The 144,179-nt window shown below is 45.9% G+C and overlaps 2 protein-coding genes across 3 annotated transcripts in view; both read right to left on the minus strand.

Moving 5' to 3' along the window:
• Window positions 1-12,032: 12,032 nt before the first annotated feature.
• NARS2 (asparaginyl-tRNA synthetase 2, mitochondrial) lies at window positions 12,033-67,756 on the minus strand. 2 transcript variants are annotated; one of them, XM_082305140.1, is made up of 14 exons: window positions 67,559-67,756; window positions 64,309-64,418; window positions 63,332-63,452; window positions 62,508-62,648; window positions 57,446-57,526; window positions 48,269-48,369; window positions 34,203-34,335; window positions 27,599-27,697; window positions 26,299-26,336; window positions 24,421-24,487; window positions 22,796-22,933; window positions 21,568-21,665; window positions 19,414-19,440; window positions 12,033-12,845 (listed from the first exon to the last, which is right to left on the minus strand). In XM_082305140.1, the coding sequence occupies exons 1-14, from the start codon at window positions 67,688-67,690 to the stop codon at window positions 12,701-12,703; spliced, it is 1,431 nt and encodes a 476-aa protein (XP_082161266.1). In that variant the 5' UTR covers window positions 67,691-67,756; the 3' UTR covers window positions 12,033-12,700. The 2 variants fall into 2 exon arrangements, with proteins under 2 accessions (XP_082161266.1, XP_082161265.1); XM_082305139.1 differs by having other exon boundaries at window positions 22,763-22,933.
• Window positions 67,757-140,262: 72,506 nt separating this feature from the next.
• TENM4 (teneurin transmembrane protein 4) overlaps window positions 140,263-144,179 on the minus strand; it is a gene marked incomplete at its 3' end in the record, with an annotated part of 426,912 nt that continues 422,995 nt past the window's right edge. Inside the window, exon 32 of the mRNA XM_082337632.1 lies at window positions 140,263-141,021. Coding sequence (XP_082193758.1) covers window positions 140,263-141,021 — 759 coding nt within the window. The remainder of the gene's footprint in view (window positions 141,022-144,179) is intronic.

Consider the following 144,179-nt stretch of genomic DNA (forward strand, 5'->3'; position numbering starts at 1 on the left):
GGCCGTAGCTGGTGCAATAACAGCTCCGCGCTGGCTGGATGCTCTGCTGTACCTCAAACAACAACAAGCTTTACGTACGGCTGCTCGCGCGGGGATCTTGCAGCGCTTCAGAGCGGTGATTACAGCTCGCCGTGCCGCTGGGAGGTAGGCATGGCACCTCTTCTCAAGATGGGGACAGCGCAGTTAAGCCATATGTTGTTTATCATCTTTGCGAATACATAAAGGAAGGGAATAACCCCTTAAAGAACAAGTATGTCATTTGTTAGGAATCCATTTTTTCAACAGCTTTGTTTTTCTGCCAGTGAAACGCAAAGGCTAAAAAAGAAGGTTTTTCCACCTTTTCACTGCCCAAAGGAAGGGCTTGATCCTATTCAAGCGCCGGGCAATCTCTGCGCAGACGCCGGCTACGGTCAGATCAGCTCGCCCATCTCTGCCAGCGCGGCGCGCGATGGAGCCGAGAGCAGGGGAGGCCGGCGAGGCCGGTTCTGCGCCGGCATCAGCCAGCGCTGCCGTATTCAGCGCGCTGGAGCCGTATCAATTCACGCCGCGTGAGAGCGAGAGCCTCGCCCGCAAACGCGCCGGGGTGAGAGGCACTTTGCGCATTCGCGGGGAAAACTGGTGACCTGTGCTTGAAAGACCTTCCCAAAACCCAGAGCAATTTCGGGAAGGCTGGTGACCTACTAGGGTTTTATAAAGGCCTAACCGAGAGCAGACGATCATGATTAATACGCAGGTGTCGTGCAAAGCCATTCCACGGTGTATGTTAATGATTCACAGGTTAGGAATTCGCTCACACTGACACCGATGCAAAGTGGTATCAGTTTGAAAACCAGTTGCAGAGAACGCCGTCTGCATTTTTATGTTAACAACTTTCACCACGCGGAGTTGAAACACTTCATCTGGGCGATGGATGTTTAAAGAAATGCTCCATAATTATCATCGTGTGAATTGGAATGAATTATTCTACATATTCCGTGACAGCCTTTGGTTTATTACCCCACTCCCTTGCTGTACTATCCTTTCCCTCTGCTCATCCCCTAATCTGGATCACATTTACTGACTTGGTTATATCACAAGATACATCTGAACCGTGTCCAAAACATGAAGTACCCTTGTGAATTCTTTTTTTTTCGTGCCTTTGGTGAGGCCTGACACATGTACCTCAGACCGCTGGGACTTTTGGATGGGAAATGGGTTGCATTTTCTGTACACTTAAACATGCTGCCATCTCAAATGTGAAATAGAGGCTCTGTGCAGAAAAATGCTCAAAACAAAGACGCTCCACGTGAACGTGCCTCCCTCATTCCACCACGGCTGTACGCTGAGTGGGAACAGCGAGTTAATTCTGGCATCGGGCTGCCAGATTACATATGATCCAATGCATGTCATGTTACAATGTCTTATAACGCTGGCCCCACTTAAAGCATTTGGCCAGGAACACAAATATTACCTCCAATGCCTCTAGGAGTTGAAGACGATGTATGTCGTGAGCGCGGCTCCGATTTGGCAGCGCTCGCATGTTCGTAACAGTTTTACCAACTTCAAGCTGTTCTTCCAACCGGCGGCAGAGACTGAACTCAGGCTGCCCCGGCTGACTGCGTAAATCTCCCGAGCCTGAGCTAACAGCCAGCAGCCTTGGCGGAAAACTGTGAAAACCACATCCCCGTGTTGGAAAAACGCGATGAGGGAGTTATACGAAGCCATCGAGAATCAGTTGCTCCTGCTGGTAGAGACGGAAGGGGGAACAGCAGAATCAGCAGGCATAGCAAGGGAGGAATTAAGAGATGGCGTGTAAGAAATCATATTCCTCGCACGAGGGTAGGGCAGAAAGAAAAACGTTTTTCCAAGAAAAAGCCCTTGTGCCGCGTGTTTACCGTGGCGGGGTGCACGAAAAAGCGACACTTTCTCCTGCAGAAGCCTCCGGGGTTTTTAATCATAACCTTCAGCGTGCTTCCTTGCTCTTGGCTGAAACCGAAATCGATGAAAAATCAGAACTTCGAAGAAAGAAACCACAATGCCCACCGCTTCTCCGGCCCGCTCCGAAGGTATTTAAATGGGCTGTGCCATCTACTGGCCGCTGGGAAAGCTGCAGGCAGAGCAATTCCCCTCCCGGCTCCGGGGCGCTGGGGTAAGCAGCAGGGATGGATGGAGACCCAGGGCATTTCCTGGGGATTAGGGACCAGCTGGCTGAAATGCTCCGGGCTACTTACCCCAGCCAGGGACTAATCCCTTGGAAATGCCCTATGCTTAGGTTCATATAAACCGAAACATGCTGGGGGGGCGGGGAAAGGCTTTAAAAATCTGCTGTGCTGCTTGGTGCTACATGCCTGCTTTCCAATTCCGAGCGAATGCTCGGTCTCATGAGATCCAGCTCCACAACAATACGACCTGACTTTATCTTCACGAAACAGTTCCTGCAGCAGAGCTAGATGGAAGCAGCTTTTTTTTTTTTTTTTTATATCATCAAGAATTTTCAAGGTTAAAAAAAAAAAAAAATCATCTCTTTCAAGAACTCGAGTCTTTTCAAGCTTTCCACCCTCCGTAAAAGCGCACAGCGAGCCCCCCAGAACACCGCAATCGAAGCCAAACGACAAGACGGTCCTGTCCTTCGCGTGATAGACAGCAGCTCCAGCGGCACCGGCTGCTTTCCATGAGCGGGGGGAACAGCAGCACAGGATGCTTTGATCGGATAACGAGACACTTTGAAGCACCTTCACTACAGTCTTCTGGCAAAGACGGGGGCATCAGAGCTCTGACGCCTTAATAGAGACTCAAAAAAGAGAGAAGGGAAGAGATGACTCGCGGGCCAGCAGTGTTCAAGGCACACACCCGCCCTTGGACTTGATGGTCCGGTTGCTAGTGGTGGCAATGGGAAAACAACGGATTAAACCTGCTTTGCCCTCTCTCTGTTTGAGATCCTGGCAAAGACCAGCACATCCCGTTAAGAATGGGCCAGGGCCAACTGTGTGAGGTTCAACAAGGCTGAGTGCCGGGTGCTGCCCTGGGGGCACAACAACCCCAGGCACCGCTGCAGGCGTGGGGAGGAGCGGCTGGGAGCTGCCCGGCGGGAAAGGGCCTGGGGGTGCTGGTCGACAGCCGCTGGACATGAGCCAGCAGGGTGCCCAGGTGGCCAAGAGGGCCAGTGGCACCCTGGCTTGTGTCAGGACCGGTGTGGCCAGCAGGAGCAGGGCAGGGATCGTCCCCCTGCGCTGGGCACTGGTGAGGCCGCCCCTCGAATGCTGTGCTCAGCGCTGGGCCCCGCACCCCAAGGCGGCCATGGAGGGGCTGGAGCGTGGCCAGAGCAGGGCAGCGAGGCTGGGGCAGGGGCTGGAGCACAAGGCTGGGGAGGAGCGGCTGGGGGGGCTGGGGGGGCTCAGCCTGGAGAAGAGGAGGCTGAGGGGAGCCCTCCTCGCTCTCTGCAACGGCCTGAAAGGAGGCTGGAGCCGGGGGGGTCGGTCTCTGCTCCCCAGGAACAAGCGATGGGACGAGAGGGAACGGCCTCAAGCTGCGCCAGGGCAGGTTTGGGTTGGGTATTGGGAAAAATTTCTTCCCCCAAAGGGCTGTCAGGCCCTGGCCCAGGCTGCCCAGGGCAGGGGCTGAGTCCCCATCCCTGGAGGGATTTAAAAGACGGGGAGATGTGGTGCTCAAGGACATGGTTGAGTGGCGGGCTTGGCAGTGCTGGGTTAACGGTTGGACTCGATGATCTTAAGGGTCTTTTCCAACCTTAACGATTCTGTGATTCTATGAATGGATGCAGAGCGCCAGGCAGCACAGGGAGGGGGCTGGGGTGCGGAGCTGGACGGTGTCTGTGGGCGCAGCCAGAGGACACCTCCAGTCCTTGCACTTGAAGATAATTAACGGGTTTTCCTATTCGGGAACCACAGTCCAAGCTGAAGCCCAGTCCTGCTTCCCTCAGTAAACTGGACAGTTAGGAATAATTTTGCCTGGTGCTGAGCTAGGACAGAAGGCCACTCAGTTTTCGGCCCAGACAGAGCTTTTTCATGCCTGGTCCCTTCTTCCAGGATGGATGAGTTCTTCATGCAAACTCTCCTCCCTGGATCCAGATACGTTTTTGGCAGCTACATTTACTCCTTTTTTTTTTTCCCCACTTATGCTGTTTCCACCATGGAAGAGAAGTAAGCTGGGAGTTTTCCTATTTTTTTTCTCACCTTCTCAAAACAGAAAACCATTGTAGCATTGCTCGGTGGAAAGAGCACTGGGCAGTGCTCCAGACACGGACACTATTCTGATTTAAGCATAAAGGCCACTTCATCCTTGTTTTTTCCTGATGAGACCAGAAGCTCTGTATGGAAAGGACTCCCTCTGCGGACACTATTTGGCACAATGGGGCTTTGACCGCAGCTGGGCCCAGAGCAAGCAACCATAAAACACATGTTAATAAAACAAGCAGGGAGAAATCTTCGCTGGGCTCCCCTGCCTGTTCACCCGACCCTGGTATACTCTCGCATCCTTAGGCATTACTTCAAGACCAGATGGTGCTCTGTGGTAGAGCAAACGAGCAATTATCCTCCTGACACCCCGCAAGGCCTCCCCGCATGCGATCGCAAGAAGTTACTTCACCCCAAGCTAAGAGCTGTTGTCTGGCTTTTCAGCATAATTGGATGTAATCAAGTTTAATTTGGTTGGTGCAGTAACTCTGAAGACTTTTGTAACTGGATTACTGTCGGCTCAGCGGTCATGTGCCATTATATTTGCTGGTCAAAACAGAAGCCAGAATAAAAACAGATGCTTTCCCCCTACTCCTCCTTCCAATGACACCCCTTCAGGATATGAGCGTGCACTGTACAGTCAATGTAACGAACTAAAAATTCTATTAGAAGGAGGAAGTCATTGCTGTCATATTACATTTAGGCCTCTCCTAGAAAGTGTAAATTATTTAGAGTACATATCTACATTTGTTTACAATTGTAGACCATGCACGGCTTAGAGCTAAAACTACTGGAGCACAGACCTATGATGCACATGAGCTTCGAGGCATACAAATCTTATTATCCTTACTGTACAAGTAGGGAAGCTGAGACCGCAAGCAGGAGTGAATGGCTGATGAGGAAGGAGTCCCTCAGGTCCCGTTTTCCACTGTACGTCACCAGCTGAGAATAAGGAATATACAAAATGCTGTGTTTACAGCAGACTTAGAGCTCTACTACAGGTAATCTATAGGTGAGAGCGGCAGCTGATAAATGTAACAAAGCCAGCAGCATAAAGACTTTATTTTCAGGACCCCCCAGCTCTTACCAGTATGAAGTCACGGAAGCGGCATGCGAAACCCCGTTCCCATCATACTTTAGGTCAAATTTTGCAAATTCAAGAGCCTGTGGTCTTTTCTAAGACACACTGACAGATGCTGAGGCGAGGCAAACGGAGACTGAAATACAGCATTCTTTTAACAGTTAAAAGAATGACTGCAGTAATGCATGGAGGTGATATGCTCTTGTGCTTTCAAAGCATTTTAGGCCATTTGGAGGCATAGGAAGCGTATTGTATTCCTGGTTGAAATGTTGATTGCATTTTAGACAAGACACCTCCTGAAAGTCAGTTCAATTTTGAATTGCAGATCAACCATAAAAAGACCAAAGTGTGAAGAGACTTCCCTAAGACCAGCAGCAAAGGATGCTCTCCAGCCCCCAGTCCCAAACGCTACAGAGCAGCCACCCTCACCGCTGAACGCTGTTAAGCCGTAGATGCAGGCATATGCATCTCTGGTTTTGGCCAGATGGCTATTTTCAGTTTCTAATGATCTGAGAAATGAACACTTCATAATGTTCTATCTCAGAGGGTTTAGCACAAACTTTCTTCCTTCTTTCCATACCAGCACTGTTGCAGATGGCACCAAATCTCAATCAGGGACTGGAGTAACATGGTGCTAAAAACACCGCGTTTTAGCACGTACTCCAGGGAGATGGCAAGGTAACCCTGCCCGGCAAGTCATCCATCAAATTTGTTAGCAAATAGGCTCATGAAATTTGTTAAATACTTGAACCCTATACTTCCTAAATCACCACGAACGCTAATAATTTATTAATGCCATTAATAATAATGGAATTTGAAAGACTGTTTGAAGGCACTGTATAAACCAGGCCCTCAGATTTGATTTGCATGGTTATTCGGGTTTTGCGGGTGGCAAAGTTCAGATGTGTAGGGTGATATGAAAAAGCACCACCCATGCATGTTTACAGAGAGGCACCTAAAGCACACCCTTCCCAGCACTTCAGCTGCTGTGCAGAGCTCCTTCTCGGCGGCTGTGATGCTGTGTACATGCTGTTGGGCAAGCCTAAATGTACATGGTGATTTATTTACACTAAACAACTGCAGAGGTCATTTCAAGTGCTTCACGGAGATGCCATCGCGTGACTCCGACCTGCCAGAACAAGGCCTCATCGGTTACAGCAATGCCAGAATCTCTGCAGTAGGTAAATGCTTGCAGCTGGATCTCCTGGAGCTGCAAACCGGCTACTGGCTGAGCACTGATTTTCCATAACTTCGTGCAGAAATGGGAGAAACTTGTTCTGGACCCAGGCAGGGGAGCCTGGAAATCTAACCCTGATCTTAACTCTTGCTTCCCTCCATAGCCTCTGGCAAGTCACTTCATCTGTCGCTGACTTTTCTGCACGCACCTGGAGCACCACAGCTGTGTGAACAGCCCTGGCAGCACCGACACAGAGAGGTCAGTAAGCCTTGAAGTTGTCGAGGGTGGGTGTCTAGCTGTCTCCTGCTTGGACGGGCAGCCCGTGGCCATGCGTTCATCAACAGAACAGCAGCAAAGCTGAGGGACAAGCAGAAAACGGGAGACCCGTGTCTCAGAAAAATATGGATCACAAGCCCGCTTCACATAGCTTAATCATAGTACTGCACTACGGGATCATATAAGAGCCCAGGATCTTCAAAGGGCCACAAAGATAGCACTGAATTAATGCTCAAAAATCACTTTGGAGGTAAAGACACCATAGAAGTATTATTACAAAACCATCGTGTCTATGAAATACAGTTATTTTCCTCTGTGGCTGGAAATCCCTCTTTGGGAAGTCATGGCAGATAGTACAGAATAGTCCAATATAGAAACGTATGTGTTTACATGATTTATCAAGGCCACCTCCCAGACCACACTATGATTTTTTTTCTGAGCAGTTTGCATATTTTTTTGCCAGCGACCCGTATGATCAGTGACTTCTGAAAATTTAGACCTCCACTTTTACAGCACATACAGGTATCAGTACATTAACCTGCTGAAGCCAGTAAGATATACAGCTATTGGTGAAGAGCAAAAAGCAAGATCAAGCTTTGCAAAGCAAATTAAAAATGTATTCTGTTGGCTGCCTCAAATTATTCAGAAAAAATCAATTGTAAGAGTAATAAAAATAAACAGCAGGATTGCTATCTCTGAAAGGCCTCGGGACATACAGGGATAGATAAAAATCACTGAAGCACAGTCCAGGATCTTAGAAATGCCAAAAATGCGTTTGAAACCAGATCAGCTGCAAACATCTTGCCTGGCTTCTGGTGGGGCAGCACACCCGAAGGCAAAGGGAGGGAAGCCTCGTGGGGAGGCACCGAGCAAGGATTCGCTTGATTTGGGTCAGTTCCACGGTTCTGCCACACATCTTCCTTAACCTCGGGCAAGCAGCTTAATTGCGCCGTGCCTCAATTTCCCGCAGTAAAATGGTGTCAGCAATAAGAGCAACAAGGATTCTGAAGTCATTTCATCCACGTTTCACCCATAATCAAGCCTACAATTTCTGATAGAGCTAGCATATATCTTTTAAATGGCCACACAGTCTTGCCCCTCTCCTGCCCTTTATGTGAAAGCTCTCCCTTTACAGCATCTTTGCTGAACAACTTGTGCAGCAGACACTGAGACACAGCTGTAGGACAGATAAAAATACATTTCACAGCAGCCATAAAACAACGGGAGCCATAATTTCTTTGAACTCTGGGTCAAACTTGTTGTTAGCCAAGTCTGTAAGAACTCGTATAGTAAATTACATACGTCTCTTTACCAGCAGGATCATAAAATAAAACTTTACAATCCTTCCGAAGGTCACGGCTCTGCAACAAACAGTAAGACAAAACAATAAATTCACTCCCGAGACCACCATTTCTGTGGCTTCGGCAGCTTTGGTCAGATCTAAGGAAATCGGAACTTTGACAATCTTTATACAAAGTCTTTCTTATTTGTCCTTTGGACCCATCTCCCAGATCTCCCTAAGCGTAAGGCAGAGGCTAAAACAACAGTAATGACGACTGTTACTGGTTTCAGCAGCAGCAAAGCCACATTTATCTCTATACACAGATTTAATGGAAACAATGACCAAAGTGTTTCTTGGCACATTAGTCCTCTTCTCCCCCCGAAGAAAAACACATCTATAAGCTATTTCCAAAACAATCAATATTAGTCCAGCAAGCAAAACTGCACGTTACATTTCCCATCACAGTCTTGGCATTCCCTCAAACAAGGGATGCTTTATAAATTACAACTACTACCAAATAAACTGGAGAGAGGACTGCTGAGCTGGGCACCTCGCTGCTTTTTCCCCAGGTCTGGGGGCCTGAATGCAGGTAATCCAGCTAAAATCCTTGCGCTGGTCTGTTGACTTTTAAACATTTGGCCCAGCGATGTATCTCTTCATCTATGCTTGTACGGAAGCTAGTACAACGGTCCAACATCTAGACACTGCCGTGGTACCACAACATAAATCATACGGGGGAGAACAGCGATCTCTACTACTAGCTTCAAAGCATACATTTGCTCTCCTGTGGATTTAAAACCGAAAAGACCGAGACATGGTGTTAGTTCCGCAGGTATTATTTTTTAAATTAAAAATAAAGTACTTTAGGATACTTTGATCCCGCACATAAAAATCTTAAGTGAAGGGATTATCTGATATTCTTGAAGTGAAAACAAAGGTTTTCCTCTAAACACTCTTCTGAGAGACTGGCATTTGGTTATGCAAAGTTTATGGCATCGCTCTTTTATTCCCAGCGGCGTTGCTCTCCCATCACTCTGTCCTAATGTTGCAAAGCCACAGACGCAGTAATCAATAACGCTGATTCTTTCCTCTGAAGCTCAAAGCGAGGACAAACCTGAAAAGAGGCAGTGCTAGCTGCCGAGGAACTGAAACTTCGAGAAATACTTACCGAAAGGATGCTAGCAGAGGCCGTGCTGGTCGCCTGGGTTTGAGAGCTGACCGCTTACTGCACTGAAAACACCCCAATGTAAGCTACAGCACTGCGTGTTCAGGCTAAGAGATGATTCCTGTGTGCAGAGAATAACAGCTTTTTATTTGAAGAAGTGTCAGAGGTTTTATCTGGCTTCAGCCATTGCCAGAGTGCAGACTCTAAGCAAAGATGTAGCAAGGAAAACTGCTTAAATCTAAGAAATTCTCGGTGCGTTTCCCTGCCTGTCCAAGAGGAACGACCTCCCCTGTCCTCCAGATTAGCTTCCGTTTCATTCTGGGAGAGGAGATTCGAAGGAAATACATGACATTCCACGTGGAAATCCCAGGGAAAACACGTCGCATTCCTTGGCAATACCAGCCGATGTTATATATACATAGCACGAGGCGAACAATGCCAGCCTGGAGGGAAAGAGCGGCTCCCGCCCTTGCTGGGTACCCATAAATCAAGCTTCTCCCAAGAATGCCAATCTCAGTATTAACCCTAAGCAGTATCATCATGCACACGGGCCTCAGCCCCTACCTTCTCCTCTCTCCCACCGCTAGGAAAAACAACGCATGTTGAAGGCTGTTTCCAAGACCGGACAAACCCTTCTTCTCCCTTCTGAGCCTCAGTGTTCACCTGGTTAGTTCTGTTGGGAACAACCCTGCTCTCCTCCTGCTTATTCTGCCAGATTATCGGCGGTAGTTTTTTGAATGAGCTTTTAGACCCAAGGGCAATGCCCCCTTAGCTCGACCCTGCCCATCAGATGTCCAACTCACCGAGTACCTTTGAATGAAACAGAAATACACGTAGAAGACTGGGGAGGCTGCTCCTCCTGGACGCGTAGTCAGAAACACCCCAAGAATCATTCATGGTGCATCCTTGCTACATCTTCCTTAAAAATCTGCCTTTCTGCAATGGCTACAACCAGAAAAACAAAACAACCCCAAACCCCAAAAAACCCACCCCTAAACCCCCAAACTTTTGACACTCCTTCGTATACCTACCTATCTACAAATCAAAGGTTCAACCTTTTCCTTCTGTCCTGCAACAATCTCTTATCAAGGCAAAGAATGAAGGGTGGATCACACCAGTCCTTGGTTCTTGCAAGTTGTCACCTCTTATAAGGCCCTGACAACCACTCTGCAAGCCTGTTTGAAACGGGCCTGCTGTCCTTCCCTGTAACTTGTGACTCATGCCACATCATCCTTCTTGGCACCTTCCATTGTCATCTTCTCTACACCTTGTTTTTCACCTGTCGCTGTTTAGCCCCACCCTACCCATCAGATCTGGCATCTCACGGGGTGATCAACAACCTCCCGGTGACAACAGCCTCCTGATGCCAAAACCAACACAGCCAGCCCCGAGCTGCTGCGGGGATGAGAGCAGAGTGGACGGGAGATGGTTTTGCCATCCACCGTTTTCCGCAGATGGGCTTCCAGTTCAAGCACTCTCATTTACAGCAACTCTGACAGAACCAGTGACTAAGGATCTCAGTGAGGACACCTGCTGATGGCAACTTAATGAGGAACGTGGTATGGATGGGGCTGTTTGGCAGCTGTACTTTCCACATCTTCCTGCTGAGAGAAGTCATTCCAGAACATGAAGGCCAGCAATAACGTTTAAGACAATGCATTGAAAGGAGAGATGGTCCAAATGCAAGACGATACTTGGGTGTTTGATATAGGAACTTCTCAGTGGTTTCAAAAGGAAGGCAGGTGCTTGAACCATTTCGTTGAACCAGACTTACCAACTCAGGCTGTACTGGGAAATGCAAACCAGCAAACACACAGTTAACACCTGCCTCATCAAGCGGATGAAGGAGATCTGAAAAATATCTTGATACGTAGGGGACGTCTCAGTGCATGCAACAAACATCCTGAAACAATGACCTCGTGGTGATGTTGTTTGCATGATCATAACACATAAAAGCCCCATCCGTGGACCAAACTGAAACATGGCAGGTGCCACATGACATAAATATGTATTTTTAGATACTGCAGGTGCAGTATTATACAGCTCTACCAGAGAGAACTCTGACTGCAATATTACCAGTGCAATGCTATTTGATTACCATTTTTCAATCCCTTTCATCTACTTGGAAAAGAAGTCTTCAGGGCTGTTCTGCAGCCACTTCACGTTGTACGTGGCAATTTACACGGGGTTCATTAGCAATAAGGCTGTTACCTTGATTTTTCTCTTTATATATATTGTTTATACTGCAGCCGTCTGGGGCTCCAGAGTCGTATGCACTATGCAAATGCCCATTTGCTGGATTGTGATAATTTGGAAGGGAAGGAGGATGCTGGAAACCCTCAGTTCAAGTCCCAAATAAACCACTGGTTTCCAGTTGCCTTGGGCAAGTCACTTGATCTTCCCATAATCCTGTCTTCAAAACAGAAATGAGTATTTCTTTACCTGGCAGGGAAGCTGAGAGCATAAACCCATTAAAGACTGCAAGGAGTTCAGATCCTACGGTGATAAGCAATTACTTAATACATATGCAATGCTTGGGAGCATATGTTGGTTGTTTCAAAATATAGAGAAAACCGCTTGGTCCGATGAGCACATGAGATATTTCCTCAATAACAACAGCAAAAAAGCAAAGCAACAACAAAAACCACCAATAAACTGCACGATGGCTCTGGAAAGATGAATGAACTCTCATCTAACCGAGCATTTCTTTCTGCTATGAACATGTGCTCTCCTGGAAACAGAAAACAGATACCTCATGCAGAAGTTGTGCAACTAATTTGGGTCTACAGAAAAGGAAACATTTACCAAAGACACTGAAGGAAACACTATGATGTGGAGCGCTACGGCTTTATAACAGAAGAAGAAACCATACGGAGTTACAAAACAACCTAGTGTGCATCTTTATTGATGATTCACAAAATCAAACATCATTCACCTAATTCGCTCCAGCAGTTCAAATAGGACATTTTTCCTTGCTAGGTCTGGACGATTTTTCCAAGGTAAACAATATTTGCTTTTAACTTGGGGTGGGGAGAACCATGCTTTACAGTAGCCATTTCGTAAGAGCAAGTGCATCACAGCCCTGACAATACTACACAATTTTATAACACTCAATCTTCAAAGCACTGTGCCGGCATTTAATTAAAGTCTATTAAAGCCTCACAGCAGTCCTGGCTCCCAGTCCATTTTAGGTCACACCTCCTCATGAATATTTCACATAAAATCCCCACTACTTCCCAACACCACTTATTCCATATTTCCATGGCTTGTACCAGTCTCACGAGAACCTTAACCCTTTAGTTAAGTGGGATTTATTAATACTCCTGAAGTGCACTGAAGACATGAACTGCTATCAAATTAACTGCAAGTGCGCTTCCATAATCTCACCAGAACATATATTATTTTCAATAAGCCAGTATTGAATTTACCAAAAGTTTCACTGATATAAAAATTATCTCGATTTCCTACTAAACCACACTTAGCCATATCCTAATATGTTATATACACATAATCATGCCAGCAGTTTGCTCCACGTGAGTCAACTGCTGAGCTACAGGAGACAGGAGTGAGAAAACCTGGGGAAAGGAATAACGTCTTTGATATTGTCAACTCCCAGGAGGCACTGCAGGTAGCGTTCAAACCCCATTCCGAAGCCTCCATGAGGAACTGAGCCGAATTTTCGGAGGTCTAGATACCTGTAATTTAAACAGACAGTTACATTTGCAGCAAGGTTACGCTGATGTACTTACAGAGAGCTTTTTATCTAGGGTTTTGCTTTCCATCTTAATTACTTCCCTTCGACCCTAACCACTGTGGATTTCTGCCAGCAGAGCCGGCGTTGGTCAGGGGTGTGAAGAGGTGCGGCTCCCTGACAGGCAGAACTGTATTAACAGAAACCCCAAGTGCAAATGCATTTAAACCACCGCAGCTATGCTTTGCCAATAAGCCAGAGCCTGTTTTGTTTAGGAGCAAGAACTCATCTGGGTGGGAAGAACAGCTTTAACATCATCGCTCTGCTCATATGGAAAGCGTCTTTGTAAGTTTTAGTATTTAAAGTACGCAGAGCAGGGGCACAAACCCTGGTTCCTAGAGAAGCACAAAACATTCCCACTGTTGGAGGTGGATTGCCTGCTTGGGTTTGTTTAGCCCTTGCCACGCTGGTGCTGAAAGCGGCTCTGCAATAAATTCCTTCATTTTCTGTCTTCTTTTCAATAGTCTAAGTCATTTCATTTCCAGTAATTTCTTCAGAAGCCTAAATAGGTGTTGCCATCTCCTGAATATTCCTTCTGATTTTTTTTTCTTTTAAGGTAATCATGATGATTTTTTGTTACTTTTCCCCCAATCACTCTTACAGACTGATTCATTTTGTTTCCACAGTAAGTCAGCAAAAAATCTTGGACATATTTTCTCCAAAAATGAGATCTGGAACAAGACATTTCATTTTGGAGAACAGCACCTGTTGTACCAAGAAAACTCAGAAAACATTTGGAAGTAGATATTCCAAATATATAGGTGTCAACAAGATTATGATGGTTCTTCTTTAGAGTTCCCTGTTTCCCAGCTGGACTGTAGCTGATGTGATGCACAGGAACTATATTTGCAGCTATAAATTGTCACCAACAGTTTTATTTTAATAGGAGTGAAAAACAGCTCAGTGGTTCTACTGATTTATGGGGCCACTTCTGAGCTTGCTGAGGCCACAAAGTTATCCTTCTTTATATGAACGCACTAGTAAGGGAGTGAGTGACTCCAGATGTATTACATGCTTCTAATCTTTGTGTATGAATATTTTATCATCCCAGTTAAAAAAAAAAATAAAGTACACTTAAATATAAGTGCGTATATATGTTTTACTACTTAGGCAGTGGAGTAGAGGGGGAACAACAGTGTGAAAAATACGAAGATTGGATTGATCGTAATAAATGGCTTCCCAAATTTAAACTACTGTTAATGAACTGAAAGGAAAAAGTACATTTGTGTGTATATATATTTATATATATTAATATGTAAAATATACATTATATATAGTTGTGTACTTGCTTAAATATATATATATTTAAGTGTACTTGCTTGGACTTCAGAATTTTTTGGCTTGAAGACTACATTTTAAGAGAGCGAAGCCAAAGTAATGCCACTGATCACCTCTATTTGCAAAATAAAAATACTCTCCAACAAATTCTACAGCTGCAAGAGATCACCCTAGCGGACTCAGTTTGCCCATATGCCTTTTATACCATTAAATATTTTTCCTTGCAGTTCATTAACAGTCGTTAAAATTTGGGAAGCCATTTATTGCACTCATTCCAGTCTTCAGTTTTTTTCCCCCGGCGTTTTTTCCCCTCCCTTCCGCTACTGAAGTACTAAAACCAGAAGCAGAACTTCATAGAATCACAGAACTTCTTACCTCTTCCTACCAGCGCAGACAGATAAAGCGCAGTTATGCCTATGCTGCAAGCTGAACAGCAGGCTCAAGAGCGGGACATATGTTTTCTGATCCCTGGGACCCACGTGCTTTCTATCTGCGCTGCTGGGTGTCAGCTTGGCTTGCTAAGGCTCAGTTGTACCCACCCCACACCTTGTGGCGAAGATTATGCTAAGGATATGAACACGTAGACTGTGCAACAGTACGGTGGTCTTCATCTCTATCCACTTCATACAGACTGCACTACGAAGAACTTGGATTTCCAGTAACACACTGGGAGCTGCCCCCGGGGAGCTCCACTGAGCAGCTTTTCAAGGGTTTGCAAGGAAGATGACGGGCAGATCTGATGCTGAGGGTGGTGACTTGTGAAACAGGAAAGACCTCGTAAATGTGAGGGATACGGGCGCTGGCTGTGGCAGATCAATCTGTACCAGCTCAGTAGTTCTGAGCAGAACTGGCAAACCAGCTGGTGACAACTCTAGCTGCAACTAGTAATATAAGTAATAGCACAAACATTTCTGATGACATCTATAAACATATCTCAGCCTGTGCAGACAGTCGAGACTAAGCCCAGCATCTTTTCTCCCCTTTTGCTGGCAACAGAGTTTATAAAGTCATTGTAAGGAGATGAAATAACTCAGCTTCTTCCAGATGAACAATAATAATAAATTCTACCCTTGCTTATCCAGGGCTTTCATCTGTAGATCTCAAAGCACTCTGAGAAGCCATTTTGGCAAAAGGAGCGAAACAAAACCCATTAAAGTTAATGGAAAAAGTCAATTGAATTAAACATGCTGAGGATCAAGCCTGTGAATCCTTTCTGATGACTGTGCTTAGAAGAAGCAAAGGAATTGAGAAATTTTCCATTCTTCCCAGATGAAAGAAAAAGTAACTGCCTGCAGATGAAGAGAAAATTCCCTTTAGGCTGGAAAATGCTCCCTGAGGTTTTCCTTCATTCAACAGTCTCCAGACATTGGATGTTCTCACCTCAAAAACAGTCATGAACCAGTCTAGCTATTTCTCCTAGTAGCTCATACTTAAGAGGAGAGCTGAGCCCTCCGTTGGCAACTGGGGGACTGTGCAACATTATTCCACGGGGGAAATAAGTTTCTGCGACCCCAGCTAGCCCCAGAGTTTATCTTCTGGACCTGGAGGACTGGTAGTTCTTCAGAGACTTGAATCTTACTAAAGTATGTACTGCAACAACGTCCGCCAGCAATGAATTCCAGGAGCTTGTTATGTGCCAAGTTAGAAGAGCATTTCCTTTCATCCTTTTAAAAATCTACACCCTTTTATCATCATCACGAGCTCCTGTGTTGCACGGCAAGGCACTATGAAGATCAGTGCTCTCTTAGTGACCATTCATAAGCAGAATGTATTCTTTTCGGTCTCCTTTCAAAACAAATATAATCTTGATCTTTTATGTAACTCTCTTGTTATACTGAAGCCTCCACAGCCAGTTTGAAAAAAGTAAGGCTGAAAGAACACAGATATTGCAGTCCATGAAGGTGAATATTCTACTGGAAAAAAAAGGAAAAAAATGAGGGTAATGAAAAACTACTAGTGAAATGTCATTTGAAAGACCGTTTTGTTGAATGTTTCAGGAAATAAACATGCAAAGCATCACCAGGTTCTGATGCTGGGTAAAACACTGTCTTTGGTTTCAGACAGTTCTGCTCTGCTACAACTTTTTGGGAATCCACAAAGAAAGCATTCAGGCAGTTCAATCTAAAACACTCCCATTGACACACGTGGGGCTTGGGCACGTTTTGGCTGGCTTTAGCACTGACTTTCTGCCTGCCTCCGTACGGCCCAGCACAGCACTCTGGTTTCTCCCCAAAGCAGAAGTAACAGGACCAGGCACCTACCAAGGAGAGCGATGGGCTACCTTTTTTTGCTGGGCTCTGAAGGAGGTTAAAGGATGGTATGAATGCTGCCACTGGCTGTGGATTGCAAGCGGCTCACCAGTGCTGCTGTTCTGTAAGTCCAACTCCTCCTTCCTACCTTGCCACACAAGCACCCAACAGAACGCTCCGGCAGTCAACCTCCAAAGAAAATTAGAAATGAAAGAGCCCAGCACAGCTCAATCTTCTCCATCTAGAGCAGGAGCAAGGCCAAGACAACACAGTAATATCCATTCCACGACAGCAGATAACGCCCGCTCTGCCACTGTATACTTTCACCAGCATGACAGCAGAAGATCAGAAAGGTACCTGAACTGTAAAGCGTTCAGTATGAGGCCATCTTCTCCGTTGATGCACATGATGATAATCAGAGTGAGGAAATGGGTGCCTTACATGTAGAAAGACTGAAATGCTGCTCAAGCGGATGGTAGTGGGGACACGTTGTTCATCACAAAGTACCTGCTTTGTAATTGCTCCTGCTAAGCTGGCACCTGGAGGCCACAACCAGGATCAAGACCCCCGCTGACAAGCATTATACTCAATACTCCCTGGCCACAGAGAAAGCAAGTGACTTCCCAGAGTAAACTCTGATCGCCCGACTTTCCCACCTCACTTCCACAGACCTCTCCAAGTCTAGCCAAGATCAGCACCTACAGCACTGAGCTCTTTTCTATCTACAGTTCAAAGGAAGGAGTGTGAAAATAAGATAAAATAACTCTGCAGAATCAAGCCAAATACTTTTGCAACTCATATTCTTTATGGAAAGAAACCTGCATGACAGGAAAGATGTAGTGAACTGAAGAAGATTCAGAGGACTTTGACCATGTCCCTTTATCTACTCTTTTTCAAAAGCTTTCGAAAAAGTAGGAATGGGCAGAAGCACAACAGTATTTCAGATCATCAGCTGCCTCTTTGCCCAATGATTCTCCTACAGACAAAGCACTCCTGAAGCACCATATCCTCATGCTTAGTGGGAGAGGAAAACAGGCAGAAACAGAGGTGCTGGAGCGCATCTAAAGAAGGGCAACGAGGCTGGGGAAGGGTCTAGAGAACAAGTCATACGAGGAGCGGCTGAGGGAGCTGGGGGTGCTCAGCCTGGAGAAGAGAAGGCTGAGGGGAGCCCTCATCGCTCTCTACAACGGCCTGAAAGGAGGCTGGAGCCAGGTGGGAGTCGGTCTCTTCTCCCAAATAACAAGCGATAGGACAAGAGGAAATGGCCTCAGATTGCACCAGGGGAGGTTTAGGTTGGATATTAGGAAAAAATTCTTCCCCAAAAAGGGCTCTCAGGCCCTGGCCCAGGCTGCCCAGGGAAGGGGTTGAGTCCCCACCCCTGGAGGTATTTAAAAGCCAGGTAGACGTGGTGCTTATGGACATCATTTAGTGGTGGACTTGGCAGTGCTGGGTTAATGGTTGGACTTGATGACCTTGAAGGTCTTTTCCAACCTAAATGATTCTATGATTCTATATGGCAATATATAAGGGATTTCAAAAGGGACCAACATCTCATATCGCTGCCCATTCTGAAGTCAGCAAATATTATATTTAACAAGGAATGACTCAACTGTTCTTCAAGGAGTTTGTGAGCCAGCTTTGGAGACTAAATTCAATCACTAAATTGGAGGAGATAAATTTCAGTCTCTCCTCCCACCTCCACTGAAAAGATGGATACTGGCAAACCACCTAGCTGTTTTCTGGCAGATTCTGGACTGTAGTCCAGAAGCATTCAGTATTACTCCTATCCTGCACCTTCCTAGGACACCAGACCCTGCTATGGCAGGGGGCAACAACAGTTTTACTCTTCTCTGGGAAGTTACATCATCTGTGATGGAGTGGAGGGAATAGAGGAAAGAGTCTCCAAAATGAGATCATAGGACAAAAGAATTTCCAGAATGTGATTGCTACATATGACAGGAAAATGCAAATGGTTGACGGGCAATGTCTTAATTTTCTCTTTTGAGGGACGGATGAGGCAGGGCTGAGCTATGTTAGTAGTGCTGGAAGGCTCTGCCACTGAACACCAGACTTCCTCAGGCTATATCTCAGCATCTAAGCACACAACTGATCATCCTTGGTCAGGATAATCCTTCCCTCAGATGAAGTGATATGGTGTATTCTGGCCCATAAACGCAAACAATAAAGGAAGACACTTCATTCACCCTGTTTGCAAATGGATGATGTAAAGGTCTGCCATGCGCTGAGCTGTTCCTAAGTGATTTCATATTGTAGGAAGAGGACAGTGAAGAATCCTACACTTACTCTGCTTTTTTTCAAGGCAGCCTCCCTAATGATCGTTCCAAATACTGCAGAGTATTTGAATACACTCTTCTAAATTTAAAACTCTCCACACTATCACCTCTCAGTAGCTGTGACACAGTACATACCAAGAAACACTTGTCAAGAGGAACTCTAAGATCCTTCTGTCGTTTTAATAGGCTAAACCGTTAATTCGAAGGTTGTTCTGTCTCCTTAGCAGGACAGTTTTAATTGCTTCAACCGCTTTGTTAGGGAAGATTTTTCGACCCAATTGCCTTGTCAATTGAAAAGGGAGTTATTCATAGAGCTGTTAAAGGTCACAAATTGCTTGTGGTTCTGTAACCTGTTTATCTCATACGACGGCCGTCAGATTCTATTCAACATGAAACACAGCTTAATGATTTAATATCAAAAATCATTGATGGGTTGTAAATTAATCCACTTCGTGCAATCCTGAAAGGAATGACCTGTGCTGTGAGTGGACAAATTGGAAAGATAAACAAAATTTAATCTAATGCTACTTAGTTTAAATGAACTGGCTGTTCCATTTAGACTGGCAGTGATGGCAGGGCAACTGGGCCAAGAAACATCCCCTCAAGAACAGGATCAAAAAAAAAATGAAACAGTTGTTTTAAAGAGTCTCAAAAGAAGAAATACAGCTTGCAGATCAAGATGGTGTCTTACCATTGGTAGGCATCTGCGAGCCCTAATCTGTGGAACAAAAAGAAAACCCCGTGTAAGTAAAGGAACAGAAGAGAATCCACACAAGCAGCACTTGCCTGGAAGAAAATGCTACAAGAAAAGAGAGGGTCTGGTGACTAAACTCAGTCCAAAAAGGAAAGGCAGGAAATTAAGGGAAGACACCATCAGTGGCTGTCAGTTCTGGTAATCGGTAGACAATCTTGAACAGATTCCTAAAATGCTTCTTAAAATATGAAGTTTGTTTTGTCAACATACATGGTTGATCCCAGCTTCATGCAAAGATTTGTGCATATTCTTAACTTTAAGCGTATCAGTAAACTGCTTGTGAATGTCTGGAGAGTACAGGCCCGAACGTTAAATTTACAAGGACATGCAGCCAACCTCATTTATGAGTGAGTCAAAATCTCTGCACATGTGGCTATGTGGCTCCCCTTCCGTAGTGCATAAAACCACTGAACTCCCACGGCTTTATTAATGTTTGTCAACTTCTGTAAAATTACTAAATAAAATAAGCCTTTTTCTGATTGCCACTAGTGCACCCTCTCCCCTTTTCCTGCCCTGGCACAGTCAGAGGGAAATTGTTGGGTTTTTTCCCCCCATTTCTCTCAACACAAACAGAAAACTGTAGGCAAAGAAAGACCACTTTTCTTCAGTGCACTGCAGCTATCCCTCACTAGAACTTGGAGAGCTATTGTGTGAAGTGTGTACAAGGAGACAAGAATCCCGTTCTTTATCTCTCTTAGTTATGCTGGGTCTGAAGGAAATATAACTTAAAAGCCTTAATGAAGTATTTGGGCTCAGCAGATCAGATCCCTACTACTCAAAATAAAGAAAAACATGTGAAAAGAGGTGTTATTTTTCCAGGTCATCTTCAATGCAGAGCTGTACTTTAAGGTCACTGAAGACACACCCCATGTGTAGCCTGAAATACCTCCCATGACTTTCCTGACAAACAGGAAAGTCTGGCTTCAGCCTCCACAAGGACCACTCCTGCAGCCTCACACCTTGAGGGCTGTGGACTCTAGATCTCACTAGCAAAAATTTCAAGCAAAAAAGTGCAGCAGGCAACATTGTACTTTGCTTCAGCTGAAGCATGCCTGCTTCGGGAGAGTTCGCAGGGAGACTAACAGGAAGCGTAGGGAATAATATCATCCTACAGCACAAATTGAGAACCAATGTTCTGGTGATTTTAATTGCCCTGTGCCTTTTGGATTCATTATGCCGAAATGGATTTTGCTCTTCTCCACTGACTAGATACATCTCTGTGAGCATGCTGCTGATTTAAGTCACAAATTCATTCCCAATGTGCAAATGATGTTACTCTGGGATTAATCCTCCTCCAAAATTGCTTTGCACAAGTGTATGACTGGTCCAAATGGACTCATCTGAGTTATGAAAGCTTCTTTTGAACAGACAGGATCCAGGGAGTAATTGTCTATGGAGAATTACCCCATCTATAATGTCAATTATTGTTAACTAAACAGCAGCTCTGATATTCTGACACTGAATTTAGCCGAAAATTACTCACAGTCACATGATCCAGAACAAAGCAGCAAGGAAAGAGCCATATGACTCAGTACAGGTCCCAAGCACTTCCAGTGAAGCTTCCCACCAAACTGTTCGCAAAGAACTGTATTCTCTTAAATGATGCCGCTGAGGCCAGCTGCATCACTGCTAGCAAAGCTTCCGACTAAAACTGCAACTCCTCAGTTACACAATGTGATGACAAATCTATCTAAGCTCTGTCTACGTGACAACTTCCACCTTCGCAATCCACTCTCAGTCACAAAAGCTGCGAAAAAAAGGCTCAAGGATGAAGTGCCTCATACAAGACCCTGTTCCATACAGTCCCAGCAGAGCTGAGGCATTCTGTTGCCCTGGCTTCCTAGCATAAAATAAACTCTTCTTTGATGAACTAAAACAGGGAGGCAGTTTCCATACCTACAACAGAAGTACAAGAACTTCTTCACCAGTTGCAATCACCTACTCAAATAAATAGGTATCTCAAAGACAAAAATAGGCTTTTTTTAAATAGCGTTAGTTGCCCTTCCACTTCTCTGTCTTGCCAACCACTGAGAGCTGCTGAAACACTCTCCTGGTCAGGCTAGTCTCCCGGCACCTGTGCGTTTTCCGTACCTCTGTAAGCGTGACTCGAGGAAGGGCAGTCGCTCCTCTCTCAAGCTGCCTCCGCACAACTCCCCTATTCCTGATACGAGGAGATCAACAGCAGCAACCTTAAAAGAAAGAAACCTAACGTAAGTCATGCCATGTAGCCATACAGTCTACAGCAGAAGTACAGTTGACACTGGATGGCTGTTTGTAAAAAGCTACTGTAATTCTTTTATTGAGTCCAGGACACCTAGGTAAGTATTTGCAAATGCTTGAAAAGTCCCTTGTTGACAGAAGAAGGCTGGGAGGGAACTTTACAATGATAAAAATCAGTAAGCCTACAGAAAACCTGAACAAGTGCAGTGATGTTCCAGACTGAGGACATCCACAGCCGGTGGTGTGAACTGAATCCCACCAGGTTACTCTGGTGACAACCTGTGCACGTAGGCGAGCCTGTGCAGGGGACAAAGAACCCAACAGCAGCTCACAAGGAGGCAAAAACCCATGGGCAAGTTTCCCAAAGTCCTGATTCCCTTAAAGTTTAAGGTGCTCTGATCCTTGTAACTCATGTTTACCCCATCTGCCCCCACTCCTTGAGCCAGCTCTAGTGGTAACGATATCAATGGATCAATGGCACTGATGTGCTGATCCAAGTGTTAGGATCCCAGAGCTATCACCTATGCTGTTACGTTTGGGCTGGTTTTCTTCTGTTTTGTTTTGTAGAGTTACTTCTCTTATCCTACAGCTGAACTGTTGCTAGAATTAAAGCCAGTGAAGCGACAGTGGCACACGGTGGGGCAGTTGCTTGAATAACACCTTCAACAATGAGACTTGTGGAGGAGGAGTTTATGTCTTGTGTCCATCTGCCATTTCAGGATTACATGGATGGTAGGTTTGGATGACAAGAGAATCATAGGCTGCTTGGAGCCATCCAATTCTAGGCATTTCACCTAGTAGTACAGAAGTCTACCAGGAAAAGAAATAAACTATGGCAAATCTGTCTTAAAAAGACTTAAGCAAAAACTTAACGCTACCCAACGCCTGAATCCTCCTCCTGTTTTTCCTGCTTTGGGGACTTCATAGAATCATAGAATTCTTCTACAACAGGAAAACAACTGAACAGGATCACCTTGATGGTCACGTCTTATCTTGGACTTCTGGACCGGAGGCCCAACAAAAGACTATCCTCATCTGTCTATCTATCAGTAGCTAAGACACATACCTTGCCAAAAAAACGAGGTGGAAGTGGACTCACTGTGTGTTGAGGTCCATCTTCATTGTCCCGCATGTAGAAAGGTTTGAGATTGTACGGGTAGTTAATCACAAACACGGGAACCTCACCACAGTGCTTCACCAGGTACTTTTCATGTTCTGTTTGGAGGTCACAGCCCCACTGTAAAGACAGAAAAAGGGACCTGGGATCTTGCTTTGGTGCATCTTGCCTGTGGCAAGAGACACAGCAAAATCCCTGCGTAGGAGAGATGTGCAGCTTTGAATAACATGAAACCAACCACAGTCAACTTCTCACACAGGCCACTGGGAAAATTTGCTAAGCAGACAGAGTTTCAGGAGTTTTAAGGCAGAGCAAAGCAATGAAAATAACATGGTTTAACTTCCACAGACCAGGGCCAGATCATCTCTGCATGAAGCCCAAGCATCTGGTATCAAATCAGAAAAAAAAACCAACCAACCAAACAAAAACCCCCAAACCACACTCTGCATAGCTTAAGGGAAATAGGCACCTATCCAAAATCAGCTTACTCAAAAATCAGCCTTATTTCAGTATTACCTTTGGTATACAGAAAGCAGCTTTACTAGGCTGACTGCTCTCTTCCCTGCTGTGTCCTGTTACATGCTACATTAATTCTCATTTAAGAAAACCCAGTATCCTACCAATCAATTCTTTGTTAACAGAAACCTTGGACATTTGCAATGTTCTTCACTTCTCCTTTCTTCCAGCAATGTTATACATTTTGCGGCTTTTGACCAGAGACCTCCAGTCCATTATAAATGCGCCAAGAATATTGGGAGAGCAGAAGCGGAAAGGGGAACAGATATTCTGTAGACTCTCCTCATCTCAAAATATCTTGAATTTGCTGTCTCAGATCAAGGTAGTACAAATACAGGATCTCAGGTTCTACACCCACTTGTACACAGGGACGAGACAGCTACCCAACTGGCTACGAAGGTAGCTTCACCCAGTGAGTTATTTTCCTCAAAGCATCAGAATCAGATAAAGATTAATCAGTATACACATGAGATGAGCACCACCATGAATGCCCTCCCTGCTGGTGTGTGTGTTTGAAATGAGGCAAAATATGATTTTCAGAAAACCATAATCTAACAGTGTTAGAAAGACCAGCACGTGATTCTTTCTCCCAGTCAACATCTGTACTGTGGAAAGACAAGGGATTCCCTTTCCCTACACCTAGATTACATGGTATTTTGACATGGTTTTGGCTTATTAGTCCTTGTCGAACTTTTGGTGCTGTTCTAATATCATTCCTTTATTTGAGGACTATTACAGCAACCCTCCTTAGATGACTCTTACTGAATCCACAACACACTTGGCACTACTGGCAAAAAGAGAAAGTGCTTTTGCCAAAGCCTTGGTCCTTCAACAGCAAACTCATCACTTCCTTCCCTGCAAATGTTACATGGTCTTCTGCTACAGAACTCACACCTTATATTGCTCCCATTCCACCTTCAAAGGGCAAAAGTTATACCTGGGTTACAACCGAGCAAACACCCCAGGAGGCAGATAACTGGTGCAAAGTAACAACTCTTGCGGTATCAGGAAGAGAAAAATGAGATCTACAAAGTTCAATCTGGCTGTGTGCATGAACAGGCACAGGGACAAGCCAGCGGGCAACTACCTACCTCTGGCTTGAAAGAGAAAGTTTGAGAAGCTTGCTTCAAAATTTCCACTGCTTCATTGTAGGAAATACTGCAAGAGAAAAAAAAAAAAAAAAAAGTCTTTTAAGATAACTATGAAAGGAATAACAAGAAAGTTTTCTGGCTAAGTGCCGCAACTGGAAAATGAAGGAGGCATTTCCCCACCACCATGCCAATTTGTGCTGTGATGTCAGACTTCCCAGCAATGCTTCTTTGGACAGAAACCAAAAACCATTTTACGTGGAAAGAACCCTACGTTTTCCTGTGCCTCAGCTGCATGCAGGGCAGGAAGTGCTCAGCTCTCAAGACACTCTTGCATTATTGCAATGTTGCATTTCAGCCAGAAGTGAGCTGTGCAGAGAACTGCTTCATAGAGATTTGTGGATTTTTTTTTTTTTTTTAACAAAACAATATGCCCTCATCGGCACAGCTCCAACAACATAGCTCCACTGTTCCGCATGGTGTTAGGCAAAAATAACAGCCCAGAGTGCAAAGGGCTTGTAACTCAAATATTTTCATTTTACTTTGTGAAAATCACAAGATTTATTTGCAGCAATGTTTCTCTACTCCTCGGACAGATCTGAGAGCAGGTTCTCCACTGACTTCCAGCAGGTCAAAATAACAGCATCATGGCAGAGCAAACAGAAAAAGTGCAGTGAAAAATGCTGCAGGTTTGATAACTGGAAATCAAGACTCAATGGAAGATACTTTTGCTGACAAGTTTTCCACATACAAAGCAAATGTTGTGGACAGAGAGAAGAAAGAATAACCTGACCACAATAATTTCATCTCTCCGTATCATTGGCTAAATCCAATTATAAACCAAATTCCCTGAAGAGCATGAGCTCTTTACAGCCAGCTATAAGGTTTCACTAATACAGGGAAGGCTTCTGGAGGAAATACCTCAGGAAGGAATATATTGCTCCATGTGTTAGGGTTATGTGAGGCCATGGTCCAAATGAGGTATATCACCGGCACAGGTTCAATGCACGTAACTGATGTGTGTGAGCCAGGAATGCCCCAGATCTGCCAGCAGCTGATGAAGTTAGAAACCGAGAGGGGGAGAGAGATGGGCTGACTCACTCTCTTTTTCCTTGGACGATGGGAGAAGCTGAGTGCAACTCTGTCCTCTCCAGAATATCAGTTAGATTCAAAGAGAGGACTGAAATGGGGAGAGAGCGACTTCACTGAGGTTCCCCATGGTGCTTATGCAGGCACGAGGCACAGGGAGGATCTATCGTGATCCTGTTGCCCAGCCGTGGCTGTAGCTGCTTAACAGGAAAACCAGTGCCGGGCTGAGCAGCCCTGCAGTATTCTGTGGGGTAAATGGAGAACACCACTATTTGAAGAGACAGGCAAGAGTAGGGAAGAGGAAGTATTCTTGGGGGCCAAGGAGGGAAACCAAAGCCCTTCAGTTCTTTACCACACAGACAACTGGGAAAAGGAGTTGCACAAGCAATTGGGAACAGAAAACCAATTGGGATTTTTAAATATCAAAAAATAGTTTCATAGAAAGGAAGCCATTGGAGTGGAAGTGTGAAGGAAGGCAAAGCACCAAAGCCAAAACCAAGCAAGCCAGTGAGCAAACCACTGTGCAAGTACATGCTGGAGGGAGGATACCCTCATAGAAAGAGGATCTTATCCAGGGAAGCAAAAGCCAAAGGCCAGCAGATTCAGATGCCAGGCTCATGCGGAGATGGAAGGGCAACTGGTGAACAGTACAAGGGGAACTGCAATTCATGCTCTTTTGGAGACATTGGAACCTAGAAGACATTGAGTTGGGAAAGAAAAAGAACATATACAAAATAGGAACTCTTTCCCCAAAAGCCCTCCTCCAGATCATTTCGAAATAGAAGTACTTACGTCACAAATTTGTTCTTCAGCATTTGTTCCAACCTGCCCTTGGTCAAAACAAGAAAAAATAAAAATGTAAAGCTACTCTTAAGGGTTCAAGGGCCCAGAGGAAATTCCGAAAAGCTACCTCCTTTTAAGTTTTGATTTGTAGGTCTGCACTGTGGTCTAGATAGAATCATAGAATCGTTGAGGTTGGAAAAGACCTTCAAGATCATCAAGTCCAACCATTAACCTAATACTGCCAAGCCCACCACTCAACCATGGCCCTAAGCACCACATCTACCCAGCTTTTAAATACCTCCAGGGATGGGGACTCAACCACTTCCCTGGGCAGCCTGGGCCAGGGCCTGACAGCCCTTTCGGGGAAGAAATTTTTCCTAAGATCCAACCTAAACCTCCCCTGGAGTAGCTTGAGGCCGTTCCCTCTCGTCCTATCACTTGTTCCTGGGGAGAAGAGACCGACCCCCACCTCACTACAGCCTCCTTTCAGGGAGTTATAGAAAGGGTCTCCCGTGAGCCTCCTTTTCTGCAGACTAAACAACCCCAGTTCCCTCACCTGCTCCTCATATGACTTGTTCTCTAGACCCTTCTCCAGCTTTGTTGCCCTGCTCTGGCCACGCTCCAGCACCTTGATGTCCTCCTTGGAGTGAGGGGCCCAGCGCTGAACACAGCATTCGAGGGGCGGCCTCACCAGTGCCCAGCACAGGGGCACTGTCACCTCCCTGCTCCTGCTGGCCACACCAGTCCTGATACAGGCCAGGATGCCATTGGCCCTCTTGGCCACCTGGGCACACTGCTGGCTCATGTTCAGCGGCTGTCGACCAGCACCCCCAGGCCCTTTCCCGCCGGGCAGCTCCCAGCCGCTCCTCCCCACGCCTGCAGCGGTGCCTGGGGTTGTTGTGCCCCCAGGGCAGGACCTGGCACTCAGCCTTGTTGAACCTCATACAGTTGGCCTGGGCCCATCGATAGAGCCTGTCCAGGTCCCTCTGTAGAGATATGGATCAAAATCCACTCCCTGTCATTCAGTGCTAAAAAGGTACCTGATTTTTGGAGCTCAGGATTCAGAGGCTGCTAGATGACGTGACAGCTACAGTTCTACCACACTTGCTAATAGCTACGGAAAGCTGTGTCCTCCCTGCGTTGGCCTGAACAATCACTTAAGCGCAGGCTGACTTTTGGCTCTTCATAGTTTGTTAACACAGGGCAACACAGTAAAAAAAAAAAAAAAAAAAGAAATTAAGCCTCCCTATTGACAAGAGCCCTCAAAATGCATAAAAGGATTGCAGCTCTTTCCTGTCACATTTATTACCTTCTGGGCAGGAGCTACGTATTTATGAAAAAGCTCAACATCATGAGGACATTTGGAGAGCACAGTGTTTGTCGCTGTCTTGAAAAGATCTTCTATAACCTAATAGAGAAAACAGGAGTCCATGAAAAATTAACACCACTTAGATGTCCCAGACTATAAATAAAACACAGTACACATCAGCCAAAGGGTACAGAAGGAGCTTCTGTCCTTCTGCATGGGCAGACTGCAGAAGAGGGTACCAGCTTGCTAAGGCTCCTAATTAGCAGGCTTGCTCAGTAGCTGAAGAGGAATGGAATCTGTGTTTCTGCTATGGGTTTAGGGCCTCACTGTCTGCTGATGGCCTCAGTACCTTCAGTCAGGTATCTCCAGTGAAAAAAGCACAGTTAAAATATTCAAGCAGCAGCCCCGGTCAGCCACAAACAGACACAACCGTTTGTGGTGAATGGTCTCAGATAAATTATTAGTGAGGTGCCTTTCTTGTAATGAGCAATTCAGGATTTCTGCTTTGTTGTTACAAGAGGCAGAACTAAAGGAGAGGAGAATAACGTGTACTGTGTAGAGCCAGCCCATCAAACAGATCCCAGCTAGAGAGACTCTGCTCAGTAAGAGCAAAGCAAAGAGAACATGTACAGAGATGAGTAGAGTGCTAAAGCGGAGGACACATCAATGCAGGGATGTTTGAGAAACTAAAAAAAAAAAGATGTGGTTTCATTTCCCTAAACTAATGTGGATTAGCTAAATGACATTAACATCCAATTTGGATATAATTATCCAGTAAAATGGGCTTCACCCATGAAGAAATTAAAATGCCATTTTGGTTCTAAACAAACAAATAAAACCCACAACCCACACGGGATGCCACTGTATTTTGATCAACCTGTTCTAAAAGTAATTTTCTCTTTTGGTTAAGCAAAGCAGACCATTCAAGACATTTGCTGTCATGCAGATTAAGAGTTCCCAAGACTCCTCGTAGTCCCATGCCTGCACAAAGCAGGTAGTCGATATCTGTGTAGTACTGATGATCCCAACTCTTCTTCAAAATCACCCTCCTCATCTCCTTTGTAAGCAACAGAGCAACGCAGCTGGGCTGCACATCATCTCAGCCTGGGATAGGACTAGGTTTTTTCCAATAAAGAGCACCTCTGAAAGTCCTGGCACATTCCTGTTTTTTTTTTTTTTTTTTCCTGTGAGCATAACAACTGCTTCATTAACTGCAGAGCTGAGAGAAGCGAAGTATAGAGCAACGATACCATGGCGAGTAGCAGTCCCTTGACACCGCAAAGCCCAGGGGAGACTAATTCCGAAAAGATGAACCTGACGTTCAGTCAGTGGATCTGAGGAAGAAGCAGGTCTCTGCCTTGCAAGGAACCAGAGCTTACAGGGCAAGAGGAACAAAAGGCAGAGAAAAGAAGAAGCTGGGCTACTGATACAGACAAGATGAGATTTCAGGCATGTTGTTCAAACACTCATGTTTAGAAGAACGTCCTTCATCACCTGTCCCAAACTGCTGAAACGCTACTCTGCGCTGATGAACCACCTCTGCATCCCACCAGCCTAGAGAAGCTGGGAAATCAGCCCATTTTAACTCCTCAGGAGCCGAACTCAGCCTTCAGACTCCTGCATCAATCTGGGCCCTCTGTCTAAAAAGGGAAGATCCAAATAAAGGAACAGCATTATCATATGCAGATGAACAGTTTTACCCCTACTGATACTCAAACACAGAGGAAATGAAAAGCTAGCATTCCTGCTGCTGAGTGGCAAATAACCAAACAGTCAGCTTTGAACTTTCTTCAAAGTAGCTAGAAAAAGGCTTATGCAAATGAAATTAGAAAACTTCTTGGCAATTCATCTGGTTTCACCAGGCAGAGACGAAGGGATTTTACATTAAGCTTCCTCTTTCTAGAAAATGAAAGTATCATCTGGTTTCAGAAAAGCATGTTGTTTAATTAGCACTTTTTTTCCCTCACTGTGCGATAAAGTAACAATTAGGTTCCCACAGCATTCAACATAAGCAGCTTCCTCTTGTGGAAAAAAAAAATGTGGGTGGTATGGGAAAAACAATCTGAGAAATATTTCCAGGTTTGAGACTGAGGTTTTACCCTGGCAAAAAAGACAGACACGTGGGTCATGCACTGGCCTCCTCGCTGCTCTTATTTATGCCAAATGCGTACTAGGCACGAACAGCGGAGGGAAAAAAGGGGCGGAAAAAAAAAAAGCTCTCCACCTCAGAAGGTATGGCTTTAAGGAGGTAATATAATGAAGGACTAGAAAGTAGGCTATCTGAAAAAATGAGTGGAGAAGCATAACCGCTGGCTTGCTGGTTTGAGGGAACATGTGAACTGGAGATACAGACCAAGTGATTGGTTTGAATGTATCCTGTAAGAAACATGTCTGATAGGAGACTTACCCAGGGAAAAAGCCATGGGAATCACAGCAAGGAGCTCATCTCAGAGGTGGGACTCTTGGTGTTCAAAAGCCCATTGATTTGGTTGCTTCATAACGGAAATGTAGAAATTGTGCTGGTAGGAGGGCAGTCGAGGAGGACACAGGTAAAAGTTTTCCCTTCTCCCTCCCAGCCTTTCTTGATTTTCACCTTTCAAAGAAGTTCAGCACTATCAATCCTGGCCTTCCCCAATGTTGCTGTGGAACTGAATGGTTAACTCTCCGATTTTGATTCGGAGCAGCTCCCAACCGTATTGTTTAATTTTAACTTGGATCTTTTGACACTGCAACTTACCCTCTTCCCAAATAAAATTATGACCGGAGTTGAAACAGAGGAAATCATCAACAAAACAGCAGTAAATGTAAGCAGCAGCAACTGAAGGTGCTGTGCACTACAAGGAAGGTTCAAATCATCATCTTTATTACTTAAGACACTTTCGGAAAAATCGCAAGAACTGCCAGTAGGATTTTTGTTTATGCATTTACCCAGGGCATGCATATGCATGCAGTGTAGATCACAAGGTATTTACATATGAAACATTCACCAAGTGGACCATTATTTCTTGCCTTCATGCTTGCTCACACACACCATACGTGTGTGCACATATACACACACACAGAGGGGAGCTTCGCATCTGATCTTGGTCATAAAGTCTCCTCTCTCAGCTATATAACCAACAGCTCAGGACCCACTCTGGAGAGATGCTACTGTTAGGAAAGGAAGGAGGCTCTTGTCTGTCAGATCACTGCTTCACTGACCATCAAAGCTGAACAATAAATGCTGATGGAAGTTAGGAAACAGAAAGAGCCTCAGCTATGGCAGCTGGATGCCACTTCATAGAAGGAACCTATAGCCCTGCAGATACCCCAATGTCACTAAAGAGCACCGCGCAAGACACTTGGAACAAACTTTTCCCATGTGATTACCAGTGGTTGTTGCCTTGAGACGGCAGTCAGATTTGCCCAACCGTCTTAGCCTTGGCACTGAAGACAGAAAGTACTCTGAGTGCAAACTATTCTGGAAATCAAACCACACCCACGCTTCAGATCTAAGGTCCCTGAAACTGGCAGTCAAAATCAGTGCTACTGTTGATTTCATTTCATGCCTGAATTCCCTTCTGTAAAACAGAGGTAATAATGCTCCATGTCACTGGGCTGTAATGAGAGCAAATTAATTTTGATGAAGTACATAACCAGTGGAGGACAATACTTCTGCCCTCAGGACAGAGCTCAAATACTGTGTGTTAAATTGTATTCTCCATCTTAAAGAGATGTATTCTCCATCTCTTAAAGAGACAGTGGTGATAGGATATGAGCTTGTTAAGAAAGACTAACACTATGCATAAACTCCCAAAAATGCCTTCAGGAAAACTTCCTTCTGGCATTTCCTAACTTTACAGGCTAAATAATGGTTTCTTTAGCATGGTTTTGTATGTGCGTTTGATGAAATTCAATAATGACTGCATCATATGGCCTTTTTGAGACCCCATTAGTGTCATGAGTGAAGTGGGATCCTTTAAATCCACTGCACGGCCAAGACAGTGGAACAAAAAATAGAAGGTAGTGACCTACAAATACGGCTACATGACAGCGCTGAAGGGAGAGGGTAGCACCAGGCATCTCAGAGGACAGGCGAAACTGGAGACCTTGCAGCTCCAATTCAGGGACTGGAGGGGTGATGGCTCTAGGGAGTCCAGACACTTCCAGACAAATTTGACCCCTTCCACTGTCTTACCTGACCTTCTCCTAACTCCCTCTCTTTCTCATCCAGTTTGGAGGAAGAGTGCCGTGGGGCAACTTTGAGTCAAATTTCTTGACTAGACTCTTCTGGAAAGAGGCCACAGAAGCCCCTTCTTAGCTACACCTACATACACCCTGTACGCTAAAGTTGTAATACTATCACCCAGCCATGCAGCGCAGAGTACTGCACGTGGGACTTCCTGCAGAAAGTATTGTAAAACAAGTATTGTGAGAGTTTAAGCTTCTTTGTAGCACAAAAATACGTTTTGGCACAGAAAAGAAATTTAGATTGCGTGATCAAGACGCATGAGACTTCACAAGAACTGTACTACTAATTTAGGAATAACTGAGCATTACTCTGTGCAGTTACAGTGGGAAAAAAGGCTGCTGTTCTAAGATTTTAGGCCCTTTGCTCCCGAATACATGTCACTTTGCTATTAAATCTTCTTTTTCTTTTTTTATTGTAAGGAAAGCTATGTTTCTTTTGGAGCTTTGGCTGAGAGAAAGACCTCAAGCCTCATCAGTGAATGGTAAACACATACATCTTTGTAGCAAGGCTCTTTTTTAATGGTGTATAAGCAAATACTTCAAGATGTCCCTGAAGAAGCTTAGGACTGCCAGCACACTAACTTGCTGAAGTTAGGGGTATTCAGTCCAAATGCCGAATACCAATTTTAAAAATAAATTTTAAACAATCCAGTTCTTTATGTGAGGACAAAGTTCAGATGCTAACCCTGGCCAAGAGCCCCCAAGGCTTTCAACTGGGCGTTTTGCACCAAACAAAGAACTTGCAGATGACGACAAACAGACAAGCTGCCCAACAGGCAGATACATGAGAGAACACTGAATTTAGGTCAGTTATGCGGGGGAAAAAGAAACTTAACTTAGGCTTTAGAGCAGCTGTCAGGGTTTTTTTTTTTTGGTTTTTTTTTGTTTTTTTTTTAAAGAGAGATTGCCCAAGAATTTAAAAATAAACAAAACGGGAACTCACTTTTGCAAATGAGAACATCACAAAAATAAGCATGTTGCAATGTAGACTTGCTATAAGGAATGCAAAACAATGGCTGCTATGAGCCTTTCTGTTATAGGGAAAGATGCTTGTCAAAGACTTCGGGACAGAGGGAAGAAGTGAAAGAGAAGAGCACAAGCTGAAATTTCACAAGATGTTTAGCAACAACAAAAGCCAAGCCAAGGGGGGAAGTTCCTCCTTTCCCTACAAATGAAAGCACTACACATTGCAGAACAGTTCTCAAATCTAATTCTCTGAATTGTCTGAACTGGCTGTCTGTACTTCAAAAGCTAAGAAATTAGGGTTCTCAGCACAAGACTACAGATATGTTCATGCTGCGTTCAAGGGCTCAAACACCACTTAACAGGAGAGCCTGCTTATTATACTAGATAAAAGCAGTGAAGATTTCAATCAGCTCCTGATTACCTAAAGAAACAGGGGGCTCAGGAAGTAAGGCATAAACATATACGTATGCTATGCTCTAAGAATACACAAGTTGTTCTGGAGGAAAGAAGAGAGAAAAGAAAGGGTGGGATGCCATTAATGATGGAGCACAGAGATTCCCAACAGGTCAGTCCACACAGCCCAGTGCAATTTGGACATCCAAGATGCAGAAGCAGCACACACAAGAGTATGTCAGCTCTCCTGTCCGGCCATACTGACTCAGCAGACTGTATACGATCCAGGCTGAAGAAACCACCACCTGGATGTTACTGTATACATCTCTAGCCAGTGCCTCAGGTCTTTTTCTTTTTACGGCTATTTCTCCAACAGCTTTCCAAGGAGCTTATCTGATGTATGAGAGCACGTGTGGTTGTTTACTCACAAGTCCTACTGGGCATAAGCTGGCTTATGCTGAGACTAGTAAGATGCATCAGCATCCATCATGTGGTTAAACTGCAACCGAGAGGTCAATCCTGAAAAATCAAAACTAAGTGACTCTAAGGATTTCGGTCTTCTGCTAAAGCCACAGTGAACAGGGTATGCCAGGAACCGTTGTTTCTACTGGCGATTTCAATGCAGCTTTTGAGGAGCTCTTTACAGAGCACACCAAGGGACACACTGCATAAATACTGCTCAGATTCACTGGAGAGACGCTGAAGGTTTTGAAGGGGAGAGTGCCACTTTCATTAGCACCAGTCAAGCACATTTACACATCTCCAGGCAATTGAGCGACTGCGCAGCCTCCCATTCAGATGGAGGCTGTGTTCGCACCTATCTCTTCTGTTCCAAATCCCCGCTGTGGCCTTACCTCTGCTGAGCAAACCCTGATCCTTGGGAAGTCCCTGTGCAACTCTACCTGGCTCACACGGGTTGAGAGGAGCCGCAACCTCAGCTGAGAGCAGGGCGCGTAGCTCAGGGAGGAGGAGGAAGTGCTGGCACCGCTCCTGCACGGACGTTTGGAGTGCCCACCTGCATGACATCTTGGAGGCTTTCAGTGAAGGACAGCTCAGCCTCCACCATATAGAACTCTGCCAGGTGCCGGCGACTCTGAGAGTTTTCTGCTCGAAACGTCGGGCCGAAGGTGAACACGTGGGTAAAAGCCCTGCAAGGCAACAAGAAACAGGTAGGTCAGGCCCAGCACACAAGTGAGTCTGTTAATAGTGAAAGCCCCATCCACAAGCTCACTTTTCTCCCCAGATCTAGAAGCACTCATGTTTCCACTTCATCTTTAACCAGTTTAATGGCACTGTTGGGTATGCTGCTATTACAGTGCTTCAGCCGGGCATTAAGAGGGGTTATTCACACCTCTCCATGACTCAGCGAGGTTGCACAAACGCTATTCAGCTTTCACTGAACATCACTCATGCTCAGGACACTTTTTGTAGCTGTGTGGGAATAAAAAATGATGTTCTACAGAACCAGATCACTGGTGAAGCACCCGGACATCGCACCAGTCAGGCTCCCCTCGTCTACATCCCTTCACATTTGTTTGGCTGCAAGGTCCGACCTTCATGGGTGCTGTGACACCCTGGAGCCCAACAGGGGAGAGAGGGTCCTGCTGCTGGAGTTGCTGGGCTGGTGGTAGCCCTGAGAGGGGACTGGTGAAGCCCAGCGGGATGGACGTACGGTGTACAGCTTGCAGTCCCCCTCTAGTGGCAAGACCAAAGTTTATCGCCCAAAGAGCCTTCGAGATAATGAACCCGGTTCCCTTCCACACAGCTAAAAACGGTTCAGCTAAAAGGGGTCCCTACTGCAAAGAACACATCTGGGCTATCATTTTATGCTGAAGCAACCAATGCATTTCCTATTATGAAGCTATTTCTCCAGCCACCTTCTGGGCAGTCTATTTAAATACATCCTCTCTTGTTCTGCAGTCACGTCATGCTGCGTTACACAGGATACAAAAACCTACTCCATTCTCCCTTCATAAGAAACCTTCCTTTCAAACAGCAACACACCTTTAAAAGCTTTATTTTTACTGTGGGGAAGCTGCACTCCAAGCGATACCTTTTACACCGTGGGCTATGAGCACTTGGGCTCCTGGACATCCTCAAGCCAGTGAGAGCTTCCCAAACAGATGCCATGATAGCTGTGTTTCCTCCCATGCTGTATGGGAAGCAAACCATGATCGGGCAGAGAGTGAGCTGCTTCAGAAAAACCATGGGCAGCTGCTATCTTTGGTACATCCTTAACTCGACATTATTTTTAGCTGTAGACAGCGTGTAGGAGAAAAAGAACCCCATCAGTAGAGATTAAGCACAGTTTAACACTCATGAAAGGATGCGTGCTAATTGCTGGGGTTGGCATTTGACTTGTGTCTTGCTCTGCAAGCTTTCAACTTAAAGAGGATGTTCGCTGAAGTTTCTGCACAGGCTAATTTTGTTAAACTGAAGTTTAAATAAACAACGCTACAAAAAGCAGCATTTTTCCTTTGCCCCTTATGGAGGCATCTGCACTGCAAATAAAGGAACACACACATTCTGCTTCACTCATCTGTTCCCTCATGCCACATGATGGTTAAAGGTTACGATCCAAAGAAACAGTACTTTCTTTTTCCTTGAGTTGCTAGTAGTAGACACACCAGAAGAAAGTTCCAGGTCAAGACTCTGAATACGTAGCCTGCCTGTACATTTCTTTTCGCCGCTGGCTCTGCTTTCCCTGCTCCAGCAAATACACTGTCTGTCTCTACTTTGCTCCCGTACCTGCACTCTCTCAGGCATGACCACAGCATCTACGATGCTAACCAGATTTTGCAGCGAACATCTTTCCTCAAGCATCGTTTTCAGCATGCCTCTTTTCCCTCTGCTGCCCTTCTCGCTTGCTGCGATATTACTGTAAACTTCTGCCGTCACTTGCTCATCCTCCTTCAAACTGCCCTTTGCTATACTGTCTATAAAACCTCAGCAATGTTTAGATAAGTGATGTACCAAGACTATTACTCACTGCACAGGTCAGTATTATCTCATCAGTTCCTTGTGCTCCCCCATCTGTAGCCATCTGTTGTCTTGGGTTATAGAGAAACACGTGTTCTTCCTCACAAGGCCTTTTTGGTATTTTTCCCATGTTCCTACAGCACCTGGCACAACAAGGTCTTGGATCCAAAGCTTAAGAGCCTCAACTGCTATAGCAATACAAACAAATATGAAACAATGAGTCACTCGGCCAAAATTGTTCAATGTTTAAGGCAGAACTGGTCAAAAACTTTTGCTTGCCAGGCCACAGAGGTTGGCCTGCAGTGGGAAAGAGGAGATGCAGGTTCTTGTGCTACCTGTGCCCATGTTTCAAGCTTTTGCTAAAATATCTCAATTTGGGGCTCTTCAGTTAAAGAAAGAATTTTCCCTAAATAAATCGGTTTAGTCACAAGTTCAGACTGTGACTGGGCCAGCGCTGGACACAAGACAACAATATTTTGAGAGCCTGCAATTGCTGAAGTGCCCGCCCAGGACTGCTGGGTTTGATGTAAAAGTCTCTAATTTCTCCCTGGCATGAAGTCTTCAAAAATTAATACTTAAAACTAAAGCGTGATACCAGCTGGCTAGCAGGGGATCCTGTCCCACAGAGCAGCAGTCTGGCTCCAGCGAGACACGCGTTTCTCGGCTGCTGTCCAGGCACGGGCACTGACACTTCCCTTGGTGCAGGTGACAGTGGCAGATGACAGTCTCCAGCAACATAGGCAATTTGAACTGTACTTATTTTCTACTTGCAGCCCAAGCGTGATGACCAGATACTTATCTTCCAAAGGGGCTCGCTGGCTGCAAGACACATAAAAGTAATAAAAAAAAAATAAAAAAATCCTTATTGCTCCGAGATGTCAACTGTGGTCAAACACTTCACAGTCACAGATCGATTTTGTGCTGCAAGAATAAAGCCTCTCTGTGCCCGAGACAGAGCTTTTGGTGAAGACAAGTGCAGAACAACTCCCACACGAACCGATTTTAGTCTTTTCTCTGTTCTAGGCATCCTGCTGGGACCAATCTTCTCTAACTTGTACACCGAGCACCACCTACACTTACAAAATGAACCATTAGCACTGCAACTTCATGGACTGCCCCAAGGCGCTCAACAACAGCAGGGGTAAGGGCTTTGTGATAGCCTGTAGAGAACCTAACATCACTGGCGTAGGGCTGAATTTGCCTGCCTGCCCCTTGAAAGAAGGAAAAAAAAAAACCCAAAAAACCCCAAACCCCAAAATAAACCCACATCTGCAGGGAGGAGAAGAATCACTCATTTCTCAGGCTAATTGTAAAGGGAAAAGATAGATACAAATAACTGTGAGAACTTCACCACAATCCTGGGACCCTGGCGAAGGGAAACGAGCCAGATGTCACGCTGGCAAAGCGATCAAAGGAGCGCAGTGAATGCAAGTCATCTGGTAACGGCAATGCAGCACTGACCAGAGGCCTGGACATAACAGAGAAGCACAGCTAAAAATACATATAGTCACTGTTATCAACTCCAAGCATGAAGAACTATTTTTCATCCAGGCGTTCATATACTGTTTACTGTGCTCTGCCGTTCAAGACATTAAGCAAATGTACGTTACACAAATCTGACCTTTATTTGTACTTCATCTGCTATTAAAAAAACATATCTGTGATTTGATACGCTGCTGTATCACAGTCAGCATGTATAAATATATTTGAAAAGAGGGATGGGAGCTGACTCCGCTCCAATTTCATGGTACCGAGGGCAAAACCAGTCATTTTGTTCTGTGTGCATTCAGCACCTAGCACAATGGAGCCTCAGTCCAGGGCTGTGACTCCTATGCTCTACGATGCAAATAATCAATCATTTAACATTCCCAGACCTCTGCAAGACTTCCAGCATTTAAAAATAACTTGAAAATTCTGGCTAAGTCTCCAAAAGTGCCTAGGTCAGTTGGGGTTGTGGGCACTCAAGAGTCTTTAAAAAAAAGAAAAAATCAGTAGCGCTAATTCCCCATCTCAAACAAAAGCACACACACAGGAGGGGAAAAAAAACAAAGCAAGCAAGCCCAATAATCTGTCGAGCCCTTTTCCTTAGCCATTACAGGCAGAGCAGTAATGTCTGTAACACTGTCCTTGTACGTGCTACCGAAGAACACAAGAGAGGCTTTGAAACGAGTCCCTTTGCGGTTAGCTTCACCCAGCTCGGAGCTCTGGACAGCAAGCCCAAGCGCATTGATGCAGTTCGCAGGCGCTGTCGGGGTCGACACCAGAAGAAGGCACAGAGCCGCTTAATTAATTGCTCCCTTTCTGGGACTGTATTTTGCTCTGCCCGGTTCTCTGGGAAAATTTGAGAGCTTAAATGCGGAGGCCAAGAGAATACCCACAGCGCTCCCTCCGACACACTGAAACGCTGCAAAAGCCAGGGCCCCATCCTGCACAACGCTAAGCTTGCTTGCCCCAGCCCAGCGAAGGGCTTGGCCACCTCCTAGGGACAGGCTCGCGGGAGTCCCTTTGGATGCAGACAGCAGCGGCTGGATGTGTCACTGGAGCCCGGCCGTCCTCTGCCCGGATGATGGCTTGGTGAAAGCCCATTCTTGCACAGGCTGCATTTGTGATCTCCACCCTATGAACACCCAGCAGGGAGAAACTTTCCCCTTTTCATCCTTATTTTACACGCTACTAAAACCCTCTCCAGAAGCAGCTACCTCTCCCCCTTTGAGAGCTTTACGCTGTGCAGAATGAAAGCTCATTTCATTTGAACTTGTTGACAATTCATTATTGAGGCAGTGGCAGAAACCAATAGAGAAGTATGAAGTATCCGTGCCCAAAGCTGCTTAAAATCATCCTTTTAATTAAACTCACGCAATGTTTGTAGGTCTGAGCGTCTCTGCCTTACTGGCAATTTTTGCACTGCAATCCAAATATAATTAATTGTGCCGATGGTTCCCAAGCCAGGAATGGATTGTGCTCCTTTTCTGAGCCAGTACTCCACGCTGCTACTGGGGTAATAAAGACTTATTTGTGCTGTCGAACCAAGGGGATATAACTCTAAGCAAGGCTATTAATCAAGAAGATGCAATCCCTGCACAGTCAGCTTACAGCCTACGCCAAGGTCACACCACAAGGTAGTGACACAGCTGGAGGCAGAAGCTGGTTGTTGTGACTCAGGGCTAAGCACTAAACCACACCAGTACACACAGCTATTCATTCCTACCGTGCCCTCCTTCTCACCCCCCATTACTACAGGTGTCTGCATAAACACAAATACAGGAATTACTCTGACAAGGTCTGCAGTGAAGAGTTAAGCTGGAAAGTGATTTGTGCCAAATCTTATCTTTGGCCATAGAATCACAGAATCGTTAAGGTTAGAAAAGACCCTTAAGATCATTGAGTCCAACCGTTAACCCAGCACTGACAAGTCCACCACTAAACCATGGCCCTAAGCACCACGTCTACACAGCTTTTAAATCCCCCCAGGGATGGGGACTCAGCCCCTGCCCTGGGCAGCCTGGGCCAGGGCCTGACAGCCCTTTCGGTGAAGAAGTTTTTCCCAATATCCAACCCAAACCTGTCCTGGTGCAGCTTGAGGCCGTTCCCTCTCGTCCCATCGCTTGTTCCTGGGGAGAAGAGACCGACCCCCCCGGCTCCAGCCTCCTTTCAGGCCGTTGCAGAGAGCGATGAGGGCTCCCCTCAGCCTCCTCTTCTCCAGGCTGAGCCCCCCCAGCTCCCCCAGCCGCTCCTCCCCAGCCTTGTGCTCCAGCCCCTGCCCCAGCCTCGCTGCCCTGCTCTGGCCACGCTCCAGCCCCTCCATGGCCGCCTTGGGGTGCGGGGCCCAGCGCTGAGCACAGCATTCGAGGGGCGGCCTCACCAGTGCCCAGCACAGGGGCACCATCCCTGCCCTGCTCCTGCTGGCCACACCGGTCCTGATACAAGCCAGGGTGCCACTGGCCCTCTTGGCCACCTGGGCACCCTGCTGGCTCATGTCCAGCGGCTGTCGACCAGCACCCCCAGGCCCTTTTCCTCCAGGCAGCTCCCAGCCGCTCCTCCCCAAGCCATGTTAAATGACCACCACATGTGACCCTTCAACGCAGTATGTTCCCCCCACCATCATCCACCAATAATGCCCCCCCCGCCAAATCTACAATGCAAGAAAATCTAGCAACAATAGCTTCTAACCCAAGGACAAAACAACACATGATGTCAGCAGAGGAGGAAAGGAGAGCAAGGTGACCCTAAAGTCCAGGAGCTTCGCTTTGTCAGCCACACTGTCCTTTCCCTTAGGAAGGAAAGAAATTAATAAAGTGAGCCATCCAATTTAATTCCACTCTGTTCCGGCATGACCATATTCATTGTGAGGATGGGGGACCTGCCAGCTCCATCGAAACAAGCAGATGACTTTGCTCAGCTGCCAGGAGACACGAGTTGGCTGCAGTGCTTGACCCAAGCGTGACTGGGATTGTTCAGGGATGCTGGAATTTGTACGTTGAAAGATGTTCTGGCCCGATGCAAGAAACCACACGCACACAGACAACCGTTCAAACATACCGATCCAATGCCTCCAGGGTCTAATTTTTAGAGGAGCGGGAAACGCAGGGCTCCTAATGATGCTAGCGAGGTACGGGTGCCCAGCAGTTTGGAGAAGAGGGAGAATGTTTTACATCCTTGAGCTGGGTAGACTGTGTTAAAATGAAACCTCAGAGTTGGACAGAAATACCTGTTTTTTAACCTCAATGTAAAAATAATACTCCCATTAGTATTGTTTGGCAGTTTGGATTTTGCACAATGAAAATGCACGTGTTTCTGTTACAAAGGCGGTGGGGGGACTGAATTTTATCCAGAAAAAAAAGCAGAAAAGGGAGTTTTAAAAGATTCCTCACAGAATCTGCCACTTCTGTCTGCCCTCCGAGGAAGCGCATATGAGAAAGCTGCATCTTAACAAGGGCTTTTATAGCAGTATGTGAGGCTTAGGCCCGGGCAGCAGAGCTGGCATGCCGAGTGCTAAGGTTTCAATTCACGCTGCGACAAGACAGGACTGTACTTCCTTTTGTAAGCAGCCAAAAATAAATACATAAATTAAAAAAAAAAAAAAAAAAGCTAAGTTCCCAGACAGGGACTGGGAAGTGCCAAACTTCCCCCCCAGCCAGCCGGACCGAAGCAACGCAGCGGTTTCCCTCGCTGCAGCCTCCAAAGGGCAGAGTCCTACCATGCCGGCAGCGCCACGTGCGCAGCAGCACCCTCCTGCCGTGCTCCAGGACCGGCTCTCCCCCTGCCACGTCCTCTGTTCCCGCTTCAGCGGCAAGGAAAGATGATGACGGGACAAGGATCCTCCCCGGGTCGTCCACCCCTGCTTGAAAACGATCCAGGCACATTTGAGAAATAAACAACAACATGACCCATGTGCCCTAATTACCTGGCGACGCACCCCACACTTGGTTTATTAAGCCTCACAGCACACCTAGGCACTGTACTGTCACTTTACAGATGGCAGGAGAATAAGGGAAAATCGAGACACAAAGGAAACAAGAGTTACCCACAGCCATATAATGTCTTCTGCTCCAGGCTCAAAAATCTCATCAGCCTGGGTCCTCCGCCCTTTTATGCGACACTTTTGTACTTTATTCTCAGTGGAGTCTTGTTTTGTCCTAGTTTTGATATTATTATTTCTAATTAAAGTCAATAAAATGACCAATTAGCAATGATAACTCAAGCTGGGCTGATGAAAGCTACCAGAGTGGTTAGGCATTTATTCAAATAACCATTTCCCATGCCCTAGCTAACAGAGATCTTCTACAAAGGAGTGATATAAAACATTTCAAAGATTTAAATACAACAGGGAGGAAAGATCTCTTTCAAAACTTAATCATCCCAGTGACTCCTACTCTAAGCCATAAAAATACATTACCGACATGGTGGGAAGAGCAATTGTGTTAAATCTTTTTGCTTTCAGAGTGGAAGAAACACATGTTCTCCAGAAACTGCACTATAATAGCTATGAAGAGGATTTTTTTTTTTTTTTTAATCAATTTTTTTTTGCAGATGGACACTGGTTCTACAAACTCCACAAATATGAATCACAGCAAGAAACTGCATCAGTGAGTGCATTACTGCACAAAGGGAGCCATGGTTCAGGCCACATTTCAAAGTTTGGGTGTAGCTATTTAAAAATCTCCAAGGCCTCAAATTCTACAGTAACTAAAGAAAGTAAATAAATGTACTAAAAAAAAATTACTAAAAGCTATATTAAATGCAACACGTTCCAGCCGACTATGACATGTATCTACATCCATATTCTACTTCAGTGCAATGACAGCAAACCCTTGAAGAAACCCAGGGCACGCGCTCTTGGATTTGTGCATCTATTTTAAGGAAAGCTGCGGGAGCAAAGAGGGATGGAGCTGCCTGCCTTAACATCTCATACTGGAGCCAATTCTTGGGGCACGGAGGCTCGCCGAGAAGCAGGAGCTACGGCCTGAACACAGTGCACGCTCACACTCTCGTAAGCAATCAAGTCTGCCATGACACTGACGGTCAGCTGAGCTGCAGTGACAGAGGGCCCGCAGGCTTCTTGCTTGCCTCACTTGTCAAGTAAAACAAGTTTGCAGAAGCCACCACGAATGCGGCTGCTGTGGTACGGGGGAACACACAGGCAGAGGGTTAAACAGCCCTATTGTCACTCATAAAGCCACAGTTTCTTAACTCCCCGCAGCTCTCACGGTTTTGGCTGGGCACACGCATGAAGCTCAGCTGCAAGGCCCTACACAAACCTGGATGCTGGGATCTTCCGACGCGGATCCTACAGCACCTACTACTGCTTCAAACAGGGATGACAAGATGTTCAGAGAAGAAGGGCCGTGCAGTGGATTCAAGACAGAAACATAATGGTTTATCTTAGCTTACTTATAAAAGGAGGACCAAGAATGGCAGCTGATGACACCTTTCACCAGACAAGTGTAAAACCTGTTCTGTTGCTACCTGCACATGATTTTTACCGTCAGGAGACAAAATAAAGAGCACGTAGTCCAAGACACTGCTGGGATTGCACTCAGCCCTTCACACGTGGATCCCAGGGACACGGCTGAACTGCAGCTACTCTCAGCATACTCACCACGCTTCTTGCAAGGGCATTACCTGCCTCCCCTCCCAAAAAAGTGGAGAGGGAGAAAGGACCAACGGCATATCTATGCGGACCGTAAAGCTCCAACCAGCCAAGCGACTCTAGGCTCACTGTTGTACCTACAAAGTTCATGCATTGAGCCTCCCAGTAACACAAAGTCATTAACAATCACTGCAGCAGTCGTGAACCAGACTGAAGCATGTGGTAATTGATTAAAAACAGACATGTCAGGGTTGCTTTTTATAGCTCCAATTAAGTATCAGCCTAATTAATGGAAGTTAGTGTGCTAATTATAAGAGTCTGCATTGTGAGTCAGACTCAAACAAATGTTGTGCAAGAAATGTCAGAGATTTTTTTCAGGCATCCAAGATAAATAATTACACTCATTTTTGTTAATTCTTAGTAACAGGAATGTTATACAACTGAACATCATTCCTGCAGCTGCATTCAAAAGTATTTAAAATGGTACAATGTAGAGCAAATATTTGCTTGAAGACAATGCAATCCGTTCCATCGTTAGCAAGTCATTTTGGAATCAAATTTTAAGGCTGCATTTGCCAGACTGCTGAAAATGAAGCCTCTTTTATGGAAGGCGGCCTCAAACACATCTCTGCAGTGTTTTCTTGAACACCAACCCGAAATGACAGCTCTCTCTCTCCACCTCTTCCATGCTCTGAAAAGCAGTGAAGTACTGGCATTTTAGAAGTGAAATCAGCGTGATTTCAGTTCTTCTGAAACCAGCAGGAAATACACCGCTTTCAGCTTTCTACAAACTCAGGCAGACACAGCTAAAATGGTCTGGGTGACTGAGATTTTTTTAGAGCCTCTCTGCAACCAGAAAAACCAGTTGCAGGATTGCAGAGAATATCTAGAATAGGCAGAACAGTAGCAAAATCCATGATGGTTTAGAAATCAAGGGGATGTTCTTGAGGAGAAGGGAGTGGGATTAATTATGTTTCAACTAAACCAGGTTTGATAGCTAGACATTAACAGGCAGATGTCAGTATGAAAGGCTGAGATTTTAAGTTAGGCAGAAAAATACAGGTCCTGGGGAGAGATGTTGAACTGAAAGCGAACTAGATAGAGAATTCACCAAGATGGTCTTGTGGATGAGATCTGTGGAGAGAAAAATGAGATGAAGCCAAGAATAAACTTAGAAGGACAGAACAATTCAGGCTAGACGGGACCTCAGGAGGTCGCTGGTCCAGTCTTCTGCTCAAAGCAGGGTCAGCAAGAAGGCCAGACCAGGTTGCTCAAGGCTGTATCTATCTGGGTCTTGAAAACCTCTAAGGATGAAGAGTGCAGTCTCTCTCGGCAATCTTTTCCAATGCTTGACTGATCTCTTAGTGTTTTTTTTCCCCCCTATATCCACTCAGAACTTCTCTTGTTTCAACTTATCCCCGTGTCATTCACCACTGCAAAGAGTGGGCTTGTCTTCTTGATAACCTCCTCGCAGGTCCTAGCAGGCTGATATTAGAATCATAGAATCGTTAAGGTTGGAAAAGACCCTTAAGACCATCGAGTCCAACCGTTAGCCCAGCACTGCCTTTAGGTTGCCCCTGAGCCTTTTATCCATTTGCAGGGAACTTTGAGAGAACGTGAGACAAACAAGAGAAGAGGACCCTACTGAAGGTCTGATAAGAGAAAAGAAACAGAGCTAGGGAGAGCAAGGAATGAGGAGAGAAGTTATTCTGCGATTTAGGGTGGGGATAGCCCCCAGAGCTTTTAGGAAAAGCAGTTTTAGTTAAGCTCATGATGCAGAAGGCAGAACAGACAGTGCCTGGGATGAAACGCGGCACAAGGAAAATCAGTGCGAAACAATGATGTAAACTATTAGCAAGAGGGGCTGAAAGGAGAGGAGCAGGTAGAGCTTGTGGGAAGTGCAGACAAGTGAAAGGAGAAAAAAATAAAATGAGTAAATACAGGCAGTGAGCTGTACTTCTTGGCAATAATTGGTTTTGGCTGTCTCCAGTATGCCTCTGAATCATCTTCAGCTGTCACAGACCCTCCAGCCTAGTTCAGGTCCCCAAAGGGGCCTTTATCTTCACTGGAGGATCGTGGGGCGAGCAAATACCACAAGGACTTCACAGCAAACCAATGACATTTAAAACCAGTTATCAGGGGACACAGTCCTACAGATTTCTACCACATACATTGGTTACTGACTCAGATATCTGAGACCGAGAAGACTAAAGGGGAGAGCTGTATTACCGAATAAAAGACTTTTCCGGAGACCTTAAAGAGCCTATAGATTTATGGCAGCTGACAATGATTCAGACACCCTGAGCAGTCAACCTAGATGCCGTCACTGCAAAGATGAAGCAGAACGAAATGAGAAGCTGTGCCAACTAGGCCGCTCGTGTCATACTGAGAGACGACAAGAACTTCTCTGACCTTGCCTTCAGTAACACGCATACACAGCACAGCAGACAGTCAATAAACGCAGGAACACCTCTCTTCCCACTTTTTCTCAAAGAAAAAGGTTAAAAACTCACAGATTATAAATGGCTCACTGTTCTCTCCTGTAATCAGGAATAGCACCAAGCAGCCCTGCCGTAAAATGGAACCCCGGACAAGACACAGGCATGGGTATTCAGGTGATACCCTGTGGGCTGCAAATGAACTCTCGGCACGGACAGCAGAAGACTTAGCTCCAGACACATCTGGTAAGTCTTCTCCATACCTCTCCTGCCCAGACTTTTCCGACCACAGCTTGGACGTTGCCCACGAGCTCTGTAAAGCGAAAAGCTAACTCCAGACAGACATAACTGCCTAGCTGACTTTCCATTCCCTGCTATATAAACCCCATGGACAAATTCCTCCCTGCCTCTCATACCTATCCTGCTCCACCCCTGGTTTCTAATGGACTTCTGCAGGGTCTGTCTCTGCATTCCCACATCCCACAGCAAGTGTCAACAGGATACGGGCCAAGACTGCATGGGGAAGGGTCTCCTAAGCATTTCTACCTTGGTTTCCTCCCACAAATTCTCAGGGACCAGTTGTTCCTGAAAGCCTGAAGACTGCAGCAAGGCAACATTTTATTTAAGCTAAAGGGAATTTTTGAAGAAGAGTTCCTTTTCTGGGCATGAAAAATTTAGTCTGGCTAAAAAGAAGGGTAAATTTCACAGGATCAAATCCGAAACACATAAATCTTTACTGTTTTGGCAGCTTTGTTTATTGGGAAGACCAGAACATTTCCATTTTAGGGGGAGAAAGACTCCCACTTTTTACTACTCTGAAAGCATCATCAAAACACATTCATTTGCCAAGCAGCTCTGCTTACTATTACGCACTTACGTTCTTTGATCATGCAAGAGTCCCATTCACAGGTTAAGCCCAACTTGATAACAACAAATAAAACCTTCAGAGTATCTAAAAGGTGTTTCACTGTACCTAGAGGGTTAATACTGTGATGTATCATGATGGTGCCTCTGCGTCTAGAGGAGCTTGATCTATTTTTGAAGACTGAAGGGATTCAATACCACCTGAGCTGTAGGCCTCAAAAACTCAGTGTGCTTAAATAAAATAAAAATACAAGGAGCAGGTTCACAGAACAGCTACGCTCTGTTAGGAATAAACACAGCTTATCTAAATTTAGATGACACTGGATCCATTTAAAATGCCTGTAAGAACAACACGCTACTGTAAAATAGGAAGATGAAGCTGTAATGTAACGTACTGCATGCTGAAGAGCATTGCTTTTTTACCCATCCTTAGAGAGCAAGGTGCACCTGAGTGGTATCAGTGAAAAAAACAATTAGCAGACAGGTCTTGCATCTGCCCAGTTTAGCCTTCTGCTCCATCCCAGAGCAGGCTGTGCACTATTTAAAGGGAACAGACTGACGTAAGAGAGGGAGACTGTATTTCAAGTTAATTGTTACAATCCATACTTTTCCTTCGGACTTATTTGACTTGTGAAATTACATCTTTCAATAAAGGTCACAACGCATGACACTCCATTAAGTCTAACACGTACAAATGCATGTCATCCCATCTTCTTTCAGGGATGCAAAAACTCCACCGCCCCTACAGTTACATTCTGTCCAGTGAGAACCTTTAGCTTGAGTATCTCAGCAGACCACAGCCACCTAGGTGGTCTGAGAAGAGGCACTTGGCTCTCAGAGATAACAAGCCAGCCAGGCAGAAAACGGCTTTCTGAAGAAATTTATACCTTTTGATTTCTACGCAAAACTTGCCCTTTGAAGTACCCTGTCTGAGGAGAACCCACATTGCGAGCGCTCAGAAAACGGTGCCTTCAAATAAGGGATTGTGCTGATTTGACTCCATCTGTTTAATGTACTAATTTAGTTAATTTATTGGGAAAATTCAGTGTAGATGAGGACCAAACTCACTAATCAAAGGGAACTGTCTCTCTGACAGACACTTTCACCTCTAACAGTCTCAGTGAAATATTAACATTAAAAGCTTAAGGATTTTTTTTTTTTTTAAATCAAAATCTATTAACTATTTGACTATGATCACTTTAGTGCCTAGAATGAACAAAGCATCAAGTGTGAAAGCCATGAAACAGAAGTGAGAATTGGCAGAAGGAGGAAACACAACAGGAAGACTGAAGGAGACAGAAAAAGGAAGCTTGGGAAAGAAGGAGAAAAAAGAAAAGGAATGTGATAGCTAAAACGAAAAAGATTTTCTTGCTGAGATATACCAGATGTGAACAACGACAAAAAGACACTTAAGGTCCTACAGTTATTAGCAACAACTTTACAGTCATTCCCATAAAGATTACATCTCCATCCAATATTCCCAATCCATGGCAAGTAGAAGGAGACTCCTAGTATTTAAAACTAGTTCACAGACCAGAATTAAAAAGCAGTCTAATTTTCCCCTGCTTAGGCTGGCCTCTCACACCATCATCCAGCCACTGCTGCTCAATTCATTTCTGGCACACGTGGCAGATATCTAATGGATACCAACGGGACAAAACTACCAAGAAGATCCCACAGATCAAGCCAAAAACTTCTCCTTTTGCTCACCCCGCCATCACTTCCAAGTGGAGCTGGCCAGAAACTGTCAGGAAGGCAGGCACATTGAAGAAATGGGTCTTTTCCGCAGATTCCCTTGCCTCATTTGACGTCTGTAAGTCAAAAAAATAGAGCAAGTCGTCAGACTATCGGTATTTGAATAAAAAGCACAGCTCCCAGCTTATTTTCCCTTGTTTCTCTTAAGAAGTTCCATGAGATTCAACCCAAACACCGTTGAGATGGAATCCAACGGTGTGGAAAGTCATAATACAATGCTCCCCATCTTTGCTCAGACTGCTAATGGGCTCTAATATCTATTAATGCAAAACAAATTAAGAAAAAAACCCGCACAAGATGAAGTATTCTTGGGGACTTCTCTTTCTATGGATCTGATGCAAATAATGTGTCTGTGTAGTCAAAAGCCATATTTTAAGTGGGAAACACCACAGCTCCCACCTCCACTTTCAGTGACTTATGAGGATATGGGTTGTAGGCATCACAACAACTTGCAGAACACATTTGTGAACTGTGGCACACACCTCCAGTGTCACCAGCAAAGCTTGGACATGTCAGCACAGAGGAACGATACACAGTTCTTTCAGACATTTCTCAAACTAACCGGGATTGTAAATTAGATCCCCAGCAATTAGTTATATCAGTTCAGCTGAGAGGGACGTAACTTGTTACGTTGACACGGCTTCATGGAGTTTGACTGCTGGCCCAAAATTTTGCAGGCAGCACAGAGCTCATACAAAGCTATAGGAATATGTGGCTCTTCACTTCTCACCTCTTGCCTTTGTATGTGGGTATGTCAGGAGCTCTAAGTTTTACTCAAAGAAAAGAATTGTGTAACTTACGTGTTTAAACATCCATGTGCTGAATTAGGAATGACATTGTAGAAAGGAAGGAGGCAACAAAAAGTAAAATAAAATGTGACGGAGGACATATTCACCATTTTACAAGTAAGTCTGAGAACAAGAGTGGTAGAAATGCAGATTTTCTAGAGCAGCCTCTGATTTTTGGCTCCCTGATAAAGCAACACGTATATAAGCAAGGGCTCGTCTACCTAGGAGTTTGGGAGCAGGTGGAGAAACCACATCCCATGTTTCTGAGAAATGCAGACATACAAAATGAAAATCCCTCTGGAACATCTGTTGAGGAACATTTTGTCCAGCAACATACAAAAGAAAGATGCCAGCCTATCAACCCGGTCTCCAAATACAAGTATTGATTTTTCTCTCTTTCCTACCAAGATGAACAGTGAGGGGCGGTAGGGAAGAACATCTATCGTTTGGAAGTCAAGCTTCACGCAGCATTGCCTTCAAAATTCAATTTCAAGTCTGATGAGAAAATGGAGGAGCATTTTCCGTGTCGGGTGCACCGACTTTTAGCAGACTTAAAGCTGGTGCTATTTCCTTTTTATGCGCAAATGAATTTGTTTCCGTTGCAAAAAGATCAACAGTAATCAGAAAAAAAAAAAAAAAGGAATGCAATATCCTCTTAAGACTTGTTATTCAGTCTTTAAAAAAAGCAGAACTGAAACAATATGGAGTTGGAAACATCACAGCTTACACATTATATAGGCACTGAAAAACAAACTATGTTTCATTTCAGCTTTTGCATATTTTCTCAGGTCACCAGCTATCTTAAGCATAAAAAAAACTACAAGTAATGGAAAATTTAGCAAGTTCAGAGTTTCATTATGAAAAACAGACTAAAAAAAAAGTCCCATTAAAGTGATGGTGTATTTTTATTTTTTAATTTACAGACACAAAAAAAAAATTAGAAGACCTCCGTGTCGAGCACTTAAAAGTCATTTGAGCATAAGGACTGTGCTTCACCAGTTCCCTGGCAGACACCAAGCTGACCGAAGGAAGTCACTAGCCCTCCGGGCTGCGTTAGGCAGAGCACTGCCAGCAGGTCGAGGGAGGGGATCCCTCCCCTCTGCACAGCGCTGGTGGCTCACCAAGATCACTGGGTGTTGTGCTCGCCTCCCCAGTACAAGAGGGACATGGACACACTGGAGTGGGTCCAGCAAAGGGTCACAAAGATGAGTAATGGACTGGAGCATCTTTCATATGAAGAGAAGAGAAAGCTCGGGGGGGGGATCTTATCCATGTGTTTAAGTACCTGATGGAAGGGAATGAAGAAGGAACCAGATTCATCTCAGCTGTGCTCACTGAGAGGACAAGAGGCAATGGGCACAGATTTTAAAAAAGACATAAGAAATTTCATCTGAAAACAAGAAGAAACTTTATTTCCTGCGAGGGTGGTCAAACACTGGAACAGGTTGCCCAGAGAGGCTGTGAAGTCTTCGTCTGGGGAGATACTCAAAACTCAGCAGGACAGAGTGCTGGGCAACTTGCTCTAGCTGACCCTGTTTCAGCACGGTGAGATGGATTAGGCGATCTCTAGAGGTCACAATTCTGTGACTTTTAAAAAACCATGAAGATAAATGAGATTTTTTGTTTCAGCATTTCCTATATTTCAATGTCATCCCTAAGCTTTGGAGAGTCGAAGGTTCAGGAGAAAGACAGAAAGAAACTTCGAAGCTAACCTGAGGTTTGGCTGATCTCCATTCACTTCCAAATGAATGCTTTCTTCTGAAATAAGTTTGAAATGACCACTTTTCAAAGTGTAGTTCCTAGGAGTTATGCTAAGTGTTGCTAGCTCAGCTAAGTATGCCAGTGTCTCCAGCCACCCTACTCCCCAACTTGCTTTGTCACAGGGAGGTTGCTAGGCTCAGGCTTGTTTGCCAGCCTTTGATATTCTGCAACCTGCCATTTTTCTCATTGAGTCGGAAGGTGTTGCTTTTGTTCTCAAAAAGCTCCGGTGCGCATCACAAAGATAAAACAGAGACTGCCAAAGATCTCAGATCACAAGGCAGTTTTATCTCTTCACAGCATCACACCAAAGAAAAGAGCAAGCTTGCCTTGCTCCACAGAGATCAATGGAAATATGACAATTTGTGGCTGTAACCCCAGGACTGCTTCCTTTGTTTCACGGGTTTTGCAGTTCTAAAAAATCCAAACACCACCACCCAAGGATGCAGAAGCAGGCCCCTATTGTTTTCTTCAAATAAACCCAGAGTATTTGCTCAAAAACAATAAGGATATTAATAAACATACAAACATCCACGTACCACAGCCTCAGAGCCATGGCCAGAACACTAAAGAGAAGAGCCATGTACCACTCCAGTTTCTCCTACTGCAAGCTTAGTTCAGCTGCATTCCTTGTTCCACCAGGGAAAAAAATCCCACCTAATCCTGTAGGATGCAACTTCTAAACAATGAGAAAGAGACAGACTGGAAGCAGGAAAAGAACAGAAGAAATCAGCCATGAAATCTCAACACTTCCCCCCCAAATCCACAAACAGGATACAGCTGTCTCCAGGAGCTGGGGCTTGGTTTATTTATAATGACTTTGTGTCAGTTTTCATTCTCCAAATCAGATGTGATCTCAGGGATGCAAAGAGAAAATAGACACAACAGTAAGTGACTGGAGGAAGAGTGTGAGAAAGTCTACAGCTCAACTGGACTTACAAAACCCTGCAGCCAGTTTGAGAGGCCACCGAGAGATCCCGAGATGCGTGCCTGCATTGCAAGCAGCTCCTGGATGGCTTCCAACAGAAGGTGAAGAGTGAACGTAGCAATATTTAGATAAAATTTTACTCCTCCATCACCATCCGATTGCCTCGCCTCTCCATAGCTGCCCGCTTCCTCTCCCTCAGTTTGAGACACAAAGCTTGACGAATGGGTGTCGTGAGCTGCAAAAGTCAATCCACCTGCTACGCAGGGAAAATGAAATGCCCCCCTTCTCCTTCAGAAGCGACCCCTTCAGCAAGGGGGTATCCTGTAATTAGCAACTTCACATTTCACACGTACCAATATCGACTAACCCACTAGAGGTGGCTCCTCCACTTTACACATTCAAGCACAGGATCAGGCCAATGTTTTCAAGTGCCTGTGCCCCAGATTTATGCTCAGCCTTTTAGATCAAGCTTGCTTCTTTACTGTAAACAAGAACAGTCACTGGTAGAAGACAAATAATAAATAGTAGGTGATGCTATCCCTTCACTGCTGACACTGAGCAAGATTGTTTTTCATTTTCCGTAACTAGCAAAATGAAGCGACAGCATTGTGGTGCTTTTATTTCAATTAGATGGACCTTTCTCCCACTTCCCAACCCCAAAATAAATACCTGATAAAAGATTTGGGGGGAATAATGTGTTTGCTTTCAAGTTCTCTCCATTCCCTAGTCGAAAACTACCCAAATTACAATGGAGAAAGAGGGAAGGGGAATCTGTATGAAACATCTTGGTGTCTCAGAGTAAACGTGCTATAAACATACTAGGATTCGATGTCAACATCAAAGGCTTTTTACTCTCATTCTAAATACAAGAACAACTGGATTTAGTACCTGTTTTGTCCTCCATCTCCTCAAACGTCTAATGATTTAATTCAAAATTATTCCCTTTGATGTCAGTCTTGTATTAACTTTTACTTGAGGCAATTAGCTTCAGGAGAGTATAAACCATTTGATTCCGTCTTTCACTCTATGCAAGCCAAACGCATGAAGGGATCAGAGAAGACTTGAAAGGCTCATAGAAATCACCGCTGTAGCTCTAGCCCAGGCCCCACACCAGCATGCTGCTGGAGCTTCCCAGCACCACATCTTTAATCCGGACCTGCCCCCTGTGATGTCCCATTATAGACATGATCAGGTTTTCCTTTTTAGACAACCACTGCAAAATTCATAACTTCCACAAAGTCCTCCTTGCAATTCCAGTCCTAATTCTGATCAGCTGAACTTGGATTAGGCAATAGCAGCTGGCTTTGCTGTGACAAACTTCTCATAAATATGGACTGGAATTACAGGCAGAGATGAACCAGGTAGAAACGAGCAGAAACTGGGAGAGCTAGAAAAGGCAAGAGCAAGCCCTCCCTCAGCTCAGTTCCAGCTTCCCCTGATCCCTGCTGAGCGTCTCTCTGAAGTCCCAGTCTCCCAGGGACCGGCTGCTTCCCAGACTGTGATGCATCTCTAAGGGGAAAACACCTGACAGACACTAACACTGTTGCATTTAACTGTGATTCTCCCCAGTAGATCCCAGCCTGTCTTGGTACTCATGAGGCTATTTTTGAGCAGTACCAAAGGAATGGTAGGAGTAAGTTTCTGCATCTTTAGCAGGAGGCACAGTCATGAACTTGTACCTTTTAGGTATCTAGAAACTTTTACATTCGCTCCTGTGAGCGGGTGGCAAAAAAAAACAAACAAAAAAAAACAAAAAACAAAAAAAACCCACCAAAAGCCAAACACCAAACAATCTCTGGATACATTTTAGTGAAGAACCAGAACAATATTTGCATGGTTCTTTGGGGTTACAGTTAAGTATCCTTTCAAATAATGAAATAGCCTGACCCAGACCCTGGGTTCAGTCAAACAACACCCAGATGCAGTGAGGTATGTGTGTGGGAAGAGACAAGCCTGATACAGAGCACATATTACCTCTGCTGGAGCCAACAGGTAGAATGCAGCACTCCTTACACATAGAGCAAGGTCCCCAGGAAGGAATGAGGCCACAGGGAATACAAAACACATGTGAGATCTACTTTAAAGAGCTGTGAATGCCAATACAGCTGTGGTGCTTTGTAACTCACTGCACACTGAGTTCTTTTAAAAGGCTGCAGCTGGGCAGCAGGCAAGGTGGCTGTCCAGGGCCTCCTCATACCAGCCGGAGTGTCCTGGGCCAGAAAGACTCCTCCAGAGCTTAGAGGAGCCTCCTCCACCTTCTCCACAGCAGCTGAGGACAGTCAAACAAGGAAACTTTCCAAGGAGCAAAGTGGAAAAGACAGAGCAAGAGACCCAGAAAGCAGGGAGCCTTCAACACTGCAGACAGAGTGGGAGGCTACTGAAAATAGCCGGGAACAGACACGCAGCCGGGTCACAAAGACAAAAGAAAGGCAGATTTCCTAGGAAGCAGCCCCAGAAGGGGACTGGGTAAAGTTTATTGCAACATACAAAGCTGCTAAGAATTTTAGACTTCAGAAGAAAAAAAGAAAAATGTGAGGAAAGGATCTGCCCCGAGGTGCTGACAGAGCCAGTACAGAGGAATTATTCTCAGATTAAATTAAAATAAAATAAAAAGGGCAGTCTCACCCTGCTGATCTGAGTTCTCCTTATTTCAAAAATTACCTCGTCCTACTTTGCATACTACTAAAACCCAGCTTTCAGTGTTCAAAGCTCTTTTGGTGTTGTCAGTAAGTTTACTTTAAAGAAGGCAGCACAAGCAAGAGGCTTCCCCCCCTCCAGGATTCCACCAAAGGCACACACTGTCAAAGGTGCAGAAATCCACAAGTTGCTGTTGCAGATGTTCTCCATGTGGGTTAGGGTCTGCCTGGCTCTTCTCACAGTTCTGGCAGCTTCTCCTCAGACTTCTCAAACCTATGCTTTTCAGGTCTAGAAAGTCTCAAATGCAAAAGATTTCTCTGGAGTTCTTACTATCTTGTGATTCACTTAGTTTTTTTAAAATCTCCTCTGCTTCCCACCCTCTTTTCACTGTTATGGTACTTCATTTTAAAAATATTTAGCTGAACTGATTTGCCCAGCAGAGAGGGAAGGGATTCTCCCCCATCCCAAGTCCTAGTATGAGAACATCCCAGCCAAAGCTATGTACAGACTAATCAGTACGCCCAAAACCAAACAAAGATAATGAGGAAGCTGAACATATAAACAAACACAAATCCTACAGGATTAAGAAGTCTAGCAATAAAGATCATACGCCTTCAAAAAGGCCTTCTAACTCAAGATACTTTTTTCCCCCCATCTCTTCAAGTCTCATGTAAAAACAGATTCCTACTCTCTCCACATTCCACCATTTCCAAAGAATGCACGGGCCTGAGCAGCCACCAGACATTAGTCAGAGGATTAAAATTGTGCCAGTCAGAAGACAGCTATTAAAAAGTGATGGTTCATAGTGGGTACTTGGGTACTCAACCAAAGTTTTCAGCTTATTCCACCCTCAGCAGGACAGCTAAACTGGCGAGATCATCAGTATTTGTATACCGCCCAAGAGAGCCCCAAAAAGAAAAAGGGCACAAAAAACAAGCTGTAAGCAGCAGGTGTATTGCAACTACTACAAATTCAGGAGCAACAGGACACCAATTTATGTTCTGGTCACAACTAGAGGATAGGTCTTAAAACCTTAAGTCCAGGACTTAAACATTTTTTAAATTGAAGAATCTAATTTGCAGGTTGCTTTCACTGATTGCCATCTCTGTAATTCTTGGCTACTGCTCAAATATAAGAGCAACAGGAATTTATTTTCTCCCTTGGCCTGTGCAAGCCGTGAATTAAGGGCGTGTTTAAAAGTCACTGAATACAGCACACAGGGAATGCATTGATGGTCGGTTTGATTAAAAGCATACAGAGATTGTGGGCTTTGCTGCAAATACCACACCCTTATTTTTATTTCTGACAGCCTCACAGGCACAGCCCAAAGAAGGCTTAATCTTCCCCAGATCTCCACTGTAAAGAAACATCGTCACTGCTCCAGTGGAGTGAAGTGGTCACAGTGGGATAGCAAGCAGTCTTGGATCTCTGCTAGCCAAGACCAATTCTGAACAGAGCTTTTTAGAAACAAAACCAAGCCCTAAATTAGGCCAGACAATGAAGAGGTGCTCGAAGAAGAAACAGGAAATCAGGGAGAACTTCCCACTTCCCAGCAGCAAGTGGGTTTCCGAAGCCCTTTCTTTGTGGCACAGGCCATTTAATGGGATCTGACTCGGCACTTTTATGCCACACCTTCCAAGCACAACTGTCACTACATTTCTCCAAGACAGGTATTATTTATACTTAAGCAATCACACTAGAGAGACAGCAAAAGATTTACCTTGAACTATGTATTTAGTTAAGATGCAGTTTATACAAGTTTCAGACTCACACTTTATCACCTCAATCAACATTTGCATCACTGCTTCTGTTCCTACCAGCCACCTACGCTGTAGTCCTGCATCCTTTACAGCTTTCAAGTGGATACAATTTGTACCAAAGACGTAATACACTGTACAGCTGCAAACTGTATAATGTTCTCATCATTAAGTGTCACTTGTTTTCACATCTTAATTTGCATGCAACAGCCTGGAACGAACCTTTGGTAGCATTAAGGGATCTCAATTAAACAGGAACAATTTAGCTTAGCTAATCAACTCTATTGTCCCAGCAAGCAAAAAGCTGAGCCACGTGTACTGGTCTGGAAGGGAATCACTAGTAGCACAGGTTAGACCTCGAGATCCTGAAGAACCAGTACACGGAGGCCGTTTGTCATGAGACTGTGCAGAGAGTGGAAGACGCGATCCCGCAACAAGCAACTGCTACCTCAACAATTTTTCTTTTGCTTACAGATGATTCACCAGCAAGGCTGGAGCCAATAAGCATAAGTGGCAATGGATGTAATTGTTTGAGACAGAAGAGTGAATTCAGATACAGAAGTTTAAAAGGCAGATGGAATTTCTTATGATTCATGGACGTGGGGGTTAGGAATCATGAGAAATCTGCGGGGAAGATCTTTGTGGTTAAGCTGTATTTAAGTTTCATAGGAAGTTTTGACCCAAGACGTGAGGTACTTTATATAATGATAGATTGTGGCAGTAATTTGGTAGATGGATGGGGAGATTTGGCAACACTGGGGGAGAATTCCGACACACAACAGAGGTAGCTTGTAGGGAGGAATATATACACAGGTGAAAAGGAGTTTTAGGTATTGCTGACTTTCTTTTAAGGAGTTATCTCATTGTGAATTATACTTTTCATTTCAAAGCTAAGAAATATTTTCCTGTAGTAGGCTGTCCTGAATGTCCCATTGCATCTCTTGGGCTCTTACGATCACATCTTTCTATTTACTAAGATGTTCCACCTCCCTCTGCTGTTCTTTGTAAACTTTTCCACAGCACCAGGGAGAGAAAAACCTCACCAGCACAAAAGGTGCTGATTAATGCACAAACCAGCAATAAAAAAAAAAAAAAATAATGCTCTGCTTAACCCTAAATTATTAGTTGAAGCAAAGGACTACTATATTAAAAAAAAAAATAGTCACAGAAGTACATAAAGGAAAGGTTTTGTAAAGACAAATGTTTCCTCTAACCTTCAATGACTCCAGAATTGCTCTGCAAGCAAAAATCAAAACAAACTTACCTCGATTTGAAAGAGTTCCCCAGCACCTTCACAGTCATTTGATGTAATTATGGGGGTATGAATATGCACGTAGCCATTATCCTGGAACAGACAGAACACTAAAGTTAACTAGCTGAAGATATCAAACGTCAGCTTCAAGGATGACAACAATCAGCAAGCATCGCAACTCAGTTATTAGACCCCAGCCAGGACAGCGTATGTACTCTTTTAGGCAACTTCTGCTTTACATGGAAAAAGACAGAGGACTAACTAAACACTAGCATGAATTACAAATCAATGTTTACTACTTGTGCTTTTTCCTCCATGTTTCATTAAGAAATGAGATTTATGCCATTACTACGCGTTTTTGCAACTGCCCATCTCCACACCATTCCCCTTTCTTTTCACCTTCTCCAGTGTTTTTGTATTTTTGGGCAGTTTCAACCAAATTCACCCCTACAGCCTCAACAAATGAGTTTCTTCCAGCTTTTTGGAAGCTGATGGTTGGGCAGAGGACGCTCTCTTAGTGTTCTCCACTAAGAGAAATGACCAAGTGTGTTAGATCACAGAAATCACACACTACATGGGAGAGAGGCCTTAAAAACACCCAAACACTATAAAAATGTCAGTCCCACCTCACATCTTCTGAGATATTGAAGTCAAACTGATTTTTTAAGAGACGGGGTATACCCTGCCTTGGTCATGTTCTAGGTACCTGAAGAATTACCCATTCATGTCATAGTTCATCGATCCAGCAGAGGCCTCTGAAACCAGGAAGGCTGTATGAAGAAGGAGCCCCTGTTCTCTGGGTTTCTCTGCAGTGCAGCCACAGGCTTTTAAACCAGCTGCAACCCAGTTTTCAGTCGATGGGTACATCAAGCAGACCTCAGACAATCACATACAGCACGTTAGAGGCAAAAGTGGGAACAGAACTCTACTAACCATCACCCTCCTACTTAATCTCACCACAGAGATCACTGGTGGAGCACAGAGATCATACCTGTGCGCGTGAAGGCAAACAAGAACCTGGAACTAGCTGATTTCAGCTGTGAACAAAGGATTTGTTTTCTCTTGCATCACTACAATGGCTAGCACAAAGGGAACCCCTTTAAAATCTGGGTGTGCCAGCATTACCATGATACAGGCAATGATGTAGCAACCCATTGTCTATTTACACAAAACACTAATAAAAACATAAAAAAGCAAACGTTTCTAAAAGTTTAGTTTCACAGCTTTTACCAGAATAATACAAATCAACCATTCAACATGACAGGTCCTGGTCCTTATCACCAGCTAGTTAAAAGGTTGAGCAGACAGGAGCAGTATTTACTGCCCATCCTGAGAATCAAACTAAAATTAATTTGGACCAAGGAGCTCCTATGGACATGCAATGCATTTTGTGGAAGTACTCCCACATGACCAAGAGGGAGCAAAGTCCCTGCAGTCAGCTCTAGGCTACCTTGGTTACAGGTGCAAAGACCTCGGCTTGCCGAGTGCCTGGCAGGAGCTCCTCGCTGAGAGTTACCCCGCAGAAAGAAGCTTTGGAGCCAGAACTACTTGCTTTGCCCAGGGAGGGCAGTTTTAGCCTAGCAATACAAAATGCAGGTCTCTGCCATAATCCCATGGATACTCCAGAGACCTGCTGATCATATAGCCTCCCAACCCTACAGGAGTTTTTGGAAAATTGCCTAAATGACAGCAACTGCTACCACTCTACGAGGAAAGAAACACATTTCACACAGAAGACCCCTTACGTGCTTTGGAAAGGAATGTGAACTGCACAGGTCTGAAAAATGAGAATCCCATAAAAACCTCTTGCATAGTTCACCTTATAAAAGCTCCTAAAATACTTTGAGTCGCATTACTGGCTCTGACAAACCTGGAAGTTAGGTAATGCGCAAAGTGGAGATTTCCATTCACATTCCAACTATTTCACTGTGCCTAGGAACAATGTTCCTATCCCACATGGACCACAACAGTCAGGAGAAGACTTAGAGATGACATTTTAGCCTTCAACATCCAAACCAAAGGCATTTGGCATCAGTCATTCACTGCTGGAAATGAATAGGCTAAAAATGAGTTTTTAAAGCTACAGGGAGTCTAGATAATTTTGAGTGTGTATTCAAAAAAACACCACTTATTTTCTTTTACCATTAAGCTCTTTACAGCTTTGCACAGTAAAAACATTCCGATTATACTTCTAGTTGTTGTATGTTGTATGTCAAGTTGGAACTTGCAACATTCTCAGGATGATGTACGTAGCAATTTAAAAAGACTGCTTTCCTTCCATCAGAAATGGAGCAAACCACACATGTTCCTGGTGCTAGGAGAGTCGTGTCATAAGCATTCACAAATATCAGGTGCAGGACCAAATCTTTCTTATCCCTTTAAAAATAACTTTAGTGTAGCCGCTGCTGCTAAATTAATGATACTTTATATTTTTTAATACTGCTCAGCTCTTGAGCATTTTAAACAGGAAGATATGTCAGAGTCTGAGCTGGAATTAATTTGGAGAAGTAAAGCCTTTGTCAGAATAAGATGCTTTTTTGTATCTCAGCTAGCTTCCTTGTGCACGTTTGAAACCACAAATTATTGTAGGCAATGCCATCTAGTGGCTCAACACCAGCAACGACCGGTTCCCAGCAGAGCTGGTTTCTTACTGGCACAATGCTGAAACCAACAGCAGCTTCACCTGACAGAGTATTTCTATTAGGCTCTTAAAAAAAAAATCTTCTAAATACCATGCAATATCATACAGATAACTCCTAGGGCAAGTAAGCCTTCTTTGCCACTGCAAGTGACAAATACCAGCGTACTCGGGACCAGAAATTCAATCTCAACAACTCTGACCTGTTCTTTGGGCCATATTAATTAACAGATATGAATTTTGTAATCGGAATACTCTGAACATAGAATCATAGAATAGAATCATAGAATGCTTTGGGATGGAAGGGACTTTTAAAGGTCACCTAGTCCAACCCCCCTGCCATGGGCTGGGACAAGTACTGGGGCTGGTCCTGGTCGATATCTTTATCGAAGATCTGGATGAGGGGATCGAGGGCACCCTCAGTCAGTTTGCAGATGACACCAAGTTGGGTGGAAGCGTCGATCTGCTGGAGGGCAGGAAGGCCCTGCAGAGGGACCTGGCCAGGCCGGGTCGATGGGCCCAGGCCAACTGTATGAGGTTCAACAAGGCTCAGTGCCGGGTCCTGCCCTGGGGGCACAACAACCCCAGGCACCGCTGCAGGCGTGGGGAGGAGCGGCTGGGAGCTGCCCGGCGGGAAAGGGCCTGGGGGTGTTGGTCGACAGCTGCTGAACATGAGCCAGCAGTGTGCCCAGGTGGCCAAGAGGGCCAATGGCATCCTGGCTTGTATGAGAAATAGCGTGGCCAGCAGGAGCAAGGAGGTGACAGTGCCCCTGTACTCGGCATTGGTGAGGCTGCACCTCGAGTACTGTGTTCAGCGCTGGGCCCCTCACTACAAGAAGGACATGGAGGGGCTGGAGCGTGGCCAGAGCAGGGCAGCGAGGCTGGGGCAGGGGCTGGAGCACAACTCTTATGAAGAGAGGCTGAGGGAGCTGGGGTTGTTTAGTCTGGAGAAGAGGAGGCTGAGGGAAGACCTTATCACTCTCTGCAACTACCTGAAAGGAGGTCGGAGCCAGGTCTGGGTCGGTCTCTTCTCCCTAGTAACAAACGATAGGACGAGAGGGAACGGCCTCAAGCTGCGCCAGGGCAGGTTTAGGTTGGATATTAGGAAAAACTTCTTCCCCGAAAGGGCTGTCAGGCCCTGGCACAGGCTGCCCAGGGAAGTGGTTGAGTCCCCATCCCTGGAGGTATTTAAAAGATGGGTAGACATGGTGCCTGGGGACATGGTTTAGTGGTGGACTTGTCAGTGCTGGGTTAACGGTTGGACTCGATGTTCTTAAGGGTCTTTTTCAACCTTAACGATTCTATGACCTTCAACCAGATCAGGCTGATCAGGGCCCTGTCCAACCTGACCTTGAATGTTTCCAAGGATGGGGCATCTCCCGCCTCTCTGGGCAACTTGTTCCAATGTTTCACCACCCTCATCGTGAAAATTTTTTTCCTTGTGTCTAGTCTAAATCTACCCTCCTTTAGTTTAAAACCATCACCCCTTGTCCTGTTGCAGCAGGCCTTGCTGAAAACACTATCCCCATCTTTCTTGTAGGCCCCTTCTAGGTATTGAAAGGCTGCAACAAGATCTCCCCGCAGCCTTCTCTTCTCCAGGCTGAACAACCCCAGCTCTTTCAGCCTGTCCTCGTAGCAGAGCTGTTCCACCCTCTAATCATTTTTGTAGACATGATTCTACTCAAACTAAAGCTAGTTTATCTAAACTAAAACATGTTTACTTCAATGAACAGCTTTCAAAGAAAGGGCTCAGGTGTGCTTGAGGACTTGCTACCTTTATCTACTCACACAAAGAATTGCATGGTCTCTGTATGAATCAGAGTTAATTCGCTGCCCCCCCCACCAGCACAAAGCCTGTACCATGCCCGCAGCTGAAGTGACACATTCATAAAACGCAGGTGCCTCCCACCCACCAGTTTAAAATGCATCAAAACAGGAGTCTCCTAATCTCAGCTAACAGCATCCACACAGACTTGTCATGCAGTAACAAAAAAGTAAGAACTGAGAAGAGCAACCTGAAGCTCTGAGTCAGTTTGTCGGTAGCCTTCCTGCATCACAGATTTTTCCATGTGGGAGGAGGCTTCTGTCCAAGGACCGAAAGGTCACTGCTGAGGGTGGGTTAAACAACTCCATGTTATGTTGTGTTCCACAGACCACACACACTTGCAGGCAATTATATTGCGACTTAGTGAAAGGGATAAAGTAACTAACAGGAAATGGGTGGACAGATGCTAACACCACCGCAGATGTGCTAACCTGATGATAAGAAACAGTCTGGCCCAGGCCTCAGTCGGGCCCCGGCCTGGAAAGAAAAGCATCGTGGCCAAAATCCATAGCCCGCAGCCAAGACGTCATGCTCCTCCTTTCCTAATGTGCTCCTGTGAAGCCAAACCGGGGGAGTGTTTTACACATGAGGCTCGGTACAGAACGGACTACCTGGAAGAACGAGTGGATGGCTGCAGTGGCTTCGCTGCGGATTCTCAGGAGGGAGCCGAGTGTGTTGTTTCTGCATCGCAGATGAGGGAACTGGCGGACATACTCCAGCGGGTGCCTCTCCTTCATTTTCAGGGGGAACGACTAAAAACAACAAGGAAAGAAAAATAAGAGGATGAGAACTTGGAGTAGATACAGTTTTATTGCTATCCATGGAATACCCTCTCCGCCTACTAAAACTCAATCAGCATTACGGAGCAGAGAAGAACTAGACGGTTCAGCCTATCTTTTCTAGTTATTTTGTGGATTTTATAATGCTTGCGGCAGAGCAAGAGCCATGAACACAAGAGAAGGTAGTAGCGCTCTGAAATACTCCACCTTCTGGATGTTGAGCCCCCTTGAAAACCAGCTGTTCATCTCACTGCTGCAACAGCGAGCTGGTTCCAAATGTGCCTGTGGCAGATACGGTTCTTCCACCTGCACAATCTGGAGTGTTTCGCCAGTCCCACTGCTTCTCCAATTCGTATCCCAGCCAGACTTGCCAGGTAAACCACCTGCTTCAGGGTGGGACAAACGCACACTCTTAGCTGCCAGCATGTGTGCCAGTTTCCACGTAGAAACAGCTCTGCCCCTGAAGAGAGCTTTCATGGTGATCCCATGTTTCTCCTTTGACATACCCTATAGACACCGCTGACAAATCAAAGCCTGCAGGAGCACCCAGACTTACAGAAAATACAGTTCAAAGCGTGCTCTGCTGGATACTTGGGCCTTTTGAAATTAATTCCCAAAGCGGTCCTACCAGTTGAACTCCTGCTGCAGTGACATACCCAAATATCACAAGGTCCCACCACACGGATGGTTTCGGCTTTCAGCTCCATGTTTTGCATCTTATGAGGACTTTTGACCAGTTTTCCTTGCACTTCCACTGCGCTTCCAAAAGTCAGGTCTCTAAGAAACCAATAAAAAACAAGAGCTTAACCAGGGGCTGACACAAAGTCAACTACATTCAGAAGAGATTCCTGTTAATTTAGCTGGACCACTTGAGACCACAAGAGATACTGCAGCCATAGGTCTTAACTGATGAAATGAAAAATTATTAAATGCATAGGTGGGAACGTGGATAGATTCATAAAGCTATAGAAGAATTTAGGACAAGGTAGAAATGTTGCACAAGTGGAAACGAGACAGGCTTTCTTTAGAAGGGGCTATTGGTGGGGACAAACTAGGCTTATTAAAAAAAAAATAATTAAAAACATTAAAAAAAAAAATCAAGTTACGCACAGAAGGTTCCTGGATCATCCTGAAATCCCCAAACCTAGCCCAAAGAACAACTGAGAGTAACAAACATAATGAAGCTGTAGAGGAAGTCCATTATTTTATTATAATAGAACAGGCATGCCTATCTAGGGGGTGTGCCTACTGAGCCTGCCCTCAAGTTATAAGAGCAGCAACAGCGCTCTCCGAAAACCAGGGGGACAATTATCCCTGGCTTCGTTGTGTGATTTCCAAGCAAGTCCAACAGTAGTCCAGAGTGCCTACAGTTATTAAGAAAATTAGGTCCAAATTAATCTCACGGGACAAAGAACTGAACCACAAGGCCACAGCTAAGTGGAGACAGAGCAGTTGGACACTCTCCATCCTAAAAACACATCCAGAGACCCCAGACTGCAGTAGTGCCTTTCCTGTGGTCAGGTGCCAGCTCCAGCAGTCTGATGAGTCACTGGGACAGGAAAGGGAGCCTGAGCAGATCCCTCCAAGCACTGGTCAACACAGATATTTCTCCAGGTATCTCAAATTGACCAACCTATTTTCCAGGCTGGGATCCGCAACGACCTGGAGGTTTTCCAGAGAACTCCCATCGTTTATATGCAGGAACAAAACTTCCTTCTGGGATCGGACAGAGCGAACCCAGCCCTAGAGGTAAAAGAAAAAGAAATTTGTTATTTCTTGTCATAGACTCCGCGTAGTCATGCTCTTCTTTCAGCTGAGCCGGACATGCTACTTCAGGCCTATTTCAACTTCTTATTGAAATCAAAGGAAATATTTCTTTAGGGGCAACAAAAATAAAAAATAATAATAATAAAAAAAAGAAGTCAGTGTCAATTTTTCTACTGACTTCAAAGCAAAGAGGAACAAATCCTTAGGCAGAGACATCAATTCTCCTCCTGAGTACAGCAGGGATAACTAAAACCTACCTGCATCTCTGGGGAACTGAGAATACGGAAAGTGGCAAAGCGCTCTGAAGATGAAAAGCATTTTAGCAACGTACATGTTCTTATTAGTGATGTCCCTTCAAAACACTTCTTACTGCAACAGAGGAGACTAGGAATGCACAGTTCTTTATGATAACACACTCAAGGCTGTTTTGATGATTTTAGTACCAGTTTTTGTTGCTGTATCACCTAGGAAGGTTCCAATTGAAATTTGTTCACTAGTTGTTTACATGCCCTGAGCCATTGGACTGCTAAAACAATGATGCAGCAGCCAATAGATTTAGGTGAAAAATTACACATTCATGCAAAACAAAAATCAAAATTAATGCCCTGACAATTTTGGATGCTTCTCTTTACACCTCAAAATCAAGACTACTACACTCTCCCCATGGGAAAAAAAAAAAAAACCTAGAAGAGTTCTTGTCCAGTTTGATTAAAAGAATTAAAACAATATCACAGCAGTTCTCTGTAACAGCAAAACAGCAGAACTGACCATGTACATGCCAGGCTAGTGTCTTAATTTGAGTTTTTCAGTGGGAAATAACACTTCCCTTAAAAAGACATTAAAAGTCAACATCAGTACCAAGGCACCGAGCAAAAGTAATAGCATCCAAAGTATAATTCCCTTAGTTGCTCCCCAGCTCATAAGAGTTGGGACAAAGCTGCCCCTAAAAGCAAAACTATCCGCTGGGGAGCTTCCAGCTCATCTTATAATAATACTGCAGAGAAAAACAAAAAACATTGCTGGTTAAACAATCAAACTGCCTCTTTTACAATCAGTTTTGTCTTTTGTTTAACTGTAAGTGCCCAACTAGTTTCAATGACTTCAAACTGTGCAAGTGCTTTAGGGATTTTATACCAGACAAACCAACGTGAATCCATCTACTTCTGTTGTCTACACTGAACAAACTTCAAGAATCAAACAGTACCAAAAGTAAAGCATTCTTAAAATGACAACATGACTACTAACACAGACAAGGCATTAGACAGGCTTGTACAACGGGGGGAGGACAACTGTATACAAGAACTATGGAAGATGTTAAAGCCATTAACCTAATGATTAATAAAACTTCAGCTTTTGCTCCAGCCTTACAATTTCAGACAGGCGTTTACCTAAATGACCTCTGCAGGGTGTTCCACCCAAGACAATAACTAATGCAAGAAACAAGAGTCTAAAACTAAAGTCTAATCATTTGGGTATCCTCATGTTCTTCTGGCTAAAGCAATAGGTGTTTAAAAGGTATTTCATACAATAACATGCCTCAAGCTGTTGTGCTTATCTTCTGTATTCCAGTAAATCCCGAGAACAGGTCATACATATTATACTTAATGCATGATGTTTAATGTATAATGGCAGATGTTTTTCTTAGTTTCTTTCCTTGTAAGTGCTCCTTAAGGAAACACACATATCCCCTGAACAAAGAAACACTCTCAAGAGCTTTTTCCCCACCTCATCAGGCTGTTCTGGGATCTGTTAAATAAGGAGATGTCTTCCATCCTGCAACAGAAAATACGAGCATACCCACAGGCTTGTACTGGAGCAGCAGAGGCTGTGGCAGCAATGTTTTGACCACTTCACACCTTACCAGAAGCAAGGTGTAGTGACTATCCTGACTCAGACCAGACTGCATGTTCCTATAACCTGGCCATAATAAGGTTGGGTTTAAGCCAGACCAGTTCCCCAATCCAGTTCAATACCAAAAAACCATTTTTGCCAGCACAGGGGAAGAGCAACAAAGCAGCAAGGACCTAGGGCAAAAAAAAAAAAAAAAGCGGTATTGCCAATTTTAGCATCAGTTTATTCCAGCCTGCATTATTCATAAAACTACAGCTGAAAAGCACCTATACTGGGTGAGCTTCTTCCTACCCTATTAGGCTTCACCCATGGTGTGCAGGAATACCAATGTGCTGCAAACTGGTTTTTGGGTCAGCAGAACCATAAAATGGTTTGGGTTGGAAGGGACCTTCAAAGATCATCTATAGTTCCAACCCCCCTGCAGGGACATCTTTCACTAGATCAGGTTGCTCAGAGCCCCATCCAACTTGACCTTGAACACTTCCAGGGATGGGGCATCCACAGCTTTTCTGGGAAACCTGTTCCAGTGTCTTACCACTCTCATTGTAAAGAATGTCTTCCTTATAAATCTACATCTACCCTCTTTCAGTTTAGTTTAAAACTATTCCCAAGTATCCCAGTCCTTTACAGATTCATCCAGAAATACTGACAACTGCTCAGTTTTAGGCAAGGGCCTTGCACTAAAACAGGGACTATGCATCAGCAACCACTGCTCTGTCAGTTGGAAACACCAGAAAACAGGGACAGACACAAGCCTGTATTGAGGAAAGAGCTCCACTGCTAGAGTCCATTTATCCCAGCCTACCTTGCTTCACAATACGAGCTGGACACAAACATCAACGGCTCTACCCAACACTGCTACAAAACTAGACATGGAACAAGACCTAAAGCAAAGCTTTAAAAACATCAGCACAGAGGCAGTGATTCACTCTCCCAAACCAAACAGGTGATAAAGCCAAAACTGTACAGATGTTTCAGTATAACCCATCACAGGAACAGCTTTTCCCTGCATGTGCCCTGAGTAACTTCAAAGCTTCATATCCAATCTAACAACGGCAAACTGAGCAAATGCAGCGAGAGCTGGCTCTAGGGACTGTAAAGGAGATCTGTAAGTTTAGTAAAAGGCGCTGCGGAGGTTCTAGCTTCTCTCCCTGAAGCACAGGCAGTGAAACCGGCGTGGGCCACGCCATTCCAGGTTCTCTCCCTCCCGTTAAGGCTCCGGGTCGGGTCGTTACCAGGCACACCCCGACCTCCCGGCCACACACCTGCACTTTAACCTCGCCAGCCGGCTCCCGGGCCCCCAGCGCCTCCCTGACCCGCAGCCGCACTGCTCGCTGCGCCCGAGGCAGGGAGGCGCAGCGGCGGAGGGCCTGCCACCCGCCCCGGGCCCCCAGCATGGCGGAGGCCTAGCGAGTCCGCTCCCTCCGGCGGCCCGGCCTCATCGCGCCCCGGCCGCCCGCTCCGCTCCGCTCCCGGCCCGCTCCCACACGGCTCCCATGAGGCGATGCGCCTGCCGCCGCCCCACGTGACCGCCCCATCCAATGGCCGCTGGGGGCTGCCGCAGCGAGCCAATCAGAGAGGAAGCGCGCCCAGCCCGAAGGGCCGCCTTTTCCGCCGCGTCGGCGCGAGGGCCTCTGGGAAATGTAGTTCATGGCGGGCGAGGTGGCGGGAAGCGGCGGCGGGGTGGGGTTATGGCGCCAAGCAGGGCGCGGGGGGACGGGATCACAGAATCATAGAATGCTTTGGGATGGAAGGGACCTCTAAAGGTCATCTAGTCCATCCCCCCTGCAATGGGCAGGGACATCTTCAACCGGATCAGGTTGCTCAGAGCCCTGTCCCACCTGGCCTTGAATGTTTCCAGGGACGGGGCACCTCCCACCTCTCTGGGCAACCTGGGCCAGGGTTTCACCACCCTCATTGTGAAACATTTTTTCCTTGTGTTTAGTCTAAATCTGCCCTATTGTAGTTTAAAAACATTACCCCTTGCCCTATTGCTATTGGTCCTGCTAATAAGTCTGTCCCCATCTTTCTTGTAAGCCCCCGTTAGGTACTGCAAGGCCGCAACCAGGTCTCCCCGCAGCCTTCTCTTCTCCAGGCTGAACCCCCCCAGCTCTCAGCCTGTCCTTGCAGCAGAGGAGGCCACGCTCTGATCATTGCTGTGGCCTCCCCTGGCCCCGCTCCAACAGCTCCATGTCCTTCCCGTGCTGAGGACCCCCGAGCTGGACACGGGGCTCCAGGGGGGTCTCCCCAGAGTGGAGCAGGGGGGCAGAATCCCCTCCCTCGCCCCGCTGCCCACGCTGCGGGGGATGCAGCCCAGGAGACGCTTGGCTTTCTGGACTGCCAGCGCACATTGCTGGCTCGTGGCCAGCTTTCCATCCCCCAGCACCCCCAAGTCCTCCTCAGGGCTGCTCTCCATCCCTCCATCCCCCAGCCTGTACGGATACCGGGGATTGCCCCGACCCAGGCGCAGGACCTTGCACTTGGCCTTGTTGAACCCCATGAGGTTCACATGGGCCCACCTCTCCAGCCTGTCCAGGTCCCTCTGGATGCCATCCCGTCCCTCAGGCGTGTCAACTGCACCACTCAGCTTGGTGTCATCTGCAAACTTGCTGAGGGTGCACTCGATCCCGCTGTCTGTGTCATTGATGAAGATATTGAACAGCACTGGCCCCAGTACGGACCCCTGAGGGACAGCACTTGTCACTGATCTCCATCTGCACATCGAGCCATTGACCACTACCCTCTGGATGTGACCATCCAGCCAGTTTGCTATCCACCGAACAGTCCACCCATCAAATCCATATCCTTCTAGTTTAGAGAGAAGGATGTTGTGGGGGACAGTGTCAAAGGCCTTACAGCAGTCCAGACAGATGACATCTGTAGCTCTTCACTTGTCCACTGATGCAATCACTCCGTCATGGATCCCCTTGGCCGCAGGATGGGTCCCCATGTTGGGAGAGAAGGGATCCCCATGGCGGGGGTAAGGGATCCTGCTGCTTTCTGGGGCCTCGGCAGCACTGTCACTGCCTCCTCTGCCTCAGGAGCCCCAGCTGGGCTCCCACCGCCTCCATTGCACAAGGGGAGGTGGGGATGGGCCACGACCAAGCCTCTGGGGGAGAAACCAATGGCAGCTGGGCTCTTGGCCAGGCCAGGCTGCAGCCCTGCTCCTCACCCGGCCATGGGAGCGCTTGTGGGAGCGGGCTGAAGGGAGAGGCCGCCCTCCTCAGTGGCAGCACAGCCTGGGGACGGCGTGGGCCCATGGCTGCCACCTGGCCTGCTGGCTTTCAGGGACCATCTGCTGCCCTCCTGCTCTCGTGCCCTCCTGGGCCCATCTGTGGGGGGACAGAATCATAGAAACATAGAATCGTTAAGGTTGGAAAGGACCTCTGAGATCATCGAGTCCAACCTGTTAACCTCACTGCCTGGTCCACCTCTAAACCATGTCCCTAAGCACCACATCCACACGTGTTTTTTGAACACTCCCAGGGACAGTGATTGCACCACTGCCCTGGGCAGCCTGGGCCAGGGCCTGACCACTCCCTCCATGAAGAAATTCTTCCTAATATCCAACCTGCCCTGGCGCAGCTTGAGGCCGTTCCCTCTCGTCCCAGCGCTTGTTCCTGGGGAGCAGAGACCGACCCCCCCGGCTCCAGCCTCCTTTCAGGCCGTTGCAGAGAGCGATGAGGGCTCCCCTCAGCCTCCTCTTCTCCAGGCTGAGCCCCCCCAGCTCCCCCAGCCGCTCCTCCCCAGCCTTGTGCTCCAGCCCCTGCCCCAGCCTCGCTGCCCTGCTCTGGCCACGCTCCAGCCCCTCCATGGCCGCCTTGGGGTGCGGGGCCCAGCGCTGAGCACAGCATTCGAGGGGCGGCCTCACCAGTGCCCAGCACAGGGGCACCATCCCTGCCCTGCTCCTGCTGGCCACACCAGTCCTGATACAAGCCAGGATGCCACTGGCCCTCTTGGCCACCTGGGCACCCTGCTGGCTCATGTCCAGCGGCTGTCGACCAGCACCCCCAGGCCCTTTCCCGCCGGGCAGCTCCCAGCCGCTCCTCCCCACGCCTGCAGCGGTGCCTGGGGTTGTTGTGCCCCCAGGGCAGGACCCGGCCCTGAGCCTTGCTGACCCTCACACAGTTGGCCCGGGCCCATCGACCCGGCCTGGCCAGGTCCCTCTGCAGGGCCTCCTGCCCTCCAGCAGATCGACACTTCCACCCAACTTGGTGTCATCTGCAAACTGACTGAGGGTGCCCTCGATCCCCTCATCCAGATCCTCGATAAAGATATTAAACAGAACCGGCCACATGTCGGCTCATGCTTTTCCTAATCAGGGACACAGGACTCTGTTCTGTTCTGCAAGCCTTGCTGGGGGACAAGGCTCTCCTCCTGTCCCTTTTTCTGCCTCCTGACCCTCTGCTTCTTCCAGCTCCTCTGAGTGGTGGGTGAAAAGCAGCTGTAAAGAAGGAGAGTGTCCCCAGCCCTGCAGAGAAGGACTTGGGGATACTGGTGGGCCAATTTTTTAGACACGAGCCAGCAATGTGCACTGGCAGCCCAGAAAGCCAAGCGTCTCCTGGGCTGCATCCCCCGCAGCGTGGGCAGCGGGGCGAGGGAGGGGATTCTGCCCCTCTGCCCCGCTCTGGGGAGACCCCCCTGGAGCCCCGCGTCCAGCTCGGGGGTCCTCAGCACGAGAAGGACATGGAGCTGTGGGAGCGGGGCCAGGGGAGGCCCCAGCGATGGTCCGAGGGTGGCCCAGCTCTGCTGTGAGGACAGGCTGAGAGCTGGGGGGGTTCAGCCTGGGGAGGAGGAGGCTGCGGGCAGAGCTGATTGCGGCCTTGCCGTGCTTAAAGGGGGCTTGTGAGAAAGATGGGGACAAACTTTTTAGCAGGGCCAATAGTGAATAGGACAAGGGGTGATGGTTTTAAACTAAAAGAGGGTAGATTTAGATTGGATATAAGGAAGAAATTTTTTACAATGAGGGTGGTGAGGCACTGGAACAGGTTGCTCAGAGAAGTTGTGGATGCCCCATCCCTAGGAGTGTTCAAGTTCAGCTTGAATGGGGCTCTGAGCAACCTGATGTAGTTGTAGATGTCCCTGCCCATGGCAGGGGGGTTGGACTAGATGACCTTTAAAGGTCCCTTCCAACCCAAACCATTCTATGATTCTATGAAAAAAGGATAAAGTCAGCAGTGCTTCTCCATGCAGCCTGGACTTTGCTGCTCTGTTCTGCCCTTTGGCTGTGCGTCTCTCTCCTGCGCAGTCAGACTGTGGGAAGGCAGCAGCTGAACATGTCTGCTGTGCTTGTGGTCAGAGGTTGCCCCATTCCTCCGCATGGATCTTTGGAGTACAGTGGGTGAAACAAGAGGCAGCAGCAGTGTGATGCCCCGGGGCCAGGAGGTGCTGGGAGGCAGCTTTGGCAGTGACACTTCTTGTAGGGAGACAAATCCCTGCCTCGCTGCAAAGTCTCAGGTAAGAAAAGAATTGCTGGCCAGAGACCTCATTTAAAAGAAACAAGCTGGGCTCATGGGAAAGAGAAGAGAAAAGCTTTGTAGATGCCTGGTTTTGACTTTCCCCCATGGTGCTTTTTATCTGTGCATGAAAAGCTTCTTGTCCTCAAAGTCCCCATGCTGCTTGCCAGGGCCTTTCTTCACCTCTGCCATTGCTCCCAGTAAGTCGATGTCCCCACCCGTGGCTCTCAGTCTAGACCTGAGCTCCGAGCTGCCTTGAAAGGCTGTCCCGAGGAATTAGAGCTGCAGAGCCGGGGCACAGGCATAAGAGGGTGGATGAGTAAGACATTCAGAGGAAGGAGACTGCAGGGAGGGGTGCAGGGAGCATAGGTGAGAACTGGGCTAGAAGTGCATCCTCAACCAACGAGGACAACTTGTCCAATGTCCATCCTCTGTGCCGCTGCAAGGAATCGGGCAGACCGCCCGGACAGGTGCAGGTTACTGCCTCAGTGCTGGATGGAAACGCAGGGACACACATGTCTTGGTGCTCCTGAGTGAGGAAAATTAGTTTTGTTTTAATACCAATCACCATCTCCTCCTGTAAGGGCCAGCATTGAGCTTTGCTGTATGTTGGTACAGTGTTGTGATGTGGTTTCTTACAGAATCACAGCACAGGAAGGAGCTGGTACTGCTGCGGTGTCAGGCAGAGATACAGGATGTAAATTGGTAGGAAATTAGTGCTCTATCGTTCAGGGAACTCCTGGCTTAATGTGAGAATTAAATGAGTGTGTAATGACTGTTCAGTGCACGTTACGTGTTCTCTCTGCCCGGTCACAGATGGTGCTTTTATTACTGCTCTCAGCTATAGGTTTTTCCTCTCTTGTTCGGCCCACAGTGTCCCAAAATATTTTTTCCAGGGTTATTTGACTCATAAAACCCTCTCCAGGCCAGGTAAACAATTAATTTAGGGAATAATTAGGGAGTAACAGCAACGACAGTGTCTAAATGCACCAGGAAAGGGGTAAGGTCCTTCCCCTCAGACCCATCTGCTCCAGGGCCAGCTGTGGGTCTTTGAAGAGAAGGGGGTAACACAGCAAAGTCTGGCCTCAAATTTCTAGGGCTGGACTTGAACTTTTCCCATCCAGCTGAATACCCTTCCTTCTAAAGACCAAACGGTATCACTGGAGAGGGCAGGAATTTGGTCCATCGGTCCCCAAAAGAAAATGAGGATGAAGCACTAGCAGAGTGCAAAGCTGACGGTCTCCCGGATGGCTTTTCTACCCTCGGAGCTCAGCTCTACATCAGCTGCTGCTCCATACGCCCCTGTCTGCTCCATACACCCCTGTCTGCTCCATACTCCCTTTTGCTGAGTTCCTCACCTGGGGCTGATGCTCACTTACATTGCTGTAAGCCATTCCAGGCTCCTGGACTGTAGACAGTGTTTGTGTGTTGACAGGCACAGTCTTCAGCAATTTTTTTAAGAGGGCAGGAGGACAGACAGGGATTACTGTGTTCCCAGAGCTCTCCAACAAACATCGACTTGTTCCCGACAGAGCTGACTGTCCTCTTTTCACCGGTGGATGCTCTTCTCACTGGCCAGCAGTTTGGCAATGTCAGTACCATGAACCATAGCCCCAGTGATGACCCCAGGTCTCAGGTTGTTTCAGTAGGTCCATATGGATCCATACAGTGCTGGAGCTAACTCACAGCTCTGTTCTCTCTCTGGTACATGAGCTGGGTGTTTTGGAACGACTTAGGGTGTCTGCAAGGACATGGCAGTATCTGAATGTATATTTTGTTTCTTTCCCTGCAGAGCAGAGCTCTTCTAAAAGCTCTCCAGAGGGCACTGGTGCTGTTTGTGGATCAGATTAGTAATGAAAGTCTGGGCTGGGAGGCAGGAAGCCGGTTGTCAGGGTGTCTGCAGGGAGGGAGGTTTAAAAGATGATGAGAAATAATTATTCTCCTCTGCTCCCAGCTGGGTGTGGGGGGTGCGGAGAAAGCATGGAGCGGTGAAGGGAAAGGGCTTTCTAACAGGTAGCGTCAGTTTTTGGGTGGGAGCAGAGAATCAGCCTTATGCTTGTAGGGCACCACCTCCTTGGCACCATCCATACAGTAATGCCCAGCCTTCACCTGGCAGGAGAAGTGCTCTGAAATGCCTCCTCCGTGGATGTTTTAGCCTGGTGCTTTAGGTCCAGACTGTCTCCACATGGAGCCTCCTCGCCCATGCCCTCTACATCTTTCTCTTCCTTCACTTCATCCTTTCTAGTGGGTAGAGGAGGAAGAGCTCCATGCAGTTCTGCTTTTGAAGTGAATCTGTCGCTGTTCCCTTCTGATTCTGAGGCTTTTAGCCTCAGATCCTCCAGATCTGGCCAGGGAAAGGGACTGCTAAGAAAGGCAAGGAACAGGGCAGGAGTGGTACGAAGCAAGAAATCAAATCTTGCCTCCTCCAAGATGACTCTCATCTGTCTGGTGTCTGATGACACGAACCTGATCTGTCCACATAGTTCAGAACTGGAGATGCTGTTACAGAAAAACTCTCCCCTTGGTGCTGGGCATGTGGAAATCTTTTCCATCTCTCCGAGAGCCCCGAAGATGTATTTCCCAGCAGTGGCATCTCTTTCAGATTTTGAGGGCTCTTTCAGGGAGGGCTTTTATCAGCAGCAGTGTCCACTGTTCATGGACCTCTGCTCTGGAGTCCTGAGCATCCCCAGAAAGTCCAGCATCCTTTTGACTACATTGCCAGGAGATCAACTTGTGCCTTCTACTTGAAACTCGACATGGTGCCTTCTGGGCAGATAAAGGACTACCCACGCAGGGCAGAAGCATGTACTCCCAAAAAGGAAGAAGAGTAAAGCAGATAAATCCTTGTTAACCTGTGGCTAATATGCAGTTCTTCAATCTGACAGACTCCCTACAGTTATGAAGTCTTCACGCTGTATCAGTGGATGCCCTTTGGTGTCCTTAAAGGGCCTTAACTCTCTGGACTGCTTTTCCAACAGAAACATGCTCTGGATCTGCTGTGAGCAAGAAGGTGACTGGAACGCTGGGCTTTGTGCTGGTCTTAGGCTTCGTTGTGGTGGGACTCGTCATCTATCAGAAGAAAAAGAAAGGTGAATTATTCATGAGCTAAGTAGAAACCCATTCTTAATGGGGCTGCAGAGAGATGTTTTAAAGCCTGTAAGGCTTCACTAGAATTTAGATTTACCATGATAATTTCCTTGGGTTCCCAGCATTCAAGTGGGTTTTATATGGTCTAATCCAATATCCGCAGAAGTCAGTGATAGCTTTTAATTTATTTTAACTGATGTTAGATTGGGCTTTCAGTGATGAGAAGCCATTTTAGAACTATCATCAGCTGCTGAAAGGTCAGCCCAGTCCTCCGAGATGCAGTCCTAGGCTATGGTTATGGTTTCTTATGAGTATCAAATTAGCTGCTTCATTCCCAAATGTCTCCACGTTGCTTTGTTGCAGACATATTTTTTAGACTCTAGAAGCAAATACATTCATACTTATTTATAGAAGGATTAAGTACCTTTCTTTTGAAACTGTGCAGGGGAAAAAAGAGAGAACATTATCTTCCAGAAAGCTGTATTCTTGTTCTCAAAATGTTGGTTTGCTGAGTAACAGCATCTTATCCCAGCCTTTGCTTTCTGCTTTCTAATAATTTAAGACTATTGGAATCACAAACAAGTACTGGGTAAGTCATCGCTGTGTGATATCTTTCATGGTGCAGTGAGGAATATCCCTCAGCTTAATCCTGTACTATTATTTTTTCCTAAGCTAACTCCCTTAAGCAAGCCACATCCAATGCAGTCCTTTGCTCCCATTAATTCTCAGCCTAAGGGCTTAGGTCACCAACATCAGGAGGACCTGAATTCCCTGCCCACCATCACAGCTGTTATTAACTAGGGAAGAGAAGGTTTGGTGCTGAAAACACTGAAACCCCCTTCCTTAGACCCAAATATCAGTTTCCCAGTGAACTACGAGGAGAATGGCATACAGATTTGACTCTATAGGAATCAACTTTCCAGCCTGCCCAGAGCCTGAGCTCGTTGCCCCTGTGTTGTTCAGGGCCCCGCATTATCCAAGTGATAAATGCTTTGGATAGGTCTCCAAGGTCATCTCAGAAACTGGATTCCCCCACCATAAATAAACCCTCTATCAGAACAGCCTCTGGCAGGGCTGCCGTGGGCTCTCTGAAGCTCAGCTGACCCCACGGATCTTAGCAGCTCTGTGGGGTGGGTTAGCACGGGACCACCGTGCGCTTGGGAGATGATAGGGAGAAGGAGCAGGCTGGCAGCTGCTCCAGGACTTCGGAGCAGAGATGCATCCACAGCCTGTTAGGATGAACACGGAAACCACAGGGAAAGTTATTCAGGGGGGCAAACACGGGAGACTTAACAGGAGCCTGGAGGAGCTTTTCCTGTCCCTCAGTCTAGCTGGCATGGTGACTGGCAATGCTCCAAAGCCTGCGTGAGAAGTTCCTCCACCCATTTCTGCTCTTTTTTTCCCGCAGGGTTGCCATGCCTGCCTGCTGCAGCCACAGAGGAAGACAGCATGGAAAGGGGCACGCTGCTGGGTGACGGCAAACCTCTGTGAATCTGTTTCTGTCTCAGAGTTAAGAAGAGTTGTTGCTCCCTGCTTTTTTCCAACACTATTCCCTTTCCTCCTACTGTTGCCCATGTTAGTAGGGTACTGCCTCTTCCCATCTCAGAAGAAATGTGAATTTGAAAGTTGGCAGGCTTGCAAATTCAAGAGTAATCTCAGGGACTGACGTTGGGCCATCGAGGCTAGGATGGACTCTGCTCCTGCATGAAACTGCGGGAGGAAAGCTAGAGCTTCCCAGCTCTGCACACACCTGGAGAGAGAAGAGGGGAATAAATAATGGCATTTTTAAAGAATGTTTTGTACTTTGAGCGATTTATCTAAGAGTCTGAAAGGATTTAATAACTGAGAGCTAATTAAATGTACTAATTAACCCGGTGTTTAATCTCAACTCTTCGCTAGCTTTCTGTGCTGCTGAAGCAGAGACATAGTCCCATATATCATGACATCCAGCCACTTTGCTTAATTGTGATTCCTCTGCACATGGTGCAGGCACTCAGCCGCTAAGGTGATGAGAGGAACACGAATGCCCACGTAGAGGAGAAAATGAGAGGGGCGAAGCCAGCCCTGTGTGACTAACAACCTGAGAGATAATTTCCATGACCAGGATATTGGCAGTCTAATTTGTTTCCCCTCCCCATTATCACTGGTTTGTTCTCATTGATGCCGCTGTTTTGCTAAAGGGGACAGGAACAATCTGCTTCTGGGCACGTGATGACAAAATGGCCTTGTTATTCCTTGGTCCCATCCTTGTCACCATGGCCCCGAGCTGCTCTGCTACAACCAGGAGGAGGAGGAGGCTGCTCACTTTCTCTTCTCACCATACTTCCCCATGGACTTGCTTCTCTGTGAGGGTTTATACTGGTGCTACTGGTACTATTTTGGTGTATAACCCACACAGCCAACTCTTAGATCTCCATGAGCTGTTTCCCCAGTGCCACAGAAAAAGGGACATCTGAAGTGACTACCCAAGGCCAGCTCAATCCAGCAGATCAGGAGCAATGTGGCTTTCCTGCTTCCAGGGCTAAGTAATTCCTCCTGGTTCTGGAGCTGTGCGGGACCTTGGAGCAGGTTGGTGGGTTGGTGGATCGTCGTGGGCCCAGGAGAAGGTGTGCTCCACAGGATAAACAGAGACAGCGGACTCACAAGATCCAAAATCCTGGCACATCATGGAGGGCATTATCACAAGACACGCTCCTCGTGGGTGCAGTATTCAGTGTGGGACATCTGAAATCTTGTCATTGCTTCTTCTCACAGCTGTCATGGAAACTATTCCTGGGAAGCGACCAAGAACCGCAGACTGCCCAACTTAGGGTAGCATAATTGCCCCCAGCAGCCCTATTTAAGCCGACAACTTCAGTTTGCTCCTGGCTGTAACTCCATCTACACACTGTTCATTTATTACTGCTAATATAAATATGGGATGGAGGTGAGCTTCTCTCAGGCTCATGACCTCAACTTGGGGTCACAACTCCTTCTTTAGGAGCTACTAATTTAAATGTGCTTGGAAGTGAATCTATGTGAGCACAGGGTCATTAAATTAGCCGGGGAAACAGGCTGCGGCGGGGGGATGCGGCAGTCACCTTCATTGGAAATCTCCAAGGGAAAGCCAGGCACGGATCTTCCGGGATGTCTTAGGAGAATGAATCAGACCTGCCAGGATGTGGGGAGAGGGGGGAGACGACCCACTGGGGGCTTTTTTTCCAAACTGAACAAGCAAACGATTTTATGAAACCGGCAATCCCCCAGTGTCTCCTTGCGCAGCCCTATGCAGCCAGCAGAGGAAATTGGTAACTGTACCCAGCAAGCCTGTTTTTAATTAACAAATAATTATCTACAAATTGCTGTAATTATTGCCTTGGATTCCAGAGGATGGGGACGTTAGCGCGAGATGAGCACAGTTTCCTTGCGAGTGAAATATTTTCCCTGCCTTATCTCCAGCGCCCTGCTGCTGTGAGGTTTGGGGACTCGGCAGCGCTTTCCTTTTTGAGAAAGTGATAAAACAGCTCAGGCTGCCTGGAAGGGGAAGCGCGGTGGAAAAGGCACCGAAGGGAGGGCAGGTTCTTGCGTTTATCGGGTTGTCTGCCCTCATGCTGGAGTGGTTTGGGGGACGCCAATTAAGACATAAACCCCGGCACCGAATGCATGTCGGTGAGCTGCCGGAGCAAAATGAGCATCCCAGTTTGTGATCTTTCAGTGAGGAGGGGATAAAACCAGGTTTGGAAAAAGGGGGTTAATGTTAATTCAGGTCATATGGTTAGCATGGAGTTGCCCTGAGTCTTCAGCACTGGGGGATGCTGGTCTGGAGAGGGTGCAGCACCGGCCATGACCTTCTGGACCGCGTTTTGTAGGGAGAGTGGTGTACACGGAGCCCTTCCACCACTTTTCCTTCAGGCTCTGCTGCCAAACCTCATGGCGGGTATCCACAAAAACAAACCTTTTCGTGGTTACAGAATCTCCCCCATGGTAGCCTAAGTACTAACACACAGGGATGTTTGTTATCCTGAAGGGCTTGTACCCTTTCAATAGGTGTAATAGGGGAAAATCCACCCCAGTTTGCAGCAAAGGCACTGAAAGACTGCGATATGTCCCAGGCTGGATGGGCAACCTGCTGAGCCCAAACTTCAGCCTTGCTCGGTGTTTTTAATCTCTGAATCCTGCTGCCTCCCAAGAAATGATGCCCTTTTTTCTGTCACTCCTAAACAATTCCCCTAAATGATGCCACTCGCTGCCAGAGTTTCCATGAAAGCCTCTGCTTCAAGCAACTGGGGTGCTTTTTATTATTCATCCGTGGCATATTTACCCGAGGTGAGCTGCCTGCACCATGTGCTGCTGTGAAACGCCGCCTTTGTTTACCGCGTACTACGTCTTTCCACTTCTCCATGCAGACATAGACCATTTTGGGCTGGGAGGCCCTGCAGCCCCTTCCAAGGCGATGCGGGGTGCGTTGCTGACTCTTGCAACATCCCTTCACCTGTAAGAAAACCTCGTCTCGGCGAAGACGTGTTGTGCCTCCTTGCTGCGGAGGAACGCAAAGGACAAGGCAAGCTGGGACCCCCTGGCCCTGCCTTTACTCTCAGCTTGCCTTTACCAGTAGGACAACATAACAGCCCTTAATCCTGCTCAGAAATATCCCGCTTGTCCTGAAAATATAGAGGTGGAAGCTGATTTTCTGCTACTTTCTGGGGCAGCAGGAGGAATTTGTTTGGATGCATGAACCTCCGTCACTGCTGATGCCCAATGTGGTCCCCAGCACTGGCTGGTCTCGAGCAGCTTCATGCTCTTCAGACCCCCTGAAGTTTAAGCTCCTGTCATGAACTCCTCCTTTCAGAGCTCGTGTTGGGACCTCGGCAGGCGCAGAAAGGCGTTTCTCAATCATTTCAGGGCTTGTTGTCGAGCTTCGCTTGCCGATCGTGTGAGTGAAAAATTACCCACTGTGAAAGCTGAGTCTTTGCCCTTAGCGTGGTGCCCTAGATGCTGGGACCTTGTTGAGCATCTGTAATGCTCCTACCTAATTCAAGGCATGGCTGTGCCTCAACTATGTGACTCTAGCAGGAAAACAAAGAAAATTAGACCACGCTTCGGAGCTAGGATCAAGAAGTTGCTTTTTTTTTTTTTTTTTTAACACCTACCTCTCTCCCATGCACTGTGGCCTTTAAATAGATGCTTTGTAACGAATGGAAATAGTTCATGGACAAAGAAGCTGTCACGAGAAATGATTGATTGTGTTTAATATTTTCAAGACTTAAAAGGAGATCTCTGAAATATCCTTTGACTGGTCTGTGAACCTAATGAAGTGATTCATAGAGATACGGAAGGAACCGAGGGCCCGTAACCAGCAGAGCGGGACAGCGTTGGTAGTGTTTCATACCCACTTTAGCAGCACGGCTGAAGAATACTGTGGGGGAAAGGCAAACAAAGGCAAAATTCAGATTCAGTTGCTTCAGCCCTGCTGACAAGGAAAACTAAGCCTTTTTAACCACTGTGCACCCACAGTACTTAAAAAGTAGGGAGAGGAAACCAGCTCTTTGTCAGTGAAACATGAATGTTCTTTGAAATTGGAGTATCTGTGGGCTACTGTGCCCCGCATCGCTGTGGTGTTTTAAGCCACCAAACTTTAATGCCTTTGGAGTTTTCCAATGGGAAACCAGTATCCTGTTGTGCTACTGGGCTACACTGGTGAAACAACTTGTCCTAAATCACACCAAAGGTCAAGGTCACGTGTGGGATTTGAACTCCGACCTTCTGATGTCTCGTCCTGTGCACACACCATCAGCTCTTGCTTTCTCTCATGCCTCATTTCACTCTGGATAGTTTCTGCTGCCTTCAACCTCTCCCAGCTGCCAGTGATGCTCTTTGCCGCCTTCAGCATGTCCCCACAGGGGACATGTCCCCATACAGGACATGTGCCCGAAAGGCTGGAGGAGCTCCTTGCTCCATGTAAAGGAATAATCTGCCTTGTGGTCAGCTGCTCTGCAGGATGGCCAGTTTGAGTTTTTCCCCTGCAAAATCAGCAAAAATGAGGGTAGGGATAACAAGGTTTCAGGAGAAGTTCTGACCTGTTCTCCAGGTGACTGTCACCTTCCACTGAAGGGACAGCAGCCATCTCACCTAACTCTAGAGCGCTGCCATGCAGATGTCTACATCTGAGCTGTTCACACTCCCTTCATAGCTGATGGAGACTAATAAACTCCTCTAGGGAGCAAGATGTCCCATCCTGAAGCAGACATCTAAAATAGCCTAGGTGCATGCTCACAGGAGTGCCTGTGATGGCAGTCTCAGGTGGTGAAGCCTCCATGGTTAGGAGAGAGGTACCCATTTGAGATACATTGGCTGTAGGCAATGCTTGAGGAGTTAGAGCAATCCTGCAAAGCAGCGGGGATATCTTAAAAAAACATCTCAATTGGCTGTGCATGTACAGGAGAGACCTCCAGGTGTTCAAAATACAGTGTTTCTGCTTCCCCCATCATAACCTGCGCTGACATTTCTTTAATCCCAAGATTTTCCTTTTTTTTGGCTACTTCTTCCCTTTTGTCACTAGATGACAGCAGAGGTCTCATAACATCACGCCAAGGACGGCTCTGAACCAAGGGCTGGCATCACTTCTATACTAGGCAGTTCATGGCTGAAACAGCCTGCTGGGTGCCCCAGATCACCCTGATGACTTTTAACAACTCTTTATCTACTTATTTCTCTGTCAGATTATGTACAAATACACTATTTAACTCAAAACTGCCATTTGTGTGGAGCTACTTGTGTGCATTTTCCTGCTTCATCGCCTCCATCGTCCCCATCCTATTTTTAAGAATTTCTCTCACACCTGCTCGATGAATTTTGTTTTAAACTAGGCTTGTGCTCTCCAAAGATGGATACTATCCACCACATTTAATTCAACAGGAGTGCTTACAGATACAAGCAACTGGAACACCCTCCAGCCCTGTACAACCTGCTCCTATTCAACACCTGCAGACACAGAGCTGAGCTCCCAAGGAATAGGTGGCTCCTGGGCGGAGAATTTCTGTAATAATTGGGAATTGACACCTAGATATGAGCATAAATGCTTCAGACAGGATGGATGGATGGATGGATGGATGGATGGATGGATGGATGGATTTTAGTGTGTACAGTAATTACTTCTCAGTGGAATATAGACCAGATAATTGAGAGTTAGATAAGGGGTGGAATGGGGGATTTTTAAAAAATAATTATTTAATTATAAATTATTCTGTTATCAGGAATGCCTTTACTAGGTGCAGGTAAAAGGGAAGAAAAGGCTAGGGTTTTTGAAGCATGAGTCAGTCAAATGGGTGATTTCTGTACCTGGGGGCTGATTCAGACTGTGGTCTAGCAAAGAGCTCTGTGTGAGCGCATGGACCTTGTCTGATGATTGACTGAACCAGGTCTCTGATCTGTACAAAAGTATTCTGTGGGGAGGGTATGATCTATGCTCTTAGGAGAGGCCAGGACACTTTAGGAGACATTCTGTGTGATTTATTCATAGTTTCATAGGAGATTCTGGGACAATATTTCACAAGGAGGATTTTCATTACAAAATTCTCAGACCTAAATCCCCAATAGCAATCTTCGGTGCCTGCAGCTCTTGGGCATGGTCCAGGATTTTGTCCTTGTCACAACCAGAGCAGAGGAGATACAGAGACCGTTTGAATCTTTCAGATACTGCAAAACTAGAAAATGTATTTCAAGCTTCTTGTCAGTGACTAGAAGCTTCCACACTGTTTCCTATAGAGATTGTGGTTGTTGCCTTTGTTTTCCCTGCAGTATAGTTTTTACTCTTAAAGGCAGCAATAACCTACAGACACTGGTGGCCCTTCATGATCAGTCCTTGGTCCTCTGCTCCTATTGACTTGAACTGTGCAGGATCACAGCCCTAAAGAGCTGTTGTAGTGCATTATGATGGAAAACTAAAACAGTCAGCATTTTAATTTCTGATCATTTGGTCTCCAGCCCACAGCTGGACGAAGGAGAGAAGATGATATTGTTTCTTTGGTGTCATGCTCTAGTTGTTCCTGGTGGTGGAGATGGAAGTTTCTAGGGAATTATGCCTCCCAGTTCATTGTAGCCGTCTAGATATTAGGCCGTCAAACTAAGCTGACAGTATAAGATCAACATATGACAAAATAGCCAGGTAGATAACTCCCCAAATGGTTCTGCCCTTCCCAAGATGAATATCTAAAATAGGAGTTAGGAGGCGTCAAGAGAAGCTTGTGTCTCTCTGTTGGCCATGAAGGGAAAGCTTAGATGAGTCACTTGGACTAAATCCTGACACTCAGGTGAGATGAATCCCATTCCTGGGAAGGAAGAGCTCAGAAATCATTTGCTGTGTGTCCTGAGCAGCCCACTTGGATCCCATGGAAGAGGGTAGGGTAGGGTAGGGTAGGGTAGGATGGGATTGGATGGGATGGGATGGGATTGGATGGGATGGGATGGGATGGGATGGGATGGGATGGGATGGGATGGGATAGGGTAGGATAGGATAGGATAGGATAGGATAGGATAGGATGGGATGGGATAGGATGGGTAGGATAAGATAGAATGGGATGGGATGGGATGGGATAAACAGACTGAGAAAGATATTTAAGCTCCTGCAGCTATAGGTAGGTGGAATATTCATAAACACCCACGCAGGTACCTCATGCCCACTGAAGTCACTGATTATGCTTTTTCCCCAATGTCACATGCTTCATCCTCAGATTTGGGAGCTGCCCTATCCCTAGGAGACGTGGCACGGGGAGATCCTGGCTGTTTGGGAGCTGACCCATCACCAGCAGAGGACCTTGAACTTTGCTTGTCGTGTCCCAGAGCATGAAGCAGTTCCTATGTGAACCAGCCAGGATCTGTCCATCTGTTTCATGTCCTGTTTTAGAAACTATGAATCAAGGTAAAATCCAGCCTGGAGGTGACAAGTATCTAGGTCACCCTGGCCATGTCCACAGCTGGCAGAGTGGTGAAGGGAGGGGACAAGGGTGACATTTGCTGATGAATCAGAGCTGAAAGCAGACCTTTAGAGACACTGGTACAGCCTGAATGTTATAGATCAGCTACTGCTGACCTAAAACATTCACCTTGAGGTTCAATGGATGACTTCTAAGCCTTGTTACTGCAGTTTTGGGACTAAAAGGGGTCCTGAGAAGCCCCCACAGACTCAGGCTCAGGAGAAACAGCCTGCAGTTAGGCAGCTACGTGTCTGTGGTACCAATCAAGCTTTTAAATCTGGAAGCATCTGCCCCAGCAGTGATTTGATTTTATGCAACGTGTCTCATGCTACCGTATTGCTAAGCATGTCACTAAATCCTTGCACATCAAAGGAACAAAGTAAATCAAGCAAAACTGCATAAGCCACATTACAATTCAGTTTTGGCAAAAGGTGCTTAGACAACCCTGGAGGCTGCGGTCCTCTAGCTAGCAGCAAAACTCACATAAGCCCAGAAGCAGTGCAGTTTTTCCTGTACTACTGGGCAAAAGGCTTGCAGCTAAGGTTGGATTGGGAACTGGCCTGGAGTCAAGTGGTCCAGAGATCTAGTCCTGAGTCTGATCATAATTTTCCAGGTGGACTGAAGCATTACAGTTAACCTTTTTGTGCTCCCATTTCCTGGTCCATAATTTTTTTCCCTCATGTTCAATGGGGGTGATGAGGATTAATTAGATAAGGCTGTCTAGTGAAAACAAAAAAGCTTCGCAATTGTTAAAGACTCAGGTTTACCCTTTGCTAGGCCAGCTCGCTTGAGCTCCTGGGAGTCAGTATCGCAGGGCAGAATTTGACCACAATATTACTGTTGATATTCACTATTTGTACTCCTGATCATACAGGGACTGATGCCTTTTGCTGCTTTGCAGGTGTTGGTAGGAAAAGGAAACAGTACTTCAGAAGCTCAGCAGCTATCTCACTCCTTTGGGCCATGTTGCAACAGGAGAGTTGTCACTCACTGACACACAGAGATAGAAGTCCCTGGGACAGGTTATTCAGTTGGGTCTGATGGGTGACAAGCGTGGACAGACTGTGTGAAGGCTGGGCAGAGGCCACCATGGGCCATAGTGGAGAGGACGCTGTGGTGGCTGTGGTGGAGAAGATGCAGTGCAGAAAGTGGTGTGAATGAATAATGGGATGAACATCTCACCGTTCCCTCCAGTGATGATGGAGGAAGCCCAGGGGCTGGCTTAGCCTAGATGCCCACTACTAGATGGTCTGCATTAAGGCAACAGAGGTCTAAGGCTCGTTGCGTTGCCTAGGTGGAAGCACTTACTGCAATACAGAGGCCATGGGGTACCTGGGACGTCTGAAAGGGGACTGATAGGTCTGACGCAGAATCTACGGGACACTTGTGCACTCCTGGATGTGCAGCTGGAGTCCAGGCAGGACACCAGAGCATCTCAAATGCACTGAACACATATGCATGGGCAGCTAAATAAAGCTGCTAGTCAGTATACCCCATGGAGACTGGGGAGCAATTCGGCCTGTATGGAAGCAGACACCTACATCTTCACGGCTCGGTTACTCTACCGACTCCATGAGTGCCCTGAGTAGCTCTTCACGTACTTCAACAGGAACTCATACACATAGCTAATGTAGACACCTGCACGTAAGCACCTGTGTGCAGAGCTGAAAACAGCCTCTGGGTTCCTTCTAATTCAGATCCTGCAACAGCAATGCCGAGATCCTCCACAGAAGAAAAGAGAGATCCACTCCGGAGGCTGACCATATTTCCCTTAGCAAAAGGAGGTAGGAGGAGGATTCTCAGGGAATTTGTTCTTGCCCTCAGATAGGTTTCCATTTTGAGACTTTCCAGGCCAGGAGGGTTAGGAAAGGCCCAAGCCGTCCTGCCCAGAGCACCTTGTACAGTAATTCCCTAGATCTCTTCTCTTCCTCGCTGAAGTCCTCTCCATCCCAAACCTAAGACAGAAACTCAAGGCCTCTATTCCAGCTGTCCCAAGACCTCTTGTCCCATATCAGCTCTCTACTCTTCTTTTTGTCATAACACACTGATAATGATGTCTGTCCCACAATAAATGGACTACAGTCACCAATGTCATTTAACATGGGTAAAGTCAAATGCAGTTACAATGACTTTTGGTCACTCCTGGACTAGAACATGTTGACATTTATAGACCACCATCCCCATACAAAACATTACGCAAGAAACAAATGCAACGCGTCTCCCAGGGATCTTTTTCTCTAGAGAATCCAGATGCTTTCAAGGCGCCTGGTAACAGTACAAAATAGTCTGCTATTAAAATTCAAAAGCAAGTAAAATAGCCCTTCCCTGCAGGCTTTCTTTCTATGAGGCATTTTTGATGAGAATCCAGAGTCTCTGCAGAGGCCTGGCGTACAAAATCCAAATTATATAGCTAGCATTCCCCTCTTTAGAAGTGGCTGTGTGAAGCACAAAATCCCTTTGCAATTCCCTCCGGTGGTGAGAGGCAGCTCCTTATGTTCAGACCACTCCTCTCAGCATGCCTTGGGCTGAAGGCCTGCAAGGCTTGTTCTAGCCCAGGAGCTACCTCCCCTTCCCATGGTCTTCCCAGCTCAGGGGAGAGCCCATCTCCTACACGGTTCAGAGCACAGTGGAGGGTCCACAGGCAGAACCACCCTGTTGCTTTCTCCAGCCCCCCGGGACTCTATCTGTCTTTCCATCCCCATCTCTGGAGCCTTCCCGCTGACATCTGAAAAGGCACATCTACAACTACACATTTTGGGCTATTTTGTCATGGGGATAGGTTAAAAATGAGTCATGGTCATTTTCATGAATTACATGCACAGCGGAGTTTTTCCACACAGTGGGCCATTATGAACCCATAGGTGGAGAAGATAATTATGACTGGTGTAAAGCTGTGCCTAATTTCCCATTCCATAAAGGGGAGACAATAGCTCCCTTTCCTCATGGAGGTGTGTGATGATTTAATCACAAGGGGAGCTCTGTATTTATAGATTTTAAAGACACCACTATGATTATATAGTCCCACTTTCTGCATAACAAAGTGCAAAGAACATCAGCCATTAACGTCTGTGTCGAGTTCATAATTTTTGCTTGAGTTTGTAGCACATCTTTTAGAAAGATATTCATGTGACAAGTCTGAATACATGCGTGTCAAGTTATAAACCCCATTTTCTATGTTGACTTACACAGAACATTGTAATTTCCATTTATAAATTCAGTTTGGGACTAAAATATCCATTTTGTGTTATCTGTTGATTTTATGCTTACACCTGGTTCTCTGCAAGGTTGGAATAATGTCACCCAGTCAGTGCCCTGATGAAAGAACGAGTCTGCCACATCCCTGAGAGATCATCACAGCGAAACTGTGGGCATAACCATGTATGGCCCTGGCACCAGCTGAGCGATATGGCAGAAAATATTCTTCCTTGGGCTGTGAATGACATCAGAAACTATTACTCTTTGCAACTGGATAGGTCTACGGGTTTAGCCCATCATTTGCTTTATGTTCATGTACCAAATTAGAAAGAACAAAGGTTTTACTTTGTATTGTTCCCAAGAAAGTGAAGATAATTTTTATGTGATGACATCATAAATGAGCATAGTACTGACTGGAATCTCTTTGTAGGAATGTATATGGGTGGGCCAAAATCAGATTTATAGGAAAGGTATGCCCATGCGGCTGTGAGTCCAGTTTAACAGACAACAAGAATACACGTGGTGAAAGAGCTGTCTCTTGAATTAAAATGGTTTGCATATGGTTAAAACTTTGTTATTTTGAGAAATCAGTTTAACTTGCCATGTTTCAAAGGAGGTCCCGTTTTGTTGCTTAACGACGTAACAGGCGGTACTGTGTTGTCCTTGCAAAAGCTCTGCCTAGCAAGAGCTAATGTAGCTTAAAGTTATTTTTCTTATTCTGCTGGATGTGAGATCACCATCATAAATTTGAGGACATTTTGCTCCCCTACTCCACATGGGAGGAAGGGATGTGCTTCCTGATGGGACACATGGAGAAAATGAACCTGTGACTAGGTATGAGAGATGTAGGGCTCTGAAAAGGAGTTTATCCTTTGTCACATGCAAGAAAGCTAATCTGAAGACACAGATGCTGGTTGATCTCTGAAATGACAAGAAGGTCTGGCCCAGGGAGACAGCATCCTTGAAAGACTTCAGTTATTTTGTGAAGATCTCTAGATCTCTAGTGCTTTCTAAAAGTGACGTGACACAGTCAAAAAAATTCCCATGCCAAATGTTGTTTTTTTTTTTCTTTCGCTTGCTGATCATTGTGTCTTCTAAGGAGTGAAACTAGGAGCAGATAGGCTCAGTGGGGTGGGAGTCAGGGGGAAGGTGTGGAGGCTGAATGCAGAGTGCTGTGCCTGGAGGAGAGACTGAGACGGAAGGACTGTGCCTGAGCATCTGCCCCAGGGACCCAGAGCCAAGAGGAGCAGCTTGAATCCAGACCAAAGGTGCTCTGAAAGGACTTATAATAATTTTTGCAGCATTTCATTTTTGCATCTACTTTTGGTGACCTTCCCGAAGTCACCCAGACACCCCAAACCATAATTTAAAGACTCCAAGTTACAGAGAAGCTGTTGTATTCCTAGGTAGGTCATTTCCTACGAAACACCTTGGCAAATCACTCCATAGTTCCATCTGAACGAACTTTCTGGCTTGACTTCAGCATCTAACCACCAGATGTCATTGCTCCTTTCTCCCAGGTACAAAAGCTGACTTGAACATAGTCAAACGGGCACTCTGCTAAAACTAATGTGGTGGGTTGACCTGGACACCAGGTGCCCACCAAGCCGGTCTATTGCTCCCCTCCTCAGCAGGAGGTGGGAGGGGAGAAAATAAGATGGAAAAAAACCTCGTGGATCAAGATAAAGGCAGTTTAATAAAACAAAAGCAAAGGCTGCATGCAGAATCAAAGGAAAACAAAAGATTTATTCTCTAATTCCCATCAGCAGGTGATGCCCCAGGAAGTAGGGCTTCAGTACGCGTAGCGGTTGCTCCGGAAGACAAACGTCATAATAACAAATGCCTCCCCTCCTCCTCCTTTCTCTTAGCTTTTATTGCTGAGCAGACGTCATATGGTATGGAATATCCCTTTGGTCAGTTTGGGTCAGCTGTCCTGGCTATGTCTCCTCCCAAGATCTTGCCCACCCCCAGCCTACTGGTGAGGGGGAATGTTGGAGAGACAGCCTTGATGCTGTGTGAGCACTGCTCAGCCGTAGCCAAAACCCTGGTGTCTCACCAACCCCTTTCTAGCCACCAATACCAAGCACAGCACTATGAGGGCTGCTATGGGGAGAATTATCTCCATCTCAGCGGGACCCAATACAGCTAATCACAAAATACACACTCAGTAGCTGTTTGTGGTCCCCAGCTATTTTCCACCGGTTGTCAATTAGAGGACAATATTACTTGCAGGACATCCCAGGACTGATAACAGAGAGGTCTACACCTGGAAGAAAAAGGACATACTCCTTAGAGGACCAGCGTGTGGTAATAGGTAGAGTAATAAAACCAGTAAGGCCACTGAAGCAAAGAGCAAAGAGAGGTTTATGAAACAGCTGGACATTTTTATGGAGAAAAATGGAGTTAAGGGATGTGGTGACAAATTAGAGAGGTGAGGCTGAGGCCCACAGAAATCAGAGATGCAGCAGAGGGGGGAAATAGCTTTTTCTTGTTCAGTAGTTCCCTACATCCCTTTTAATGTCCAGGAGAAAATGTTCCTTGTGGCACTGCGTTTTACACAACATGGAGGAACCCGAGATGGCCGCAGCTTCATCTCATAGATGTGGGCATGGCTGCTGCTAGAAATGCCTCGGTCTGCTGTCCTGTCTCATGGCCAAGATTGTGGCACCACTGCTGTGCCTCTGGGCTGTGGGATGCTCACCTGGCAATCGAAAAGTCATCTTTTTGCTTTTCCCTCCTCTCATCATCATTCTTAAGCGACCCAGGCTTCCTGCCTCGGCTCCGGCCCCCTCCCACACCTTCATGACTTCTTGAAAACCCACGGCAGCAATTTGAAAGAATTGTTGAAAATCAAGAGCGATGCTTTTAGCTTTTCATAAGAATCTAGAACGTTTGACCTATTTTCCTCCCATTTGGTTACTTCTCTCCTTTTAATAAATCAAATAAAACTGTAGGAGCACTGCATTTCATCTTGTCTGGACTGTTATATTTAATCTCCTGAGTGGTGGAGGTGGGTGTGTGTGGAGGGGAATGGCTCAGAAGCCTGAAAACATGAGAGATGACTCTCTTAAGCTCTTCTGATTTCACGGAAAGTTGCCAGATAGGACTTTAATTAGGGCCTATCAAAACCAATCAGGAAAAGAAAAAGGTTTGTCAAGTTGTTAGCTGCCGCTATGCTTTTTAGAGTTTGTAGGTTGTTTTTTTTTTTTTTTGCCTTGTGCACAAATTTATTCATCCTAATGATTTTACAGCTGTGCTCCCTTGCTTACAGTGCATCTCTCTGCATGAGAAACCTCTTCTATCATCTTTGCCGCTTGCTCAATTGGTAATTTTCCTGCTGGGATGGGCAGGAGCACTCAGGCATAGCCAGGGTGGAGATTAGATTTTCACTTTGCACTTTTTTTTCTGGTGCTAAGAACATTTTACCCATATGCTGATAATGCCATTATTTCTGTTTCATCTGCAAAGTAAGTTTGGAAGTCAACAGTCCTCGGTATTCACTTAGTGATGTAAAACACAAGCGTGATAAATAATCATATTACAGCGCCTGTTAGGGAAAAAAGGGGAAACCAGCACAATTTTAAAAGGAAAATTAGAACATTTTCTTTAGCAGATTTTAGTGGAAAAGTTTTTTCCCCCCATTTTTAATTCCACAATGTGGTTCACATTATCTGTGGAATTCTCTGCTCTGTTTGTTGGGTTTTTAGAAATTTCAGGCAATAGGGAGTGATTCAATTATTGAAAGTTAGGATCATCTTGAAGTGTTTTGCTGGATCAGAGCTTTCATTATTAAGATACTGGTCACACCAGCTCTGACATCCAGGAATATTTCTCGTTCAAAAAACACAATTTTAAATAAAATTGTTAACTTTTGTGTATAATACAGCCGCCAAAGGAAAATATATGACAACTGGAGGCTGTAAAAACAGAGTAGGATCACTGAACACATCTGGAAATACTTTAATTACTGCGTGTTCAACTTTGAACTACTTGGTTCCTATGTAAACAAAAGACTAGTAATTAAAGTACAAGATTTAGCTCGTGTGGATTGCCATCTTTTAACTACTGATTTGGAGAAGGGAGGGAAAAGGGAAGAGGTAATTTTACATTTGTATATTTTAAGGCCAAAAGGACCGTTAGATGTGACTGAATGTATAACAGAGTCATGAATTCCACCCCGTTACTCCTCTTTTGAGCCCCAAACCTGGTGTTGACTAAAGCACATTTTCCTGCAAGACACTTAATCTTGGTAGGAGAACATCAAATAATGACGTTACACCTTGGAGAGCGGAGGGAATGCTTATTTAATGAGTTTTAAGAAAGCATAAGAATAATTAAAAACTTTTCAAGTCCTTTTTTGAAACAGTCTAAGGATGTATGACATTTTAATTTGTTTTGCAATAAACCAGCTACAAAGAGCCATGGTTTTATCTGTAATTAATTATTTATTTAATTTAAGATGTGTTAATAAAAAAAATGGAGGTCTAAAGAATATACAGTCAAAAATCAGTTGACTTGGTAAATTATGCTGAGGAATTACTTCAAATAAGTTTGAATTCGCTGACTTGCCATGAAACGTTGCGCAGTTGACACAAGATGATAAATTAACTGCGCTGTAAAAGTAAGACTGCTTTAAATATCTTTTTGTTGCATTAAGGAAGCTGCATGGAGATATGAGTATTTCTTTGCACAGTGTTAGGGAGTGCCTCATCTGCTGGCCACCATTTTGGGTCAGCAAGTCCTTTCCGTCTACTGGTGGCTGGGTGGTCTGTGTGAAGGCAGACACAGACCTCTCCACAGTGCATGCTTCAGCCCTCAGCAGACCACCGCTGGGCAGCGTGAAACCAGTGCCAAACTGCAGATGATGTTATTGCAGAGCATTGCCTAGCTCGTCTTGAAATGCTGCACACATTGGCTCTTCTGGATTTGCTTCTGTGCTCAAAGGATATCTCTATGCTGTGCTGGTGGAAGCTACGTGAGATGCCTTCAACTGGTTCCCCAGGATACTCACCATCTAGCTTGACTGAAGAAAGCTCTATGGGTATTTAAGACTGGACCAATCCTTCCTCTAAAGGTTTCTTCTCTGCTTGCTGTGGAAGATGCCCAAGTAGCTAATTATGACCACTGATTTTTTGATGGTTAAAATTAAATAAGTGAAATCATATTCCTTATGGCTGACATTACCTAAATTACCTATATTACTTATATATTACCTATGCCCTATGGGTGCGCCCCAGCACAGCTCATCCATTTACGGCTAAAACCAAGGCAAAGTCAGGGTGGGCAAAGCTGAATGGGCATTCTAGGCATAAAAGCAGCAAGACTTTTATGAGTCTGATTGTCTTTGGAAAGCCAGGACTGAACAAGCCAAGGAGCCTGGACTGATGTCCCAGTGCTGCACTGTATTGCCAGTAGACATGGAAAAACCTGTAAAAAGCCCGACTTGGGCAGTTTCTCCTCTGCCTGCCTTTTTTTTCCTTCTGGAGTGTAATGTAGAAAACTTGAAAATTTGGGGAAATGCAGAAAAAACACTTTATGTGAAATATAACCTTCAGAATAAAACCTTGAAATTTTTAGAGTAACTATTATGATATTACTGCTACTGCACTTCTACCTTTTGCTAATAAATATTCCCAATGATGTCAGTGTATATCAAAATGTATAATATTAATAGTAATGATTTGCACAGATTTTAGTACTTTGTTATACTGAATTATACTGAATATATATAATGATGCCATTTTTCCCAAGCTTCCCACCTGAATGATGAAGATTTTCTTCTCCATTTGCATGACAATATGAGAGGATGTAACTTTTCTTTTTCTGCAAGTCAACAATATTGATGCTTTTTATTTTCAAGTTTGTAATTTCCCTACCTGTTTTATCAGTATTTATAAAGATAAAACATACACAAGCGCTTTAGTATGCAGCGCTATTGTATGTGTGGGGTGTATTTCTCATTATTGGGAAGTAAAGAATTGAACTGAATAGCTCCATCAAAATTTTTATGTGATATATGATGATAAAGGATATATTGTTTATTATAAAAGAAATTAATAAAGATAGGTTTCAATAAGGGAAGTATCACTGCAGATTTATTTATTTGAAATTTCAAGGGAATGTTTAAAAAAGAAATGAATGGATATTTGGAATTAAAATTTTTGTTCAAATTTCCTGCTGCAATCATGGGCTAAAAAACTGAGCAGCGATTTGCCACAAGACGATGAAAAGCATCAGGAGCTAAGCATAGGTTATAGCTAGGAGAAAAAGGGGCATTAGAGCAAGGACTACAGTACAACGAGCAGTGAGCTGCAAAAGAAGCAAACGGGGAAGGTGGGAGGATAGAAAGATCTTGGTCCCCATTTCTACAGACACTTGTTGCATAAGACACAAACAGCAGGAGACATTTGGTGACGTTCATGGGTAGATCCTTCTCTGCAACTGCTAAGACTTTACCTTTCAGAGCGTAATCTCATGCTACAGGATTTCTCAAAGTGAAAACGGGGGACTGCTGAGGATGACCAGCCTCTCCCCCCGGATCCCAGTGGTAGCAGATCCACCTGAACATCGGTGTTACCAGGAAAGGGTTTTCCTATTGCAATATCTCATTGCACATCTCATTGCACATCTCATTGGCTGGAGAGCAAAGAAGTTTTTGCGGCTCCTCTTGTACTGTGTCTCATGTGTGTCTCGAGGAGGTCTCTCTGGCTTGCATGGTAAAATATTGTTGCAAAAGTGTGAGACTGTAAAGTGATGCACTCAGAAACCCCAGTCCTAATTGTACACATGCAGTGATAGGCTCTGAGCTGACTGTCACCTCTCAGGGCTGAAATGGTAAGAAAAAATTCTAGAGAAAGCACCATCTCAATGCACAAGAGCTGTCAAAAAAAAGAAAAAAAAAAGGCAAATTGAATCTTAGGGACTGTTAGGAAAACAATACAGATCAAACCAGAAGATATTGTCATGCTGTTGTGCAAAACCCTCTGAAATACCGTGTGCAGTTCTGCTTCCCTCGTCTCAAAACCGATTTACTAGAAGTGGAAAAGGCAGAAAGGAGAGCAGCGAGGATAATGAAAGATACAGCATGGTTTCTGTGTGAACAACTGAGAAGGAGACAGGAGTCTATAAAATCACGAGTGACAAGGAGAAGCTAAATAGGGAATAGCTAATTGTGGTTTCCAATGCAAGAATCATTACATTGGAATAATGGGAGTATTTTACTGTTTAAAATGAAATGAAAAGGAGCCAGGTTCCCAACACATACAAGACCTTATTTCTCCCAACAGCAAGGAGGTGAAGTGCCGAAGTGCTTGCCACAAAACACTGCCAGTGCAAAAAGTTTGGAGTTAAAAAGGGTATGGTCCAGCTAGACCTTTGGTCTGCCCTGATAACGCATTTCTTAGGTGAACATTGGAATTTGGTGAAAAATTCATTTGTATTTGGACTTACTGGACTGGAATGTCACTGTGCAAGCGTGTCTGGTACTGGGGCTTCAGATGAGAAATTTTACATATTAATTCACAGGTTGTGGCAAAAACCTGACTCTGGATACCTTATATCCACAGCACCAAAGGGACTGACTGATATCTCTCCCGTAATACAGAGGTTACAGTTCCAATGTCAGTTGTAGGATTTGAAGTAGAGAATAAACCAAGAAAACAACTATTGATAGTAGATATACTCCTGAGAGTATTTGATGAGGCTGTACTTGAAACTGATACAGGGAACAGGGTAATACACGCATGCTTGATCAAAAAGAATTATCCAGTTTCAAAACCAACGTGGAATAAATTTACAGAAGCTGCAGCAGAGGGTGAGACATCGCTGGAAGCCGTCACGGTTGTGATTGTGCACTGGCCAGGGAATCACACACCTAACCAATATTTCCAGTTCCAACTGAAGCGTTGTGGCAGTTCGTGGCGAACTACCTGAAGAGAACCACGCTGGCTTCAGCAGTGCTGTATTCTTTGAAATGCTTCAGAAAAATACAGGAAGGCTAAGTGGATGTACCTAGAAGAGCCTAAAGAAGAGCCTAAACCGAACTATTCAGGCCAAAAAAGGCAAGGTGGGCATAGAGAAAATCTTGAAATGTGTGAAATTTGCTGACAACTGATGTGCAGACAAGAACTTGTGCTGATAAATCAGGACTTCTTGAAGCCATGGTCCACGTGTGCATGATACAACAGCGACTATTTCTTAGTTTTGGCTTATTCACTCTGCCCTAGGATTGCTTTAGTGGAAAATGTAACACCAAACCCATCATCACTTACGTTAGTCTGATATTTGCCAGACATAGGATCCCAGAAATAATTACAAGCAATAACAACCTGCTGGTTCAGTGGACAAGACTTCAAACAATTTGTGGTTGCTCATGGATTTGAGTTCCTCTCTGTCCAAAACCATGCAGAAAACCTAGTGGAGGACATCTGCAAAGGTAGATGTCTGCACTGTGGACCCCAAAATCTGGTGAGAAGGACCCAGGGGCTCAAGACCCTGCAGTTGGTGTACATGTTGGTACTGCAGAGGCTCAGCTGGTTGCAGAGGATTAGGGAGGTACAAACTCCTGGGGAAGATTTGTGGAAGAATCAGAGTGCACTTGCAAGCTATTCTGAGTAAGAGGAATGGGGTTATGAAACCCGCAGAAATAGCCCTAAAAGTAAAGAAAAAAATGAGAACGTTGCAGAGCTGTAAAGGAATGAGCAGAGGGACAGAGATGGATGGGCCTCTTAGAAGAGCAGCCAGCACACACAGTGCTTCTGGGAGCTCCTGAGAGACTTACTGAGTGCTGTTAAAACAGTTAAAGTGGAGCTGAATGTGTTTTTTTTCTGAGAGCTGTAATACAAATTGCAGTGTGAGCTAATTTGCCGCTGAAAAACAGGGAGTTGTGTTATGAGGATATTGACTATTTCCAGAACATGAAACAAGGTGATACTGGCCAGAGATGCCCAAAAAGCAGCCGGGAGGCTTCTGGAGTCAGGTAAATGTTTTAACTATAACTTGACTTTTCTACTGCAAGTTCGGTATCAGGCTGCTTTCCTGATGGGACCCTTAGTCAGTGCCTTGGTTTTTTTCTCCATCAAAATGATGGCCCAAAACTTTCCCTTTGAGCATCCCAGGCTGGTGACAGAGCAGGACATGGCCTCTGGGTTCCTGTCTTCTGGCTGCAAGTCATGTAACCCAATTTTAGGTGTCTAGAGTGGAAGTGTTACTGGTCGGTTTACCTTACCTTTACAATTAGAGGACAGAAATATGCTGCTCTGGTGGTGTCCCCTCGCACATCTTGCTGCCATGGCTTGCTGCTGAGCTGTATGGTGACAAGATTTCCCAAGGATTTGTGCTGGAGCCAGACATAACATGGGGGAATAAGCACTGGTATGGACAAGATGAGACCTACAAGACACAAATTATGAATTCTTGAAATAGGGTATTATCTTGCTAAGTGGGAGAAGTCCTCCTCAGCTCAGCTGGGTGAGCTCAGCCTGTCTGAGATCCACCACCTGTGGATCTTCACTTATCTACAGCTGTAGCTGGTAAGATGCTCTGATGTTATTCACCTCTTGGCAATGTGCATGTGCTCTTCAACTGCAAAAAACACACACGTCACTCAAGGAAGAAGCCCAGGTATCCTCATCTACGCACCTTCCTACCCCAAATTACTGTTGGGTAGTTTAGCACGCTCCATGTGCCATTAGATGTGCATTGATTATCCGGCTTTAGCACCATCAATATTCAGTCCATCAATGTGCAATTGCTACTCTGGGAAATAAATATCCATAAATCATTTTGCTAAAACTCCCAAACAAAATAAGGGCAGATGATGCTACTAACTGAACTGTACAACTGATTGGAAGTAAGAGCTTCTGAAATAGCTTCTTGATTGAGAATATATGTCTCATTAATCTTTTAAACAGAACAGCATGAGCTGAGCACAAAACGATAATGGAGCCCCTAGCAGCATCCTTGGCCCTGCCCTTAGGACAAGGCTGCAGTGCTTGGGCCTGATTAAACAAGTCAGTTGGGTGAAGGCGTCATTTTCTGGAGGTGCTTAAATTACCACAGGCTATGTTCACTGAAGGGCATTACTGCAGGCAACTGGATGCAAAATGGAGATCCTCCTCCTGTCCTGCTCAGTTCCGTCTCTTTCTGCAGGTGGCCTTGTTCTTCGCAAAATTATTTTTTGCTACTTAATCTCCCTTAACACCTCAAATCTGTCCCTGGCTTAAAGCTCGTCAGTATTAGGGGTAGTGAGCATGAGCTGAGGTTGAGTAATGATGTGGACCTTGTATATCTGGCTTGTGCTATTTTGCTCTGTGCTGAGCAGGGCTGGAGGAGTAGTGGATCCCTACCTCCACCATGCAGTGGTTGGGGCACTTCTCCAGAAAGAGGGAGACTCACATTTGGTTCCTCTTCCAGCGAGTTTTGCATTTGGATTCATGACTGTCATCATCTGTTGTCCAGGGTTACTTGTCTCAGTGCCTGTCACTGAGGTTGTCTCATGAGACGTGGGGGCATCATAGAAACATAGAATGGTTTGGGATGAAAGGGACCTTTAAAGGTCATCTAGTCCAACCCCCCTGCCATGGGCAGGGACATCTACAACTACATCAGGTTGCTCAGAGCCCCATCCAGCCTGGCCTTGAATGTTTCCAAGGATGGGGTATCTACCACCTCTCTGGGCAATGTGTCATCTGTCCTGAGCAAAGATGTGGATCGGTCTGTAGCCCTGCACCGAGGGAGCTCCTGGTGAGAGAACGAGCCCAGAGCCCGGGCTCTGCTTCAGCAAACATCTCTCTTTTGGGTAGTATTGTCTTTACCACAACCAGGTCATCCCTCTTGAGGTGATTCTGGAGTCTTGATAACACCTGGCTTTCTGTGTTTCAGCTGATGCAGTGATTCTTCACCAGGTGAAATCAGGAGAAGTTAGATTAGCTTCAGCTACAAAACATCCAAAAAACAGGTGTCTAGAAAAGCCATCAAGGCACCCAGATTTGGACTGAGGCAGAGCAGAAGCTGGGTTACCCACAGCTTGGATGAATATTACCACTGCTGTGTCACAGCTAGAAGGGGTACATGGCATCCTCCCAGACTGTAAATACAAGCAGGCCTTGGCGACTGCCCTGCAAATGTTTAATGCCCTGGTGTAAGAAATGCATTAGAAGTGTTTGGTGGTTTTGTGCTCCCTTCTCTTCCTGTTATAAGGCCAGGAGTGTTTATGAACCACTTGGTCATCTCGTGAATATGTAGCACTTTTCTTTGGCTGTAACCTCCAGTGGAGACACTGCCAATAGCTCACAGGAGTCTTGGTAACCCAGAAGACATTTGCACCAGTGAGTCATGTTGTCTTTGGCTGGTTGGATCACTTTGATGTTCCTCCATTTCCTCAGGTCCTTGAACTCTATTGCCCAAATGTGGTATATACATGAAATTATTAACTGCTGTGGTTGCTTGTCCTTAACATGAATTCAGACATAAACACTTTACAAATTAGTACAGAGCAAACAAAGCCAGATTAGAAGAATAGCTGAAGCTTTTCCTCTCTTACTTTTTTGAAGTATGGTTTAGCAAAATCAATTCTAATCTCTTTTTAAAACATGATGCCAATAGCAAAGTCCTTCTGAACTTTAATGATATTTCCCAAATATGATTGGGAAACTCCTGCTATTTTCACTTGAATAGGGAGTTTGGCAGAAGGCTTTTGTGAAAATAGATGAAATATTCTGATCATAAACAGCAAGGGATAAAATAAGGATCTTCTAAAACGGACTGAAAACTGACTGCTCTGCAGTGCAGCCAAGAGGCTAATGTTTGATGAAGGTTGCCTGCAGTGAAAGTCTGACGGGCTATCATTTCTTAAATCATAGTGGTTTGCTCGATTTTCTTTTGAGGGAAGAAAAGAGAATGCGTAAAATTAATGTCAGCAGACCCCTAGTCGCTACCGGCAGAATGGGTTGTAAAGTGCATCTTTGCTCTTCTCCATCTTCCCTCTGGAAATGGAGGATATTCTTCTCCCTTTATTGGGTTGCTGGAAAGCCAGTTTATTTTGCAATTCATCACCAGATTTTTTTTCTCCCTTTCCTTTTTGTTTTTTTTTATCACCCTGTGATGTCACGTTGCAAAACCATAACATTGTCTCTTTGAGTCACTGTGGGGAAAATCTAAGCGACCCATGGGTATTTGTACATGTAGACATGTTTGCTATTCTGCAGGGCTCTGCTTGTTACCACCATAAAGCATTCAACCCAACGCTCTCTCTTAAAATGGCCTCTTACAGTATTTCAGTCCCAAACATGGCTCTGAATTTGCTGATGCCATCAATTACAGTTACAGGTTGGGCCATGCTTCCAATTCATTGTCCCTTGGTGAGCCCTTAAAGAACCCAGGAGCGACTGGACAGCGCGATGTGCCCGGTAGATAAATTTCAGTGTGATGGAGGACCTGCGTTTGGTCATACTGCAGCACAGGGTGATGAGCTTGAATGGAAAGGAAGAAAGCAGAGACCAGACAGAAAAGCTGGATCAAATTGTGCCGGTGATGAGGATTTACATCCATGGAGGATCTGACCCATTGTGTGCCCAGCTCAACCCAGGCAGAGGGGTGTGTGGTTCTGCATCAGAGTCAAGACATCATCTGGAGTCCTCGAGGGTTTCTCTGCTGATTTCAGTGGATTTTAGATCATCATGGGATTAAAATTGCATCCTCTCCACTTCTGTTGGAGCTCACCTGTAGCCTCCTGATGTGCTTCTTGGGGAAGATATCTTCCCTCCCCTTTTGTTTTCAAGCCGCTTACACTTTGGGAATTCTCATCAGAAATTCCAAATGCTATGAAAAAAGGAAAAAAAAAAAAAAGGGTCTGTGACTTTTGGGGGATGTTCTCCTACATGTGTACCTCCTGTTGCCTTGAAACCTTTGTTCCCCTCCCTACCTCGAGGGGACACCTCAGCCCCAGCTCAATGGCATCAGAAAGACCCTGACACTGGAGGAAAACCACGCTCAGGAACGGGTCATGAAGGCAAGGAGAAGGACTGCAAGTTGGTCTCGTTACAGTTCATCCCCTCCCTTGTAAAAGCCTCATTGCTACTGATTTCATTATTTTTTAAATCTTGTGGTTTGCTGGGTGTGCATGCGTTGCAGGAGAGGGTCTGATGAGGACCTGCAGACTCCATTTGATGTTGTCCTCGACCTTCTGCAGACCTCCTGCTGCACACCCCATCCTCCTCCTCCTTGCCCAAGCCAGTTAGACAATACAGAGCACAACAGCATTTGAAAGGCCACTGTAATAACAGCAATAACATAATTGCCTTTGTTTATCATAAATTTCCTTTTAGCTAGTTTTATTAAGGCTCTTGGGCTTAGGTGCTGATAAATTAACATAAATTGCCGTCTTATTAATGGCTCCCACTCTAATCTTCCTTGTGATGAGAAAGATTGGGGTGAAAATTCTCAGCAGAAGTTGCATTTGCTGGCAGGTTGTTTTATTATTATTATTGTGTGGGTTTGGAGGTTTTTTTGCTTCTGTCTAATTTTAATTAACTAACAGTTGAGAAAGTCAGCCTTGCTGTGTCACCTGCAATTGCTAGGGTCCAAGCTGCAGCTGTAATTTAGAGGGCTGGAATAATCACATAATTACTCTGCAGTGATTACAGGAGACTTGCATGGTCAGTGGATAAGAGAGATTAAATGGCAGTGGGAAAAAAGATGCAGACATATGTTGCTAGTTAAGTTAACTGCTTTATATTAATCCTGGCCCACACAGGGAAAGTGCCATACTTCTGCCAGAGGAATGGATGCACACAATCCTTGCCCAGACTGTGGGGAGCATAAAGCCCTGGTGCCCTGGTTCTAGTGAGTGGGAAGATTAGTTTTAGAAGAGGAAAATAAGAATTAGAAAGATTAAGTCCTGGAGGTAATCTGCTTTTCTTTGCTCCGGCATTGCTAAGGCAGCCTTATACACATTTTCCTTGGGATGGCAAGCCAAACCTCATGGGCTGCAGCAGGAATTGAGTCACACCTATTTGGAGCAAGGTCTGGTGCAGCATTTGGCCTGACAGGGCTTCGAGGTGTCCCTAGGAGACAAGTAGTCTGATGACCAAATCATGTTGCTCTTCTTTGTTGTAACAAGATATTTTACATCAGTTCTGAATGCTTGACAAGGCAGGTTGGAGGAGCTTGAGTCAGGTGAGGTTTTCCCAAGTTGTTTCCCAAGCAAAGGAAGAAACATGATTTTATGGCTATTACTGATTCTCTGTTAAAAGAAAGCCTGAAAACTGCGGTTGTTTTTGTTAATGAAAGAGGGAGACTGGTGAGATTGTAAAGGGATGCTGCAGCCCTCCTTTTCATATAAGAAACTGTTAGGGGCATGTTTCTTCCCATCCCAGCTGGACAAGCGGGAGCAGCAAAGCAAGGGGCGGTGTGGGCTCACCGTTCCCCTTTACTTGCCGCGGGGCTCACCCACAGGTCTGATTCTGCAGAGAAACGTATGTCTGTGCTGAATGGGTGTGCAGAAAGTTTAGGTTCAAGGTGGTCTTGGGCTTCAAAAGGCATTTATGGGCACAACCTTGGAGCTGTATTCTCCAGGCATCCTTGGGTGCTGCAGGGTGACATGGAATGGAATGGAATGGAAAGGAATGGAAAGGAATGGAATGGAATATTTCAGTTGGAAGGGACCTACAATGATCATCTAGTCCAATTGCCTGAGCGCTTCAGGGCTGACCAAAAGTTATTTAAGGACATTGTCCAAATGCCTCTTAAACACTGACAGGCTTGAGACACCTCTGTAGGAAGCCTGAAGACATGAAGCATCCCCTCCCTGCTCCCAGCCCTGTCCTGGCTCCTCTGCTCGTGAGACCTTCTTCAGGAGGTTAAATGCATTTGTGGAAGTGTCCTGCCGGAGCTGCCACCGGGGATGACCTGGCAAAGCTGATGAGGGTGACCGCCGTGCACGAGGACAGGGCTTGGCCGAGAGCAGGACGTTCCAGCCGCCGTGCAGAGGTGACTGCTGGAGAAGTTGGCAAAGACCGCGTTTCCCAGGGGGGTGGCTTGCTTTATTTCCCTAAAAGTTTAGGGCAAAAAAACTTCCAAAGAGATACAAAACCGCTTTAAACTGTTGTTGGATGGGCTCCCTTGGTGAGAAAGGGGGGACTGTCTGAAATCTGCTTCCCAAACACTCCTGCGTTATCAGTTGCACAGGTACAGTGTACACGAGGTTAATGAAGACAGGATAGGAGGGGATTAGTAGTGCATTGCAAACAAGTTTGTGCTAAGTGGCTTAGGGTTCATCCTGTCCCGCTTCTAAATACCGATTTCTGCTGTTTTCACCTTCCAAAACACATAAACTGTTGATTTTGATTAGCAAATGAATTTATACAGATAAGCTTTAGCCATCTGCTAACAAGCAAGACATGCCCCACCACCTTGTCCTTTGACATTCAGAACTGAACTTGTGTGGTTTTGGTGCAGGGTGTCCACACTGACGTGTATCCGAATTGCCAAACACAGCTCCGTCCCTCGGCGCCCCATCTGTGGTATGACAATGAGCAGCACATTTCCCCCCTCTGAAAATCTGTCTCAAGTCCTATAACTCATTCTTGTAAGCCTTGACAACCCATGTAGGACTACTATGCAGAAAAGGATGGAGAGAACTGAAGAGCCCCTTAGTTCCCATCGCCTTGTCTCTCTTTCTGGAGATCCTCTGCAACCATTTAGGTCTGGAGTAACTAATAATAGAAGAGTAACTATATATAAATATTCTAGAAGAATAGAAGAAGTAACTACTAACAGAAGTCAATTAATGCTGCACTGGCACAGTTTATATGGGAGAAACAACATTTCTTCAGGCTGAGTCTGGTTCTCATCTATGGCTTTGAGTGAGTGTCTTACTACTGTTTTCAATGAGAAAGGGCAGTTGCATCACATCTAATATTCGATGGGAAGCTTGAAAATATTCTTAAACTCGATATCACCCTTCTGCATGCCCTGAGCCCTGCTTGATTTGATTATCCAAATCCACCAAAACTCTCAGCCACACAGTGGATTCAGAAGCAATTTAAGAGATCATTACCTCTAATTTGTTTTTAATTCTTCTCTCTGAAACCCAGAGAGCTGCTAACAGTCTCAGAGTGATTAGGGGGGTCTGCTCCTGGTAAGTAAAACTCCTTGGAAGGAGGCAGAAGCTTATTTGCAGGATGTGGGGGGCATTTGATGCTACTGCTTCCAGGCTGACTCCTTGCAGCACCCCATTCAGGTTGCGCTGTGCAAGAGAGACTGGCAGCAGCCAACAGCCTACAAGTGAGCAAGTCAGACATTTCTCCACTTTTTTAGGACATTTGGGGCCTATGAGCTTTTCTGTCCTTTGCAGCAAGGGATCTGGTTGCTTTTGACCTCCTAACACAGGCTTTCAGCACCTTCATCTAGCCTGTCCTCCATCTGTAGGACTAAATGCTTTGCTCTAATTAAGGTCATCCAATTTAATATAGGCAATGTGCAGGAAGGCAATGTGCCTGTGACATATGGGAGGGGGCCCTAGTTGATCAAATGTTCCTCTTCTGGTCTTGAACTTGGGTATCCTCCACTCCCAAGATGAAGGGAAGATCTTCACCCTTTAATATTTGTCTAGGTGCAGAGCAGGGGCGCTCTGCTCCTGCACTGAACAGATGCCTTTATGCTCCTAAAACAGATCAACACCCAGATTGCCCCCTGGGAAGGGTAACACCACCATCCCCAGACCCAAAGCTTGCCCCTTGGACAAGCCCATGGCAAGAGGCCCTGGACTGGTCCCAACCCTGTGAGCAATGGCTGCAGCCAACCTCCTCCTACAGCACAGAGATGTTCTGACCCACGTAGATGGAGCCAAGGTGCCCAGAGGACACCACGAGCTATGTAGTCATGGCAGGTAACGGGGGCATCAACTCTCATCTCTTCCCTCCCATAGACCATTGCTCACCCAGCAAAATCTGCCATATTCTCAATATCCACCTCTGCAGTGCCATCAGGAGACTCTGGTGGAAGGGGTAAAGCAGATGACACTGGAAATGGGCTGGTGGAGCCGTAGCAGGGGGGAACACTGTCGCAATAAAAGAGCGGCAGCTGCAATAAATGGGGAAATGTGTAGCTTGCCTGATGAAACGCAGCGTGCCCTGGTTCCCCGCATCACTTCTGCGAGTGCTAATGAGCACGTCCACCCTCTCTGCTCCCCACCTGCGCGTTTAAACTCCAAACCCACTTCTTAGAAAAACTCTTCACTCTCTGTAAAAGCTGGAGATGGAGGCATGAGTTCGCCTTCCCCGCGAGGTGATTATTTCTGGGGTTAAAATATCAAATCCAACCCAATCTCTGGTGGGTGCCCCAGCACCAGGGCTGCCCATCCCAGGAGGTGGCAGCCTCGCACAGCGCAGGGCTCTCTGGTGCTCGGCTGATCCCACCCAGCTATTCGGAAAGAGCGTAAAATATTTATCTGCAGATATATTTGGATGTGATTTTTTTTTTTTCCCCTCTTTGTATCTGAACGATCTCTTTCTAGCCTTGCCGGCACAGCGGTTTTCCAGAAAAATGAGGCCTTGCAATCTTGTCTACTTTCTGACTTAAAGCCTGCAGGGTTGTGGGGTTTTTTGTTGTTTCACAGTGGAAAAAAAAGAAAATAATTTAATGCTAAATGCTTTAAAGCTAATCTGAGGTTCCTGGTAAATAGAAATCATTAAAATCCAGCATGTTTTACAACAGAAAAGGTGAAGTGAATTTGCAGAGTGCATATTTTCCCTTCCCTTTGCTCATATTAAGGCTTGCTCATAATATTGAACAAGCCTTTTGGCCAGAGACGTGCTGAGCCTTGCCCCTGTTGATCAACAGGGATTAAAAAAGACACCTGGGACTGCTCACGCCGAGGTAATGAAACAGGAATCCGTGGGCTCCAGAGAGCAATTTGGGAAGTTTCCTATCTTATTACTAAGGCCAGGGCAGGCTTTTCCCCAAATTTAGTATTCTGTCTGGGAGAATATAAAATAATGAGACTCCTGCTGCTTCCCAGGGGAGATTCTTGAATTGCCTTAGAGATATCACTGTCAGCCTGAGGTTTTTTCCTGCCTAAAGCTGACCTGAAAAAGGGGCAAAGAAGAAAGCAGAGGGAACGTGTGCCTGTTTTGATGCTTTCTGGTGGGCAAAAATGACTTTTATAGTTTATTTTTTTGGGGGGGGGTTGTTATTTCGTTCACTTTGCGTAAGAAACACCATGATTATGGATTTCACTATCGAAAACCTTTCTTTTTGGAAAATGAGAGAAGAGAAACAGGGGATTGCTCACAGCCTTCTCTGAAGGCCTCTGAAATCGATGGGGAAGGGATGCTATGAGGCTGGAAAAGCTCAGGGTGGTTCACAGTTGTGCATTGAAGGGAACAAAAGCTGGCACGATAAAAAAGAGCGAGCAGCTGCTGGAGCAGTTAGGGGAGGAGAGGCCAGCTGCGAGATGCTGGGGTTTACAACAGGGTGGCTTTAGGGCATGAGGAATGCAAACGCCAAGGAGGTGATAGGAAAAGTCCCACCAACATATTCCTTGCAAGTCAGGTGGAGGCAATCCAAAATGCCCCATACAGAGGGCTGGAAAAAGCTGCTAAGAAGGAAAGCAGGTGCTGGCAGGCTCTGGCTGGGTTTTTCCAGGATAAGTTATTGCTGCTAGTCAGGGAGAGGAGAGAACTGAGCATGAACAGCAGAAGTCAATAAGGAGAGATCCAACGCTGTATTAGCTTGCTTGCCTCTAAAGCTGCCCTGATGCTGAACACGGACCTGTTGTGTCTCTGTCGTTGCACCTTGGGCTTGCACTGTTGGCTGCAATCAGCAATGGTCCCCCAGGAAAGCCCTTATTTCATACATTTATGGCACATCGGGGGCCACTCTGCAGAGCAGAGCTCTGCCTGGCTGCAGCTGGGCTTGCAGGCAAGGTGGGAAGGGCAGATGTGCCTCCATGGTGGCCTTTTAATGGGGCCCTGTGCACAAATTAACCCTGCCACACAGCGACCGACGCCCCAGCCATGAAGAAGAAATGTGAGAGGTTTAGCAACCGTCTCTGTTGACAAGTTAAGCGAATGGGGAGCTGGGCAAAGCATAGAATCATACAATGGTTTGAGTCTGAAGGGACCTTCAAAGATCACCTAGTCCAACCCTCCTGCCATGGGCAGGGACATCTTCAACTAGACCAGGTTGCTCAGAGCACCGTGCAACCTGACCTTCAATATTTCCAGGGTTGGGGCATCAACCACCTCTCTGGGCAACCTGGGCCAGTGTTTCACCACCCTCATTGTGAAAAATTTCTTCTTCAAAATAATGGCCCAACCTGTTGCATGAATTTGGGTGGTGGTGCGTGGAGGTTGCTCATCTTTCACCTTGGATGGACCTGGAGGTTCAGGCACTTGCAGCTGTAGGAAATGCCACCCAAATCTGGCTGCTTTTGGGAAACTGATCTCTGAGATTTGGGATGGGACAAAGTGTGGCACTGGTCAGCTGGGGGACACCAGAAATAGCGGTGGCTTCAGAGTGGGTTAGAATATTGGATCAAGGCAGCCCCAGGGATGAGCCGGCAGAGGATGGGAAAAGCTAAGAACAGAGTTTGCAAACAGTGCTGTGGACTCAGTGAAGGAAAAGCTGAAGATAAATCCCCAGTGAGATCTGCTTCCCAGTCTCTGTATCCATCTGGATACAGGTTAACCTGGTCCACTTTCATCCCATCGGGATGCTCTTAGGAGTAAAACCTGCTACGCAGCCTGTACCAGCTTTCTGCTGGGTATCTGTCTTTGTTAGGGCTGGCACAGAGCTGGCACATCTCTCTCATCACCCTGGACTGTTTCTGAGCTGCTCTTTTGGTCGCTGGAGCAATAAGCAGGTCTCATGTGAGGGGCAGGGCAGCTGGGGCCACCGTCTGAAAATCAAAGGCCCCAGGGATAAAGGAGAGCTCACGCAGCCCTGTTTCACACAAAGAGGAATAAACATATGGAGCAGGTCCACAAGTGAGGTGGCTGAAGCTGTGATATAAATAAGACTATAAATAAGTTCTAGAGGCATGCTGACAGGCTGCTGGGAAAAAAAAGAAAAGCCCATGGGGAGGAAGGGATTGAGGTTATTAGGATGGAGGTGGAGGGACCCAAAACGCAGACTTAGATAAAGGGAAAGTAAGACAGAGAAGAGGTCTGGTCTCTTCTTGTTTCAGCTGTGCTGAGTTGGAGGAGAGCTGTTTCTAACCAATGTATCTGAACCAGAAGTGATCAGTCCGTTCAGCATAAGGCAGGTTTTGCCTTACCCTGAAGTTGGAGGGTGTTGAAGAGAGTCGGCAGCATGGTGTAAGAAGTTGGGTGTTACATGCCTCTGGTTTTGGAGCTGCTCTAAGGGGTGGATGTGTGGGTTTGGAGGCTTGTATGACCAGAAACACATCTGCAGGCTGGGGATGTCTCCTGCATGGCATCCTGCTGAGGGGGGAGAGGGTGAGGGTACACGGGGAAGGACCTCGGCTCTGGGTTGAGAGGCCTCCATAAAACGCTCCTCTGCAACGAAGCGTGAAGAAGTTGTGTCCGTGATGGAGCGAGGCCTCGTGTTGGGAGAGGAGCAGCACTGCGGTGGTGCCTGGGGCTGCTGGAGACACTGAGGTGCAACGCTGGTGTGAGAAAGATCAGAGCCAACTCCTGCCTTAGCCCCCAAGAACATTCATTTCTCTCTCTGCTACAGAGATACATGGTCAACAGGCTTGGGGAGAAGGGAGTGGTGAATTCAAGTAAACCAATTGGGTGTAGCACATGGTTTTGGTTGCCTTGGCTAACCAGCTCTTAAGGAATTAAAGCGTGACCAAAGTCCACCAAAGCCACCAGTATCCAAGATTTTAAGTAATCTTTTTTGCTGCATAACAGACCTCTTTAGTAACTCTGCACTGGAAAATCCCAGCACTTAAATCAAACAGGAGACGCGTCCTGAGCTTTGCAAAGGAAGATGTTTCTAAAATCCTCATATGGACAAGCATTCCCTGGCCAAATGGAGAAAATGTCCTATGCTGTGATACTTGCAGATCCAGCCAAACTGATTTCATCAGCTATTGCAGCCACTATTTTGGCTGCCATGGTGGGAAATAAGTGGGGAATCTCCAGAGTAAGAAGGCAAGGTTTGTTGAACAGGAATTTTAAGTCATGTTAGTGGTGGGTCACACTTACAGGGAATGCAGCTGATGGGTTTTAGGTGATTTCTGATGCTTGTCAGAAGAGACAACAGACTTTTGATGTCTGCTCTGACTGCCTGGAGCCTGGCATCATTCACAACAGAAAGGAGACATTAGATCCCCTGCATTGCTTGCTTTGAAAATGAAGCTCTCTTGCTAGCCAGGTGAACACTATAGAGATCTGTCTATCTTGCAAAGGTGACAGTACATTTTTTCTTCAGCTGGGTTGGGACTTCTCTCCCCACCTTGGCCATAACAGGCCTTTCTGAGATTTTAAGCAAAAGCAAGCCTAATTTTGGGATGCTAGTGCAAATACTAATAGCTACAGTCTGAGCAGCTTGACCTAAGGGGCAACATGTCTCCGGTGAAACTTGCTGGTGACAATTAAGGCATTGAAGGAACATTTAAGCCAATGACTCTTGTGCCTGTGAATGCTGAGATGCCTGGGCAAGTAGGTGTGGGTTTTGGGAGTTGCCATATTTTGTGACTTCTGAAATTCCAGCTCAACTGAAATGCAGGCACGTAAGTCCCTTTGCAGATCTGGGCCTTGGCGCAAATGTTTCATTTCAAAGTTTTCCCTATACATGTCCAGAAAATAACCTAATGTGATGTTAGCCTGTAGACATCACAGCTCAGTGAAAGCATCATCAGATAGTTCCTCAGAGTTAATTCATCCATTCATTATTAATGTGTGCCTGGAATTTCAATTTACTCTCATTAAAATGTGATTGATGGTAAAGATACAGCAGATTACAGTCACACTGCACCATCTCTTTCCTTGCACTCAGCAGAACAAGCCAAGCACTGCTTCATTGGCAAAATCAGGCCTTTTGCTTCGCTTTCTGTGCGAAAGTGGGACTTTGCTGGTCTCTCTATAGCAACTGCTTTTCCTTTGCCTCTTTCAAAACAAAAATTGCTGCTATTTCATTGCCATGCTGTAAATTGACGAAAATGGAGAGAAATGCAGAGAAAACATATGAAATGTCACTACTGGGCTTGCAGTTTTAATGCAGAGATAATAAAGAGATGCTCAAGAGGGTCACACTGACGCCCTGATGCCTGAAGCTGGCAATGAGGACTTCTCTGCCATTAAACAGAGCAGTCTTGCCATGCTGTGCGGTCACTACCACCCTCCTCCTCCTCCAAACGCCGGCGGTGATTTCCCGCGTAGCCTGGCCAGGCTCCAAGCTATGCTCTGAGCCAAACCCTGGCCTGTAGTTATACAGGAGTTAAGGCCTCATTAGTTTCTTATTCCCATGTCAGCAGGCTGTTAGCAGGCTCTGAATTGGCCAACCGGTTTCTGGAGGCGAGCCAGCTGGCAGCAGCGCGGGGCTCGGTCCCCACAGCAGGCACTGGTGCCGTTGGAGAGGTGCATTTCACACGTATCCCATGATACTGGTCCCAGCTCTTCTTCTCCCAGGGGATCCCGCTTGAGTTAAGTTGCGTAGTGGAGGGTCCCAGGAGCTCCATGCCAGGCTCCACTGTTGATCCAGGCTCCCGGGGCGATGTTTCTCCGCCAGCTACTTTTCTCTTCGTCTGTCCTCTTCTCTCCAAATTCCCAGGTGTCCTGATGCAGAATAAGCTCTTCTTGATTGCTTGGTTCCCCAGAGAGCTGTCTGTAATCCTGCGTGTTGTGTTGGACGGTGCTCTCCTCTGTGAAGCAAACATCTGAAGAGTTGGCTACCCTTTCATCTCTTGAGCCAAATTTTCAATGCAAAGTCAGAGTCAGCAGGGTCTAACCTGGTCTTCAGATCTTCTTCTGGGCAGCTCCAGCCTCAGCTCACAAAAAGCCACTCTTTTCATCCGGCACCAGGCGCAAAATCCACTGGCAAGAGTTTTTCCTCCTTTACATGTGGATGGGGGAAGCACCGTTGCAAATCATGCTTAAAATTCAAGCTGGCAGGAAAGCTCTGAAACGCCTTTGAAAGGCTGGGCAAAACATTTATGTAAGGCTGTGCAGCCCGTCCCTGGAGAAGGGAGAACTGCTGGTGTCCCAATGTGGTTGGTTTTTTTCACCTGTTCCCTCTTGATCTCATTCATGACTTTATTTTTTTTGCTGTGCTTAGATCTCCTTGGTAATATGGTCCATATGGTTATTACCCTTCCACTGAAAGCGACACCAGTGTTCACATCACACACGTCTACCTTGCAATATTTTCCCAGAGTGCAGCGGTTTGCTGGGAGGAATTTCAAGCCTTTTCATAATTTCCAAAGGCGGCAATTAGATCACTGCCTCCCAACTGCCTCTTGCAGTGAAAATAAACTGCCCTTTCCTTTACTCTCCCTCATACCCATACCGGGAATTTCCGAATGCTTTGTGTCATTCTCCAAAGCTCTGTCCCTCCAGGGTAATTGCAGAGTATCTGAGACAAGGTCACAGATCACATATATACAGTTCTCTAGGTGAGATGTAGCTGTTCCTTTGCAAAGCAAAACCTCTCATTGCCCCTGATTTACACACTATTCCCCTTGCTGCTTGACACCATCTCAGTTGCTTTCTTTTCTGCAATGTTACAGATGGGGAAGGTTTTCTGCCCTGGGAAATGAACTGCTTTAGATGAAGAACATGGGTGTCTGGGTCCTTTACTTCCCTCTTACTCTGTTGTCTTTCTCCTTCCCTGTGGTTAAGCAGGGGATATGATTGCTAAGCACCATCTGGTCCCCTGCGTACTTCTCGTGTGGCGAGGTGGTGGTGGGTTTGTTAGCGACGTGCAATTACAGATTCAGAAATGGAGGGGCATTTTCCAGGCTGACTTTGGTGTCTCCGAGGACCATTTACTGAATCACACCAAGTCCCTCATTCAGGCAAAATTCCAGCTCAGGACAGCAAGCTTTTACAGATTTAAATTTTACTGAGTCCCACTTATTTTTAAGAGATGGACTCTGCAATGGTGTGAGCTTACAAGGGTGTTTCTGGGTGTCTCAAGGCATTCAGTCCCATTTTCTGAAAAGCTACGAAAGCTCAACAGAGATTACATCAAACTTACCTCCAGGAAAATAAAAAATACAAAGACCATAGGAGCTAAGCAGTTAAATAGGAGGAGAGAATCCAAAGAGCCTGTTTGTGAAGAAGTTTTGCAAATCCCAGTTAGAAAAGCCCAGTAATATTTTTGGGGTAGGTGAAACAGAGACTTAATAGGAAGAAAATATCCCACGTACTGTGGGGGAACTATTCCTAGCCAGAAGTCTTGAGCAGAGGGGATCAAGTACAGTGTTTCTTTCAGAGTCAGAAGAAATTGCTGCTGAAAGCAAAGACATCAACAGTCTGTCTGAGCAGCCCTACGGATTGCTGTTCATTCATGCTAATAACTTTGAACAAGGAGAATGCAACAGAAATTTCACCGGCAAGTGGCACTTCTTCCAGACCTGTGCTGTCAGGCAGGAAGCTCAATATAGATTTGAGATGTTTGGGATCTGAAACTTGAGCAATACAGAAGACCTAACGGCCTTTCTGTCAGATTCTCTAAATTACAAAATTCAAATCTTCTTGCTACTGGCTGTGACTTCAGGTATGCCAAAATTTCATTAACTGTTTCTTTAGGCTTTTTTTCATGCATTATCACAGTCTGAGATGGGAGCACTATCCCAATGCCTTCATTTTGACGAGTTGACACTTCTTTCTTTAACAAAAGAAGAGGATGCAAAGTTGGGAACACGATGAGTTCTGTGGTTAGGGGGTAATTTCTGTCCTGGTTCAGGCGGCGTTTGGTGGTTGCATTGTGCTTTCAAATTTTTTACAGGTGAATAGTAAATGTACAGTTTTCTGATTCCTTGTTGAGTGTAGGAGCTCTGAGATCAGGATAAACTGCGTTCAACTTCTTGATAAGATGCTTTCTTTTCTGTATGATAATGAACTTTTGCCTCATACAAAGGGAGGCTACATGACCAAAAATGTGTGATGGATTTCCTTCTCCTCAAGTGATGACAGTCAATGAACCAACCTTGTGTTGGGTATAGCACAACACTGAAAAACTACATGCAATGGCATTGATTTGTTTGCTATTTCAACAGCAGTTCTGGTTTAGGCCCTTTGAAGGTCTTCACCTTTTCTCTAATGTCCATGCTGTCAAACAGTAACATATCTGTACCACTTCCATGGTGAGGAAGGCTCTACTAAGGTAGAGCCAAACTCTTTGGGTAATGAGAGAGTGAGGAATCCCACTTAGCATTTATTTCACACTGTACCACTCTTGAGCATTCGTTTAAGCCATCATGCCAAAGGAAACTTGTCTAACTTGAAGAAAGTGTCTAGAGAAAGGCCAGTTTTTGTGTTTCAGGTGGATTCTGCAGTTGATTAAAAAATATTTGCTGACCTCAAGAAAATGGAGCTCTTTTGCATTGCGATGACTCTGCAAGCCAAGCAGCAGAGGAAGTGGGGAGATGTGGCTAGCACTCTCACGAAGGAACCATAGCACAACCACCGGATTCAGTTTAAGCCCCTAGATTACCCATTTATTGGAACTGATTTCCCTAAGAGTTGGATCTCGTCTGAATTACACAAATAGATATCTCCTAAGCTTGCATGGAAGGAAACAAAGCCTTCACTTCCCGAAGGAGTTTGGAAAGATCCCATTTTCCAAAGGTACTGATGGAAGCTCTGTATGCTCAGCCCTGTACCTGGTTTTATGTTCAAAGAATATTTTATACACCTCATGGACATTTTATATTCATGGAGTGTGAGCTTTCTGTGATATGACTCTAGATGAATATTGATTTTGTAGTGCTCTCTGGAAAGTCGTATTTCTCCTGCACTTTGGAGGGGAAAAGTCCCAGGTTAAAGTTGCTACAAGAAGCTTCAGCTGTGCCACTCGTGCATATGGACTTGCATAGATTACGACCATGCTTTAACTCCTGGATTAAAGCCGTCTTCCTTGGCATGTGAGATGGCTGCAAAGGAGACACACAGAAGCATGTGTGAATGCATACTCACAGTCAACTTGTTTTGTTGCTGGCTCACCATAGTTCATTCTGCCTTCACACATAAGGCTGTGTATGTGTGTGGAAAAAATCAGCCTGCAAAGGAAGGAAAATCTAACCCGGTATAAAGACTTAAATGCTTCCTTGGAGCACGCCAGCTCCAAGCAAGCTGGCAAGGCTGCCCTCTAATTTTGGACTTTGGCGTGCAAAGAGACATCACATTCCTGGCAAGTGAAGAAGTTCTCCTTAGGTCTAGGTGTTAGTGGCACGGGAATGAATACATTGGATTTCTGTTTCCATTTGCCTGGAGATGTGGATGAAAATCTGAAATGACACCTCCTGACTGTCAAATCTGAATGAACTTGCTGGGCATGGAAAAAGAGTGGGGGAGAAGAAATCTATTGCTGCGTTTGCCCATATTTTACCTTTGGCACTCATCTATTTGGTAAAATTATCAGCTGTCTGGGAGTCTGCCTGTTGCTTAGCAGCAGAACGGCTCTCCTGATGCTCTGGAGGACTCTATCTAGGGACATCTCAGAGGAAAGGATTGGGCCATTATTGCTCTCAAACAGTGGATTTCTTTTCTTCTTTATCCATGAATTATAGCAGCAAGTAATTTACAGGGAAAATACCTTGTTCCTCAGTGATTCAGTTTGAGGATGTATCGAAAGAGTCTTGATGTCTTATTTAGAGTACCATGCTATTCGCAAAATTTATCTGGGTCTTCTTGCTGCCAATGCTATCATGGGCAAATATTTGCACATGGAATAAGACATATGTATCGTTCTGGTTTGTTGATACCCTCATGGATCAATAGCTGTCAGTGGACTATAGATAATCTGTGCCTTGCATTATTGCTTGTGGGGTGTGTGTGTGTGTTCAGAAGTTCAGATAACACAATAAATAAGTAGGCATGTGGGTATTTGTTTTGTTCTGCATTGACATCCAGCGAAGCCAGAGGCACCACTTTATGGTTTTCTGTGCAGCGCTGGATGGCTGGCTATGAGGATGGCACAGAAGAAACAGTACAGAGGTACATGTTGGCTCTCAGCGCAGTGCTCCAAAGTCACTTACACCATCATCCTGTTCCTGAGCACCCCAGAACAGACACGTGTGCTTAAGTAATCAAAAATCCCTTTCTGTCTCTTCACAGTCCTGGTTGGCCAAGCCCCATTTTGGAAGGTATACAAGCTGTCATCCAGCACAGCTGGATCCAGCAGTGCAGCAGCTGAAGCAGCTGATGCTTGAGCAGATGATGTATGGGTGAATAGTTTGGAGAAGACTGCATGGGGACTGGACAGGAACAGCCTCCGCACAAGTGGCCAAGTCCTTACAAACAGCACTGAAATCATGTCCTGTGTGCTCTACTCTGCTCTACTACCTCCTCTTGGAAAAATTCATCCAGTTGTCCAGTCCAATGCAGCTGCTGCACCTTCTGCATGCGGATTCCTGTTGGCTGATCTCAACGTAAGAAATGCTTTTCCATAAGGTTTTGTGCCTGGTGGCTGGATGTGCAGAGTGCTACCGCTGCTCTGAGCACACCATCCTGAGCATCACAGTGGCCTGCGGTGTCTTCTTGCAGCTGAGCTTCCTCCTGCTGCAGTTCAGTGCCAGAAGAATTAGAAAATCCAGTGACCTCCCAACAGGCCTTCAACACTGGCGCCCAGCTCAGCTGCGGAGGTTGTCAACCACATTTACTTCAGGGACCAAAGGCTGCAGAGAGTCCTGGCCCAGGCCTAAACCCTCCTCTGCATTGCATCCCCATTGCAAGCAGCTAAAATCTGCCTCTCACGTTCCCTGCTGTCTCCTGTGACTGTTTCCTATCTACTCTCTCCATGTGATGTTCCTTACTTGGAGCAGACCTTCTTCACAGTCTGCAATCCCACCACTAATCCAGGAGCCAGTGCCAGCCCTGTTCTCCAACTCACATTCATCCCAAAGTACCTCCTGTTGCCTTTTCTCAGAAGAAGAGCCCATGACCTTCTTTTTTCCACTTGACTTTTTGAACACGTGCCCCAAACTCATAATTTATTTTGGCTCTGATGGCCAGCACATACCTTCATGTTGGCCTTGGTGTGGCGGGGCAGACGCTACATGAATTTAGAGCTGGCACACAGCACACGGGGTGGATGGGCATCAGCTTTCTTACCCAGTTACTCTGGATGTTTTGGCGTCTGTTCAAGAAATTTCTTGCTCAACCTGGAAATTCCTATCTATTGCTGTAAAGGTAATGGGTAATGTTATGCAGCACCGAGGATAAATTCAAGGCCCAAATGATTCCCGTGGCATAAAGAGGTATTCTAAACTTCTGGCGTTAGATTTGACTGATGGCACCCGTTTGAATCAAGCATGTTGATATACACCAAAGCTCACCTCTTCCAGCTGGCACGGGGAGATCTGGCTGTGTTGCGTCTGCTTTGCACCTCATCAGCAGCGAGGATGATGCTGGAACCAATTTAGGTGGTGATGTGGTAGACAGCGCGTGAGGCAGAGCAGGATGTTGGGAGTGGCTCCGCATCTGTCTCCCATCATGGGGTCTGGCTGGGATTTTTTTGGCTGGCTGTGAGAAGAGCAAAGCTTAGCGAGCGAGGAGCACATGCGCCCGCAGTGCACAGTCGCGCCTGGGATTGCAAGCGGGGAGGGAGCGGTGTTTAATGAGTGAGGTTATGGCATGGGGTTGGGTGTTGCAAGAGCTGAGCTCTTCCGCTGGGTCTGTGTCACTCACTGGTGAGATTTGGATTTGTCGCTTCAGCCCAGCGGAGCCTTAAGCTCTTTCTCCGGTTGTTAAAATGCACAAAACGGTCTTGATGGGGTGTGGTGCAGCTTAGCGTTTGGAAAGAAGTGTAAGGTTGGTTTATTGGTGAAAGGAGCCTTAGAAAAGCCAAATCATTATTATAACCCTAATTTGTAGACTAACTGAGGTTGGAAGGGACCTCTGGAAGTCATCTGTCCACCCCCTGACACTCAAAGCAGGGTAATGCTTGCTTCTTGTACTGCTAGCTTGCAGCACTTTCTTTACTGGTTGTGCATGGTTAAAGTGAATTTTGAATTTTTTAATATCGTTTCCTTGCAAAATTCTTTCCATTTTTTGTCTGATCTGTGTATCTTCTGAGTTTGAGAGAGCTGTTTGGGCTGAATTGTGCCAAACTGCAGAGCGGAGCCTTTCCTCTGCACACCCTCTGCTCCATGGACAAATGCCTGGAAAACAGTCTGATTCAGAGCAGATTTCAAGCCTGTGGATCCTCAGAGAGGGACACGGTTTATATCTGGGTCTCTGATGCATAGGGGGAGATGGCACTGCATACACGGAGATGGCTGAGCCATGCAAGGGCCAGCTCCTAAACTGGAGCAGATGCCACCTGTTTGGCTTCGCCATGAAACCCTGTGCTATCAATCAGCAGCCCTTGGCTGGGCAGATGGACCCCGAGCAGCTCTGCTGTCCTGGCAGGCAGGCAGAGGTGGGCAGCTGGAGGAGGTAACACCAACAGCCATAAGCCTGCCCACCACAACCAGGTCTCCAACGCAACTCAAGCCTTATCTCGCAATGAGACCCACTGAAGAATGCCCTTGATTTGAGAGGGACCTCTTGGACAGCCTAGGCTGAGAGGGTTGGGGCAGGTCTTTACTTTCTTCTTCAGATCTGCGTTTCCTGGACTTTTGAAACTTTCCTCCAACCCGCACCCCTTTTAGAAGCCCTCAGCCATTCCTTCTCCCCCAGTTTAAATAATAATGCAGCCTTTTTGGTAGTTATCTGTCTCCTACCCAGCGCCTCATCCACAGGGCATAGAGCTTATGTCTGCTTCACGTGGGCAGGCACCCTTTTTTTTTTCAATCTATGAAAGGCTAACAGAAGAAAGCTGTTTGCTATCTGTGCTGTTGCTTAATCCTCAGTCTCCAATTCCCACTATCAGTACTATCAGCAGGACTTTTCTCTCTGCCACCATGTTGCAGAACAGCAGATAACATAATCCTAAATCCCAGGTACAATTTTGACCCTTCCGCCATACCGAGCTTATTTTTGAAAGCAAAGTCTCTTGCATCAGATGAATCACAGCTGGTAATATTCTCCTTCAGCCTATATTTCCTTAGCATCAAATAAAGCCCCATGTGCTTTCTGCTGTCTTATTTTCTGAAACTATTTTCAGTTTTCATTTGAAAATGTCTTTTAATGTGGCCATGCGTGTAAGACTTTCTGGTAAGAGGAATCAAAAAAATTCCATGATGCATCTTTCCCTCCTAAAGAGCTTTGATTTATGACTAGGAAGAATTATTCTTGCTGCCTATAAAGTAATTTTTCCAGCATGTTGGTTACACACAGGGTAAGATTAGTTCCAAATCCAGATAGCTGTGGATTTATCAAACCATCTAAAATGCACATACACATACACACGCGCATATGCTTAAAAAAGATTCGGTGAGCCATTTTTTTCTGTTACATAGAGTAAATTCAATCAAATTAATTGTTACCTTGGCTTGCTACCAACAGAGTTGAGACTGGGATATGGCCCAGGGGCTGCATCTGGGTAGGTACCATGGTCACCTGTGCTCGTCTTAGACCAGATTTTTTCTCTGTGCACCAATTACCGAACAATAGTAATATATGGTTTATTTTATATTAACATGCTCTCGCAACCATAATGTCTGCTTTACTTACAAACAATAATGTCTTATAGGAACATACTTTCATCCTTAACTGCATCACAGTAAAAGGCACATGATTGATGAAGGCACTTTTTGGAAAAGCCCAAGTGGTTTGGGTTTAAGCCCTATGGAAAATTACTATAAGCCAACCTCCAAACTCCCATGGGTGCTCACAACACATCTGTTCAGGGAAAGACTGTGGCTGAACTTAATGGGTATGAGGGGGCCTTTTTCTAGGGAAGGAGCAGCTGCAGCGCTGGGTTTTCAGGGAAGAAGTTGTGACCCTGCCATCTCCAGTCGTGTAGGCTGGCTTGGAAAGCACAAACATTATTGGTTTGTGTGTGCATGTGGGTGTAAAACACTTTCCCCACATCCTTAGAGTGTGTTTAATTCTCCCTCAAGATTAAGAAGTGCTTTTTTTTCCCCCAGCATCTCCAAGTCGCTATGCCCATTTGACAGTGTTACTATGGAGGTGGGAGCTGGGGGAAAACCTCTGCACATCACAGGCTTGGGATTAAGGATCCTGCAACTACGCTGTTGCCTCTGAACCCCCCTGGTCCCAGGCTGCTGCTCCTTGAACAGTTTATGCCACCTGTGCCTGTGACATTGGCACACTGTAGGCTGCAAGGAGCTCAGCACATCCTGGCTGCCTTGGTTAATCCTGGAGTGCCAATGGCACCCTCCAGTTCAGGACCTGAACTCTGTGGTATCTGTTGCACCAAAAAGAAAGGGGAAAAACTCCTGAGCAGCCCAGACCTTTCCTAAATTATCTCGGATTGCTGTGCAGAAGAGTTTCACCTGTAGATTAGACAGTAATTTAGAGAAAAACTTGACCCTTTATTCCTTAATGTGGTCATATGCTGCTAATGGGGTGTTGTGTCCTGTGCACACTGCAGTGCCCGACGGCACCTCCTGCTCCTGCAGCTGCTCAGCACCAGTGGCTGCTGGAAACCCTTTCTGAGCCCTGAGCCAGCTCCATAAAATGGGAACAAAATTTGGCTGCTTTAGAAAAGCCACTCAAAATGGCTTCTGCATCCCTAGTACCTCTCCTTCTTAACACAAAATTACTTAAATAGTTTGAAGGCATCTTTTGAGTCAAGTCAAATAAAGCGCCAGAACTAACGCCAGGGCCACCAAGATGATCAAGGGTCTGGGAAGCCTCCCATATGAGGACAGGCTGAGAGAGCTGGGTTTGTTCAGCCTTGAGAAAAGGAGGCTTAGAGGTGATCTCATCACCATGTACCAGTGCTTAAAGGGGAGCTAGAAAGAAGATGGAGACTCCCTTTTTACAAGGAGTCACGTGGTGAGGACAAGGGGTAACGGGTACGAGTTACTCCCAGGGAGATTCCGATGGGACACGAGAGGTAAATTTTTCACCATGAGAACAGTCAATCATGGGAATAATCTCCCCAGGGAAGGGGTTGACTCTGCTATGCTGAACATGTTTAAGACTCAGCTGGATGTGGTGCTGGGCCATCTCGTCTAGATTGTGCTAGAAAGGTTGGACCAGATGATCCTTGAGGTCCCTTCCAACCTGGTATTCTGTGATTCTATGATTCTAACTACAGCCAGGATTTTCCAGGCTTGTTTGGGGTATTTCTAGTTTTGAGTACCTGACTTGTGATCTCCTCATGGACCAAAAGCCTATGCTGTGGTCCCGTTGGCATGTGTCTGGTTGCTCACATGAAGACCCCTAAAATTTTCAGTTATTGGAAGATCTTGCTACCTGCTTCTCTTTGTAAAAAGAGTTTGATGGCAAATGTGTAATACATGATTATAAACCCTCCACCTTCTGTTTCAGGTCTTTCAGGGTGAAATTAAAACAAGCCACACACAACAGTGTCTCTTTGGGACTTCATATTTAAACATTATTTTCCCCTGTGGACAGCAGGAGAGGAAGAGGCAGCGACAACTGATGGCAGAAGAATTTGAGCAGCTGGAACAGGGTAAAATCCAAGAAAACAGTGAAGTTCTGGCAGATTTTCTCCCAGCTCTGGAGTCTGAATAGTTTTTCCATCCCACAAAAACACTCATGGAAGGGAGGTACTTTTCTCTTCTCCCTGTTTAACTGTAACAAGGAGCATGCTGTGAATAAAAGGTGCTTCCAAGAGCATCTGGAAATATTTCCCACCCCAAGCAGAGATTGGCGACTCCTGCTGTGAATGCTTTGCAGCATCCAAAAAAAGAGAAAAATGTGGGGGAAAAGAAACTCAGCTAGGACATTTTCATGGGTGGGGTAGCAGCAGGTGGAGGAGACAAGGGCTGGATGTTGGCGAGCAGTGGGTGCCCCACGGTGACACTGGTGTATTCTGCTGTGAATGCAATGCCACTGACCCGGAGCTGCTGCTTGACTCTGTGATGGGTCACACAGGGTTTGTTTCCAGCTGTCCTGGTGCCTTTTGCAGTGGGAACAACCTGGTTAAGAGCTATGCTTCCTCTGTCGAACCTCTTGCGATGGGGGATGATTCCCACCTGGGTAGCAGGTGTCCTGGCTGGCAGTGGAGGGAACCCCCAGGTTTTTAGTTGCTAATTGAGTCCGTTTGCTGGGGTGCCGGTTCTGTGATGCTCATTTGTTGGCATTACCTGGCTGTGGCTAATTCACACAGTGGGCAACACCCTGTGAAACGACGGTGAGGATCACTTTGGTGTGTCTGATAAATGGGTTCATCCCCTTCAATATCCAAACCATCTCTGCCACGGGCAAGTGCCTGTTACAAAACTGGAGAGGCAGTGAGCTCCTGGGGCTGTGCTGCTTCTCCTGGGGAGTTCAGGAGGGGCTCTCTCTCTCACCTGACCCCCCTTATTTTGAGGGGTGGAAGGTTTTGTAGTCAGTGTGCGAAACTGCAAGAACTTGGGGTTCAGTTGCCATGCTCTGACACAGATTTTCTATATGACCTTGGTCCAGTTACTTGATCTCTCGTTGTTTCAGTTTCTTATGGGAATATTAAGGCTTCCCTTTCCTTGAGGACATGCTCCTTATTTTCTGTGAGGGGCTAGGGGATCATGGGAGAGAGGGATGGTACATGACTTGGCACTTACGTGTGCTATAAACAGCTCTCAGCGAGATGCTTCTCCCTTTCCTTTCTGCAAGCACGTGCCTCGCGAGCGAAGCTTGCTCTTCAGCCAGTCCTGATTGCAATATTTTTTTAAGAGCTGGTAAATATGGACATCTAATGATGCCTCTTTTACAGAACAAGATTGCCTTTCAGAAGATGCATAACCCAACCGCAGGCTCATCAGTGGGTTGCAAATCTTGTCCGCGAGGGCATGGTTAATTCACCCCAGCTGCTAGAGGTGCTCCAATATCATCTTGTGCTCCAATTCTTTTGCTTCTGCCCTCCTAACCAGGGTGGATTGGGTATATTACTCTTTTCTGGACAATGTCAACTGAAGATCAGAGATTTTTTTTTTATGACTTGCTTCATGAAAGCCTGAGATTTTCTGAGCCGAGGATAGAATAGCTTCTGTAACCTAACGGAGGCTGTTCGGCACAGGCTGTTCACTTTTGCTGGCTTCCCAGCGGCAAACTCCCAGCAAGAGCCTCAGAGAGTGATATGTGAAGAATAGATAAAAGACATAATACGGCAGAGAAGAAAATCTGAAAGTTTTCTCATGCGTGTGTCTGTCTGTTGAGATGTATTTATTATCAGTTTCATATAATTTTATATTTTCCAATGTATTTCAGATATATGGTATGATATAAAAATATGGACTCTCACGACAGTGTTATAAATGATTGGAAATTACCAGCTGGGAAGTTTGTCATCTGCAATATATAACACAATGGGAGCATGTTGTATTAAAAAAATCTATATTTCAAAAATAAAATAATAAAAAAGAAACCCTTGTCAGAAGCAATCTGTTTTCCAAGAATATTCTGGATGTAAAGTGGAGATTTATAAACTCTGCAGTGTGTGCACAGAAAATGGATGAAAACATGAGCTGCTGGTTGGTGTTAAACTGCAGTGGCGTTCCTGCAGCTCTCTGCATCCAAGCCATGTGTACAGCATGGACCGCTTCCAGCCGGGGATCCGGCAGCGCTGCCTTCCTCCTTTCCAAAACTTCGGAAGACTGCACTTCCCTGGTGGGTTTTGCATGGGTAAGGGACAGATGTTTGCTAGTCAGCAATTGGCCTTGCTAAGCTTTGGACATGATTCTGGACCTTTATTTTTGCTCTTTCTTTTTTCCCCTGGAGACGAGGAAATGAATATACTTAATTTAGATGTGAAGAGCTGCTGTCCATCACGAAAGAAGCAGACGTTTGCATTTAGGTGAAGGTAACTAGATTTTTGACTAACATATATTTCAACACAATTGTGCATCCATGGGAATACAATTCATGGTTTTGTGCCAAATATCCAGACATCTGTCAATTGGAATAAAACTGAGTGCGTTTGACTTAATAAATAGCAGGCTGTTGTTGCTTGCCACCCAGAGAAGCCGTGGCAAATGCTATGCATTTGGCTGTTGATAACTGTTGATCTATGTGACAATAGCAATAATAAGGCTAACCAAATTGGCTCATGGAAAGACGAAAAAATCCCCAAACTTTTGTCTGAGGTTTGGAAACAGGTGGTATCTGCAGTTCTTATGATAGCAAACACACAGAGGGATGGGGAATGAGCGTATAAAGGGCCAGAAGTGATGAAAAACATACTTCACATCTCATTTCTGTGAAAAATCACCTATGGGAGCATGGTGGTGGGAGAAATGGGCCCGCTGACCTGACCAGTAAAGACTCACATGAGTAGCAGCCAGGGCTTGACTGGGGCAGAGATATAAACCTGCTTGTTTTGGCCTGAACAGATCAGTGCTGGTGAGTCCTATTCAGAAAAAAAGGAATAGCTAATATTTTAATTCAATGGATAGGCTGATGTAAGACTCCTTCCATTTTATGGCATCCTTGAAATATCCCAGTCTCTTAACCATCTGCTAGTCATTCATATCCCTTTGGAAAGCCAGGAATTTCTTTTCCCCCCAAAGACGCATACGTTTCCATGCTGCTTTGACTCTTCACAGAGCCTCCAAGAAAATCTCTCCCAGCTACTTGCTAAAAACTATTTTTAGGGAATAGATTTACTGCTGAAGAATAATTCAAGTTTTTCTTTCCATGCAGACATCTGCGAGGCCACGGCACCAGTCTGTTCATTTGGGTGGGATAAGTGCCCACGGCCAAGGTTCACCTCCAGGAGTTGTCGGTGAGGGTGAGACTCATGGCAGCCAACGGCAACCACCATCTGAGCTCAGCTTCGGCTCCCTTTATAGCCAGTGAAGAGAAATAGTCACTTCTAGAGTGCAAGGCATCTGCCCTAACGCAGCCATCTGTCTTAGGATGAGACGGATCATGGCCTGATTTCTCTAGATTGACTGTAACGCGAGAGTAGCACAATTAGTTGAATGGATGGTGATACTTCAGGAGCCTAATGGTGGACAGGATGGACACCTCCTTTGATCACTTCTGCTGGAGAAGGAGCTATGCCTACTATCTGTGACAGGGCTGAAAAGGATCAGTGAGAGCTTTGGATTCAAGTGTGCATGAAACTTCATCTGCGCTCCTGGACGGCTGGTGGCACAGTGACCTCAAGGCTGGAACAAAATCCCAATGTAAAATAAATCCCTGAAAATGGACAGAGAGGTGCTTACAGAGCTGAGAGTGGATTCATTCAGTCTTTTTCAAATATACTAAAAATAAGCGCAAACACTAATGGCCTCTTCAATGGTTGAAAAGATATTATTGTTAATGGACTTCTATGCTCACTGTCCACTCTCTGCCTAAAATTTGTTTGGTGTCATTGGCCAAAGTCAGACAATATCGCCTAGGCTAATTCTGTCTGAGTCAGTTAATGGCCAACACGGGCACTCCTCTAAGGATTTCAGGTGGCAGAGCTGTAAAATATTTAGTGAGATAAGGACTGATATGGTTTCAAAATAGTCCAGAGCAACACATCAAAACCAATTTTTGAAATGCCAGAACTATGTCCCCTGCATACTGGTGTATTTTCGGCCCTTTTTTTTTTTACAGAAATAGCCCTAGGGAAAAAAAAAAAAAGAAAAAAAAAAACCACTAAAGCCAAAAGTGGGAGGATTTGACGGATCTATATAAACCCTGCATTTATTCTATTCCAACTCCCCCTTTTTTCTGGAGGCGGAAAATTTTGTTCTTGCAATTTATAATCTTGCAATACTACCTTTGCACAAAACTGGGGAAGGTGGGGAATGAATTTCTGGTAATATCTAGCTTCTTTTATTAGATCATAGGCTAATTCCCAATCTTTGTCTTATGCAGCCTTATTTACACTACATTATCATTTCATTTATGGGCCCCTTGGAGCTCTCAGTCACTTTGGGGAGCTCTCTAAATTTGCCTTTCATCACGTATTAATGAAGTGTTAATAGCTCACCCAAGCCGTTTTTTCAGCAAATACCACGTGACGTGTTTGTTTTGTGCAAACAGCCCATGTGCTTTGCTAATATATGACCGGTGGGGACAAGGCCTACGCCACCTTACTGCTAATTTCTTTTTCCATTGCTCGCTTTGCTTGCACACAATGTCCTGGCCCTTTGGGGACTGCTGTGGACCTCTCTGCAGCAAACTGAACTCCTGAAGCTCTGTGCACCACATCTGGTGGCAGAGGGCAGGAGAACGAGGCAAAATCGTTGAAAATTGGGCAATTTCTGGAGGCTGGTCCAAGGCAGGAGATCTGCTCGAATTAGACACACATCTGGCAGCGGGCATGCTGGGTGCCCAGAAATGGGATAGGGCATTGCTTGGAGGAGCAAGGGTGGTGGATTCCCTTTTGCTGCCCAAATCGGTAGGACTGGAGGTCTGAGTCTGTGCCGCGCTCTTCAGCGTGCTCAGGGATTTGGGGATTTTGACTTGCCTGTTACTGCCCGTCCTCTAGCAGTTAATTCTGTCAGTGTGTTTGCTTCTGGTTATTGATTTCTGGTGTGTTCTTCCATCCAGACCAAGAGCAAAATTTCCCCGATTCTGGATTTTTTTTTTTTTTAAATGACCCCAGTGAATGAATTGAGCTGGGTGAAAAAGAAAGATTTGCATTCATGGGCAACTTCATTTTTCTTCACTAATTTTTTGGCGAAACAAGCAAGTTCCAAATGCAGGGGGAGAAATCCAACCCTTTTTTTCCAATTCCCACCATGTGGGAGCGTTTCATCACCTTTTTTTCCCCCAGTAGTCAAGAAGCATACATTTTCCATATTCCTTTCTGCATTGCCTCTTGTGCGGTCCCCAGATCAGGTGGCTTTGCTGAAAAGGAGCAAGAGGGTGAGGAAGGAGTAAGAAACTACATAAAATGTGTTACATTTTCTTACCTTCCTTTTTTTTTTTTGTCTTCAACTGCTGGCTGACGCCTTCTGCCCTGACCTGGCAGCACTTTGGATTAGTGCTCCTGCAAAACAGAGAAGAATAAAATCTGAAACTCTGGGGGATCTGCTCCTGGGCATCACGCTAACCAAGCACGATGTTGCAGGATCAGGCTGTTGCACTCATGTCAGTGATGGGAAAAGGCACGGTGATGTATCTTCAAAACACTTTCAGGAAGAGCTTATTGACAGGTCGTTAATAAACACTCCGAGCACATTTCAGACGTCAGCGCCATGAGAGAGGGTGATAAGGCTTCTGCAGAAGGTTTTATTGTCCCTAAAGCAACCCTCCCTGAGCAATCCCCAGCATCCCCTTGCTGCCAAGGCAGCGGACAGGGCAGCAGGGAGCTGTGGTGGGGATAATGGAGACTCTTGCTCTGCATAACAGACCATGATCACTTTGAAGGACTTGGAGAAACAACGCCTTCCTGACGAGCAGACCTCGTTACTAATTCAGCGTTCCCGTTAGCGAGGAATGACGTTTGCAGCCCCCTCCAAAGGGCAGGGATGTGTTTCTTGCAGCACCGCCTGGGCCACGCTGTGTTGCAAGATCCATCACGGAGCTCAGCTGAAGGAACATCATAGTGTTTAAACATATTCAAGAAGCACGGTGCCTCCTTTTTTTAATGCACATCCCATGAATTCTCTAGGATATGTGACAGGCTGCAACCCTCTTAAAGCTGACCTTTTAATAACAATAAAATCACTCAGTGGTGCACTTTATTGTGATTTATCATTGCACAACATAAAGGGATTATATATCAAAGGAGGCACTAAAATGATAAGACTAATAAGAAGAGAACAAAGGAAGATGGGGAATAACTGGAAGAAGTTTCATTGGTGTTTTCAGTCAAAAGAGATAGGAAACCATGGCTTATCTTGAACGGCCCTGGGAAGGATTTTTTTTCTCCTTCCCGACAGCTGAAAATGCAGAGATCATGTCAAAATAAACTCATATTCAAAAAAAATGTACAGGCTATGTAGAATCTATCTCCCATAATTGGAGTACTGGACATTTTCTGCAGGCTTCAGCTATGTTATTTTTTGCATTTAAATTATTTTCAAAAGGGAGATTTATCCAGAGCCTTCATATATTCTGATTTTATTTCTTTTTTATTATTAGGACACTTTGATCCATTGGCATAGGAAATATCAAAAGTTAGACTGACAAACACTTGAAGATTTTCTTTCAAGAGAAGAAGCTATGAAAAGGGCAATCATTGCTCAAAAGCTGCTATTTTATGCCCCTTCCAAATGCTGGGAATAAATGTTGGGGGGGTGTTTTCATGCCCCCACGAGTTGTTTGTATAGAGGTTGCTGCTGGGGAGAGATTCACAGGTGCTGTGGCGCAATTCCCGTTGTCTGCGGTGTTGCAGCAGGGCCTGAGGGCCCTGGTTGGGGCTGGATGCTGCACAGTGGTACATGGTCTCTTGCCATGCAGCACAACCCGGTTGTGCTGGTGTGGGTGGTTGTCCATCTCTTAGCACTGGCACCCACTGTTGAGTCTTTGGGCACGGTGTGGAGCACCCATAGAGCGCCAAGGAAATTATAATAGAAGAAAACGTCACGGTAAACCTTGGACTGAAGTGAAGCTCGTTGGTATTCAATCTTTGTTCTGTGCTCTTAAAGCATGTGCCATTGCATATAGAGAGCGCAGACGTTGAGCCAGACGTGGCAATCAGAGATACCCCACCAAGTCCCCCAGCTTCACTGCATGTGGTGGTGAACCAAGGCCGGGAGCAGAGCTGGTCCCGAAGGTGGACCACAAGAGCCAGCGCACTCTACCAGCCTCCTTTGGCCAGTAAGAGGCTGAAGCAGAGAGCAACCATGGTGTTTGGACAAAGAACACGCTTGTCAAAGTGACGTGCACGGCAACCAAAATGATTTGTGAATTTGAGTTACGTTTGAAGAGATACAGTAAAAGATGCTGGGAAAACTTTGGAAATGTCAAAACATGATTTTTTTTTTTTTTCCTTTATGGATTGCTGAAAGTGAGTGTTGTGCATTTTTAAGTGATATTTAAAGAAATCCTCATTCCATAACAGCCTTTTGGTTACAAAGATTGACTTATGGTAAAAGAAGAAAATCTTTTAAAACATGACCAAATCATTCTGTACAAAACTAAAGGTTTGGAGTGAGCTTTTTGTCATTGTTCACCAAGAAGCAGTCAAAATTCTCCCTTCCAATCCTGCCTGACCTCCTTTCTCCTCCACTTTTTTCAGCAGAGGAACAACTGCACCAGGAAAGGTCTGCTACCAGCAGGCTAAAATTCAGCTCGTCAACATAGACACGGGAGGTCACCTAGTCCAGCCTCTTTCTTCTACTATAAGCCTTAGAAATTACGAAACATTAACATTTCATCAGTTAAGGGATTTGGATGGCAGCTCGCACAGTAGCTGTCTAAAAGCAATACTGGCTGTGCTGCAAGTCAGCCTTTCTGAGGGTATTTTGAGTGCAGCTGCTGTGCTTAATTCAGGTGCTGGTTGTGACTGTAAGACCACATAGCTTGACCAGCCCACTAATGTCACAGCTGGACAGCAGTCCGCTGCGTGCCTAGAAAGATGTAAATCCACTGGAGACTGTGCAAAGGACCAAAACAAACCAGAATGAGGTCTGAAAACACAAGTAGGAAGGTCTTGTAAAGGAAGAAAAGAAATATTTCTAAATAAGGGGGTGGCTTGCTATTTCATGGGCTCTTGTTTTTGAGAAACCCAGGTGTGAAATGAGTGTTAATGGGGCGCTGGGATGAGGGGGAGGAGAGAGACAGCAGCCAGAGCTGGAGAAAAGACCCAGATAAGAGCAAGTGAGATAAAAGTGTCTGAGCAAGTATTGGTGGGGATTCGGACGCTCGTTGCAGTCCCAGCTGAAATGGATACTTCAGCCCACTCCTGAATGAAGACCTTCATGAAAGACGTTTTTGGCTTTGCAGTTTTATCCTGTTGGCTGGTTTAGGAGCTGAGTTCCTCACTGAGTGTTTCTCGCTATGAGGCTTGGGAGCATTTAATTTTTTATTCCAGGAGGGGAAAATAAAAGGTGAAGAGGAAATGGCTGAGTTCAAAAGGTTAGGTTGGGTTTTCTCCATCAAGTTCAGCTGACTTCAGTTCATCCACTTATCTGAGGTGCCCGCCCGAGGAGGACGGTCCCATGGACAGAGGGGTGGCCAGAAAACACAACCAGCCACCAGCCCACCTAAGACCTCAATCACCTGTTCTCTGCTGGTTGTAGAGGAGTGTGTGGGAGTGAGCTCTTCCTCCACATATTTCAGCTGGAAACCTGAATTTAGGAGGATTAATTTGGCTCTCTCTAAGTAGTTTTATGTTGCAAAATGTAAAAACAGGACTGTTTTTCATGCGTTCCCAAGGGTTAGAGGAGTCTGCTTTTCCCTACTTGATCACAGAAAGTATTAAAAACATCCTTGGACCTGAATCCCTCTCTTGCACAGGTTCACGGCCAGAGCCAGAGCTTGTGCCAGCACAGATGGCGTTGTTAGACATGAGAGGGGAATAAATAAAAAAAAAGACAAGAAGAAAAGTGCATTTCAAGAGTCGTCAGCCCTCCAACTTTGAAGTGCCAGGGCATGTTTGCTGCAGTCGTTTCTCAAGGTCCCCACAGAATTGCTGAGAGGAAGAAAGCCGTGCTTAGAAAAGCTGCCAGATGACGAGACCTGGGGATGTAGGGCACCGAGCAATCACACGGTGCTTTGCTCGCTCAAAGTGCACCTGCAGGGAGGAGAGCAGGGATGGGGGTGTGCGTATGTGTCTTTGTGAGTGTGGGGGGAGAGCAGGAAGGGATGGAAGATTCTCCTAAATGCTTATAAATACCTGAAAATCCATCTTGTGGCTGCTCCTCTTAAACATACACACATTTTTGTATATAAACATATATTTCTACGTGAATACACAACTCCTTTTCAGCTGTGGGCTGTGAGCAGCCCACCAAGCTCATGCAGCTTGGCATGCCTGTGTGCTATGTAGGTGTGAAGCCTTGAGCTTCCCAAAGCCATGGGCATGCAAGAGACCTTCCTTAGTGCTGTCTTACCAAATGCTGGAGGTGGCTTTTCCTGATGTGGCTTCCAGAGGCAGGCGAGCACTGGGGGGCAGCCTGAGGGTGTGGAGGAGAGGCAGAGCGATGCCGGTGTGCAGTATCGTCTTGCCCCAACTATTCGCCCCAGAGCAGTGCTGGCACAAGCAAGGCCATACACTATGAACAGAAGAGGACCCTAGTGCAGAACACGTCCAGAATGACAGAAAAGACACTCTCAAGGAGTCTAACCTCTTACAGATGCTATTTTAGGCCCCTAGACCAAAACCCAGGCATCACTGAGATACACCAGCTAACATCAAAATGTAAGGGCTGCATTTACAGGTGAAAAAAACCTCCTGTATCTTGGTGCCACCCACTCGTTGGGCCCTGAAGAGGCAAGTTAGTGAGATCCTCAAGTTAGTCACACCCTTGGGCCACCCTTAGGACCTGCCCCTTTACTGCTGTCACGGTTTCTTCCTGCCCCAGGAATGCTTATCCTGGGCAGTATAAATACAGAAGCTTTTTGGGTATGGAAATAGGTAGGTCCTGACTGACCCTTACTGACCTCTTTGCTTCGGTGCCTCCTGCCATGAGCTTGTCTGTAGCTGGTTCTTGCCCACATGCTGATGTGAACTGCCATGTGCTGGGTTTGGACATCTAGTAAGGAAGTCATCTGAGCATCTTCTGAAGTTGTTTGAAAATCAGAAATTCCAGATTACTGCTGTTGATGAACCTTTTGCTGCTGTTTATAAACAAGCTCCATCCTACAGTGACGGTTACACACTGGAAACCAAAACCAGCCAGTTCTTCCCCAAAGACTCAAGGCTGAAATGTGGGTTTCAGTCCGGTCCTGGCATGAAGACGGCCCTGCTCACCTGCCGTGCTGGGAGACATGGCCAGCCCAATGGTGGGCAGCAGCACCGTTCCCAAATGCTCTTTGATCCTTGCAGTCTGAAATCAGCCCCTTTTAAATACTGCCGTATTACGGGGGTGTGGGAGCCGCTCTAATTAAAAATGCCATGACTCAGCAAAATTACGAGATATAATGAGAAGAAAACTCAGCCCAGAAGTCATGCCAGCGAGCGAGCGGCACAGGGCCTTTGAGTCATGGCTTTTTCATTTTTTATCCCCCAACTGTGTGATCTCAGGCCAAACATTTAACCTCAGTGCCTTACTTGTCCTGCTTGTAAAATGGAGGTATATTTTCTATAGCTGGAAGGAGATTTCTAAAACACAGCACAGGTACGAAGCGCAGCTATTGCAAACGACTGCAAAGTCCTTATTTCTTTATATGCTTCATTTGCAAATTAGTTTTAGTCCATTTTTTCATTAAAATCTGACCCCACAGATTACACGGAGGAAGATTTGTAGAAGGGATTTCATTAACACCTTTCTGGCTGCATTGTGGGGTATATTCACACAATCTTCCGCCAGCCTGTGGCCTGCCGTGGCTTATTAACCCGCTGCCTTGATTATCTCCGTACCACTGATGAGCACTCCTCCTTGTTAAGGATGCTTTTCTGCCAGGCTTGTCACAATCTGGCTTCAAGTTTGGGCCTTGAGGGTTTTGGAGCTCAGATTGATGGTGGATGATGAGGTCTGGTTATGTAAAACTCCTGGAGGACACGACTATCTCCAGGATGGAAAACAACAACATAACGATGAGCTAATGGAGCCCTCTCATCTCCTGCTCTTGGAGGCAGAAATCAAAGCCATCGTGCCGTCCCGCTGGCTTGCAGCATCTCACTTGCAGGACCGGCTTTGCTGAACAAGCTTGCTCTAATGATCTGGCTGCCGACTTCCCTTGCCCGAGAAACCCCGGGGTAAGAAAACAGTTTTTGAGCTTGAGGTTAAAAAACTCTGCTCTCTGACTCAAGAGGTGGACTTGGAGCCGCTCGAGCAGCCTGAGCAACGTGGCGTGCCAAAGTCCAAACTCAGCCGTGTTTTGGCTGCGGTTGTGTTTTATTTAATTCAGGGAGTGGGAGATGAGCTAGTTTTAAGCCCGAGCATGCTGCATCGTTAACCGCAAGGATGCAGTGCTTGCCCTGCTCCTATATTCCTCTCCATCCTTTGCTGAGTCAATCCTGACAAGGATGTGCTGGCAGGGCTCAGGAAGGCTCATGTTTTTGCAATGCTGGAGGAGAAGGAGGTGCTAGGGCTTGTGGTTTATATAGTGGGCTGGTGGTTGGAGCAGTTTTCCAGGCAGAACCCAAGAAATACTTTTAAAATATCCAAAATCACAATAATTCATATGATTCCCTTGCCCGGACTGCCGCCGTTTCATCAGGCTGCATTCAGGGGAGCTCGCCTCACCCTGGAAATTTCTCTATAAATGATTGCCATGTAAAAATGATTGGTCCAAACGAGAACTGTTGTGTTTTGACAAAGACTGAGCTCAGTTGCTTCAAAGGGACACACTAACAACCAGATAATTTTTTAATGCGGGTCACTCTTTGCAAAAGAGTCTCCATCCCTGCTCTCAGCAGCAGCTCAGGTTTTCTCTGCATTGAACCTGCACCTTTCTGGAGGAGAGCTGAAGGCACTGGGAGCATTAGATTGCAACCCTGGCCTTTCCCCAGCCTGCAGGCGCGGCATTGCCCCGTCCACGCTGTGCGGTGGAGGGATGGGAGGGTGCTGCAGCTGGTACTTAACCTACCTGGGCTGTCGCATCCCATTGCTGCGTGGGCGCATACACCATCTCAAGACACACATCAACCAAACTAAAAGGTCCCGGAGGGATCAATATTTCACCCGGGCTGCAAGATGTGCTCTGGCAGGCAGGGGCCCTGGTTTTGGCCCTGGGAAGGGCCATCAGGCTGGAGCGCTTGCACCTATGGGTATGACCCACCTGAAGGCACATCACTTGTGTTCTCCACGTGTCCATTTCTCCCATCCGAATATAATCACTGTTCCTTGTTTTCAGTACTTTCCAACTATATATGAGATGTGGTCCGTGGTTGAGGCTTTAGTTGCTTTCTATGAGGAATGCAGAACAGGACAAATTTTTCTGTGCTCCTGGCTTCAAAGCAAGGAGAGTTTCCTTGCAGTCTCCTGAAAGATAAGCCAGAGGCCTCCGGCTATGGCCCCTATTAAAACACGATGTGATAAGTCTACTCTGGCCTATTGAACTGGCATGGCAGGGTGGCTCTCCTGAAAGCCTTTGATTTACTACCCATATTATTTCGATTAAAACATTGGTCTTATCTGGCACAGCCACATGAGGCAGAGCCAAACCTGATTCACCACCAACTTAAAAGGTTGCTGTTTCCTTGGCTACCCTCCGGGATTAGTCCTTGGTCCAATGCATTTCAATATAGTTATCAATGATTTAAAGCAGGGTCTTTTCCAATGATAAACCACAGGTGGCACAAGGAGTGATGGACGGTGGGTACCGGCGAGGGCAGGTCACTGTCGCAGGGTGATCTGAATCCCCTGGCTAAGCAGAGCCCGAGAAAATGCACGTGAATAACAGCCCAATGCAAACTAATGCATCTGCCTCAGAGCAAAGGCTGCAAATCAGACGCACAGGAAACCAGAGGCTCAAAGGAGGATGTCAAGGTCGCCATGTAATTGTCTCAACAAGCACTTTCTATGGCAAAAAAGAAGGCACCAACGCCTTCCTTGGAGATAAAAATCCCCTACGAGCGCAGGAGCAAGACCCTGCCTTTCTGCACGAGGTAAGTGACACCCTCATGCTGAAGGAAAGGTGGCCAAATGCACCAGAGGATGGAAAAATTAAAAATATCCAGCCACTGGAAAGTAGACTTTGTGCCAGGAGGTTGAAGCAGTTTATCCTGCTCGGGGTAGCAAAGGAACAGCAAAGAGGGGACTTGGTTGGTGTCAGGAGGACATTTGCTTTGCGGGATGGCTGGAGAAGCTGCACCAGGTCTGGTGGCTGGAAGCTGAAGGTTGAGAAACTTGGCCATGAAACAAAACACGTTGCTGGTGGAGAGGGTAACATCCCACCAGGAATGGCCAAACATGGGTAGAAACCTTAGGGAAACCTCGCACGTCCTAATCATAGTCATAGAATCATTTAGGTTGCAAAAGACCTTTAAGATCATCGAGTCCAACTGTAATATCCACCAGCAGTTGGACTCCTCTCACCTAACTTAAGACACACATACAGAGAGGTCTGAGCTGGTCCCTCTGGCTCTGTTCAGTGCCGAAGGAGAAAGAGAAGTGCCATTTATTTGCCCCTTCAGAGGAGGGGAATTACACCCACCAATGCTTGACTCTACTTTTTGTCCTAAAAGACCCAATTTCACCTGGTTTTGGAAAGCAGAGCCATGCCCAGGCAGTAAATCTGGATGTCCATGGAGGGACGACTTCTCCAGTGACTACCACCTGGTCTTATGCTTCACCTTCCCTTTAGGTTGTCCCCAAGGACCATGCAAGAATATTTTCCTCAATACACATATAGCCATGTTTTCTGAAGTTATTCTCGATTTTCTCCTGAAGCATCAGAAAAAGCCACCAGCAGGGATGGACCAGGTGGTGTCGAGGATCATAGGAGGGTTTCCCTGGGTCACTGTGGCAAGTGCTGCAGTGGCTTTTCTTCTCCCTCTGGATGCAGGAGGGTCAGATGCACACGTCTCCATAAGTTATCACAAAATTTAATTATATCTTCATTTTTTTACCTTTTTTTTGGAGGGGGGAGCTGACTTGATTTTTCTTGTGCACAGTATAGTTTCCCCAGTTTGCTTACCTTTCTGCTAGGGTGAGGGCTTCCCCAGTGCCTCAGGGATGCTCCAAATCCCCGGCATTACATCCCGGATCAGCAAAGCACCAGGGGCACCTGCGATCCTGCATCCCACCTACAGGTGGGGGATGCTCCCAAAGGCGCAAATTTGAGGAGTGGGGCAACATTTTGGTCAACTCCTGCACCATGTAAGGACCAAGCAGCTGAGGTGAAAAAATTCAAGATTTTCACAAAAAAAAGCACTACTTAAACACAAAATATTCTTTTATTTGTCACCGAAGGCTACACACGGTCACTTCTGTCTGTTCGCTTTTTTTCTAGAAGGTATCTACATCTGCACTTATTTACAGCCTGGTTGTATTTACACAGTCAAGAATACAGTATTAGAAACACAAAGTGTCGAGAAAAAAAATTTCTCAAAAAATTAGTTCCAGACTTCAGGAAAATTATTACACAGGGTAATGACAAGAGTCTCCAGTGCTGGGCTTACAGATGCAGCTTTGATACAAAGTCCTCTTCTCGGCTGGAGCTGCATTAGAAGTCCTCACACAAAATAAACAGTTTTTTTTTAATAGAAAAGTGTGATTCTTTCCTTGGTTATTTCAACAACATCTGAGAACTGTCCAAAAGTTTTAATTTTCTTTTTGGAAAGTTCTATTGTTTGCTTGAACAGTTTCCAGCTCTGAGGAAAAAAATTATATATATATATATATGTATTTTTAGTTAATTTTCACTTGTGGTTTTCTATGCTCCCCTGCCCAGAAAGCGTTGACCTCTGGGATGGGAGTTAACAGTTGAGCCATGTAATACTTTGTCAGGAACATGAAGTTTTATGGTAATTAAAGGAAAGCAGGCAAGAGACACACAAGGTTTCCCTGGGGCAGGTCGGGTTGTTTTCGGTTTGGGTAGCAGAGGGTGGAAAAGCGCCGGCGGGGAACGGCCCCCGGGACACGCACTGGCCCTTCATCCAGGAGCGAGATGGGGGGTCCTGGGCAGGCCGCTACGTGCCCCTGCCGTGTCTGTTTAAAGTTTGCTCTACAGTCGCAAGTAATTTTATATAAATATACCCTAGAGATGGAAAAAAACCCACAAAAAAGCTGTTTCTTTTTTTTTTTTTTTTTGTACAAAACTCATGAAAATTCTTCAGTGTAATGGGGGGATTCAAATATTGTAACTATTTAGTGATCGTAATAAAAAGAATGATTATAATAAAAAGAGATGCTGAAAAACTTGCTGTCCTGTGGAGGACAACTGGAGCAAAAATGCCCCAGGCCATGCTCGCCGCGGGATGGAAGATGCTGCCGGCCAAACGGGAGCCAGATTTTATCCCACTAAACCCTCGCCCCGGCACGGAGGCACGGCATCCGTATTTCCCAAGTTCAGTGGTGCCGTCAGAGGGAGGAGATAAAGCAAATAAGATTTAACAAGCAAAGCAATCTTTTTAGCTCCATTATTAATGTGATAGGTGCTTATTTCTCCTCCCTGTTTAAAAAGCAGCTGTATGACTAACCGAGATCCCTGGCCCTGGTTTCAATTACAGAGAGATTGAATCAAAACAGACTGCTGTGCCGTAAATACGAGGGGGGCCCTCTCTGTAAATCGTAAAATTGAATTCTAAAATTTCATGTTAAGAGCCTTGTCTTTGCATAATGGATTGCACTGCCATCTATCACGGTGACACTTACAAGTCACAGCTGAAAAAGTACTTTATTAGATTTTTTTTTTTCCCTTAAACAATTTTGATTTATTCTGGTTACGCTGCCTGTATAATAGACTGAGCAGAATCTCACGCCAATCCCTACGCTCAATAAAGCATCTACAGATATATTACAGAAATCCCTCACTGTTTCTAAGTTACAGCCAAATGGTGTCTCAGGGACTGCTCCCAATCATCTGTGTCTTTTAAACCCGAATCAAGCATCGGGGCTCTTAACGACCTTCGTCTCATCGGCTCTCGCCTGGTGTTGTTTAGAGTTGTTGGCCCATTTTCATCGTGGCTCTGATCAATAGCTGTGATGACAAAGATATGATGAGCTGCGTGATTCCCTCCAGTCACCGCTGCTTAATGATTTTTCCAAGCTCCAATCTTCAGTTGAGAGGGAAAAGAAATAAAATGAAGAGCTCGGAGGATACAAACATTGTGTCATTTCTCGCGATCCCAGATTAGTCTTGCTCCTCTTCGCTTGGACTGCGCACGCAGGATGTTTCTCGGCTGCAGAGCCCTCGTGGCACTGGCTCACGTCTGGATGCCACAGCAAGTTGGTCCCATCACTGTTGTTCCTTCAAATGGAGCATGTTTCGGTACCAGCACCAGCTAGCGAGGGCTTGAGATGTTGGTCCTTACCCACCGCTCACACCGGGAGCTGCAGCCCCTGCTCCAGACTCCTGGACTTTCTCCTCCAAGCTGTGAGCCTTGGCCACGATCCTGCCCACCACCCTTGGACTGGAAGCAAGCCTGGGAGTTCAAAGTAATTTAAGTTACGCCTTTGAATTTTGAAGGGAAACTCTTTTTGGTGGAGGAGCAAGTCCTCTATTTAGGAGTCAAGAAAATAGTGACTTCTCAAAGTCCAGCCACAAAAACACATGAGGCCACAGTGACATTTTCCCTTGGCGATCATCTGGCATGAAACTGGCCCCGTAATATCCCACCTAGAGCAATGGGATATGGGGGTTAGTGCCGTGGGATTTCCACCCAGGACCTCCCAGCGTTAGAGAAGCGAGGATCTGCTACCCTCCTGCCCACGAGCAAAGCAAGAAGGGTCAGGCAAACCACAGCACGGCCCCATGGGGAGGCAAATGGGGCAAGGCGAGGGCTGGGAAGGGGCTACGGGGCCATGAGTCGAGTGGAAATGCTTGCAGATAGCGGAGTGCAGGCCCTCGAGAAGGCTTTGCGTTCACAGCCCATTCCTACAACTTCCACAGGAACGTACCTCGGATCCTGTAGAAAAAGCAATTTTCACTAACGAAGGGTGAAATTTAAGGCTTTGGGAGTGAAAATGTTTGTTTCTAGCTTTGCCATCTAGGTAAAGTGGAAAGGGCGAAGCTTTCACAGAGGCTGAGGATTCAGGAACGTAGTAGCTGTCTTTGGCCAGGTTTGTCCCCAGCACTAGACAGCCATCCCTTTTAATTTTTTTTGGCTAAAGGCTTTGACAAAGAGAAGAGCAACACATACATATATATATATATACTTTTACATATTTTTTTTTTTTCCTTTTTTTGACATAATGTCCATAGTTCCCGTGCAGGGCGCAGGTCCAGAAGCAGACCCCCATGGACCCAGCGGGCAGCCGGGCACAGTTGCATCCCACTGCTGCTTGAGGATGCTGTGAAACGCAACCCGAGCTGCTTTCGCCGTGGCGCAGAGCGGGATGGCTCCTGGGTCTAGGCATGCTGTACGTGTGCGGCGGGACCGTAAAACTCTTGAAAAATGGGTGAACTCCTCAAAGTCATTAGCTCGTGTAATAACCTGAAGAGTCTGTGTAAGGCTGTCGAGGTGCCATCTCAGGCTGGCAGGGTTCCAGTAGGAATATTTCACACTCGAATTCCTTTCCTTGGCTGCGTGGAAAGGTGGCCCATTTACTCTTGCACTACTCCTCTTAGCATTGTAACACATGGACGGGGATGGATATAGAAGCACCACTTCTTTTCGGAGCCAGTGGGACAGGGGCAGTGTAAATGGGATGCACATTGAGCTGTCTCTGCACCGCAGCTCTTCACTGGGGTTTATGCCTTTCGACCCAGCGTCCCAGAGCTCTTTTTTGCTCCGTGCATGCTGCTTTAGACACTGAAAGCCATCACAAGGTTGAGGTTTTGGGAGGGATTTGTCCCTGGTGTGACTCGGGGAGGGGGAAGCAGGGAGCTGGGTAGCCCTGGGAAGAGGGCGCTGCCTCATTTGAGTAGGTGGCAACTGCTGGTTTGCCTAATGCTGCCCCTAATCCCCACCAGTGCATCCTCAGGGCAACCGAGGCTTGCCAAGAGTTTGATACCAGCGATGCAGGCGGTAATGCCATGGCCTTTTAACCATCCCTGGCAGGCGGCTGCCTGAAGCAACTGCTCCCTCGCCAAAGCCTAGAGCTGGCCCAGCCAACGCATCTCCTCCCAGCTGGCTCTGCTGGAGCCGGATACCTTTTCTAGCCCAGCTGCCTGCAATTCACTCCTGCCAAAGTAATAAAGGTTGAGCGCTGCAAGGGACGGTTCAAAGCACAGCGCTGGGTTACAGCACCAGCATCGTCACCCTTGCTGCAAGCAGGCGGGGCCACCAGAAGAAAATCAGGACCATACCAGTGGGTGGTCCCAACATGGGTCTGCAGCTGCCAAAACTCTGGCCACGCAGCTGATGGTATTAGGGACTGGGAGTTGGAGGAGGAACAGTCTGTTGGGGGAATTTCCATTCCATCACCTTCCTCCTGGCAAGCACTCCGGAACAGACAGGCAAGGCAGACGGAGCTGGCAGCCGGCATCTACGGGGAAACCGCGATAGCACTGGGACTGCCAACGTTTTGCTGCTCGAGGAGTGCATGCCCAACACAGCCCCTGCTTTATCTTGGGGGCTGGAGCCTGCAGAGAAGTATAAGGCTCTGTTGGAGGACATTGGTGGTGGTGGCGCGAGTGCACAAGAGCTGGCTCTGGGGACACGGGTGCGTTGTAGGGCTCCGAGTAAGGAAACAGCCTTGACGTGGATTTGCATGTCTCAGGTTATCTCTCTGCAGAATTGGGAAGCAATAACCAAAGTGGATGGAATAAAAAAAAAAAAAAAAAAATCAGGACTGGGATGTTCTGAGAGAGACACGGTGAGAGCTCGTAGAGTCAGGATACGTGCAGGTGGCAGTGTGATAGAGACGGCTATTGGGGACTGGGGTTGGCCACCACCAGCCGGAGCTCCAGCGAGAGGTGGGGTAACACCTCCACGTAAAGGAATGGCCCTTGCTACCACAGGACTGTTTCAGGCAGGGAAGAGGATGCTAAGCTCATCTCCTTGTTCCCTTGAATTTCAAGGACTCTTGCAAATACCAGAGCACAGAGGTTATGTGAATACAAATTACATTAGCATGCCGAGTAACTTTGTCAGCGGTTTCTTATTAAAGCACTTGGTCCCCTTTGTAGTGGGCATTTCCATTCAGCCTCCCCCTTCTTCACTGCTAACAGTCAACTGGGCTCTCCCTATAATTCGAGCTCATGTAAGAAACAGTGAGAGGGTTGATTCCAGTATTCCCCTTCTTGCCCCACCACGCACAAGCTGTTGCTACTTATTAAACATTTTAAAATCCCTGCTGCCAACGTCCCCGGGAGACATTTATCTGCCATAGTCATAAACGACTTGCCAGCATGCTACTCAAAACTGCATTTCCCAGCCAATAAATACAAGCTCCAGAATCAGGAAAAGCAGGGTTTGGCTTGCTCTAATTTTCAGTGGTATGTCACTGGGATACTATAACTACTTTTAAATTCAAATCAGCTTCCTAAAAATTAACTGGTTTTATCAGATACAGCACAGTGGACTGTTAAACACATAGCCTCGTGTACTGAAACACTATACATTTAATGAAGTTATGCCATTAGCAAATGTACAACATGGGTGCATTAAATCCACCTATAGAACAGCTCTATGTATGAGAGAGAGGATTTATTTTAGCTTTTCTCAATAGAGCAGGAGTCCCTTTCTTGGCTTTTGCTAGGTTGTTTAACTAAAACCAGGATTTGCGCACACACAAAAAAACCCAAAAAGTATCTACTCTCGTAATGAAAAAAGACTGATTTTTTTTCTTTTTTTATTCCAGTTCAGGAAGGAAGAGAATCATCTTGCAAGTTAATATAATCAGCTCCTTTGCCTCTATAATCTACTTCTGCTCAGCAGGAGCTCCCAAAAAACCACTTTATGTCCCAAGTGAAACGTGAAAACTACTTGTAAGGTCTCTTTTGAGGCACATGATTTGGACGGTTGCTTTCGGAGTCTCGGAATCAGCATCATCTTCCATCTCCTTTCTTCTCGGGAAGAGCTCTCCGGCACGCCGCGGGCTCCCCGTGTTTCGGGTGGAAGGCTATCTGTCCCTGCCCCAAATCAGAAAGGGTTAGGATGACACAAGTTAGCACAGACACCCATTTCGCACTTCACACCTAAGGACGTACGTTGACGACTCCCCACTTCAATTCCTCACAAAGGGGGGGGGAAGAGGATAAGAGACAGTAAATTTCACTGTGATCACACTACGGCAAAATATACCTTCTGTTCATTGCAAAAAACGCGTGAAGGCCAAATTAAAGAGGAAAAAAAGTATGTTGCATGAGTTACAGTGCAACCGTATTATTCCTTCTCTTTCTATTTTCCTCCCCCCCGCCTTGTTCAGTTTAGAAAAAGGATTGAGTACAACACAGTCAGGTAAGTGGCCACAAAAGAGTAGCTGTCTTTGGCAAGAAGTCACCGCGTTGACCCTCTCTGTCACCTTCTGCCCATTTCGCTCTGTCTCATGAAGTGGATGTTGTTGGCGCTGTCTGAGAGTTCGGGGTACTGCTCCACTGAGATCACAAAATAGCCGTCGTAGCCCTGTACCCGGCCCGTGTTTAGCACTTGTTGCTTCTCCCCTTCTGTCCACGAGCGAATACCCTCCTCCCCATCCCGCAGTCTCTGCTGTTCCCGGGACCAAGCTTGGGCGACAGCGCGCTGTCGGGCCAGCTCCAGGACGCGGGCCTTCTCCTCGTCCAAGGTGGTCCCGTAGCGAGTGTTTAGACACAGCGCACCATACTGGAGCTGGATGTCCGTGTAACGTCTAGTCCTTCCACTTAGCACTGTGTTGATCTGGGACACCGTCACGTTCACGCCGTTCTCCAGCGTTCTCCGCCCCCCGCTGAGGCCCAAGATGGACAGGTCGCCCTCCGACGGCCCTTGCTTAATGAAATAGTGCGTGTCCACCCCGTCGATGGTGAAGTGCAAGTTCTCCAGGTAATGGGCATTGTTCAGGATGGCTGCGATCCTCCGCCCATCCTCGTTGGCCACACTGATAATGTCGGTGGCCACGCGCCCGTCCTTCATGGCGAACTTGACGCCTTTGCCGAAGATAGAGCCTCCAGAGGCAAAGTTCTTGTTCTTCTTGACCTGCTGGCACCCGGCGATGCTGGAGCTGTAGATCTGTTCGAAGCGCTCAAGAGTGACAAAGGCCTTCAGCTGCTTCTGCACTTCACACTGGACCCCCAAAATTGACTGAGCAGGGAGAGAAAGAAGAGAAAGACGTGTCAGAAGGAGAAGCCTGATGACCCAAAGGCATTATTAGCATGCTGGAGACCAGCAGAACATCCTGGAAACCTCTAATGAAGAGCTCCATTGTTTTTTTTCCCCTATCGCCTGTTTTCAGATTTTTAATTATTTTTAATGAAAGAGATGTGTTGGCATGTTATTCCCCCTGTTACTCATTGTTTCAATAAACTGAACTGTATTTAATTTCATAGACTGAAGGATGTAGAGGTAGGAAAGGATTTTTTGCCTCAGTGGTGTGAGGGTCTAGTTTGGACATGCAATTATTTTGTACTTCAATGTTCTTCATCTGCACATAAGAAATCATTCATCTTGTGGCCATGATGCTTTAAAAAATGCTTTCCGATTTTCTGTGAAAAAGTGTGGAAGTACTTGTAAAAGTTCCCTCTATTTTAACTTCGCTTTGTAACCCCTTGTGCTACCTTCAAAAGCCCTGCATCGCAGGTAAGACCCTCAAAGTGGCCACAACCCCTCTATATCCCGTTTCAATCTGCCCAAAGCAGGTTGTTCAAAACTCAAGGAAGGCCCTAAATCCGACTCGTGTTTCCTGCAAACCCTGTACAATGTGCCAGGCTCCCTGAGCTAAGGCCAGCCACACCTGGTGCTCGTGTTTTGCCTTATACTGAAACAAAACTGCTGAGAGACAACAGCCTGGATCATTTGCAGTCAGGTACAATACAAAGTCACTTTTGCTGTTAGCATATAATGGAGCAAGCACACAGCGAGTCAGCAGCTCATCATTACTGCAAAATGTCTTTGGAAATGCTCTCATCAATTCATGGCAGCGCAGGCTTCTTACAGACCCCTGTTCACGAACAATTATTTGCTCAAATTTCACAAAAGAAAGAGGATGCTACGACAAAACTCTCCTGGCACTGCCAACAGCTCAGTTCAATAATGTAATGACATCCAGGATTAAAAATAGGCTACAAAGAAAAGTTTGCTGCACTCCAATTATTTCGAGGAAATTTAACATCCACGAAGGATATTGCCTTAAACCATCCACAAGCTACAGGCTCACATCCTTCCCTGGGTGCGAGAAGACAATTCACACAATGCAGGCATTTCAGCACGGACCGCTCAACTAAGACTTGTAACATGGCAAGGGAAGGGAAATAAACCCTTATTTCCATGGTGGCCATTTCCAGGCAAGGGTCTCAAAGCATTAAAGAAATAAAATAAAGAATTTAGCATTGCAACTCACTCAAAGGTTTTAAGCGGTTTTGATCTATAAAGCAGAAAACTATAAGGGAACAGAGGTACACAAGTTCAGGTGCACGTTTTGGGTTTTAAAGCATTACAACACCTAAGACCCAGGACTGACTTTTATTCAAAGTGCCAAGCAGGCTGGACCAGCTCCTCCTTTTCCCCTTTTGATTAACAGCATAGTAGCTGGAGCAGGAACCAGTCACCTATGAAAGAGGAGCTCTTTCTGGTTCTCCCCATACTGCCTGTGGGGGACCTCGCACACAGCCTAGAGCGCGATGTAATTAAGAGACCGATAGGGAGCCGAGCTCAGCTCCCCTGCCAACTGCACAAGTGCTCTAATTATGCAAAAAAATGGACGTAATTAATGTAGATGTCACTGATGATGGACATGAAGCAATTAGGTTTCTAGGCTTCATGAAACACTGTTCTAAATAAGTGTATAGTGCACAGCCTCGGTTAGCTATTTCCTCTTCAGAGAGGTTTGAAGGGGGAGGTATTCTTCTCAGGTGCATCTCATATGGATTGACTCCAGGTGGTCCTTCCCCACTACCCAAGCACACCACGTTGCTCTTCCAGCTCGCCTCAGTAACTTTTACAAGTGATAGGAAAAGACATTTCTCATTACTCATGTTGAATCACCGTTTGATGCGAGGTCCTTCACTCAAGCATGTGAATCAGGTCTTTTGCATTACATTTCCATGTCCTGTGGTCATTTATATACCACCATCTATGTATACATCACGTTATTTATGAGCATTTGAGTGATAAGGGGTCCCTGGAATTAATTGCACCATCTACTGATTATCACCTTGGGGAAGGGAGCTCTGGGAGGTCAGACAGCACTGGGCATGGGAGAATTATTGCTATCAGAAATCTCCTCCATTCCCCTTCTATTTTGTCTTCATCACCTTATTCTTGATGAGCTGCAGGAACTCTGTCGCCTTTTCAATTCCGAGCAAATTATGAGGTACGGATCCCCTGTGAGTGCCTCCAAATTAGGTTGCCCCAACAAACCAGTGGGTCTGGCCACCACTCCCTTGTCTTTCCTTCTGATGCCAAATGAAAAATGAGTTTGCAACGAGCTCTGAAAACGTGCTGACGCTACAAGGTAGACACTGTGATATGACAATCTACTGTGCTTTGGACAAGCAGGACATATGGCTTGTAACCATATGTTTATACTGCTAAAATAAATATTTTATAAATAATATAATTTTATAAAATTTTAAAAGTAAATACTGTTAAAGAGAGTGAGACGTATTATCACTCTTTTATATATATATATATACCATATATATTCTTATCATTCACACTGGATAATTTTTATTTTAACTCCTGGTTTGGTTTTGGACTCCTCCAACTGCTTTCTCCAAGACACGTTTCCTAACTCTCCAGGTCACTTCCACCTAGCCTCAGGTCCAGGGATTGGTCTTGGACTTCTTTTACTTAGCTGTAGAGACATACTCTAAAATGCGGTTAGGGAGCCTTGTGAGGACATCAGTTGTACAACAGAGTTTAAGGGTGGATGGTGTCCTTGGGTTTGCCATTAATTCAGGAAGGACTGTAGCCTGGTTGGCACATGGTGTGATACAACAGGTATCACAGTCAACAGCTGGGCCATGATCTACCTTCCTTAAGCTCCATAGCCCAGTACCTGGGACCTTCTGGCCTGAGGTAATTTTCAATTTTCTATTTTATGGTCAAATTCTCCATAGCTTTGAATTTCAGATCAGTAATTGCCCATTATAAAAGGAAATCCCGATTTTTAAAGTCTTTTTTTTTTTTTTTTTATTTTTTACAATTTATGACCCAATAATAGAACACTGGAACTTTCCTTGATCTAGTTACATACTGCCTTCATGATATTATATGAAGCCATACAATTTCCACAGCTCCAC

The sequence above is a fragment of the Platalea leucorodia genome (assembly GCF_965183815.1).
Source record: "Platalea leucorodia genome assembly, chromosome: 2".
Lineage (NCBI taxonomy): Eukaryota > Metazoa > Chordata > Aves > Pelecaniformes > Threskiornithidae > Platalea > Platalea leucorodia.

Bases quoted from the DNA above. Each gene is read 5' to 3' on its own strand.
- NARS2 (XM_082305139.1), bottom strand. From the start codon at position 67,690: ATGCTGGGGGCCCGGGGCGGGTGGCAGGCCCTCCGCCGCTGCGCCTCC. The intron at 63,453-64,308 runs GTTGGTCAATTT...TTGGTTTCTTAG, and splicing joins GATCCCAGCCTGGAAAATAG to AGACCTGACTTTTGGAAGCG. The intron at 22,934-24,420 runs GTAGGTAGTTGC...CTGTCTTTACAG, and splicing joins CTTTCTCTTTCAAGCCAGAG to TGGGGCTGTGACCTCCAAAC.